This window comes from Phyllostomus discolor, chromosome 2 (genome assembly GCF_004126475.2).
Source record: "Phyllostomus discolor isolate MPI-MPIP mPhyDis1 chromosome 2, mPhyDis1.pri.v3, whole genome shotgun sequence".
Lineage (NCBI taxonomy): Eukaryota > Metazoa > Chordata > Mammalia > Chiroptera > Phyllostomidae > Phyllostomus > Phyllostomus discolor.
The window spans coordinates 150,014,629-150,136,524 of NC_040904.2; the positions used below are offsets into that span (position 1 = coordinate 150,014,629).

Below are 121,896 nucleotides of genomic sequence, written 5' to 3' on the forward strand. Positions count from 1 at the left end.
TGCAAGATTGCTTACCAGAATGGCTGCCAGTCTATACTTGCATTAGCACTGTGTGACAATGCCTGTCTCCACATCCCCAGGGCAGGAACCACTTACAAGAGATAGGTCACCATATGCAGCTCTTCCCTTCTAGACTATGGGCCTTTTGTGTCTTGTGTCTAGCGTGGGTGCCCAAGCTCACAGCCCCGGAGGAAATCCTGGGAGCTGGCACTGAGAATGCCCATTGCTAGTGCTCCCTAGAAAAAGGTGAACGAATGGTCCCCACTGCCAGTCAGTCTCTCCACAAATACTCTTGAGTGTGTACTACTGCACACAAAGCTCTGTGCTAATGGAGAAAATCTCACACGGTCTGTGCCTTTTTTTGTATTTAGAATGACATTAATTCAAATTCTTATACATAAGTAACCACTAGCATGTGATGTTATGAAAGAGCATTTCAGGACGCTGTGCAGAGCCTTACCTAATTGAGAATGAAAGCACCAGGAAGGCAGGAGTTTTCTCTACTGTACCCCAGCTTCTGGAAGAGTGCCCGATCCACAGTTGGCTTTCCTTGAATCGTTGCTGAATGAAGAACTAAACGAAGAGAAGGTCAGGGTTCAGGGAAGGCCTCCATTAGAGCATGATGCTTGAACCAAGCCCTAGAAGATGAGCAAAAGGATCAGTCAGGTTGTGCTGGGGGGCACTGCTGGTGGCAAGGGTGATGCCAAGCACTCTCCCAGGCGAGGAGCTGGGAATGGGTGCATAATGACGGAAACAACCCAGCCCATCTGTGGAAATGCTCTCACAAGTCGCCTCAGGCACAGGCGCCCTGGGATGCCCGTTCTGCTCAACAGAGTGTTGGGACCCGTGTCAAACCTGTGCAGCAGGGTCCTAGATGATAAGAAATCCTGCAGCTGCAGAGTAGAAAATGGAGTTTCTATGTCATAAATCGGTTTAAAAAACCACAGCATAGTCAAAAGAGAGCAAGCTTGGAATCAGAAAGACCTGAATTTGAATTCTCTCTCTCAGCAGCTCAGCAACCTTGTACAAGTTACCTAACCTCCTTTAGTTTTTGCATGAGTAAAAAATAGAGATGATGATACAAATGTCAGAGGACTTTTGAGAAAGCTGAATAGGACATAAATTTGTAAGATATATTATGTAATAATAAGATATACCAGGTGAAGCAAAAGTAGGTTTACAGTTGTTCATATGGAAAATAATACAATAATTAATAAATAACAATACAAGAGTAAACTCTGCGTTTTTCCCACTAACAACTATAACCTCCTTTTGCCACATCCTGTATTATCATAATGTTAATAGCTATTACTGTCCACTTATTTGCTAAGCACTTTGCTTAAAGCCTGTCTTTTATCCCTCGTACCTACCTCATAGGGTTTTGTATGCACATGTGCATTTAGAACAGTGTCTGGTACAAAAACTACTAAAAAAGTGTTAGATATTATCACTAAGCACTCCCATTTTACAGATGAGGAAACTGGAGATTGGAGAGGTTAAATGACTTAACCAAAGTCACACGTCTAACAAGTTACAGATCCAGAATCTGACACAACCTCAGCCACCCTACTTTGTGCTGAGGGACGTGCCTGACAAAATACCAATGTTAGTCTCTCTTCCCACCCACCTGCCACCCCCCCTTAGGAGTACTTAGCGACCAGGAGCAATGAGGCTCCAAGTGTGGACAGAACCGTCAGGATGGTATAGAGAGAGCATCGAAGTGTTCCTCCTCACACACACACACACGCATGCCTGGTAGACATTTCTGATGCGTGTGGAAAGCAGGCTTTAAGTATTGTGAATAGACACAGCAGAACGTGCCCAACTTACTTCTGGGTACGCTGAACCCTTATGACAAACAGGCATGGATTTCACATACCTTGTCTAAAATTGGGGACAATTTAAATTAAGAGATACTGAGTCATGATGGGAAAATTCCACAGTGGTGTCTTGACAACTACTATGAATTTAATTACTACAAGAATCCAAAATTGGGCAGAATCTAGGTTGCTGAATTCTAGGTTGTAGTCACTGGGTTATTTTAAACTAAATAAACCCAAGGCATGAAGAAATGAAGAAGCTCCAGTACTCCAGGAAGAGGGTAAATCATTTGAAATAGACATAGGGGAGCCCGAACATACATTCATTCATTCTCTCTCTCTCTCTCTCTCTCTCTTTCTGTCTCTGTAATTAATTTTCCAAGAAAGATTTCACTCAGATGGAGTAATCTGTTTGATGAGAGAGTTCAGGAATTCTCTTGGGGTCTCTTCAGGACCTGGTTGAGGGTACAGTGATTAAGTAGCTCAGTCCAGATAAAGAGCCAAGCATTTTTTATCCATTTTCCCCAGTATCTCTTCTCTTTCTCTCCCTTTCCCCAATTCTCTGAGTTTTTAACCCTATGATCTCTAGCACATGGATTTTCAGGGAGTACACTAACCAGAGATGGAAAGGATTTATTTTAAAACATAGTCTAAATATCTTGGACTTTCAGCCAGGTACAGAAAAAACTTCTGATGGTGAGGAAATGTGCAGACCCAGGGAAGGAAAAGACACCCTCACACACAGTGCGGAGTGATTCTCGACCAGATCTGTGGAGTCTTCACCCATGCTCTCGGAAAGGGCTATGGACTGAGCCTCCAACATAGACTGTTGCTCAAGGGAAATTGCTAAACTCACACATACACACATGGATGGGAGAGAAGAAGACGGGGGCAAATGGAGAAGCTTTTGATGGGGTGTAGTTCATGTTAGTGAGGTACTGGGCAGGACTGGAGGGAACTGCAGGACAAGTTATGAAAATAAGTCTAAAATAAAATAAAATCATCGCAAAGCAAATACAGAACTTATTTTTCAGAGTAGGAATACTAAGCAGTTTGTGTTTTATCACGAATAAAGGTATTATTTCCAGCTGTAGGTGATTATTTGGAACTAGTAAAACGAATCTGATTACGACACTCCCTTTTCCCTTTTCCCCTGAATGGGAGCTCCTCAGAGAAAGAGGTGTGTGTGTGTGTGTGTGTGTGTGTGTTGAATTACTATCTAGATAGGTGTGTACTAAGTGTCATATTGATTTTCTGGTGACTCAACACTAACTCCTGGCAAAGCATTCTGGGAAATTCCAGACTTATGAATGCCTTTTTGGAAGGTCACAATCAAGATATATAGAAGTACAACTATACTTCAAAAGGTTCCTGGATTATTTTTTGATCAGGAAACAGAGCTCCTGCACCACATTGCTTTTTCTCTTCTTTGAGTTAAGTGCCTTTCGTTAACTTGCTAGCATTTTAAGAATTTGACCTAATCTTCAATATACTTCAGTAGGGAATGTGGCAATTCTCCAGAGATTAAAGCGAGTGCATTTAACAGGTCCCTGCTGGATGTGAACATAAACATGAAATTTCACGACCCAGAGTTTAGTGAGAAGTTCATTACACACAATTGCCTCTAGAAATCAGAAATAAACTTTGCTTCACTTAAATTTAAAACCTAAGTTTTCTTTACTACTAATAAAAGAAAGCTACACTAGTAGATTCTCTTTCATACAGCATCCAATCAAGAAAAGTTCAGTCAAGAAAAAAAGATAATCAAATTCATCTAGCATTATATAAGTACAAACAACCTTAAGTTTGGTCCGCCAGCTGCAGTGAGACAAAGAAAGTGTGTCCTCCACCGGAATACTCACCCCTCCCTCCCCCAGGGTTATTTCTCCAATTCCACACATTTTATTTCTGTTCACTTAAGCCTAGTTAATGGATATTGGTACTGTCAGTACTCCTACTAAAACATAATAATAATGAACATGAATGTGTGCCCATCTAGATTTTTTGACTACAGGCATGAGTAGTATTATAATTTCCATTTAACAGATGAGGAAACAGTCTTAGGAAGTAGTAAGTAAATTGCCCAATGTCATGCCATAGCAGTAAAAGTGGAAGAGCAGTGTCCAAACCTTGGGTTGTGCAAAGTTCAAATCTTTATGGTAGGCTACAAAGCTGACCATTTGCTAGCCCTTCCCTATAAGTAAACAGTTTATTGGAGTATGCCCCTCCCACACTTATCTACACTTTGATAAGGACTTTATTAGAATGTGATCTCCATCAGGGTAAGCACTTGGTCTAAGTAAGCACGAATGTGTTATAACTGCGTCCCTGATGCTTAGCCAAGAGTGGACAAGCTCTAATCAAGGTCCCTGGGCAGTGGCACAGCACCCCACTCACAAGTGGTCCACACTTGGGGTTAATGCTCTATAGCTGTCGTCTTAAAAGTCTTAGTAATTTTACCTTTGAGCCCTGGCCAGGTGGCTCACATGGTTGGAGCATCATCCCATACACCAACTAAGGTCACAGGTTTGATTCCTGGTCAGGGCACATACCTAGGTTACGGGTTCAGTCCCCAGTGGGAGTGTGTACAGAAGGCAACTGATCGATGTCTCTCTCTCTCTCTCTCCCTTTCCCCCCGCCTCTCTCTAAAAACCAATAACCATATCCTCAGGTAAAGATTAAAAGAAGTTTTTCTTTAATGATTTTATCATTGAGTTTGTGTTTTGTACGTAAAATCTGGTGGGATAATGGAGCAGAACAGGGTAGTCAGAGGCTTGGCCCACATGTGGTCAGTCCTGCCTTTCACCACCTCTGTACTTCCTGCTCCTCTGGGTTCCTGGTTCTCCACTCCTCACTCATCATGCCCTGAGTGGCAACTAGACCACGTGGTAGGTGGGAAGGGGGCTCTGACTCTGGCCTGGGTCTGGGCGAGGGCACTGAAGGGCTGAGGCTGGGCCTGCAGCACCTCCTGGAGGGGCCTGGCAGCAGCCATCCCACCCTGGACTGGCCGCTCCTCGGTGCCCTTAGTGGGCGCCTCCACAGCAGCAAGCACCTCATCCACACCTGATCTAGGTGCCAAATGCATCCTCATGTGGGGGTTACTGTGACCTGGAGGACTTACCTGTCCCCAGCCAAGGCCAGACACATCAGGCACAGTGCTACTCAGAGAGTTGTGGAATTGGGGGAGGAGGCAGCCACTTTCGAGGACATGTATTCTTCAGAGCAACCCTGTACCTGAAGGAGCATGCCATTAAACAGCAAAATTAAATTAATTAAATCAATATCATGAAACAACCATTAAATAAAAAAACACCTTGACAGATCAAGAGAGAAATCACACAAGAAAAAGTCTAATATGGTAATGCCTTCAGCCACACTTTCTCCTGCTTTTTGCATGGTGACCATACATTTTCATTTTGCAAAAGGCTCCCAAATCATATAACTGGTCTTGTCAATAATTACGTATTAAGCTAATAATTTGGACTCTTGAATATCCAAACTTTTAGGTCTCAAAATAATAAAGCTCTAAGATCCAGAAACAGTAGCATCTTGGACTGGAAATTTATCTTTAAGGTGATATTCCCAAGCGAAAATTTTTTAAAATGTTACACACCCCAGAACGTCTTGACAATCGGAGCTAAAAGGGGCCACGGGTGGACATGTAGGCTAACTCCCCACCATGGCAACTCTGGTTTTAATGCACAACTTTACCCACAGATATTCATTACTGAGCCAGTAAAGTCCTGCAGAGCCAACAAGGCTGTTTTTGATGTGGGCATGCCATCTCCTTGTGTGGACCGTTTCCCATGGCTCCCCGCTGTCACACACTTGACTGCCCTGCACGCTTCCTCGCAAGGGCGCATGGGGAACCTGGCCCCCGAAACATCTGTGAAGCTGGCTCCTACTTTAAGCGGCATCGCCGAATGAGAGTTAGTTGGGGGTGATTTACTCCAGTCATTCGGGGTCCCAGTTTCTTCTACCCTGTGATTGCCGCATCCACTGGGTCCTCAGAATCTTCCACCAGTTCATCAGTATTTGGCTGGCAGGTGAGGGAAAATAGAGCGCATGGGTGATAACATAGAGCCGTGGGTGAGAGAGGAAATGACATATATCATTTCCACCCACAGCCTATTGGCCTGAACTCAGTCACATGGCACTACTTAACTGCAGGGAATATCACCAGCCCTTATGAACTGTACTTTTTAGTGAACTCTTTTCTGACATTCAGATAAGCATGGGATTGAAATACACGGAGTGGTCAGCTAATGGTCCGTTTTTGAGCCTGTCATCTGCATTTGAACTTTGCTCTACTCTAAGTTCAAATTCTGTTCTGCACCCATACTAGCTATGTGATCTTGGACAACTTACTTAACTTTTTCTTATCCTATTTCCACCTAGCTGTATGCCTAGAAAGAAAAAGAAATAGGGTTTGGTGCCACACTGGAATCGCCTTTGTTATTACAGTAAAAACCATATGGTGTTATCGTTGTATAAATGGTGGCTGGCGCCTAGGAAGTATTCAATAAATACTTTCCAAAAGAAGAAAATAGATGAGGTGGGTTCATTAAGATGAGGTGGATTCTAGTAGCAAAAGGAAGGCTCTGATCTGGGTAGATTTAAAAACAGAGAAGTTATATTATTTAGAGAAAATGAGAATTCAAGGACTCAGCTGGAATTATTGATCTGTTTGTCCTTTGACCCAGTGACTAATGACTAAGTGGGTGACGTTCTATGCAAAGTCAATCTTTCTACCCAATTTACTTTTCCTCTTTTAGAAAATCACTTCTTTCCTTATTAGGTTCCTTTGTGCTTGTATTTGTCCATTCTCCAATGAACGTGCCAACAGTTTTCCAAATCTGATTCTGCTCTTTTTGTGGCGTCATCAATGGCCTTAAAAACACTTCTACCTTGCAGAGGATAATAACCTTCAACTTGGCTTTAGAACAAAAGAAATGCCAAGCAGACAAATACTTCAATAATATATTTTCCATAAAAATGTGCAGTCCCCTAAGTGGGAGAATACAAATGTAGTGCCCATTTTTGTATTAATGTATATTCATATCCATCCACACACTCAGGTGTGCCAGAACTATTCCCTTTGCCTTTTCTCATGTCCTTTAAATCAACTTGATTTTCTGTCTAAGCTCCCACCCCACCTGTCTGGTGCAAAGTTTCACGTTAGAGATTACTGGAGCCGGAATTTGCTCCTGAGATAAAACCAGAAAGCAGGAGAATTCTTGGAACCCAGAGCTAAGAGGCAGCTGTCTAATCTCTGGTTTGTCCCAGTTCCCCCTGCGTTCCTTGTGGCCCAAACCAAAGTCCACATGTTCTTGGCTTCCCTGTCATGCCTGCCCTTAGGGCAACTCTGCCTGCACCCAGTGCCTCGGTGGTTGCACCTCCCAAACACACTGCCCGGCTACCCCGTGGGAGGGCCTCCTTACATGCAGGTGTGCAAGGAGTCAAGGTTGGAGCTTGCTAGTGGTGGGGAATATAATCGATGTGTCTTGGTAAAGTGTGGTGTTAATCCCCAGATTAGTGCTAAGGAACTGTCAGGTTTACCCAGATGTCTCTGCAACCTGAGAATCTACAGTCACCGCGTGGTGAGGAGTCTGAGTATGAGCTATGTGAGGTTAAAGCAGGGAAACCCAGTGCTGAGCAGGATGGTGTAAGCACAAGCCCAACCCACTGCAACGAACCTAAAGAACCCGAACCCAGCACTCAAACTCGGCCTCTCCCAGGTCCATAGTCCTACTTGCTTTCCTGATCTATTTCATAAGAATCATAATGTGTAGCTATATTACATTAGTGTTACCGAATCTAATTATAGTTGTCAGTTCTAAACATAAAAATAGCAGGAATAGACATCAGAAATTCAGACATGACTTTCTTTACCCATAAAATAAATGTGGAGATTTCATAAAGAATTAAACTTGAGTTTCTTAAGGATGTTGGATTTCAGTTATTACCAAATGTTGTCATGTAAAAGTTTTACTCAGAAATTAGAATCCACACCCCGGGTCACTTGGCAATAGTAATAGTAGCAAAAGGAGCTGAATACTAATAGTAGCAACAATAACCTTACGCATGTAGCAAAGCAACTAGGCACCAGCCAGTTTGACCATCCTCACAGCTCAGAGAAACAGATGCAGAAGGAAATCCTGATCCTTTCTGTGATTTGCCCATGGTCATATAATCGTTAAGTGGCAGAAATTGTACCATAACCCAAGCCATTGTCTAAAAGCCTTTAATCCTTTCTGTTCTCTGTTTAAATGCATTTTTACTCTATTAAATTATATTATTTTTATTTCCTCATTAACTCAAGGACAACAGCTTAGTAGGACATCTGGACTTAATATTCTTTCCACAAACTCTTCAAAGTCTGTCTGTTTGAAGGGTTTTTGTCAGCAGTTAACCCTTCGGACTGACTCTCAGGAAGGCAAAGGGAAGACAGTGCAGATTTGGAAGTGACATTTTTTTTAGTCCTCAGCGAAGAGAAGTTAGTTTTATTTGTGCAGAATGAATTGTTTACAGTTAGGATAGACCCATGGAGCGGCCTTTGTCTGTAATTAAGCAGCAGTGGGTTCCAGAGTCCAGAAAGGAGAAGGAGCCAGCCACCGAGATCACAGGTTTATGTCCTAGCCCTGATCAGGCACCAACAGAATGGAGAAGGTTTAGGAAGTCCGGGTTCCAACATATTTGCAGGGCCAGGCAGAGACCTGGAGTCTGAGCATACCAGGGTGGCAAGGGGTTACCAGTCTTCTGATGGGAGGGAGGGAAGAGGGGCAACGCGTGAATCCAAAGGTAGGTCTACAAATAGTCCCTGTTCGTAGGGGATGGGACGACAAGATGGGGTGCACAACGGAAAAATGACTCAAGCCAAGATCTCTTCCCTGAGCCCCTCAGGGAAGACATGACACAGTTCCTGTGTGCTGTGGCCAGGGCTCCTTCTAAGCAATCTAGCTCCTGAGTCCCCAGGCACCGAATGGCCCAAGGCGCTACTGGCAAGGGCATTCATAGAAGTGCCAGCTGAGTGCCACCTGGGAGCGGAAGCGGGGAGAGAGGCCCGCAGCTGTCATCCTGCGGGGCGGGGGGCGGGGCAGGGAATAAGGGAAGCTTTATGGAATAAAGAAGGCTTGCGTACTGGGGAGAATTTTGATGGATGGAGAATGGAACGTGAGTGAGAGAAAAGCCTCGCCTAAAATGGTTCAGGCAAAATGGAAACATTTTGGCTTACATGTCTGAAAAATCTAGGGATAGTTCGACTTGGAGCTCAGCTAGACCGGGACTCTCTCGCAGCCCTGTAGGGGAGGAAAAGAAAACTTTCCCTCTGCCCCTCTCTGCACTCCAGCTAGAGCCCTGTGAATTAGACTGACTGACCAAAGAAAGAAAGATTGACAAGGGGAAAACAGTGTGTTAACACATACAACGTTTATATACACAGGAGAAACTCAGTGATGAGTAATTCAAAGGGTGCTTAGAACTCGGAGTTTCTAACAGCATCTTCACAAAGAGCAATACATTTACAGAGAAGTGACTGGACTAAGGAAAAGGCGTCGGGCCTCCCAGGGCCGAGAACTGTGGGGAGGTTACTAAACGTCTGGGAAAACTGAGGGAGGAAGGTTTGTTTGTGCAGGTCCGTCTTGGCACCAACTTTCCGTCCTCTCTGTAGCCATGAAACTTCTCCCGGAGAGGGACTCGATGGGAGCCCTCACTTCTCAGAAGTTACTGCTATGAGTCAGATAGGAAAACCTCCAAGAAGGCTTTTTTTCTGCATCTGTTGATTCTCATTTTCCTCCAACTGAAAATAATCCTCATGCTGAATGGCACATTTTGGGGGGGGACACATTTTGATCCCCCACAGCATCTTCGGGACCTGGTTTCCCCTCTCTCAGCTCTGCTTTCTGCTGGGTGGGCCTGGCCCTCAGACCGGCCTGCAGACCGGCCCTCTCCTGGCAGGCAGCACGGTGGCTGCTGCAGCCCACAGCGGCCAGACTGCCCCAGGACTGCGCTCTTGCCCACTGCACCACACTTCCTTCTGTGTAGAGGCGCTTAGACTGTATTCCAAGAAATTTTGGTGTAGAAATAATAAATCAGTTGCATGTATGTTTCTGCATCCCAGTATTAGGATACCTGTATTCAGTAGTCTGAATTGACCTTTATACTTGCTTCAGCCTCAAGCTACTTTGACCTATAGGGATATCTGGGTGGGTGGGAGCTGAACCTCTTTGACCACCCATCAATCTACAAATGGTTTACCAGCCTCAAATCATCCCAGAATCTCATCCCCCAGGAAGAAACAGGTTTAGAGCCATTTAACAGGAAACCAAAGGACTGAACAACAAATTCTGGAGGTACTCTAGTGTCAAGGCAAACAAGTAATCAAGACTTGTGATATGTTTGCAGGCAAAACAATAGAGCCAATTGCTTGAGAATTGAGTTTGATGAGTTGGAGTGAGGCTTTGAGAATTTAGATTTGTTGAGTAAAAAAAAGACTGTACATGGCAGGATTCTGTAGTTTCTATTTGCTCATTTTGTATATACTGGTTACCTGATAAAACCACATTAGTCTGCCTTAAAGATTTCTAGTGGCCTTAATTGTTTTTCTCTAGTTGCATAGTAGCTTTGTCTCATCTACAGAGAGGAACCCCAGTCTCCTAAAATTCTCGCATTCTATAAACAAGGAGCCACTTAAATGCACAAGGACTCTGCCAAGTGCCAGAGACATAACCCCTGACCCCCAACAGGGGCAAACCAAGGAGAGCGGAATGATGGGTTGCTATGGAACCACAGTTAAAAGTGACTTCTGAGGCTGAATTCAGAATTTCAGAACATGACTCCCTTCTTACTGTAATAAGAGTATGCCATCTGGCACTGAATGATGGATTCCTTTAAATAATGACCAACTCCTGAGCAAATGGCTTTCTCCCTCATCTAACCATTAGAACTGGAATTTATTTGTCATCCTGGCTGTTTCAGGATCTCGGCCACTGCTGTGTCCACAGAGGGTGCCAGGGAGGGTGATGGCAAGGGTGCTGGCTCTGGGCTCATGAGACCTGGATCTGGTTTCCAGGTCCACCACTGACCAGCTGTATAAACATCACACACATCTTACCTCTCTTAACTCCGCTGACCCAAATATAAAATGGAAATTCAAATAGTACCCAGATTATAGGGTATTGTGTAAGAGTTATTAAACAATGTGGAGGGGATAAGAATATGCCACCCAAAATATGCCACTTTGGCATAAGAATTATTTTGAGCAGAAGGCAATTGAGAAACAACAGATGCAGAACCAAGTTCTCTACCTTTGCCTTATTTGTCTAAAAGCGGGACATACATTTCCCTTTGTGAAGGTGCCCCCCACCCCCACCCCCACCCCCACCCCATGCTTTCATACTGGGAAGGGCAGAATGGCTCGATCACGGGAGGCAACTCTAGGCTCCCAGCCACCCAGAGAGGTACTGAGAGAAGTCCGCATCAGGCACGTTACTGAAATGAGTAACCCTCGCCTTCCATGAGCTTCCCCCACGTATTTACCTCCCCACAGTTTACTGCCCCTAAGAGTAATTCCCACAATTTACTGCCCCTCAAATCCTTTTTCTTTTGTCTTTTCATGTCTCCACATTTATCATGGGAATTGAGGGGCAGTAAACGTGGAACACTTACAATCAAGTAAGTTCCACGTTGTTCCTCTCAGGTTCTCATTTCCTGGGCCAAATGGTTCAGGTTCATTCAGATTAAGGGCTTCCATTAGCAGTTAAATGAAGTCTCTGCTGTCTGACACTGTACTTAAGACAGACAAGGCTGTGACCCTGAACTACACTTCTACATAGATCAGAGTTTAGTCTGATTGCCTGAGGAACCTCTATAAATGTTAACAGGGAACCCCAAAGTGTTCTCTAGTTCTCTGGAGAGTGATTTCAAACAAGACAGGCTTTGTTTATGGCTTAGGCCAAAGCCCCCTTAGACCACAGTTTGGCAAATTACATCTTATTAGGAAAGATTGCAGTTTTAGAGAGCTGAGATTAGAGAGGCCACCACAAGAGGTAGTGCACTCAATCCTAAATGTCCCCAGAGTTGGGGAAGGATGGTTATGTGGGAAGTATCACCTTAAAACTGGGAGACTATATGCCTGCCCTGGGCCCTACTCTAGCCTTCCTTTGGGAAAACTCCTTACCCAGTGAGGAGGCTATAAAAGCAAGAAACTGTGTCTGCACTAAAGTCAACTGCTTACCCCCAGACCATCTTCACCAATTAATGCCTGTAGCAAATGCTACAGGTCCTGGTTGGGCCTCTTCCTCCTGTCTGTTTTCCCAACAATAGCCATTTCCATATGCATATACCTGAGCCTAAGAAAGGACCAAGGAGTGGCTATTGGACAGGCAGGGACTGGGACAGACTGTGGACCTGGTGACTGAGGTGTCCTTGTGGATGCCCACATAGCCTCTGATGTGAAGGTGAGAGCCGTCTGTGGGAAGAACAGAGAGAGTAAGACACAGGTTTGAGGCCTCCATTTTTACTTTTGCCCTGGGCTCTGCACGTGGCAGGAACAGACCTACAGGGGGAAAGGGGAGTGGATTGGTTGGTTTACCTCAAATGTGCAGGTTAATTAAACTGATTTTGTTAATGCAGCATAACCTACTAGCTCCTTGGTGGTCAGGCTCATGCAAACCCACCTTTCGAGCAAGTGGCACCCAAACAGCCAGTTCATTTGCAATGAGAACCAAGCCGCCGGGTCAAGTGAATGTTCGTGCTGGTTGATCAAATATTTGTTCCCTGAAGGGAATTCTATATGGAAAGCCAGATTATAGTCAGATGTGTTCCTGGCCAATGAGGAGTCAGAGGAAAGGGAGCAAAGAGCAAGGCCCATGCTTCACGTTGACATCCTCAGATATTCATCTCCAGGTTTGAGGGTGCACCTGCTAAGTAGACCTAGTGCTCACAAGGTCAGCTTATTAGTCACTTCTCTCAGAACACCTCTAAACACTTACTGACAATTTTTCAGTCTTTAGGTCTTCCGTAGACCACCACCATTTGGTTTGTTACTCACAATTCTATCTCCACATATATTAATTTCAATGATTAGTCAAATATTTTTTCCTTTTATGTAATATTTAAATGTATTCTAAGCTTTGTTCTTCCTCATTGGAATTCATGTCTTTTAAAGTAAAAAATCTCAGTTGATGCTATATTGGACTAGATACCAGTAACATGCATGGAAGAAAGTCTAGGAGTCTCCATTGGCCAAGAGAAGACCAATGGCCTTATAAATATTTTGAGAGTTATTCCCATCCCTAGTAGGGGCAAGGAACAGGGAAACTTGAACAGAGAAATTTTCATTTCTAATTAAAATTACTTACCAACATTTTTTCATGTTCATGATTTATGATCTGCAGTAATTTGCACTGGTTATTTTGCATTGATGTTTTCTATATCCTGAGCTTGAAAGCAAAAATGCAGCAGGTGTGGTCTTCGAGCTTCCCATCATCCCTCCCCTGCTAATTCCTCCATCCATTATTACCATTTCTGACTCTAGCCACAAAGAAATAGAAGAAGCATTCTGGACTAGCTCTCATTCTCAGAGACAAGAATTAAAGTCTGGCAAATAATATTCATCATGTGACTTCTCCTCACACATCCCCAACTCAAAGTTTAAAAATGTATCCTGATGTATGTATTCAATGTCTTAAAAGAATCAGAGAGAATTAAGTAAAAACACAGAAAAAAAATCTGTGTATGTGTGCGTGTGTGTGTGTGAGCACATACATGCACGTGTTTTGATTCCCTTTGTGCTTGATCCTTCTGGGCATGTGTGTGAGTGCATGCACATCTGCGTGTGGGTGTGTGGGCTTTGATTCCCTTTGCGCTTGGTACTCCTGGGCATGTGTGACAGAGGCTAGTTGGTAACTGCATGCAGATGCTTGTCTTTTCTCAACTAGTGACAAGAAAAGGAGGAGTAGGAGGACACAATTAAAAAGGACCTGATGGTTAGACATAGGGTGAGTGGTTCCAAGTTTTGTGAGTCAAATAATGTTTCTGAATGAAATCCACATTTAGGCTGTTTAAATGTGTGCAGCATATTTATAAAGAGAACAAAAACCCCACTGTGACTCCCGACATCGTGTCCACAGCCGCATGTGCACACAACATCTAAAGTTCTCAGACAACTCCTTCCAGACAATTTCATGCTCCAGATGGCCTCTTGCCTCTATTTATATTGTTCTCTCTTCTTGCTATTACGAAGTCCTACTTAGGACTCTTAGGCCATTGTGGGCCCCGGAGTTTACTGCTTCATAAGGTTGGGCAAAAGCCAGAGAGACTCAATCTAGATAAACAAGCTGCCAGAAGAGATGCTGGTCATGGAGACATCTTTTTACCACAAGACCTAGCGAATTCTGATCATCAGCCTAACAAGTAAGGAGAACATGTGGCCTGTGGAAAATGCCTCAACAGCTGCAGGAAACAGAGCCCAGAGAATAGTAACAAGCATATACAGAAAACATAATCATACTTCTAGGCTCATCAATAAATGATATTTGCATTCAGAATAGTGAAAACACAGAAGATGAACTGTTACAAAATTTTGATGTAAGTGTACTGCAGGACAGGATAGAAGGCAAGAGAGCTAAAATCCTATGTATTTTAGTGTATAATGTTGATGGATAATAGCAGCATATGCATATTATTTAGAAATAGAGACTCAGTTCAAGAATAAAGAGCTACAAAAGTAGAAAATAGTTGCCTCTGGAGAGTGGAATGCGTGTGCAGGAGAGAACTGTAGCTTCAGTGATAAGCTCACCAGTCCCATTCAACTACTGAAATCACGTGCCTGTACTGCACTGATAAAATAACATTTTTAGACATTGGACTTTGTCCAGCTCCATAATACCATGCACTGGGAAGTCAGTATTCTAACTTCTCATTCCCTGTGCAAAGACAAAGGATCATAGCATCTCCCGTCTTGCACACTCCACAACTTGGAGTCCTTTATCCTGTGCAATCCAAAAACTCTGAAACTGGGGCAGTGAATTCCCCTGGGCTAGAGTGACTACGAAGTTCTGTTTTCAGAATTTGTGGGCTTTCTGCACCACAGACTTCACATACAGGAGACATTATTGAATATTGTTGAAGGGAGAATTATTGGATAACAATGAAATAATTTGCAATAAGAAACCAATGCTTTCAATAAGCTTAGTTTTTAAGGGAATGGACCCCTTAATTGCAACCAATGGCTGTAAATTTGCATTCTAAATGGAGAGGAAAACAAAGCAGTGAAATGTTAAGCAACTCTTGGTTTGTAAAGATGGGCAATAGCCCCTTGGGAGTTCATACAATTCCTCTTTTGAATTCGTTTGCCCTTCTTGGCTGTTTATTTGCACATATCTGGCTTCACAGACATACTAAAAGATTTTCATGTCTCCCTGTGCTTATCCCTCACTTCCACGCACCAGAAGCCTTTCCTGAAACTTGAACACTAGGGAGAGGCTGCTGCAAACAAAAGTACCAAAGCTCAGAGCCAAGGAGTTCCCTGGAGACAAAAGCTTTTAAATCCAGTTGAAACAGAGAACTGCAGAATGTGGGAGAAGGGTCAGACACATCCTGGCGCCCCACCCCCAGCCCAGAGTAACCAAATTCCTTATCGTCCTTGGGAGAGAGATGCCAAGAGCACTAACTCCAGCCAGGTAATCTATGCCGATTCTAACAATCTCTGGGTGGGTTGGAAATGTATGCCCACAGAGAGCACTACCAAGCCCTGGGCTCTAAGAGTGCCCCCAACCTGCGTGCCAGGCACTGTCTCAGCCAGTTCCATAGCACCTGTGGCCCAGCTAGAGGTTCTTTGCCTTTCAGTCTAGGCTCCCAGGCTCCTCCAGTCCAAGGAGACAATGGGAAAAGAAGATACCTTTGTGTGGTTACTGCAGTCAGTGTTACCCATGACACTTTGAAATATCAAAGAACTATTACAGACCCAGAGTGGCAGGGAGTGGGCTGAACATGCACTCACACTCAACATAATGGAATAGAAATCAGAGGGTCTGTGTTCAGTCATCAGCTCTACTGTGTCTGCTACATAGCAAGAACTCTATAATTGTTTGTTAATGAATGTTTAAATCACTTAAGATTTTGGGGGCCTCTATGGCTCTGTATTAAAAATAAGGAAGTTGGTATGATTGGAAAAATGTTGCTCACCAATATTTACTGAGCACTTACTACATACTGGGCACTGTTGTGAATTAACGAAATCTTTTAGTTGTCACAAAACCATATTATCTCCTTTTAACATACAAGGAAATCAAAATACAGAGAGGTTAAGTAACAGACCCAGTTACCCACTTGGTAAGAGGCAGAGCCAGTATTCAAAACTCCCAAGGCCACGGGTTAACCCAGTTTGCTCTGTCAACTTCTAGCGTGTGTTATTATTTTTCTCACTTTGCTAATTGTTATTATTCATAAAGATATATTCAACCTCTTATTTCAATTCTCTATGTACTGCCTTTCTTACTTCTCATAGATTGGTTCTCCATGTGTCCATCAATAATACTTGAGCCCCCAACCATCATTGCAAAGTCTGTATTTATAATTCAAATATGAGAGGCCAGGAATTTTACACCTTCCTATAAATAAAGTATGAAGTAGGGATGAATAACAAGTAAGGTGGACAGCAGAATCACCAACCAAATCATGCTACGAGCAACTTAAAGGAGCAGCTCTACCTAGGCACACACTAAGCGGTGTGCCATTTAGTCAGCTCCGAAATCCAAAGCCCTGACATGTAGTTTCCCTGAGTAACATCACGGGCCAAGGGCTGATGCAGAGCAGCCCCAGTCACGAGGGAGGAGAAGCACAGGACTTGGATTCTGATGACTGAGTGTAGCCTTCCTGGCTGCACAGCCCCAGGCAAGTCTGTTTACCGTGTTGAGCCTGTCTCCACTTCTGCAAAGTCGGGATGTGTCGAACACCTCCGGGGCTTGTCTTCAGGACTAAATGGGATAACAGAGGGAAGAAAACGCTTGGCAAGCCCTAAAGACTTGGCACTCAAAGTGGGTTCCCAGGCGGCAGCATGAGCATCACTCAGGAGTTTACTGGAAAGGTAAATTCTCAGGTCCCACCCCAAACCTACTGAGTTAGAACCTGTATACTTCACCAGGATCCGCAGGTTGGTGGTACGCACACTCATGTTCGAGAAGCCCTGTCCCTACGCACTGAACAAATGTGGCCAGTTGTGATTTGGGGCTCTGTTTTCTTTTCCCACACTGCCAATGGCATACAGCGTGGCCAAACTGAAAGGACTGGACCTTCACAAAGGCTTCCATGTCCTCCTGCCCTGGGTCCTGATGGTTCACCTGGTGGTTCACCAGGTGGCCAAGCAGGTTGTTCCTGGAGAGTATTCCCCTTCATTCTGGAAAGGACCACTTGAGACAGGCATTGCCTTCTAAAATCCTTGGCCACTTCTGTGGTAGGAGAACCAATAAAATGCAAACCCACATATACAAAACTGTCTCAGCCTTGGGAAAGATTAGTAAGTGCGAGACCAAAAGTACCAACGGAGGTGGAATTGAAGCAGATTTTAATCTTTCTTGCTCGGAGTCCCTGAGAGCAACAGTTAAACAAAGCAACTTGGACTGGGAGGGTTCCTTGTTAGAAATACGTCTTTTATGAGATCCCTGCTGTATGTGAGAGACACGTGATAGATGCTTCACAAATTCTGGATGAATACTCTATCAGCTTCCTAACTGTTAAAAGATTTTTAATACAACTATGAAGCTGGTAGAATACCAGGGACTGAATAGATAGCATGAAAGGGCCACTTCACATTTGGCAAGGGACAGGGTACAGGACAGAGTACAGGGTAGAGGGTGCTACCCCCAAACACGGTATCTTGAATATTTTAAGCTGAAGGAATTTGAGAAAACAGTGAAAGAGGACCTATTCCCCCCACTAGCCTTTCTCCTCTGAAACAGGTAACAGAACTCCCCTGTGAAACGTGCCCTACCTGTACTGGGAGGAAAGGAGTATCCTTATCTCTGAAGACAAAGGGACAACACTGAGAAGAAACTCAACAAATAGGCCTGTCTGACTTTCCCCCAGGTTGTTACACTGCCCTCATCACTCTCTCCTGTCATTCTTCACCACAGCTGTCCACTCTTCATCAAACTGAGCGTGAAAGTACTCAGGGTTCACTGTTTTGGGGAGTCTTCATTTCCTTATGAAGGCTCCCCTGTCGTATAACATTTATGCTGAATAAATGCACATGCTTTTCTGTCAGTTTCATTTTCAGAAACAGCCACAGAAAAACCTTTCCCTCTTTTACATCGGCTTCTCCCCATTTTACGTGCATAGACACACATGTACCACTGTTCCTTCTCATTCTCTCCATCTTCCATTCCCCTGGTCAATAACTAATAATCTATCAAAACGTCAATCAAAATGGAATGATTTCCAAAAGTCTATTTACAAAAAAATTATTTACATCTCAAAAGTACTTTAAATAGAGTTTCCAGATGTCCAGTCAAAATGGAGGCATGGATAGACACACAATGTTTCCTCGCACAACCAAAATAAGGACAACAAAAATTTAGAAACAAAAAATAACCAGTACAGACAGAAAATTGGACTGTATGGAAGTCCAACAACCAAGGAGTTAAAGAAGAAACATTCATCCAGACAGGTTGGAGGGGCAGAGTCGGGAAGCCAGGGGGAGAGGGGTGAAGGCAAAAAAGGTGGTGGCTGGCAGACCCCAGGCACGCAGGGTGGCAGCGGGCAGACCCAGCAAGGCTGCTGATTGTGGAGGGGTGAGGCACACAAGGTGCTGGCGGACTGGGTGGTCCCACATTCGTGAGCACATAAACCAGGCGAAACTGGGGAACAAGACAGACCGCGCAACCCAGGGCTCCAGTGCGAGGAGATACAGCCTCAAAACACCAATTGAAAACACCTGTGGGGATTGAGGCACAGGGAGAGACTCCCAGCCTCATAGGAGAGTTCACTGGAGAGAACCACAGGATCCCAGGATGTACACAAACTCACCCGCCCAGGAATCAGCACCAGAAGGGCCCAGTTTGCTTGGGGGAAGTGGCGGAAATGACTGAAATCTGGTAGAGAGAAGGCCAAGATCCATTGTTCCCTGTTGGACACCTCCCCCACATACAGCGTCACAACACAGCTACCTGGGTTGCTCCGCCCAGGTGAACACTCCACCCCTCACTATGTAGCTTGTCAAGACACACACAAAAAAGATGGTCCAAACAAAAGAACAGATCAAAGCTCCAGAAATAACACAACTAAGTAATGAAGACATAGCCAACCTATCAGATGCACAGTTCAAAACACTGGTAATCAGGATGCTCACAGAATTGGTTGAATTTGGTCACAAATTAGATGAAAACATGAAGGCTATGCTGAGTGAAATAAAGGGAAATGCACAGGGAACCAATAGTGATGGGAAGGAAACTGGTACTCAAATCAATGGAGTGGACCAATAGGAAGAAACAACCAAACAGAAAAGAATGAAGAATCAAGAATTCAAAAAAATTAGGAGAAGCTTAGGAACCTCCAGGACATCTTTAAACATTCCAACACCCGGATTATAGGGATACTAGAAGGAGGAGAGAAAAAGTAACAAGTGGAAAAATTATTTGAACAAATAATAAAGGGGAACTTCCCCAATCTGGCAAAGGAAATAGACTTCCAGGAAGTCCAGGAAACTCAAGAAGTCCCAAAGAAGTTGAACCCAAGAAGGAACACACAAGGCACATCATAATTAAATTATTCATGATTAAAATGAAGGAGAGAATCCTAGAAGCAGCAAAAGATAAGGAAACAGTAACCTGCAAAGGAGTTCCCATCAGACTGTCAGCTGATTTCTCAAAAGAGACCTTACAGGCAAGAAGGGGCTAGAAAGAAGTATTCCAAGTCATGCAAGACAAAAACCTACATCTGAGATTATTCTATCCAGCAAAGCTTCCATTTAGAATGGAGGAGCAGATAAAGTGCTTCTCAGATAAGGTCAAGTTAAAGGAATTCATCATCATCAAACCCTTGTTGTATGAAATATTAAAGGGACTTATCTAAGAAAAAGAAGATCAAAAACATGTACAGTAAAATGACAGCAAACTCATAATTATTAACAACCACACCTAAAACAAAACCAAAAAAAAACTAAGCAAACAACTAGAACAGGAACAGAACCATAGAAATGGAGATCACATGGAGGGTTAGCAACAGGGGAGTGGGAGGAGGAGAGGGGAGTAAAGGTACGGAGAATAAGTAGTAGCATAGATGGTAGGTAGAAAATAGACAGGGGGAGGGTAAGAACAGTATGGGAAATGTAGAAGCTAAAGAATTTATAAGTATGACACATGGACATGAACTAAAGTGGGGGAATGTGGGTGGGAGAGGGTGTGCAGGGTGGAGGGGAGTGAAGGGGGGAAAATGGAACAACTGTAGTAGCATAATCAATAAAATAAAAATGTAAAATAAATAAATAAATAAATAAATAGTTTTCAACATTGAAAAAAAATTACTTTAAATACTTGTCTTATATTTGGTTTGTTTAAGAAACAGTCTTCCAGAAAATCTATGACTAACACTTGAAAGAAAAACTAAGACACATTGAAGAAGTATTAGTGCACAGACTTAAATAATTGTGCATTGTTCTAAAACTTTCAAGGTCAGAGATCTGTGCTGTGTAGAAGTGGGTGAAGGAGAGAAAATCTACCAGGTGGGGAACATCTCAGTTGGAGAATATCCCAGATGGATTGATGTGTTCCTCATGAGTAGTGCTATTCTAAGTTTTTGGTTTTTTCCCTCTTGCCACAAAGAAAAAGGATGCCATCATTTGGAAAGGCCAAAAGCACCTTCTCCTTGGGAAGTGACCCGCCAAGCACCAACTACCTGGTACAAGGCACAGACAGCTGCCTGGGAGGACTTGGTCATCCAGAGCCTCCGAGGCCCAGGAACATGGGGGCTGAAGTACAGCTGTGGGCACATGCATATTTTGCAAATGTGCATTTGCAAAGAAGTTCAATATGAATTGATTTTACTCTTCCTCCAAGGTAGGGTTATATAACACTACCCTCCAAGGTAGGGTCATATAAAGCACTCCGATGACAGTGGAAAGTCTTCAGAAGGTGCCCATACATCTATACATTTTGTTCTAATACTTCCATTCTCCCTGGATTCAAGCATGTCTTGTCATGCAGTGAGTCCTCAGGATTTTCAAATGAGACAAAGGGGCTCATCCTACAGGAAGTCGGTAGAGGCTCAAGGACAAAAAGCAGCCTCCTGGGAAATGTTTCTAAGAAAGTCAAGTCCACCTTTCAGATCATCCCCTGATCCGAGAGACATGAGCTTAAACAAGGCCAACGCCCTGGTGGAGGAGGCTGCCCGCCAGGCTCCGTGGAGGATGAGCACTGGCATCATCAGACCCAGAACCTCTGCTAGCAGTGGGGCAGATGGACCCATCAGCATGGGTTTGGCAGAGGCTGCCAATGCACAGATGCTGCTGGCCGGTAACAGCCGTATCTTCAGGGCGTCTTCCGCAGGTACAGATGGGTGGCCACTAAATTCGGCAGTGGTGGTGACCAGACACAACTCCCCAAGGAGCCACTAAAGAGAAACAAAGAATGGCCACTGTCACATCTCAACTAAGGGTGACTGCTGTGCACAGAGAACACACCCTCAGGAACGTCGACAGGTAGTCAGGGAGGATCCGAGAGGGGTGGGAAGGCTGCAGGTGAGTGTTGCACAGCTCCTTACATCAGAGACAAAGGAACGTAGTTTTGCCATTGTACTCATAAACACTTTCTTCACTCCCACTCCCCACCTCTAAGTCTTGTGTGATATGGGAAGGAAAGGATAGAACAGAAAAGTCTGAATTTGTGGAAGCATGACATATATAAATCTGAGATTCAGCCATCCATGATGAAGGCCCAGTGGGGCACTTTATTTTTTTTAATCATTTAAAAAAATTTTTAAATATTCACCCAAGTACATGCTTATTGATTTTAGAGAGAGGGGAAGTGAGGGAGAGAGATACGAAGAGAAGCATTGATGTGAGAGAGAAACATTGATTGGTTGCCTCTCATACATGCCCTGACTGGGCACCTGGCCCACAACCTATGCATGTGCCCTGACTGGGAATCAAACCCGTGACCCTTTGGTTTATAGGCTGACACTACCACCAACTGAACCACACCAGCTAGGGCAGCTGGGGCACTTTATAACAAGACACCACTATTTGGTTGGCAGCATTTACTAAAACATATATATATTTGATATATATTTGACATATATTTGATTGGATTGGATTGGATTTTTAATTCTATATTTGATATATTTAGCTCACCTCTGGGATAAAGTTGTATGTCAATCATACCCCGATTTAAATAAATAAATAAATAATTTTGAAATTGAAATAGAATGGATATTATAAAAGTGATAGTACTATAGTACTAACTATCATTTGAAAGAAGAAAAATCAAACACTCAGCCACCTTAGCTACTGCCCAAACCTTCACAGCAACTGAGGGGCCACACCCACACCTGGAGCAGGGAGCCCACTATTCATTCTCCAGCTGTGTTTTCCTTTGAACTTTTCCTAGCAGGACTCTCACTCTTGTTCACGTCTTTGTTAATGCAAGGAAGCACATTGCCCAAGATCCGTAGCTACATGAAACGGGGATGATAATCATTTCTATCTCTCGGAAATACAGGAATCAAGTGAGATAAAAAGGCTCTACTGAAAATGCTTGTCATTTCCTCCCCTCCCACATCCCCTCCTTAAAGGATCTGCCCACCACTGCCCACCATCTGCATGGGGCAGCCCTACAAACCACACAGCCCTCTCACCGGGCAACAGCTGGGTAAGCCGCAGGTGGACAGCTGAGCCAGGCTGCACCAGTCAGATTCTCCTTCGTAGGAGTTTGAAAATTAAGGGAGTGGGTCGTGTTGCCCTGGGGAACCAAGCGGGAAGTTGATGGAGACTTGGGGTCCGAGACTACATTTTGGGGTAGCCGTGATGGGTACAAGCAAATGAGGGGACGGACAAGCTGGCCTACAGAAGGAAGGATGAAGTGGCCTCGCAGAGAGGAGCAGGCAAGTCACCCAGAGGACACCAGATGGTGGGCAAAGCCTCCGGTAACTGTCTAGTACCCGCGAATCTCAGCTCCAGTATAGTCCCCACATGTGGCGTGTAATTCTTCTATATTCTAATATAATAAACCTGCCATTCTTTAGTTACTTGAAGTTTTTGTTCCTTGTTTAAAAAAATAGAAGAGAAATCATTGTAAGACTGTAAAATGGAAAGCACCATACAAATATGAAATTAGTTTTGTCTTTGTCACTTCTGACGGAGCTGCCACTAGGGAAAGAGGACCAGGTGAGTCCTCCAGGTGCCACCTTCCAAAGCCTGACTAGTGACCAACATTCTCATAAATAAGGTGTCAGGATCTGGAGTCAGCCAGCTGAGCATCCCATGTGGAAAATGTTTAAAGGTTCTTGTTGAGGGTTGGTATGCATCAGAATTCTTTTGGCTATGAGCTGAATCCAAATTCAATCTAACTACAACAAAGTGCAAATGTATTAGCCAACTTAACTGTTAAGTCCATGGAGGAGGGCGGAACATGTCTGGCTTGGAGAACTGTCCTCTTTCATCTCTCTGCTTCCCTGTGTCAGCTTCATTCTCAGTCAGGCAGTCGATGATGCAGCACGATGCTAAGACGGCAGCCCCAGACTTACTCCCACCAGCTTAATAACTCCCCCAGAGAGCACTGCATTGCTTATAGTTTCAGTCATACTCCCAGGGATGGTTCTGACTGGCCTGATTGGATCAGATGTTCCCCTAAACCAATCACCATTCTTTGCTCAGGCCAGGGTCGTGAGTGAGAGCATCAGCCTTACCTGATTCCTAGACATTGAGAGCTGGGGCAAGATCACTTGCAGAAAGAAAATCAGGTGGTGCTGTTACCAAAAGAATGGGGTGGGCATGTTGGAAGGACTTGTAAGAGGTACTTTTAGCTCTTCCCACCATGAACACGGAGACTGAAAGATCAGAAGTCAATTTTCCTTAGAAAGGAAAACCTCTTTATTTTAAAATGGACAGAGGGACCAAAAAAACTATGTGTCTGTGCTCCATACAGCCAGGCCTCGGCAACTGCACAAATACTCATCAAGCCCCTACTACAGAGAGACAGGTACCTGTTGATGAGTCAGTCACTGTCCTGGTGCTCAGCCTCCCCACCCACAAGTTCATTGCCAGTCTCCTGAGTCATCCCATGCCCCACCCGACGTGATTTACTTTTCCCACAGTCTCCATGAATCTCTTGGGACAAATGGCCGGCTCTTGGAGCTGAGGGTAAAAAGAGGTGACTTGCGGAAGGAGGAGTGCCTGTCCTGTGAGCAAAGCTGGCAGAGGAGCTGTCTCAGGAGTATGGGGATTTGGGGGTGTGGTAATTATTCACTTTGCATTTCCTGGGGCACTTAAAATTGGATTTTTTCTTAAAAATGGATTCATATTTCACTTCTACCTTTTTTCCACTTACTTATTTAAATATACACACACAGAAAGACAACACTTATCAACATTGCAGATCCAAATAGCTCAGGTATCTCTTTCTGCTTGACACCTCCCCCTTTCCTCTCTTACATTTTCTTGCTCTTTTACCCAGGAGGCAGGATTTAGCAAGCCTTCTTCCCTGCACTTCCACAGCACAATGTCAAAGCCACAGCTACAGTGCTTTTCATAGTGTGTGATGGCCGTGTGTCTGCTGGCTGGCCCTCAGAAATGTCGGGAATGATGCCGGGCTCCCCTAGCGTCACACACAGACTCTGGCATATCGATAGCCCTCCACCAATGCCTAAGTAAAAGAGAGGGTGAGTGAGTGGAAAACGCACAAACTGTTACAGAGCTCTGGGGCTGAATATCATCCATATCGAAGTGTTTTCCTAGAGGTAAAGGGACCCTCCATGAAGGAACTAAGAGCTTTTTTTCTTAGCACAATATTGGGTAGCTTTTCTACTGCAGGTGATTCTAGAGACTGCTCCTGAGAGCCTAGAATATCCACACTAAAAAACGAACAACAGCAAAAAACAAACAAACATTTTCAGCCCTGGCTGGGTGGCTCAATTGGTTGGAGCATCATCCTGTACACCAAAAGGCTGCAGGTTCCATCCCTGGTCAGGGTACATATGGGAGGCAACATACATTTCTCTCTCTCTCTCTCTCTCTTTCTGTCTCTTCCTCTTCCACTGTCTCCAAAATCAGTAAACATATCCTTGGTGAGCATTAAAAAATAATAATTAAAAAATTTTAGATAGAAAAATCTTTTTCAGTAATTGTATAGAATGACAAGCTTGAGGTCTTAAATTCACTTCAGGAGAAAACTACAACAGCCTAATTACTCTCATAATGCATTCACTGTTTGGATATATTATGAAACATTCATTAAGTTCTTTATAATTAATCTGCAATTAAGTCAGGTACTCATGCAGCTGTGCTGTATAAAATCCAGCAGTAGGAATGTCAACAATGAATAACAGCTGTTGCTGACTCTCAGGGTCTGGAACCCTCTGCCAGACAACAGACCATTCATTTTCCAGTTTCTACCGGGAGTCACTTAGAGGTGCTCTAAATGTGCTTAGAGAAGAGAATAATAATAGCAACATTCCAAATTACACCAATAAAAAACTCAGGATGAAAGAGTGAGAAGAGCTAAGATCTGTTTCAGTAGGCCAACTTGCCATGGTCCCTGGTAAATAAGAGAAAATGTTCCTATTTACCCACCTTCCATTAAATAAATATTGATCAAGCATCTATTGTGTGCTAGGCAATATGTCTTCCAGGTGAAGGTGGTGGATGGAAATGTAAGTGACTTACCCTGAGCATAATGGGCTTAAACTCACTAAAAGAAGTGAGAACTTCCTACTTATTTACTTGTTCAAAATAATGTCTTCCCAGGGACCATTCTCAAAGATTCTCGTCTTCATGCAGCACCATCCACTTCAGAGTTTTCACGTAAATGTCTCTCATAGGCAGGACTGTTATGGATCTAATTTTGCAACCAGGAAAGGGAAGGGAAGAGTCCCAGATGACACCAATGGCAACTTACTGAGCCAGGACCAGGACCAAGTTTCCTGGCTCCGAGTCTGGTTCTTTTTCCAGTGACTAGCATTTAAACAGGAGGTCAGACTAGTGCAACTAAAAACGGCTTGGGAACTCAACTCTGGCAAAGACATGTTATCAAGTGTCTTTCTAAAATATGACCTCATTTTATATTTGTGTGGGGCCATAAAGAAATGGAAGGATCGAGACTGTGATTTTTGGCACCCACCCATCCCTTCCTCCAATTATATGTCTTAAGAACTAACCAAGCTTTCCCATTCACAGAAGACAGCCAGGAAAAGATGGAGTTGTATGTGTGCCAAACTCTGTTGGTAAATTGAAGGTCTCCAAAGCTGTGCTTCTACAAGCTTTAAACAACTGCTCATCAAAAAATGCACTAGATTTGAATCCTTGGATGCTTCTTAAAAGCTCGATTGGCTCTTTAGCAACAGACACAAAGATCAATGACACATGTCCTTGAAGAATAAAAGCCAAAACACGTTTAGCTCTGCCAAGTGAAGATTTTGCTGAAGAGTTCCTCAGAGCATGGTTGATATTTAGCATTCTTAAGTGAACTCTTAAGCTCTGGTGCAATATAAATACATGCAACTTAGTTGTGGTGACCAGAGATCCCATTCATCTTGGTCCTTCTCTCCACTCTGTATTATAACTAAATGGCCTCTAATAAATCACATCGGTCTGGAAGGCCTGGTAAGTGTATCATTCACCAGAGCCGCTAACACGTCTGTGCCTTTTGGGTGGGTCAATAGCTGAGTTGATGATCTCTTGAAAACTGCCAAGATTTGTAAAAAAAAGAAAACATTTCTGAAGAGTAAAGGGTGTAATGCTATGGACTGAATTGTCTTTCCCTCAGATTTGTATGTGGAAGCCGTAGTCCCAGTGTATTTGGAAATGGGGCCTTAGGTGGGTAAATAGGTTTAGGTGGGGCCACCAGGGAGGGGACCCTCTGATGCGATTAGTGCCCTTATGAGAAGAGACACCGAAGAACTTGATTCCACCCCCACCCCCACACTCTCTCCACCTGCCCTCACTGCCGGAAGGACAGAGCGAGAAGGCTGCTGTGTGAAACTCAAGGACACAGCCCTCACCAGACACTGAGTCTGCGGACACCTTGATCTTGGACTTCCAGTCTCCAGAACTGTGAGAAAGAAATCCCTGTTGTATAAGTCATCAAGTCTTAAATTTTGTTATGGCAGTCTGCGTGAAATGAGATATGTAATACACTGGAAAGGGATGAAATTTAGCACCAGAAACCCTGGCTCACCTCTTTTCCTTGCTTAACCTCCCCTCACTCCCAATACCACGAGGTCATTGTGAGAATCCAGAGAGAGGAGGGTTATGAAAGTGCTTTGCAAACTGCCGAAAGAATTGCTATTTAGCTTGTTCCTTGAAGATCTTCAGTTTCATGATTCAAATAATGAATTGAATGTGGTGCTGGGAATCTGCCACTAAAGTGAAATCCAAAAATTGTCTAGAAAAAAAATGAAAAAGAAATAGGTCAAGAATACTACAAAATGGTTTTGTTTGAAAATGCCATAGGGTTTAACACATGCACACACACTAATTGTTTTAAGTGAATTTTTATTGTTTGTTTAAAAAAATCTGACAGTTTTCAGAATTTTGTTTGAATTCTTGTTAGAACCCATGAAAAATTATTGTAATTCTACTTATTTGTATTATGTGGTTATTTTATAGTCTTTATTTATTTCTATTATATATTATGTAATATTTTCTATGATATTTGGTAGCTAATAAAATTGATATACAGAATCTGACAAGTAATCAAGAAAGTAGGGCACTAAAATACTTTGGCCTGAAGTGAAAAATGCATATTTCTCAGGCTTCAACTTACCTTGTATCATCACAAATAGCCCCTGGTGGTAGCATACGATCCTTTAGCCCAGCTCTTATGGATGCTTTCTTCTGACTTTTTAAAATAGTGTTTTCTTTTGGAAAAGGTTTAGATTTATAAAAAAAAAATTGAAGCTAGTACACAGAGTTTCAATAGTGCCCAGACCTAGTTCCCCTGTTTCCCACATCTTAACACTAGTGAGGTAGGTCTGTCACAATAAATAAGCCAATATTCATAGCTTACCACTAACTAATGTCCACATTTTATTCACATTTCTTTAGTTTTTACCGAATTTTCTTTTTCAGTTCCAGGATCTCACATCACATTTAGTCATCATGTTTCCGGAAGCTTCTTTTGGCTGTGGCTGTTACTCAGACTTTCCTTGCTTTTGATGACCTTCACCATTGCGAGGAGTACTGACCTGGTGTTTTGTAGAATGTCCCTCAGTTGGCATTTGTCTGAATGTTTTCTCATGATTAGACTGGGGTTATGGGATGTTGGGAGGAAGACTCATCTAGACATTTTAATTACTTGAATTTGGGGATATTCTAGTGGAGAGTTAGATAATTCTTTGACATAGGGAAAAATATCTTGGCCTGAAGCAGCATGGTTCACAGTGGACAGCTCACCATTAGGAAAGTGCTACAAATACAAGAGAATCTTCCAGCAGAGTCTGTTCTTCTCCTCATGGGCTCAACTAATCCCAGGGAGCCGCAGATTGCCACAGGTCTGCCCGCTGTCTTCAGTCGTCTCTCTCTGAAGACTTTCAACACAACCTTCTGTACTAAGTTTTCTGTAGGGAAAAGACTTCCAGTTTTTTAATGGAATTTAATAGGAAAACAGTATACATTTTACAGGACTCCCTTTATAAGCAACATTACCAAACTACATTAGGTATCTGAAACTTTCCAACTATCCTGAACACAAGTGCATGAGTAAGTACATGCGATTTACGTGCTGAAGAGAACTCCTGTAACTCTGCTGCTGACAAGGATTCCTCTACTGAGAGAAGAGTCAAGTTAATGGAGTCTCTCCACATGGAGCACCTGGGATGTTGTTAAAAAATTGAGTGACAGCTAGAGCATCTAGAGTTCGGTCATTCTGGACAGGTTGGTCCTGCCACTCAGGAGAACCAAGTTTGAATTTCAGTCTAAGGAACTAGAGGAATCCTGAAATGCTCCTCTGAAGAATTAACTACCTTATTTTTTTCCTCAAATACTACACTGGTTAGTAAAAGGGAAAACAATTTTCCAAAGATAGAAAAAAATATATAAATGTTATGTAATATTGTACACATCATATGTTCTGTCTGTGTTTTTTTACAGTTGACAAAAATGCTTTAATGTCTATGAGCATTTAGTTATTTAATTCCTTTATAATCCCACCACAATCTTTATAATTATTCTGTTTTGTGCAGGTATAACAATAATAGCTCATATTTACCTGGAGCCTGTGTTTTGTATATTCTATCCCATTTATTCTTATCTGCTGTAGATACTCACTGTCCTCTTCTATACAGCAGGAAATTGAGGCTTAGAGAGGTTGAGTAAATTGCCTGGGAATGCACAGATAAAGTCAGAATTTGAATTCAAGGCAAGAACTTTTTGGCTTCAAAGTCTCAGTTCCTACTGGGTTAAACTACCCTTATGTCAATAATCTTTTTCAAAACGCCATCTGTGAGAGTAGGTATCACTGCTTTTCTTTTCTTAACAGTTGGGGCCTCACAATAACTTTCCATCTACATGGTACATACTTAATAATATTTGAAAGTAAGGAAAAGGGTGATATATTATTACTACTGATTACTACTGTCAAGGTAAAAAAAATCAAATTGTCTTATCCCAATTGACTTGAAGGCCAACAGTAGGATAAGGAAGGCCAACCATTCAGCAGTCCTGTTACCTGGAACCTGAGCGAGAGTGGCTTGATTCTCCATGTTAATAGAAATTTGAAGTATAGGAATGCCAACAGATCAGGAGGTGATCAGCATTGAAAAGATAATTTGTTACTTCTGGTTCCCAAGGGGAGGAGACATGCCATCCCTCCAGGGCGACACTGGGAAGTACCATGGTTTGTCAGGACACAGAGGAAAAGGGAAGAACTAAGGGCAAGAGCCTTTATTGTGGTTTTCACAGGGAGGAATGGGGGAGCAGGAGAAATAGGCCTAAGACTGGCTAGTCTGAATAATTTCACAAGGCTCTGGGATATAGGGGCTGTGCCTGGTTGCTGGGTGCGTGGCCCTGGGGCGATTAGGGCAGGTGGACTGTGATAACCTGACAAAGAGGTGGTTGGTGTGTGGGCTCTGGATTGGCTGGGTTATATTTGAAAGGCACTGATGGTCAAGTTGTTTACCACTGTCTCTAGGAATTGGCTGACCCTGGGGCAGTCCAGGGTCAGCAAGACCTTAAGATGTCAAAATGTCAGAATACAGAAAATAGAAGACATAGTGAACACATTCCAGCTAGAGGATTTCTGTCCATTCTAGCTTGGGAAAGGCATATAAATCTACCCATAAGCCAGGTAGACATATCCAAAGCTAATGCAGCTATGAAGAACTGGGATGGGCCTTAATGCCCTGTCACAGAACCCCTCGTGTGAAGAGGAAAAACAAAAACAAAAAAAAAGGAAAAGAAAAAAGTCAATGACCCCTGGAAAATCAAGTGCAACTGTCCAGGCCTAGATTGCTTGGAGAGCCTATAAAGACTTGTCACAAGCTACAGCTTCCCTCTTTGCAAGAGTGCAAATCCCAGTGCCCAAAACTTTAGTGTCCATCAAATATTACAAAGTAGAGTTGCAACTATTTCTCTTAAATCCATTTGATTAGCCATGTATCTTCTGTAGTGTGGCCTGTGTAGTACACACGCACACACGCACACACATGAACACACACATAGCACTAGTTTGCCGCAATGTGAGTGCAGCATCAGACACCACACACCCCTCGAGCCAACACACGCCGTATTGCAGGTTCTCAGGTCTATGTTTAGTGGACCTAAGTGCAGACAGCTGAATGGGCCTTCTTGTTTTCTCCAAAGCTCTGAAATCTATGAAGACAAAGTAAAGCTGGACTTGCCTATTTTGACTTCACAGCTTCCTTAACACCAGAAGCAGTATTTCCAAACCCAAGCACGCTGATACGCCCAGGAAATGTCTTCTTCATGGTCATGGCAAAGTCAAGCCCATGTTATCCCAAGTTTCAGCAAACACTTTATTCTCCTCATCGATGTCTCAAAACTGTCAGAAGCCAAAGGCTGATAAGTCCTTTGGCCAGAAATGTGGGTGTTTTACAAAAAGAAGAAAGAAGTTGGTTATACAGATATGAGGTTCTGTTAGCTGTATTTCTGAGTATTTTTTCTTGGCAAAGTCCCCAACCAGACTTGAACAAATTAGGCACAGTGTTGATAGAAATAAAAGAAGTAACCTGTAAAGAAGATCCCAGCAAAATAAGGGTCCGTTGAACAGTCAGATAAATCCTGTCAGAACAGGAGAAAACAGAGAATTATTAATGTGAGAATTGACTGTAGTTAAAGTGTATTTATTTATTTACTTTCCTCACTGAAAAGTCAAAAAAAAAATAAAGCTTACCAGGTGCAGCTACACGGAAATGGTATGCGCTCTCGAAGAACCGGGCTGCAGGGAGGCTCCAAATGTGCTGATCTCCCTAAATAATGAATGAAAGGGAGATCCATTTCACAGCCAGGTTTCACACTGCTCTGGAAACCTGCAGGCTGAGAAAGCATTTCTTTGACTACTGTAGGAGAGGTATCTGTGACATCAGCTTTTGATAAGAATGGCTAGGACAGTCTGCAGCTTCTGAAAGATGCACTGAAGACGCTGAGCAACGGCCAGGGGCCAGGGTCAGCCATCAGGGGAAACCCTGGCATGTGGCTTTCGGCAACTCTCTCTTCGTAGGGGGCAGAGGCTGCACCACAATTCTACACACATGTCTCCTGGGACGAGGGTGTGATGGCGAGGAGCCAGAAAACATTACCTGCTTCGTCTCCTGGGAGACTTCTCCGTAGTTCCACACCCCTTTGGCTTCTCTTTCCCTCTGGAAACATATATTTCCAAGGGTGAATCTGCACTGGAAGACTATCAATGGCTCTGCTGTGCTTCAAAAAGACAAAGGAAAGAAAGGGCAGGTGGAAAAGTAGCTGCCACCTCCTACCAGGCTACACTTTAATAAGAGGGAACATAATATCTTGGAAATCCATTCGAGGTTCCCAATACGCATTTTATTACACGAAGCTCACTGAGGCCAGTATGCTAGCTCACATCTCATTATCACAGAAAGAAATTCAATCTCAGCTGATTCCTGCTGTGGACGGAATGTTCGTGCTCTCCCAAATTCGTAGATTGAAATCCTAACCTCCAGTGGGATAGGGCGGAGCCTTCCCTAGTGAAACTCGTGCTCTTGTGAAAGGGACCCCAGAGCACTCTCACCCCTCTGCCAGGTGGAGACACAGCGAGACGACCATTCATGAACCAGGACGCAGCTCCTCACTGGACACCAAATCTGCCGGTGCCTCGACGAGGGACTGCCCAACCTTCAGAGCACCAAAAAATAGTGGTTTGTTGTCTAAGCCACCCAGCCCATGCTACTTGTGTCATCACAGCCAAACTACTGAGGTACCTAAAACCTAACCCCATGATTTAAATTACCTCAATGTCGTAACTTCTCTCCATAGATTGTACAATAATTTGGGGCTGTATTCCTTCCCTTTCCACTGCAGCTAAATATGCATCTGTCTGAAGTTTCCAGGACTTCAGACTCTGCAAAATCCTGCTCAGGGCAGATTTGGTTTGAAGCAGCAAGGCTAACAAACACAGGGAGGGACAAGGGGGTGAGACCCATCGGAAGTGACCGGGCTTTAGAGCCATCAGACGGAAGGCCTGCAGAAAAGAGTCGTTTTCTCCGGAGGTCGGCCCATTAGTCATCACCAAGAAGACGAGATTCATCTGTGTTTGGAAAGAATCTTTCTGCACAAGTGGGACAGACAACCTAGAATCTCATTTGAGCCTCTGCATTATTTTAAAATCACCCGTTTTGGAAAAATGGCCACCTTAGTGGTTCAAGATGAATCTTCTGCCACTTCAGGAGATTTACCATTTAAGCTCATTTCCCTCCCCTGAAGCTAGGTGTGAATGAGGAAATGCTGTTTCAGGTTACTCAGGGAGTGCTAGAGAATAGTAGTACATTTAGTTCATAAGAATGGTACATTTAGCCTTTGCTCTGCCTTGAATTATGGTGGGTTCTGAGTCATGAAATACTAGCTGCTGGAAACAAACCTTTCCAAGGCAAGCCGGGTTGGGGGAGAGGGGGTGAGAGTCATTAGCTCATTGTAGAAGCAGAGCCAATGAGAGAGGCGTCTGCAGCCTGAGCGAAACAGAGGAAGAGACAGGGTGGAAGGAATGATGGAGAAGGAGCAACAGAGCTGGGGAAGCAGAGGAAGGGAGGGGAGGGCAGAGGAAAGGGAAAGAGAGAGGAAAAGAAGGGGAGAAAGGAGGGGACGTGGAGGAAGCAGGAAAGAAGAAACTAAACTCACGAGACACAAAATGGAAACCATCTATCTTCACAGTAGGAAGTAGCTCCTTGCATACTTTTTGAGTGAAGTGGCTCAAAAGTCTTAAAGTTCCATAATTAATTAAAATTGATAAGCACGGTTTTGTGATTTTGGAGGAAAGGGAGTCATAAGAAGAGCTCCCATTTGAGTGCCCGCTGTGTGTCAGGGAGGGGCAATGTTCTCACGCGTCTCATCTCATTGGGAAGGCAGGAAAAGGGGGCTGAGCTGGGAGCCCAGCTCCAGCTCCTACACAAGCTGAGTTTCATGATGGATGTTTTGACCTCTCAAGACCTGTGTTCCCATCTGAAAAATATAAACTAGAAAAAGCAATACCATCCTTGGAGGGTTATTGTGAGGATCAGATGACCCAGAACTAAAGTATACAGTGTCTGGCTGACAGTCTCTGCTTGGCAAACGATAGTTATTAATCTCACTATTATTAACAGTGACACCCACAGCTGCACTACTTGTTACGGTGTAACGTCAAACTCGTTTTAGAGGTGAATGAATGGTAGTTCAGACAGGATAAGTGGTTTCCCCAAGACTTACAGAACTAGTGAGTGGCAGAGACAAATCTGAACCCTGGTCTGCCCGGTGCCCAACTCTGACTCCGTTCTCTCACTCCTGGGGGCGGGGGAGAGGAGGTGGTGCGTGCATCAGCACTGCTGGCTCGAGCTCCCCACTGTGGGCCCCCCCTTCTCAGGGCCGTGCTCCCGCTCTCACTCTCGCTCTCGCCCCAGTTCAAAGGGACACAGCCAGGGGCAGTGTGCAGCTTGTGAGCAAGCACCAAACCCAAGGTCACTTCCCTTTGCAGGTGTGAGGACACAGCCTAGGGCCTTTCCAGCCCACTGGAGAGAGGCAGCCTGGAAGCTCCTGGCCTTCATTTTGCAAACCCCCCGTCCCGAGTTGCTCCGCCTCTCAACCCAACCGTTGCTGGGCGACAGGAACTGATAATTTTCCACCTCCCGACTTCCTGATCAAAGAGTAAAATAAATTCAGACTGGCTACTCAAACCCTAATAAAAATGGAATTGTTTTTTACAGCGATGCGCTTACTTGATTTTCAGAGAGAATTTGACATTGGTGGGTGCGTGCTTATTAACAGGAATATCGTAATTGTAATTTCCAGACCTAATTATAAACAAAATAAAACCTCAGATCAAAATATGCAGGAAATGTTTCAAAAGGCTTTTTGCTATTTATTATATACTACGTAGAGGAAAATATTCTATAATAAACACATAAAACCAAATTTAACATGGTGTAGTTTTATGTTTTTCAGAGACACACCTGTCAAATCACAAAGTGATTTCTTTCAGGCCTTAATATATGAAATATATATATACCACATCGGTTTACAGTTTGTCCGAACACACAGACACAGTGCCAAGTGCACAAAACTAAACACAAAGGAAATAACTTCAGTTCCCCCAAGGGAATACAGATTTCTGAAGACAAATGGGGCAAGGTCTTGAATTAACAGTTCCTCTGGAGAAGAGCGTTGGAAATGGTAAATGCCTGCTTCTCTACTGTCAACCTCTCCCTTTTAGGAAACATTAACAGGAAATATTTTGCACTTTCAGAACTTGAACCAACTAAAACTACTATAGTCCTAATGACTATACTCCACTTACTAGTGGAGATAATTGCAAGACAGAAATGCTTATACAGAGATTCCTTCCTCCACCTCTTTAAAGAGAGAAACTTGGGGAAAAGCGGGAGTTGCTACTGAAGTGAAAACTCTAGCAAAAAGGCTTATCATATCTAAGTTCTTACGAGCCAGTCAAATTTCAAATTCTATGCAGAAACAACTTAAAACCAGGTAAATGTGCACAATAGCCAGTCATTTTAGACTCTCCTTAATGAATACTAACAGTAAGTTGCTAAAAATGAGAACACAGAAGTAAAGGACAGAGACCTGCATCGGGGTCAGGAGAGCTGTGCTCCAGGGGAGGAAGCTCACTTAGGTAAATGGAATTCACTTCTGACCCCATGCCTCTGACCTCTGCACACTTCATGGCAGCCCACTCGGTCAATGAGAAAGGATATACAGGGAGAATAAACCTCTTGTCAAAGTTCTGGAATTTAAACCTGAGTCACCTTACTTTTCTTCATTATGTCACTCTACTGCATTAATTAATGTCTGCCCCTGGCTTTTCCAAGTTTCCTGAACCTCAGGCTCCTTAACGACAAAATGGGGATAAATAATACCAGCCTACAGGGATTGTGCGAGAACTCGATGAGATAATAAATATAGAGGTCATAAACACATCAAAAAGCACCATGCCATTTATTTTTAAGACTCGGGACCATCAACTGGAAGTCTAAGTTATATCAGGTTGAAAAGAAATAAGGCTCAGAATCCATAGGATTTGTGACACTAGTTTCAAAACATAGGGCCTTGTCTTTAACTTAGCAGGCATTTGGTAAATATTTATCAAAGAAAGAAAAAACCCTCCCATTCTTAATGCCTACTCTTGCACAGGGTGCTTGCTGAGGCCATTTGTACTCTATGCTCTAGGCCCACCATTAATTACCTCTACACAGGTGATACGCACACACTAGAGATGGCTGCTGCTGATAACTTTTCCAGTATATGGATTTTTTTCCCTCCTACCTGAAAAAGCTAAGATAAGCTACATTTTTCAGCAATTAAAATAATGACATCCCTTGCTATTTAAATATACAAACGTCAGCTCACTCATAACTTGAAGCCATTAGTGACAAAGTCTTTCTTGTCTATAAAATGGACTAGCAGTTCTGCACCTCAGGTTCATTCCTTCAGAAAGTCAGCCACAGAGCTTCCCCTACGCTTTGTGCTTTGGTGAACCCATTGAACCAGGAGACAGGGAACATTGGAGCAGTGGTTAATTGACCATTGGTAATACCAACTGTGCTTATAGCTCTCTCTCCCACCCTGTAACAACCTAACAAGTGTGCTTTCACTTAAGGCTCAGTGAAAACACACACAGATTTTACCATGTAGCTTTAGCTTTCATTCCAGTCTCAAAAACCCAGCTCCCTGAGTAAATTCCAGGAAAAAGTGGGGTGTAAAGGGGAGGCTTACCCACCCACAATGGAACCTTCTACTGCAATACCAACCATCTATTATTTGCTGGATTTCCAGAATCTGAATAGAACTGACAGTTGTATCGACCCCTGGATTGGGAAGATATAGAGAAAAGAAGTCAACCCTTCTGTAGAGGAAAAGAGTTGTGAGCTCTAGCAAAGTCCGGCTTTCAGAATGCAAATAAGAGTTTCCCAGATAAATTAATTTCATTTGCATTTAGATGGAAAAAGAAGGAGGAGAAGGGCAGGAAGAAGGCATTTTTGTTGTTATAGTCAACTTTAAGAAAACTAAAAAAAAAAATCCCAGGTTCCAACAGACAGCCTCATAGTATCCAAAAGAATTTTTGGACCCTGGAAGTCCTATTAAATTGAAATTTATTGAAAATGCTTTTGTAAATGAGAAAACAGACTAAAAATATAGTCAGAAGAATAGAAGAAAAGGGCAGGAAGTTCAAATAAATGGTCAACATCCATGGAGCTCGACCATTGCTTGTCTGGTAATGAGTGGCGTTTCTAATGCTCCCCTCACAGTCAGGCTGGCTTCAAGTGTGAAAGCAGAACCCATGGGTGTCTCTCCCTGTCCCTCACCCCAGTGACTACAGCTTGTAGTTGCCCTGCCTGGCTCCCCAGGTCAAAGAATAGAGTCTCTAAAACTTACAGTCACTCCCCAGGTCAGGGCTAGTTAGCTCATCTCCTGCCAAGAATGGCGTGTGTCTGTCTGCTGCGGAGGAAACAAGTCTGTCAGTCTTGAAAGCTTACTCAGGATGAGAAGAACCCCAGCGTGAGCTCTAGTTTGTCTCTGTCCATGGATGGTACCCCCACCCTTCTCTCACCCACCTTTCAGCCCATCCTATCCCTGCCACATTGCTTACAGAGGATTCTCACCTTCTCTGAGAAGTTGTCTGCTTTGAACTACATTGTGACCCCCCAATTCTCTTGTGTGAAATCCTGACCCCTTGTACTAAGAATATGTCTGTACATGTAGGTAGATCCTTTAAAGATGTGATCGCGTCAAGATGAGGCTGTTAGGGTGAGCCTCAACCCAACCTGACTGCTATTCTCATGAAAAGAGGAGATTCAGACAAAGAAGGTGCGTGTGTGGAGGAGAGACATTGTAAGGACACAAGGAGAAGCGGCCCCCTGTGAGCCAAGGGGAGAGGCCCCAGAAAAAGCCAGACCTGCCAACACCTTGATCTTGGACAGTGAGCCTGCAGAACTGTGAGAAACTACATTTCTGCTGTTTAAGTCACCTGGGAACCATATTTAGTTATGACAGTCCCAACAGACTGAGACACCATCCCAGGTGAGATCAATGAAGCTCACACCTCCCTCCTTTCTAATGCCACAGCATTTGTTATTGAATCTCCTATGTGGTGATCCATGGGTGGTGTATCATCACTATGCACAGGGCATGTCATCTCTATTCTCGACAACCCCACGAGAGGAAACCTCTACTAACAGTTTCTGAATCCTCTGTAGCTCTTGCATAACACGATCCACACAGGAATAAATCGAGCTGAAGGCAAGGACTGAAGAGAGGAGTCAGATCAGTGGGGTGGAACAGGAGCTCGCCTGTGGAAAAGGAAGCTGGGGAAGAGGGTGTGATCCATCATAGACAAAAAGGCATTTTAAATGCAGTTTTGAAAAGGTTACCATTCAGATGATTGTTATTAAGGCTATGGGAAAAAATATGTATCTTTTCAAAGTGGATAGTGAAAGCAATCATTTAGTGGGTTGCTAAACAAATCTAACAAAAAATTTAAAATTTTTTGCAGCATTTTTTTCATTTGCAGGTTTTTTCAAGTATTTGTACCCCTTATTGCATTTCTTTATTCACATTAAACAATATAATTTTATATTTGTCAATATAACTCTGGAGAAAATACAAAGACAGTAACCTCCTTTAACAAGAGATATAAGTTAATACCATGTATGCTGCTTTCTTTCATGGGAAGAAAAAAAAGGCACAATCTAAAACAAGTTTCTGTATGGAATTTCAGGATAGGAAGAAGCCAAAGCGACAGCGGACATTAGTTGGAGCCTTCACTCCTAAGTCTCTCTGTCCTGCCTAGTACCTCCCACTCCAGGGGGGTGGTACTTGTCTGCTCACCTGACTGTGAGCTTCTGCAAGACTGATCTTCTTCACTGTTGTATCCTCACACAAGGCTAGGCTCAGCTGGGGGTGCTAATAAATATTTGTGGGAGTGCGGAAGGGAGACAAGGGAAGACCAGTCAAATACCCTCTAGGAAAATGTTTCCTCTTGCACACTTAAAGGAGAATTCCCAGAAATGGGTGTAGAGGGATGCTGGCGATGGGCGTGGGGAGCTGAGCTCCTTCACCCTGTCAGCGAATGGCAGTGAGACAGAACTCAAAGGCAAGGCAAGTTTCCCAAGCATCCTCTCCAGCACGATGCTTTCGATGAAGAAGGAATGATCTTGATACAGGAAGATTTTCTAGAAAATTGAATATTTATTTCCCTTTAAATATAAATGTATGTGCTATCTAAAAATGCCTCCAGATTGCTTGGATTCCAGCTATTCCAATAATAATTTTCAAGCACATGTCTCCTGCTCTGAGTTTTCTTGTGATTGCTTCCACAGAAGGCTGCGAATTTACAAGGCAAATGAGGCAGAAAGAGAAGGGGAAAGCAGAACCTCTCCATCCCTCTGTTTTCTTCCCCTCTCTTTTGTTTTACTTTCTTGTGGAATTTGCAGGAAAGGGACTCATTGTAAGTTCTATAAGTAGAACTACAGAGCTGCCTCACTTCCACAGCACCGACTTCTTAGGTTCCTGAAGACTAGAACCCAATGATAGGATTTAGTATCTGGTAACAGTTTTTTTTTTAACAGTAAAAAAATGAGAAGTTGAGGAGAGATCATTTTGCATATTTAGAATGACAAAAATAGATTTTGAAAAGCAGGATTGGAAATACCAAATTTTAAATCTCCTATAAAACACCTCCAATTTGTCACTTCTCTGAGACAAAAACAAAAACAAAAACACACAACCCACTATTCAATTCTGAAAGGCTGGTTATTAAAAAACCATAAATGCTCCTGTTGTCATTCATGAATGGCTCTCACTTTATACATGCCTTCCAGCAATATTCACTATAACCCTAATATACATTCCCTACGGTTTTCATTGCTCAGTTGAAGGTATATTTCAAAATCAGTGGATAAGATCTCTCCATAAGCTAAATTAGAAGCTCCTGGAGAGAAGATGGAAGGTGGCATCCACCCGAAGGATGCCTTGTTGCGGTAGAACCGCGCTGCTGGCTGAGCCCAGCACAGCCCCCGCCCCCTCCTTCCTTCCTGACTGAACCAGACTCAGGCCAAGAAAAAAGCCAATAAGCCCAACTGTTCGATGACCGAGTCCTTTAACACAGGGAACCATTTTCTTTTGACCATTTGCTCTTCTTAGAATTCTGGTCTCCAAAACAAAATAAACATGAATTCCAGGTGCCTTTTTGCTTTGTGAGATTTTTTTAAAATCTTCACCAAATCTCTACAAATCTGTAACACTTCCTAGATTCTCCCCCCACCCTACACGCACGGGCCCTTTACTTAACGTCTAACTCTCTTTATTTAAATCTTAATTGGTTCCATAGAATAAAATCTAGTCCAGTTGGTTCCTCAGAGTAGAAGTTCAAAACACCCACTTTCCTCTTCCGGAGTAGACTTACCCAGACCTTTTGTTAAATGGGGAGAGGAGGGGTAACCTTTCTGAAAGACACAGACACACAATCAACTTAGGCCCAGAGGAAGAATCATGGCCTGTGTTCAGCACATCATAAAAATGCTGATTTTTCTTCACTTCTTTTACTAGCAGTTTTACCCCTCAGGAAGGAGGCTCATGAACGTGTTCTGGGAGCTTGGTAAATGGTTATGTAGTGACCTTCATCCCACTGAGAGATTTTGCAAGCTTTTTTTTTCAGCCCTGGAATTTGTTTTTTATTTTTATTCCTTAATTTCTAATTGGTCTTCAATGTTTCAGAAACGACTGGTTGAAAACAATGTTTGCCTGGCTTTTTCCTCTTTTGGATTTAGGACCCCCAGTGAGCTCTGGTTCCCAACAGAGGGAAAACTGCAGCAGAAGAGAAGTGCCTTTCCTCAGGCCAGCATTGTCACACACCACACACATCTCAATGGCTACAGGCAAACTTGGGTGGTGGTTGCTGAAAGGGCTTTTGAAAGCCACAGCGGGAACACTTTCTGCCTCGCCCAGAGTTGATCCCAGCCATATGCACACACTGTGCCTGGGGAAACGGTGGCGGAATGGGAAAGAGCCCAACGTGGGGGACCCGTTCCAGTTCCCGCTAGGAGAGTGACTGCAGGGCCTCAAGCAAGGCCCTGGGCCTCCGTGTCTGTAAAAGGCTGGCATGAGTTACAGGCTCTCCTGGCCTGAGGACTTCAGAATTTCAAGTGATTTCACAAAGTGCATGTGTCTGTGCTCTGGAAAAGTGACACCCCTGCCATAGACTGGCAATGTTTGCAAATGTCGCCATTGGATTAACAACAACAACTAATTAAAAGTTTAACTGAGTTTCTACTTACCTTCTCCCTCAACATATGTTCTCAGCCAAATCATTGTAAAAGTATAATGAATTAATAACGCATTCTTGGGGGTCAGAGTGCCACCGGTACAGCTGCTCTGACATTCTGTGACTGCCCATCCCCCAAAGCTTTCAGGTTTCCTGGAGGTGAAAGTACACAGTACATTTATGTTCTTTCCATTTTTCTCCACTTGAATGAGGGAAGAGGGAACAACTTTTCCAGCGAATCAGGGAGCCGGGTAAAGCAGAGCTTAACTCACTTTCAGCCGAGAAGCTGACAGTCCTGTCTAAGACCACACAGCCAGCCATCAGAGCAGCTCTGCTTTCTTCAGGAGCCTCTTCAGCGTCTCCCACGTGAAGGAGAGGTAAGATGAGCAGACACTCACTGTCCCGGCCAAGAGAGCGACGAACCTGCCGATGAAGAGCTGGCGGCTACAGCAGTGAGTTTGCTCAAAGGTCAAGGAACTTCGAAAATGACAAATGGATCGATCGTCCATGACCTCTTTCTAGAGAGAGTCTGCTGTGACCAATATTTCTCTCATAGGTAAACAGTCTCTTCTGAGGGTCACTCTTGGCACAGGACACCAAGTGTCCCCAAGGTGGACTCCTAAGGTAAGAAAAGGATTCAGCAGCCACAAGGTTTCACGTGCTTTCACCAGGGATGGCAGCTTTGGGTGTGTAAAGCTGTTGAGAACGATGACTGAAACAAATTCCTCTCTTCAAATGGAACCTTTATCCTCACCCTATAGTGATGCATGTTTCCCGGTTCAATCGGAAACCGCTTTCATGAGAACATGGCCTCCTGGAGGTGTGGGGAAAACCCTCTGTGCAGCGGCTTCCTCGTTAGAAAAACGGGATAATAACTGCCTGTCTTTTAGGCTTGTAAAGATTAGAGGACTTATTTACATTGACCACTTAAGACAGCGCCTTGCACACAGTAAACATTTCATTACGTGAAGATGATGGTGATTTGTAAAAGTTACTTACTCGAGGCTAGGATAAGAAATAATATCAAAAGGAAAAAAGAAAGTACATTGTCACCCCCAAAACTTCCACCACTGACCATATTCCACGTGTCAGTCACTAGGACTGCTCAAAACTTTCAGTTCCTCTTCTCCCCGATGCACGTGCCATCTGCATTCCCCCCAACTGCTTTGAAATTAGACATGACCAAGGTCACTTGTTGTTAGCATAGCGTCCTAACAAGCTATACCAACACTACTTATTGCTATTATTTGCATCATCATTATTAGTATTTTAGACACTTAACATGTGTGTTTAGATTTCTAAAAACAGTAGTAAATTAGCATACATTTGGATATATTGTATTTGATCTTACTGAGATAATTACACCTTTAGCCCTTGTTCAAGTTTCCATGTTTTCTTTAACATAAAATTCTGTTTCTTAAAAAGCATCTCTGCCCTGGCTGGTGTGGCTCAGTGGATTGAGTGCTGGCCTGAGAACCAAAGGGTCGCTGGTTTGATTCCCAGTCAGGGCACATGCCTGGGATGCGAGCCAGGTCCCTGGTTGGGGACATGCGAGAGGCAACTAATCAATGCATCTCTGGAACATCGATGTTTCTCTCTTTCTCTGTCTCCCTCCCTCCTCCCCTCTCTGAAAGTAAATAAATAATTTTTTTAAAAAGCATCTTTGCGTGTGTGCATGCATATGTCTGTGCATGCGTGTCTAGGAGGAAGAAGAATTTCCATTCAGAAAATGGAATGCCAATCTTGTGTTTTCCATTGATTTAAAGCTTACCCTGCACTCATTATAATTTCTAAAGCCTTTTGCATTTACCCTGTTGGGTTTGGGCAGAGAGCCCAGATGCTACATCATTTTTTAAGTTCTAAGTGAGCCAGAAAAAAAAAATCCACCCATCCACACGTGATTACTTCAGTTGTGCAACTATTGCTATCTTTGTTGGCAGCAGACAAATGAGACCCTTTCACTTGAATCAATCAAAACTTCATCTTCAGGCAGGGAGTTCAATACATTCATGCATGGCTTAACAATGGGAATATGTTCTGAGAAATGTGCTGTTAGGTGATGTCACTGTTACGAGAACATCACAGAGTGCACTTGCACAAACCCAGATGGCATAGCCTACTCCACACCTGGGCTGCATGGCATGGCCTACTGCTCCAAGGCTACAAACCAACATGAGATTAAACCCAGCATAAGAGAAGGTGAAGCAATCAAGAGACATGGTAAATATGAGATGAGTGAGGTTGCTCCCCAAGTAACATGGCACGTTGGTTTACAGAAAACTTTTTTTATATGTAGAAAGAGTACACTCTAAAATAATGAAAAAAATATAGTCTAGTAAATTCATAAACCAGTAACATAGTCATGTATTAGCATTATCAAGCATTTCGTGCTGTGTGTAGTTTTCTGGGCTATACTTTGATATGACTGGTGGTGCGGCAGGTTTGTTCACACCAGCCTCACCACAGACAAATGAGCAATGAGTTGCCCTACAACACTATGAGGTCACTAGGTGACAGGAATTTTTCAGCTCCATTATAATCTTATGGAACCACCATTTATATGAGGTTACTAGTTGGCTTTATTATAAATGATTGCAAGGTTGTTTCTTTGTGTTTTTAAAGATCTCACCTTCTTAAATAGAAGAGTAGAATCATTATCTGGAACTATTGAGAGATGATTCAGGTAAATATTGACAAAGGAAAAAAACACTTCAGGTTCAAAGCTCTAGTTGTTTCTCTTTGAACATCATTTACCTGCCCATAACCTCTGATGAGGTTCCATTTCCTTGGACTGTCTTCACACAGGACTGGAGAGGATTCTTCTTGTTCCCCAGACGGGACAGCAATAGATCTCCCGACGTGGCAGGATCTCACAGAAAGTGATTGCTGGAATTTGGAAGAAGGATTCTGTGGCAGCCAGAGACGTCATCGTAGGCACTGCACAGCATGGGGCAGAGGGTGAAGGGGAGACATGGTCAACCTGACAGGCAAGTTCTTCTGTGCACAATTCACATGAAACGCAGGCTGGGTTTGAGGTGAGGAATGTGCAGCTCTTACCTGAGGAGGAGGAGGTGGCTGTGGGCAGCAGGGCCGGCTCCTGAGAGCTTGTGATATTGATGAAAAGGGGTAATGGAAGGATTCATGAAAGAGGCCTTCAAGGGTCCTTCCCCCAGAGGAAAGCAAGACCAGAAGTCTCACCTCGGGAGGAGACTTGGGTCACGTCGGTCTTGATCTTTCAAGCTAAGTATGTAAAGGGAGACTATCATCAAGGCACTGTTTAAAAAATAATGAGACAGTATCATGTGGAAGATTTGATTCCAGACATATCTCTCACAACCGACTGGGCAGAGATGCATGCACACAGGCCACGCAGAGGAGGGTGGAGGGGCGGCCACGTTGGACAGAAGTGCAGTGGAAACCAGCCCAGTGATGCTTCTCTGCTCTGGTGAGAAAAACCCTCATCCTCCTGGAGCTCAGGGGCTCCTGGGGTAGTCCACACAGATGGATTTTTCCACAGAGCAGCCCCCTGGCCCTGGCAAGCTGTTTCAAAAGCGCCTGTCACTAGTGGAAGATTACAAGAGGAAGCGTGTAAATGGCTGGAGGCAGCCCTCTGCTCCCGGCAGTAAAAAGTCAGAGCGAAGTTCACATCCCACTGGTGGAGGGTGTCCACATGGGGTCGTGGGGGGATAAGAGGAGGCTCAGGTTCAGTCAATTGTGGATGCCAATGCCTTTGGCCACCGCTGACACCTGCCAGCTGCCTGTCTTTTCAGAGCACAATATGCCAAATTGGACAGAAGAAGGAAAAAAATGCAGTAAAGCATCCATTTCCATACTACATGGCTTCAACATAATGAGTGTGTCTTTCCCCTCTAATGAACAGAACTTATATAGCCAAATGGAAGCTTTCCTTAAAGGTTCTGAGCTTTGGGAAATTATTCCCAATGATGCTCATGTATCCAAACACTTAGCATTTTCCTCTTCTGGGTGGGAATGAGGGGTCTAAAACCCACTCACGAGTCACACAAGAAACTCTCCTTGGTGAACTTTCAACCCCACTGCGTGCTGGGTCTGACACAGGGTGACCAGACTCGATTTCCTGCTGGTTTGACTTCACACCTGATTCTGTAGACTCATCTCCTCATTATTTTATTCCCCATCAAAGGTGGTGGATTTCCATCATTAAATATACACAAAGTATGTGCCATGTGTTTGAATTCCACTCATAAAGCAGCACTTCCCAGAGTGTTCTTAGCAGCGGTGGGGTCCTGCGCAGCAGGCACAGCCCGGCCTGGGAGGAGGCTGCTGAGCCCCCAAGGCGCCACCAGGCGGACTCTGACAACTGCTTGTTGTGGTCCAGTCTCCCTTACTTGGTTCTCCCACACCCCCTATCTTCTGTGTCCCTGTTACTAACCCTTAAACACTCTTTCTGATTTGTCTCTGGCATCTGCTTCAACGCATAACCCAGAGAACTTCTAGAATCGCAGAATAAATACATGCCCATTGGCTGCTTTCTTTGGGGGCAAACTCTGGCTCTGCCCCTTCTGAGGTAGCCCACAGGTCACAAACAGGGTAGTAAACCTAATCCCTCCCATATGTGGTCTCCGTGGTCAACACTATTGGAATCCGTAAGATCGAATAAGCACGTTTCAAAAGCAGCTTTTTTGCATCAAACTCAGACTCCCAGGAGCCTTTCCCTGGGTTTTCAGGGGAACACGCAAACCTAGAAAATGCCATGTGTCTGTGGAGGTGTGTGCTCACACTCTCCCAAGCCGGGCATCCCAGAAGAACACAAGCTCACTTAGAAGAGTGAGAAAAGTGAAACGGCTTCGAAGAAGAATTCTGGGCCAAATCCTTGGGGATGCCTCCCACAGTGGCCAGGGGCAAGAGGGGGATTAACATGGTGAGGGGAGACATGCAGGCAGAGGCCCACTCTGTCTCCTAGAGCAGGAACCGCTTCCCATGGAGCAGGGCCCCTGGCATGTCGCTTCCTTTCCCTCTGAGGACGAGCATCTCCCCTGAGACGAGCCAGAAGCCAGTCCTTTCCCACACTAACAAAGCATTTTTCAGGGGATAGATAAATATCCCTTTCACCATGTGAATAGTCAGACTGAAAACAAGAAGGCCCAGAGGACAGAGGCAAGATGACCAGGGCCCAGAGGCTGAGGGGCCATCCCAGCAGCAGGATGAGCCCGAAGGCCAGAGGCCAGAGAAGACAGACCTCTGCCTCCCAGGAAGGGCTGACCCCTCGTCCTGGCAGAGGAGGGATAGCAGTCGAAAGGAACCCAGTGCTTGCCTGGCAAATACTTTAGAACATACCGTATTTGTTTGCTTTAACTACTAGTCCATTTGGCTGCAATTTCATCATATTGCACATCTTGGAGTAACCTCATAATCCTTTGGTGTGAAGCCTCTAGTGAAGGATCTAGAAGAATCCCACTAAATGTGAATGTTCAGTGCACAGTAGATTGTACTTGATTGCTCACTCGCTCTTTTCTGCCACATAGACTAACGGATTTGAGAAAGTTATTGGCAAGACTAAACACACACACACATAAAAGGCACAGTAGGCTGTTAAAAAATATCAGTTAACTGAAAAAAAAATCCTTCATTCCACATTTAAGTGTGGAAACCTGTGCTGCTTTTCTTCCAAGTAGGATTCTGTAAAAGGCTCCCTCACCTCCAAGCTGCATCAAAGGTCACTGTGCAGTTTAAAGGGAGCCTTGTCTTCAAACTAAATAAAAGGTCAGGCTTCGGTTCACAAGTGAGAAAAGGAAGATGGGAAGAAAAGGAGCTTCACGGAGCATAACATTGAAGTTTTTCTTACCCAAATGCCATCACAGCAATGAGAGTGATAGCCACAGTCTGGGACACCCAGGTGGGACACCACCGTTTTCTTCCTGCAGAATAAACCTGTGAAAGGATTCAGTCTTGATCAGTGATGAAGCAGCAACGCTGAGAGGAGGGCACCTGAGGCATCACTCTCAGCGGGGGGCCTGCTGCTCCCTCGGGGTGGCTGGTGTGCCCCCTTCAGCCTGTGTCTCCCTCCTCTTCCCTGTCCCCCTGAAAACAAAGCTCTCTCAAACCCATCTCAGCTCCCTCCTTTTCCTTGACACTCCAGGTTACAGGGATCTCTCCTTCTCCCTTACGTCCTGGGGGATGACGGTCTGTGCCTTCCGCTTAGCCTTTTTCTTGAAGCTTTATGAGAGAAGAGGAACTAACACACAAGATACTGTCAGAACCCAAATTTCCACCTCTTTTAGTAAAATACTTTTCAAAATTGAAAGGTTTTTAAGACATGATAGAATGAATCCCAGTGGCAGAATGTCAGGCATCATGCAGACCGTGGAGAAGTTTTTGGTGGCGTGAAATAGTGCCAAACCAAATCTGACACATCTAATTCTGTCACCTGTTTTAAGGGACAGTGCTGGACCTGTGCCTTATTTATCCGCTCAACAAATATTCATAAAGCACTAATATGTAGAATACCATGGGGATATGAAAACAAGTAAATCGCAGTCTCTAGGAAGTGACCGAGACAAAGCTGTAGGACTGCTGCGTGTTGGCATGAAGACTTGCATGTGGGGAACGGACCAAGGATGGCAGGACAGACAGCTGTGCCATATCCGGGAAATCTGGCTGAAAAGATAGCAGGCTTTCTGTCCCTGTAAATCAGGTGCTCCTTAAATCTGAGTTTTCCTACTAATGCTGGGAGGAGTGTTATGTTTTCTTCCTCCTGGGGGAACAGGGTAGAATTATGCTTTTGAACAGAAGCAAATTGAAGGATGGTGGTAGTTAAGAAATAGCTTTAAATTGGTCTTTGTTTGAATTTCTCAAATACTAATAATGGTGAACACATATACAGCTCTTATCATGTGCCATAAATTCCTCTGAATGTTTCACACATACTGTTTTTGTTCATCTTCACAATAATCCTCAACAATCCTGTGAGGCAGGTAGTGTTACTACTGTTTTCAAGAAGAGGAGAATGAGGCCCAGGAAGGCTAGCCTCCTCACCCAAGGTCACATAGCTAGTAAGTCACAAAGGCAGGGTATGAACGGAGCAACATTTGGCTCAAGAATCTGTGCTTTTAACCACGATGCTATGCTGCCTCCATTCTTCTGTCTGTAAAAGAAGGAAATACCCTACAACTTAGATATTGCTATCATTCAAAAGGTCCTCACGGCTTACCAAATGAACTCCTTGACCTGGCAATCCGGAAACTGAGCCTAACCGGTATTTTCAGCCTTACGTTCTACTCTCCTCCCTAACCAACCGCCACCCAGCCCCTCACTGAAGCCAGCGCCAGCCCCAGGCCTCTGCTCACACCACTTCATGCAAAACCTCTCCTACGGCTCCTGTGAGCCCTGCCAGTGCGTGCTCCTTCTTGGAGGCCCAGGCCTGTAATACTCCTGCTGCACTCTGAGCATCTGTAATACGTATCCCATTCAGGTACAGTGCTCTTTGTCTTTCCTTCTGGTCTTCCCTGGTTACTTGCAGTTATTTAGTTGAAGAGGCCACATGTCACTTTTATCTGCCTCCCACAAGCCTGGGACATTGACTGCAAAAGGCCTCCCCATTGAATGGGTGCTCTTTAACACCCATGTCACTTCCTGACTCTGTGTCTGCATCCCCACCCCCACCCACCCACACATCCAAGACACTGAGCCACTTAATGTTTTTATTTTAGACAGTGAGACTTCAAGGGATATTTTCAGACTGAGCTCTCCATTCATACATTCATTCGACAAGTATTTCTTGAATACCTACTATGTGCCTGGGACAAAGTGTGAGGAAGGCAGACATGGGGCCTGCTTTCAGGGACCATGCATCCTAGTTAATATTCTGAGATAACTGCAAAATAAAGAGATTCTGTGGATGCAACATGCAAGCTACAGAGGTTGCACGTCACCAAAGTGCACCTATTAGAGTCGTTATGGATGTAGATACCACCCCCTCCATCCCATTGCAAACCGGTTAGTACAGAGGGTACCTTCCTGACACAGCATTTTTAATGTTCTGTTCTTATTGAGCAGCCGGCTAAGTGCTGAGCGCTGTGCTAAGGGCTTCAGCTCATTTAATCCTAACAACAATCTCCATAAGGTATCACACTACTATTATCTCTATTGTCCAATGCAATTAAGTAATGTTCCCAAGAACAATCTTACATATACAAGAAGCTTGTCAGCAACATAGCATTGTAGTAGTTTTTAGTAAAATATTAAATTCTTTCTGAATCTTTTTACGATACTTCAATGTAGTATAATGTGAAGAGTGGAGAGAAAACCAAGGCAATGGCCCTAACATCAGAATTGGGTCACGGCTGCCTTCCTCCAGGAAGGACTGTGAACCGCTGGTGCGTCAGAGGGAGCAGGCCGTTTCCAGCTGAACTGTAGCTACAAAGGGAGGGTTGCAGCTTCTCCCTCTCAGGCTCTGCGCTGCAACGGAGAGGGTGTCCTTCAAGTTAATACATGATTAACCTTCACTTTTTACTGTAAATGGTATCCTACTAGATGAAAGTCCTCTATTCATTAATAAAGCCATCACATTTTAATCTTTGCAAGCAAGTGAATACCTACTCTCCATTTGCATATATACTACTAAACATCAAAGGGAAAACAGGGATTTGAGGATTAACTGGAATCCCTTCGGGATCTTCTGAAGTCAAAGATAAGGCCCTCTGAGGAGTGAAGGCATCCACACAGAGCTGGCAGCCCAGGGCCATACGTGTGTGGAGGCCACGGAGTTCTACCTGATGGGGGCCCTAGAAATCAAAACCAGCAGAATAATAATTTTGGAATGAGCATGTCCTGTACTCATTTCTCCAAGCCTTCCTTAGAGATGTTAAATAGATATAGAGATTATCTATAATAATATAAATAGATATTAAAACCAAATAATGTCTATTAAAAGGTTAGTATTTAAATACCTGAGTGTAGAAGGTTGCAAACTAGGAAATTCATCAACAAATAAATGAACAAAAAAATCTTGATCAATTTCTCTAAAGACTTTCTTGGTATGGAAAATATTTTCTCTATTCTTTATCAATGTAAGTGTATTTACCTTGTTGGATCTTTTGGGAATGGCCCTTCTTGGAGGAGCTCTAACAGCTCTGCTAAATTTGCTTTAAAAAGAAGGAGAGAGAATTAATTACTATTCAAACGCCTCTCCGGGAGTTGGATGACAAAGGCCCAGGCAGTCACTACACAGCAGTATGACTTTTCTTGTAATACAGTGGTAATTTAAAAAAGGAAAAGTCAAAGCAATTGAGAGTTCCTTTTGTGGGAAGGGACCTTAGTAAGCATAAGTGAATGCATTAAATGTTACATTTCTTTTTCTTAAAATTATACCCCAGGAAATGTGCATTTACCTCCTTAAGTAAAAAAAAAAAAGTTTTTTCCCCCTCAAGGACCAAACTGGTTTTCTAAATTTAGAAATGGCTGCCTCTCCCAGTTAAAGGAGAAGCTACCCTTTTACTAAAATGCAACACTTCTTGTAACAACTGCTCTTAAACAGATGCCTGATGTTATGTCTCATTTTTAAAGCTGCAACAGAAAACTAAGAAAATGACCATATAAGGCAATTGTGTTCCAAAACATTCTAAAGGAATAGAGATTTAACTATCAGAAGCTAATGGTTACTAGTTGATCTAGTTACAGAAAGACTCCATGCCTTTGTCCAAACGCCTATGGCAGTCCTGGGTGTACCTGATTGAGCTGGCTTCACTGGCTGAGGGCTTCCAGCTACTGAGCCGCTTTAGCCTGGCCAGCTTTCAGTTGCATATTTCTAACGCCTCTATTCTTTCTTCAAGGTCGTTGGTTAGTTTGCAGAGCTGCTTCACTGCACCTGCATTTTCCATAAAGATCCAGTCCTAAAAATGAAAATAATACAGATTATATAAATTTATAAAATTGAAACTACCAGAGTACGGTCCATAGCCCATTCAAAGACAGTTGGAACACATCATTGAAAATGGTTATACACAACCTCAAGTTCATTCAAGATACATCTGGAGAGGTCTGCGACTTAAAGTGGTCTTGCTAAACTGCTGGCTGCATAGTAAAACTGCTTATGTTCAATTTGCAATAAAATGGAAATATGTCCTCATAACCCAAGAGAGGGAATGGAGCTGAAGGACATTGTCAAGTTTGGAATCTGAAAATTATTTTCAATAACCATGATGCTATATTTAACACCCATAAACAGAAAGAGCAGGCTTCTGAATGTTGACTTTTGCATGCATCACTAAATCCTCATTAGAAAGGACCCCAGTTCTTCCTGGTAAAATGTGCATCAAAGCGCTCAGGTGAAGAAAGGAGGGATGAGGACCTGCACTTGTCTCTGGCTTCTGCGTCTCACTGGACGTGAGAGACAGCTAAAACCTAACAACCTCTCTGAGCTTCAGTTTCTTCATTTGTAAAAGGACACGAAAATTCCTGAGGTGTTAATTTTTGCTTTAACATCCCATGAGCTATCACGTATTTTTCAGTCTAACTCCCAAACAAAATTTAAAACAACAGTAATACTTAATTATTTCTGTTCAGAGAAAGTCACTGACATGTCAGAAAGACACGAAGGGGGAAACCAATGAAAGGCAGAGTGTGCAAGCCTTCCCTTCCCTGCCCACACACTCCAGTTGTCGCAGGGACAAGTGTGTCCGTGTCTCAGCCTGGAAAGCTCTCAGTGGCAGCTCACACCCTGACCCCATGACCTCTCCTCCTTTCCCACCCCCACTTACAAGCTCAGAATGCCACTGTGCTCTTTGGGACTCACAGCAGCTGGTCTGCTACTGTGAAGGAGTGAGCTAGAGGCCAAACGAGAAAGACCCTTTTGTGGTTAGGGGATCATACTCAAAGGTGCGTGTGTGTGTCTTTAAGATTCCCATCATGCAAACCAAAGCTTTAAGGGTTTCAAAAGCGGTAAAGCAACCACTCAGAAAGGATTCAAAAGCTGAACATAATGGACTTAAGGCTTAGTTCATACAGTTTAAAGACATGAGCACTGCTACAGAACAGACTGGTCAAGATATGTATATGGTCCATATTCGAACACTCTACGACTGCAATATGATGGTATATAAATCACTTACGTCTAGGATAAAGGCTAAAGGAAAAATATTTAAAATAACTACAGCTACAATAATTTGCTAATGGTACTCACATTTGAAGAGGTAAATTATAACATCAAAAACATAAATGGGTAGAGTTTTTGTGTATGCATATGATTGAAGTTAAGTTGCTAGCTGCCAACAACAGGCTGTTATATCTACAAGGCATTTCATGGAAGCCTGATGGTAACCACAAAACGCAAACTGGGAGTAGATACAGAAATGGGGAAAAGCAGAGAAGCAAACATCCCACCACAGAAAACCACCAGTTCCCAAAGGAAGACAGCAAACAAAGCAAAGAACAAGAAAAATACAAACAGCCAGAAAACAATATGACGGCATTATTAAATCCTTACCTATTAATAATTGTCCTACACAAAAATGGATTAAATTCTCTAATCAAAAGGCAGAGGGTGGATGAATGGATTTAAAAAAAAAGAACAGGACCCGAATCTTCGCTGCCTACCAGACACTCAGGTCAGCTTCAGGGCACACGCAGGCTCCGGTGAAAGGATGGGAAGGGATTCTAACAGAAACCGGAGAGAGCACGGGTGGCTATACTTAGATCAGATAACATGGGATCTAAGTCAAAAACCCTAACGAGAGTCAAGGAAGGTCATTACAGAATGATACAGGGGTCTTCAATTTGCCCAGAGGTATTACAGTCGTAAATATGTGTGCACCCAGATTCCGTCTGAGATGAATGAGCTCCAGGGATCTGATTGCAGCAAGGTGGCAGACAACAGGTAGCCACGCTTCTTATAGACCTGATAATGCTAAGAGAGTCAGAGGGAAGCAGGATTTTGCCACCCCAAAATATGTCTCATTGGCATGAGGATTATTTTAGGCTGATTATTTTTAAGAAACAAAAGACTGAGGAAGAGCTTCTTACCTCCCCTTAAATGCCTAAGATAATTTAGATAGAGGGCCTGTTTCAGGAAGATGCGCTATCACCAGAGGTTACCAGGAAGACTATGATCCAGGTGTGGTCCACGAAGGGGGCGGGAGGTGGAAGGGGCTGGAGGAGTGAGGAAAGGGGAGGGGGGTGAACTCAGCAAGGCCTGCCTGTTCAAAGTCCTCTCTATGTCTTGTTGTCTCCTCTTGGCATAGCAAACATCTGTTTACCAAACATTGTTTTCTCATCTTCATGTAAACCGCCTCCCTCCCCTTGGAAGTCCCAGACTCCTACCCCTTTCTCTTTAGCTCTGGATGGCAGATAAGCCTCAACTGGCTGATTGTGTCTTGACCCTCATATTCTTCTGGAGCAAAGTCATGCACAAAATTAAGCCTGGGTTTTTCTCCTCTTATCTGTCCCACATTGATGTGATCCTTAAACCAGACAGGACAGTCTACAAGGATAGAGAAGAAACTTTTCCTCTCCAGCAGAGTAAATCTTAAATGTTTTCACCACACATACACAGAAGGTAATTATGTGAGGCAATGGATGTGTTGACTAACCTTACTGCAGTCATCACTTTGCAATATACATGCATGTCGAGTAATCATGTTGTATAACTCAAACAGTGTTATATGTCAATTATTTCTGTTTCGTTGTGAGGGAGGACCCTTTATGTAAGTAAAATAAGATTGGACGTGAATTGATTACTGTGGAATCTGAGTGAAGTATATACATGGGTTTCATCACTATTGTCTCTATTTTTTATATTTGAAATTTTTCATTAAAAATGTTAAAAATAAATCACAAAACAAAACCAACAAAAATCTCCTGACCAAAGCTCTTCTAAAAGTTCTAATTCTGGTACAGAGTTTCTTTTACTTCTCTATTTGTTTTAATAAATGTACGGCAGAGATTGTGAAGACAAGAATAGCATTCTATGGTTCTAAGTCACAGTAAATGTCACTGGACTTTATGCCATAATTGTAACTGCAGCATTTAGTGGATCAGGTGGTCAGCTGACGTCCACCCAGCTGTGCAGATCAGGCTCCCAGCCGTCCCCTCTGGCCCCTCCCCCACCTGCTCCCTGACAGGCTGTTGGTCCACCAGCATGCTGTCAGTTCAGGGGCCTCTGTCTCCTGAATCCACCCACTTCTCTGTGCCCTCGCTGGCACTCACCATACCTACTATATATATCTTTATTTTTATTGGCAAGTGGCTTCTTTAAAAAAAATGTTTCCTTGACACATTGCGTGTGATTTGCCCCAACCAAACAGACCATGGAGAAAGATGCTCAGGTCCTCTCTAAACCACAGTGTGTTCTTTGCAGTGCCTCCCCAGCTGGCCTTTACCACGGCTTCACGAGACCAGAGCAGTGGCTGCCTTGTCCAGACTTGTCATTAATAATAAAAAGCCTTCTCTGATCTCACCAACTCAAATTTGCCGGCACCATACATCTTCCAGGTAGATCCAGTTGGCCAGAAAATAATTCACGTGCTGGTCTGTGCAAGAGGAAATAAAGGTGGAGAGGGAATTTACTCGGGCCTTCCTAATTATAATGAAGGCCCCGACTTTAAGGATCCAATGGAAAAATACCAAAAAATAAATTTCTAGGACACGTTATGAGGATGACTCTTACTGAACTACTCTGACATCTGTCCTCTATCACCGTAATAAAGCCAGTACAGGGGAGGGCAAAAGTCAGCTTACAGTTGTGCATCTGTGAAGCACAGTTGGTTTTTATATTATTATTATTTATTTATTATTGTATTTTTACTTGTATGACAACTATAAACCTGTTTTTGCCCACCCCTGTATAAATATGTTCAAAAATTCATCTAGAATTTTCCAAAAATGTCCTTTTCTCTGCAAGTGAATAGTCTTGATGAGTTCATTTTAACCACGAATGTGCACCTGGACACCTGAGGGACTTTCTCTAAATACGCACCCAGGTCCCACTTGGAGGCGTGTTTATACTCATTAGGAACGAGGTGGCCATAAGGCAGGGACACTTTGAAAAGCTTCCCCATCAGATGCCCACTGTTTGTTCAAAACTATTTTATGGGAGTAGGGGGGAGAAAACTGTACTTGAACAATGATTAAAATAAAAAAAAGAAACCCCCCCCCAAAAAAAACACTATTTTATAATTGAACCTAATTTAATTACTCAACTCTGTCTTGTTATGATTGACCATTTTACAGGGGACCCACTACCTCAGCAGAAATGTAGCTTTACAGTTGGGATGCAGAAATGATTAACCAGCTTGCCACCACAATTGCTCATGGGACTTGGGGTGTGGGCGGAAGTGGGAACTGCTTCAGGTCACACAGGAGTCTCCTCCCTGCTGCAGACGCACTCTGGGGTGCAGGCACACACACAGCGTGAGCACTTATTCTGAAAGGACGTGCCGGGCAGTTGTGAAAGTGGAGCTGCTATCTCGCTCAGAGGGGCCCCTTATCTACGTGTTGTCTTCACGCTCTGTGCTCTAATCGTACTGAACCATTCGCCCTTCACTGAACTTGCAGAGGCCTTTCCCCAACCACCTGTTCTCCCCTCTTCCCACCTTCCTTACATTTAGTGTCCTGTTTACCTGCAGTATAAACACCCAGCAACCAGCCCCCACGTCGTATCCACAGCCAGTTCTCCAGCACAGAGCAGTAACTCAATACGTGTTTGATGACCCAATGAATGAATGAATGTACTCACATTCTTACCATGGCAGTTCATGTTATGAGGCATTGAGAGTTCATAGCATTGTACTCTAGTAAGATTGAAGAGACTGGCAAAACTTCCAGTTTATTTTTGTTATCTCAGGTTTCTCTTTCTCAGAAAAATAATGCTAATGTCCAAATCCCCATGTTAGGAAATGCCCATGGAAATGCAGGTGAATTAAGCAAGGAACCACTGGAGTTTAACATTCTCAGTGCAGTGGGATAGTGGTTCAACTGTACCCAGCAAATGGATTTCCGCTCTGGTTAGGTCCTTTCCCCTTTGGGAAAAGGGGAGGAGATTGGCTCAGGAAAGAGATGAATGTTCTTCCAGGCCCCCTCATGCCCTAGGAACCCTGGGACTGCAGAACACAGTTTGCAAGCTCCTGGGTCCTTTGCAGGTCTGACAATAAATGGGCCCACAACACTGGGAAGCAGCCTCTTTGGGGGAACTATAACTTGTCCATTGAACAAGAGTGACTAAGCCTGGTAGCAAAGAATGCTTGGGGAAGGTGAAAGAGGCTCTTTTTTTCCCAGTGAGTGTCACAGACTTGAAAATCTCTCCTTGTGGCATCTGATGTTGCAGGGCCTGACATTTCATAATCAGATCATGGGAATAAAACAGCCTGTAACTGAGCATCAGGAAAACGACTGCCAAGGGAGAAACTGTCTTTAGCTGATGGGTGTGTCTGGCAATTGTTTGAGCTTTGGATAAACTTGGCTTTAGATCTTTCTCCAAGAGTTTATTTTATGGGTCGTTCTCCAGGCGCTGACATGGATTTAAAAAAATAGAATCCCCAAACCAGAAAAGCAGGCTCCTGAGATAGTGTGGAAGCTCAGCCCTCCAGCTGAATTTCCATCAGATCCCTGGAGGAGAGGTTTGCCTCATGTGCATTTCTCTTGCAAAGGGGATAACATTTCTCTTGGGCTCATTTCCCTGCCTGTTGTGTTGTGACCTCTGCCTTACATGGGAGGAGCACAGCTTTATAAAACCACTTAAAATTATGGTTTGTTGTTGTCTTTTGTGTGCTTTAGAATCCTTGCTTAATTTTTAGTTATTTCTGTGTAGTGGAATTTTTTATGGAAGGGTTTGAGTCCTCTGACCGAGGCAAGTTGCCAATTGAACTAGCACATATCATAGTTTGTTGCAATTCTTTGAATTCTTGTCTTCTCCAGGTGAGGGATGAGTTTTTTGGGGGGCAGTCACTGTGTCTTGTGACTCCCCAGGGCCAACTAAATACCTGGCATGTGTAGCTTAATGTTCAACTAATGAACAGAATCAATAGCTCTTTATCAGACACCTATTTTGCACTCATCACTTTCCTAGGTGCACAGATAAAACAATTAGATAAGGCAGAAAGGATCTCTGCCCTCATAGAGTGCATTTTCTAGTGGGGGAAACTGGTCAAATACAAGTAAATCACAAGTAAATAATACAGTTTTAAGTTGCAATTAGCACTAGGAAGGACGCCAACAAGGCATTAAAGTAGAAAATAATTACCACTATCTTAAGCCATTGTTATAGCTTTGGTCTCACTGGTTTTATTTTTGAGAGCACTGGGAAAGAGTAAAGTAGCCTCCAGTGGAAAGTTAGAGCCTCATCCTGAGGAAGACCAATAACCCAATGTAAAACTGGGCCGAACAATTCACAGAAGGAGCGATCTAAATAGCTACCATAAGAAAGCAATGCACAACTTTGTTACTAGTCAAAGAGAAGCAAATTCAAACAAGATATCACTTTACCCCAGTCAGATTGCAAAATTTAGAAAGTGTGGTAATGTCAGGTGTTGGACATGCAGAGAAGCAGTAAGTCTCATGTGTTGCTGTTACGAGTTAGAACTGACTGACCACCTGGCAGACTTTCATGAACTTAAGGCTCTGAGCATCCTGTACCCCACTCCCAGTGTGTGTTCCAGAGGAAAACTTCCATAGATTCAAAAGGGGGGCTGCAGAGTTCGTGGTCACCAAAGCTGGGGGATCCACAGTTGAGAAGGAAAAGTTAAAGGCATGGGCCAAGGAATTCCATGCATCAGGCTAGGAGCAGATGTTCATAATTAAAACACAGTAAAAAACAACACTAGCAATATTCCAGAAAGCCTGGACATCCAAGGATATATAAGAAACACACTGGAGTGGCTGTCATTGCTGTGGAGGGTGGATGGAATAGGACATGAAGGTAAAAAAGGGGAAATGCAATAAAATAAAAGAGCAGTAAAATAAGGACTGTAGTATATCAACTCTAAAGTTCCAACACTAAAGACAAATCCCCAGGGGGAACAAATGAAAGGAATCTTGAGAGATACCACTCTTGCAGAAAATTTCTTTACTCTTTAGCTCTCTGCTCAGTCTAAGTAGCTTGACGGCACAGTGGAGGACTGACCAGCTGACATGAAGTTCAGTAGTCCGGGTGCTTTGCAGGTGAAGTCCAAGTCCAAGCAAGTTCTACCTGCTTACTGGGAGGAAGAGACTTTGAGCTAGGTGTCAGGCTTTACAGTTAACAGTAATTGAGCATTGGTCAGAAAGGGACTGAATTATACTTAAGACTTTACTTCTTTAAAAATTACTTGCAAATATTCTCTTCAAACACTTTGGCATAAATTCAGCTAGTCTAAGTTCCACTTAGGTAAATCAAGTGTGAAATTCCAGGTCCTGTATCACAGGCCTATCTGATTGTCAAAGCAGTGCCACCCCCTGCTGGCATGATACTTCAATTGCAGTTTTAGGCATCTGGAACCGTGACTTCTTTCCCCTACATTTTGTTATAAAAATTTTCAAGCATACAGAAATGTTTAAAAAGTTGTAAGGACTCATCATATATGCACCACTTAAACTCCACAGTTACTATACTGATCTGCTTTTTTAAACTCACCTCTCTCCATCCATCCATCCATCCATTTACTGGTCTTCTTTAAATGCATTTTAAAAATGAACAATAACTTTTTTAAAGAAGACATGACTATGAAAAGAAATTTTCCAAGAAAGCAATAAATGGCCTATTTCTCTCAAAAATTTTTCCCAGAAGACAAGAGAATTCTCTCCCTGCTTTCAGCATAAGGAGTTCCTAGGAGAGAAGAAGATGATCTAAAAGCAGGTGGTCCGTTGTTAAAACATCCAGGGTCAGTTGTAACAACTTATGAACTCGGAAGAACTCATTGAGCTCAGAGTCAAATCAATCACGTGAGTGCAACGGGGATCGTGCACCCACAGCACACTTATCGTCACAACCAGGAAGTCGGTTCTCCTTCCTCCCGAGATGAGAAAAGAATGGATTTCTAAACAGCTGCTGAGAAGAACATTTGAAAGCCCCACTTAGATTCTGGGCTGGCTTTTTGAACATAAATTAATATCATTTTTTAATAATGCAGTGTTTCTCTATTTAAATATGAAAAATACATCGATCTAGAGGGATCTGAGGTGGTGGCATCTCTGAGTGGTAGGCAGAAAAATGTATTAATAGTTAACCATTTATTAGGTTCTGCTATGTTGTAGACCTAAAAGTCATTGTCCTAAGAAAAACTTGCATTAGCAAAAAACATTTATAAGAACAATTGCTTCAGGGGGAGAGGGACAAAGTGATCAAAATAGAATGAAACTCACCATAATGAAGTTATTTTTACTGTTGAAATGTAAAGAATAAAATAATGTGTTCTGTATAACTATAAAAGTGATCTTATAGTCCCCAAAACTTGCTGAGCCAAGTTTTCGACAGTTTCATCTGATGCTGAAATTCATGCTCTTAACCACTATTTACCTAAGACTATCCCTAATTTTTCAGTCATCAAAATCAACACTGTTTTGTTAACGCTCACTTTCCTCCCATCTCATCCACCTCCTCCCCATTTGCTCACTGATCTGCTCTGCTCACCTGACTTTTCCATACTGTGCTGCCCCGTACCCTCCTCCTGCCTCTTCCCAATCCTCTCACGCTTCATGGGCCCTCTCCCTCCTCCACAGCCCTCACTGGAAGCGCTTGGTGTCCTCTTTGCTTCTCATTCCAAGTGAACTCAGAAAGCCTGCCAAGCCAGGCAGGTGACAGGGAGCAGAGAGGGGACACACGAAGCCCCTTAGGGGAGCCACCCCTTGGCACCGTGTCACCAGATCTGAGATTTCCAGGAAATCAGAAATCTAAAATTTGTTTGAGGACCTCCTAATTTTGGGAGGTAGGCAATAAATTTGAAAGTTTTTAAGTGCCACAGGTCAGGGGGTGGGGGCAGCAGGGTGTTGGTCGCAGGCTCCCAGTCTATGACCTGTGTCCATAACCTCTTCTTCTTTATGTTTTTATTTATTTTTTGTTTGTTTTTGCAGTGGAGAAATATTGGCTATTTTATTATGAATGGTGCCATCCAAGATAATGGGGAGCTAGTACTCAAAAGCCCGAATTCCCTAATGGCAGGGTACAGATTACATAGGGCAAAGTCACAGGACATCGTGGGTTAGATGTTCGGGGCCACGCTGGGAGCTGTGTGGTCAGAGATTGGGTAAGGGTGATGAATCATTTCTTCAGGTCTTGAAGACAGCTCTGCAGTCGCCAGGGGATCGCTCCACATAGGGCTCAGGAGCACACAGGTAGCTGGCCAAGTCAAAAATCATCTCCTTACTCCAAATGTGACACCTAGCAAGGGCAAGCAGCGCCAGCCAAGGTCCCCCTCCTAGGTCATCAAGTCAAGACGGCCCTGACAGCTTCTCAGGACTCATGACCCAGAGCAGGGCGCCCAGCCAGGGCGCATCTGCTGCGGACACCGGCCTGGGCTACAGCGGCCGTCTGTTACAGGCACGGGGTCCATGTGCCAATGTTCCGAAGGAAAGGCTGGTATTCAAGAGATCAGAGTATGGAGCAAAGAAAGGTTTATCGACTGAGAAGGCCTAAGTTGGGACGACGGGGGTACATTACAGCATTTGCCAACCTTTCCCTTCTTAATATTGTTATCCATGTCCGCAGCTTCCCTCAGCCCCACCTTCTCTTGAGTTCTACCCTCCTGTCGTCACCTCTGGACGTTTTCATCTCACTGGTCAGCTGACATCGCACACTCAAAATTGAACCCCTGTTTTCCCCTAGAGAACCGCTTCTCCTTCAGACTTCTTTATTTTACTAGAACCACTTTTCTTCCTTTCATTGACATTCACAAACTCAGGCGCTAATACAAACACATTCTTATTAGAGACCCAGGAGGTGTCAGAATCTGTACTAAACAACACAGGATTGATGAAGCACCTTCTCTGACTTCCAGAAGCTCCTCGTCGGCTAGAGGAGAGAAGATGCATATTCAGAGGCCTAAGACATTGTAGAGACAGGATCAGTCCAGGCATCACAGAATTCATTCATTCATTTGGCCAATATTTATTGAATTCATACAATATTCTAAGCCCTGGAGTTAAAGACACGCATCAAGTACTGAAGACATGGCTTTGAAAAGCAGAGGAAATTTTTGATCTCATACAACTAATTGGGGATACTGGCAAAGAACAAGCAGGCAAATAAACAAGGCAATTTCAGTTAGGGACAAAAGTTAGCAGTGTGTCCTCTGCACAGAAGTGCAGCCCAAGGGGTGGATGGGTCTGCACCGGCCAGAGGGAGCATCTGTGTCTATTACTAAAAGCACACCCTACACCCTCACGGTGGCCCTGAAGCTTAAAAGCAAAGCTCTGTGATATGGAGACTGTTTAGCTAAGGTGGTCAGGGAAGGTGTTGGTGTTGAGATACAGCTGATGGGTCTTTCGGATGGAGAGCACATACCAAACCAGCTCAGAGGCAGAAACAAGCTGGCCAGTATGAGAGACAGGAATAAAGGCTGGCGGGCCAGTGACGAGCAAACGAGCTGTGTCTGTGTGTGCAAATATCACAAATACATCGCATTCTGAAGGGTCTCAGCTTGTTCCAGGTGGATGGGTGGGTGTGTGAGTGTCAGGAAATGAGCTAGAAAGACCAGACTCCACTCAGATTGTGGAAGCTGGCAACAGTCTAGCCAAAGAAGAGCCACAAGTGAGAAAGGGAGATTGTATGATCACGGATCTGTTCTGTTTTGTTTTAAAGGAAGACCATTCTATTGGTGGCTGGCAGGCCAGTTAGGTCATTATAAGAGGGATAAAATGGAAAGAATAAAGAGGGTAAAGAAGGGAGATGATGAACAAGAGCTAGGGCCAGAGTAAGAACAACAGCTCTCAGCATCTAATTGGATACTGTGGATGAGGAAGAGGAAGGCTTGAGAGGCCTCCTGGGGTGCCCACCCTCCCTCAGTCACACCTTCAGCCCTCAAGGTCAGTAGGGTGTTACGTCACTTGCCTCTCAGTCTCTCCACTTCCTTTCCATCCTCGAACCCGTAGTGTCCAGGTATCCCCTCTCCTTCCTCTGCACTTACGTGATCGTTCAGTTGTGCACCCACAGCACCTCTCACGATGCAGCGTAGAGCATTGTTTCTTGCATGCCTGTCTTACCTGTAAGGTACCTGAACACAGGAACCAGGCGTTATTTATCTCTGTGTGACTGAAATGACAAGTCCTGCCCCTTTATGGCTGAAGAAAAATAGAATCAACGAGTAAAAAGTAGCTACATACTGAGTTATGGTAGAGTGGTTTATAACATGCAATCTTAAAACAATGCATACAGATTATTCAATGAATAATTACTCAGAAGATGAACCTCATCTTTATATAGGCTCAGTTATGAATTTATGTTCAGTTATGCTCAGTTTAAGGCAGTTCTTACATTTATTGTACACATTTTTCTTATACCAAGTATACTTAATAATAACGCTCAAGAAATGTAACCACCTGCTCCCATATAATCACAGAAACAAATAAATAAACCTGCCAGGTGAAGAGATGGGTGAACAAGCCAGAGAGCCCCCAGTGGCCTCATGCAGGGTTAGATGATGGTCCCTACTGCCCTGTGGCCCCCTGACCCCAGTGTCAGCCCTGAGCCCCTCCAGTCCACCATCCATCACTGAGCTTCCATCACTGCCTGGCTCCTAGGAGAAGCACAGGACTTCAGATAAGAGAAGTTTATCTGGCAAGGTCACCTATCCTCTTAAGAAGAGAAAGGCCCCTGGCCAGTGTGGTTCAGTTGCTTGAACCATCATCCTATAGCCGAAGAATTGCAGGTTTGATCCCCAGCCTCGGTGCATAAAGAAAAGTTGTTTGTGCCAACATTGACTGACATGACTAATCTCCAACCTTGCTTGGTTGCGTGGACAGTCTTTAAAGATCCAGCCATTCCTTTACCTATCGTGATATAAAGTTGCAAAGTACACACAGAAGTGATACAGCAATCGTGCAGCACAGAGTTCGACATGTGCACTTCTAGTTTGCATTTTAGCTTCAGTGAAAATTTCTTTATTAAAAAAAGAGACATTAGATGGAGGTGAAATGGCACAGAGCAGAAAGACTATCTTGCCCGATCTCCAGCAGCTGCTACAACATGACGCCCAGGAAGTCCTAGTGCCGTTCCTCACGCCCTCCATCCCTGGACGTGGCAATTAAAACTACCACGCTGCCCCGGGGAATGGGTGGGAGCCAGGAAAGCAAGAGGCTCTCTGTACCTCTTGCTTATTTTATGATTAACAAAGAACATAGGACAACAAAAGCCACGTTCCCTGTGTCCTTAATGAGACAGAATACAGGTGATATTTTGTGAATGTAAAGGAGGGGGGTTCCACAATGTTGAGGATTAAACCACAACTGAAGGCCATCCTCAGAAGACAGCCTGAGAAGGAAGAGAGTATGGAGATGGTGTCACGGATTCTGTAGATGAGTGTGGCCTTAGTGATATCTCCGTAGATCATATCACTCTAAGGTTCTGTTACTCAGAGAATCGCAACTTTTCCACGCTGGACTCCTGTTGGTTTTGCTTATTTATACACTGACTGCTGCCTTGGCATGATTTGCTCCTCAGGTGAGAAATGAACCTGGCTGCCTGGAACAAAAACGCCATACCCCACTTTCCCAGGGCTCTGCACTTGCCTTCCCAGGAATGAACTTGGGTTGTAGCCTCTCCTGGGGGAAGTGGGGTGTGGCCCTTGGAACTCCTGTTGCTAATAATTCACACTACCTCCATTCAACTCATCTGGGAATGGAAAGATACTGGGCCAGGGAGAGAACTACTTATTTTGCTGAACAACGAGAGTCATAAGGCCCTGGGCAGAGGTCACCTGCACGAAAACACAGAAATCTGTTTCCTGAGCATTCTAGGGGAGGCCCTACCTTAGCCGCCCAGTGACACACTCTGAACGCTGTATCCTGAGATGGACAGCTGTGCCTACCCTCTATTCTCTCACCCCAGGAAGCTTATGAAAATGTGAGAGACTGAGTGTGACTTTATTATACGAATACCTCTGAATATAGTTTATATTTTAAGTAAATATAAAATATTTAAGTAAATTATTTGAAAACTTCAGTACTTTATTATCAAAAATAAATTTCTCAAGTGAAGGGATAGCCCAGGTGCGAGAAAGAGAAAGGACAAAAAATTTCTTTTATCCAAGATGCGATCCTGGGAAGCTGGAGAAAGTAACCCGTCCCCTGCCACTAGGCCTTGCAGCCCAGGCCGAGCAGGCTGTACATATCCACTCAGTGTTTGTTGTCAATGAACTTGCAGCTAGAAGGGCCTAATGTGGAAATGCAGCAGGACTGGTAAAATGGGTATCACCGGGAGGCTGGTTAGCAATGCACGACTTTGGTCTCACCCCATTCTCGCTGAATCAGAATCTGCATTTTAATAAGATCTCCCACTGGTTCTTACATACTTGGAAACTGAATTGACAAATTACAAATTTGTCTTGCTCAAACATCTCTCTGATTACTATAAAATCCCCATGTCAATCAGCCTTCCCTCCCAGCATCAAATATAAGAATGCAATGTAAAGCAAATCGGGCAGCAGAGTGAAATCGCGAAGCTTGCAAAGATGTGGGATTTCACAGAATTAACCGGTGTGATTTTGGAAAACTACTCAAATCACACAGAAGGTGTTAGGCAGGGAGGAGATGGCAGCTGAGACACCTGGATGAGCAAAGAGGAGCTCATCCATGAGGATGGTGACATTCCTTCAAAAGAGAATATATAAACATCAAAGAACGGCCCTGGCTGGCGTAGCTCAGTGGATTGAGTGTGGGCTGCAAACCAAAGCATCTCAGGTTCGATTCCCAGTCAGGGCACATGCCTGGGTTGTGGGCCAGGTCCCCAGTGGGGGCCACATGAGAGGCAACCACACATTGATGTTTCTCTCTGTCTCTTTCTCCCTCCCTTTATCTCTCTAAAAATAAATAAATAAAATCTTTAAAAACTTTTTTTTAATTAAAGAATGAAAACAGGCCCTTGGGAAAAAAATGATGAGGCTCATGAATATCTTTGTAAAAATGACCCACTTTATAACTGTGCTGTGAAAGTCAAACATACAATTTTGTTGAAAAACTGCTTAAATATCAACATTTCAGTTGTAGGGTAAGTGGAAGCAGCCTGGCTTCCCCACCCAGGTGTCAGGGTAACTAAGGGAAGCAGTGTTCCCCTAGCCTTGGAGGGGCCTGATGACTAGTGCTCTCAGAGCCTTGAGACTGGGTCAGATAAAATGGTTCCCATAACAGGAAGTGGGCTCGCATGCACAGAATCGTGCTATGTTATGTAATCTTTTGGCTTGAGCTGGCTTTGTTTATCTCTAGCACTTAAGGAGGTAGGGGCTTCTCACTAGATTGACATGCAGTTTGCTGCATGCGTGGCCCGCCCACCCACGAATAAAGGCATGCCAAGCATCTCCGGCTCTGTGCACTTTCTCCCGTCTGCCCAAATCTGGAGTGGACCTGCCAGGCCTTGACAGGCTGCAACACCTCAGTTTTCCATCATTCTGAGAAGCACATTGTTTTAATGATCATGTAAACCAGGGGTGCCAAACTCATTCTCTCTGGGGGCCACATCAGCCTCGAGGTTGCCTTGAAAGGGCCGAATATAATTTTAGGACTATATAAATGTAACTACTCCTTAACTAGGGGCAAAGAGCTCAGCGCTGCTGCCGGGTAGAAACAAGGTGCCAGGCTGGATAAAACAAGGTGGAGGATTCGGCCCGAGGGCCTTGTGTTTGCCACCTGTGATATAAGTGATATTATGTGACATAAGTTACTTTCATACATTTTAATTCCATCTTTCAGGACAAAGTCTAATCAAAGCTTCTTGTCGCTCTTTCTCACAATGTTCAGTGGTTGTTGTAAGGGCACTCCTGCCACGGAGACTTTCCCAAGGGTGCCCTCCGACCACCAGACCCACTGAGCTCCAATGCTTACTGTGCATATTCCTTTTTCTTTTCCCCTTTACGACTATTTTATGGCACCTGTAACCAGTGTGGGGTCATCGACACCAGCTTACTACCCAGCTTGGCAAAGAATTCTTACTGTCCTTGTCCCTGGCTGGGTGTCCCAGCACACTGTGATGTCACAGAAGGGGGTTCACATGGGGTGATAGCTCTACAGGCAGGTGTATATTCTGGGGTTACCTTATCGACCATGAGGAAATTCTGCAGCATCTCTCCGTTTTTGCAGGTGATATCACCTACTTCTCTCACGGCTCTGGGATCTCTCACACGTCCCGGACAATCATTCCTAGACACAAAACACTCCCACAGGTCCGGTCAGGAAAAGACCTTTCCATGGAAAACCCTCCCAGGTCTACATCAGAAAGGAACATGACAGCTACAGGCCACACGACAAGTCCTTGCAAAGGGATGCTTATCCCTTCTCAGCTTTTGCTTTGATCTATTGCATTTGAAGCAGAGAAGGAATTTTGAGCTGTGAACCACTACGGGATTAAAGTGGGAGTGCCGTTTACTTTTCCTTGAGACTCTGTGCAAATGTTGGAAGGGGAGAGTAAATACCTTAGCATTCCTGTACATAGAAACAAGGGTGGGGCATTAGCTTGGGTTTTTTCTTTTCCTGCAGGAGGACTTTGCCCCCTAATCGGGCCCCCTTTCTTTAGGATTCCCAGATTGGTGTATAAACACCACTTTGGCCCTAATCTGGCCTAGGCCTGCCATTGTCCCTCTTCATCCCCGGACTAGCCAAAGGCGTACCTCGAACAGTGTGAGCTGCTACCTGCCCCTCAGCCCTATCCCATGAGCAACAGGACTCCAGTGAAAAGAAGCAATATATTCCCAGAATTCCACCAGTACCTTGGGATGCAGGAATGGGGATGGGGTGTTGAGGGAAATGGCAGTCATTTCTTTAAGCCTTCCTGCTCTAGTGATCATGGGTTTCACAGAGGACTAGTGAGGCCAACAGAATGTTGTCCAGTGCCACAGCACACAACCTCCAGGTAAAGAATTCAGACTTAAAATTTTAATAGGTGACAATACAAAATTAAGTAGGGAATGTGCATGTGTACCTGTTTGATGGGCAGCATTTATGCCCATCGCAGACGCGAACTCAGGTTTGTGGTCACATTCAACGACCCTCATTTGGGCTATTCTTCTCAGCTCTTTGTTTGTGTCAACCTAATTGAATTAAAGAAGAGCAGATTTCACCCACTTAGATATTTGCAATTCAAACCAATGCCCACAGTGGCCCAGAGAGATTAGACACCTTGAAAATGGGATTGTCTTTCCCTGTTGCTCAAACTATTTTAAGAGGAATTATATTTTGGCTTTTTAGAGAAGCCAAAGTTTCAGCTTTCATGTTAGTGCCATCTATCCACTGAGCCAGTTTCTGTCTAAATTCCCAGACAGAAACTCCCTCGGTTACTGGCTTTGCCTTCTTTCCCTCCTCTGAGAGGTGAACCCTCCTTCTGAGAACTGAGGTTGCTCAGCGGGGAGAAAACCAGTTGCTGAAGGACTGAGAAGTGTCATTTCCACGTGAACACACAGTATAAAGACCAAACAAATGCAGGTCAGTCTTGTATCTAGAAGTTGAAAATGCAATGTTTAGTTCAAGTAACCGGCTTTGAGGTATAGGCATACCCTATATCATTGAATTGCATTTGACCATTTTGCTAGAGCAAATTTCTTCCCATGGCAGACTGCAAGTCCAGATTGCCCACCCGCTGGACCCTCAAGACCCAGACTTGCCCCTTGTGGGGGCAGCCTCTCCCAGACCACCCTGTCAGTGACCGAGCCTACTGAGCTCACGGCTCTGGCAGGTTGTTCAAGGCGTTCCTGACTGTCACCGCAAATTCCTCAGAAAAAGTCCACTGGGTCCCAGCAAAATGATACCAATCAAGGCCAATACAGTAAGTTTTTCCTAAAGCTCAATGTTTTTGATTCAAAGCCTTCCCTTTTGAGGGTTTTTAAAAAGCCAATTTATGGTATAACAAGACTGATTTTGTTTAAATGACCTTATTCAAGTAAAAAGTTGGCAGCCCTGTGTGAGTCCCCTAAATTTTCTCTTAGAACGTAACGGTTATGAAACCAGTGGCTGTTAATATTACACTGCCTGGACATTCCTCCACGTGTGAGAGCAACCGAAATGCCTTGTCACTGCTGCTGCCGCTGCTGCTGCTGGTGCTGTTTTAAGAAAATCCCTGTCGTGACCCTCAACAACTCTGGACCCACTCTGTCAGGCAAGCAGGAAAGCTCCTCCAGTATCATTATGGGCTCTTACCCTTCCCTAGTTTGACTGATTGTGAAAGGTTGTGGCTTGGAATTTAACTGACTAAACAGACAAGCTTTACTTCAGGTATTTTTCAGGCAGCATCATTTGGGGTTCTTTGTCATTTTAATACCTGCTCTTATCAAAAGCTTGGTTCAAGGCATGAACTCATTGTTTTATATGACTGACGTTTACCAATCGCCTTCAACACACCTCACACCACACCAAGTGCTGGGACTTCAGAAATGATTGCCTTTCACCTGGAACTAATACAAACTAATATCGAATGTAAACTGTAATTGAAAAATAAAATTTAAAGAGTGGTGGCCTTTTAAATGTTTGTGGTCTACACAGGAAGGCAGACTCATCACGTACGAACTATATGACAACGTGGTATGCAGGGTGATGACGGAATTAGGAAGAGAGAATCGTGGCCGCTCCAAGCAAGCGTCTAAAATATTCTCAGGAGCAAAAAGGAGGAGGGCTTCCTCCAGACGGTGGAGCCCTGCCCAGATCTTTGCGTACTTCAGTTCTCCAACACGTTCTGCTCCTTCCACTTTAGGGCCTTTGTTCATGCCACTTCCTCTGCCTCAAAAGTAATCCCTTCCCACCGCCCCTTCCCCTCCCCCAATTTAAACATCCCTTCACCAGAGAAGCAGGTCTTAACTTCCAAGACTAGGAAGGGTCCCTCTACTTATGTGCTCATACTGCCTGTTTCCTGCCTTCACAGCACTAATGATGTCATCACCAGAAAGCTGGCCGTGTCACCTCATTTTCTGTCTTTTTGATAGGCTATACTCCTGAGGGTGGGACATACGAAGCTGTGGTTTTCTGTTCCTCACTGAATTACCAGTTTTTAGGACAGTTCCTCCCAAGTAATGGGAGCTCAACTAATATTTGTTAAATAAGTTAATAACTTTAAGATAGGAGTCATTCATGGAAAGATATGGGGAGGGCTGGGAAGGGCGAGACTAAGACAGGGATGCTGGGCAGGAAGAACACCATGAGCCAAGTCCCAAGGCAGCAAATCCCCTGAGTGATGTCTGCAGAATTTGACATTACTAGACTATAAAGACAAGGTCAGCCCTTGCTGTTGTAGTTCAGTGGATTGAGCACGGGTTGCGAAGCAAAGTGTTGCTGGTTCCATTCGCAGTCAGGGTATATGCCTGGGTTGCAGGCCAGGTCCCCAGTGGGAGCCATGTGAGAGGCAACCACACATTGATATTTCTCTCCCTCTCTTTCTCCCTCCCTTCCCTTCTCTCAAAAAATAAATAAATAAAATCTTTAAAAAAATTAATTAATTAAGACAAGTTCAGAGCAGGGAGGGCCATGCTGGGAAAGAATGGTCACCATCTCACATGACTATGAGCTCCTTCATTCATTCAACAAATATTTAGTCAGTAGTTACTATGTGTCAGGTGCTATTTCAGGCACTGGAGATGGCTGTTTCTCATCTGGGGTTCAAATTTTAATAAAAGTTCTATTCCTTAGGGTAAGGCCTGTGTCTTGTTTATTTCAGGAACTGCACAGTGCCCAGCAAAGTGCCTGATACAACAGGCACCCAGAACTTTGTGGCAGAAAAGAAGGAATGAAAGCATGGAGGTGGTGAAATGGCAGAACAATCCCTGACACTAACAGAATGGAAGACAGGGGATCGATCAGGAGCCAGCCTGGACTGGCCTCATGCTGGCCAGGCCCTACCCAGTCCCCCACTCCCATACCTTTGGGAGTCCCGCGCTGCCTTGCCTAATTTTCATTATCCCCATGGCTCCTGCATGAGCCCCCAGTGGAGTCCAAAGATGAGGCAGTGTCAGTTTCTTTGCTGCAGATGAAAAGCAGAGAAGGATGGGTCCTCATTCAGGCTGTCCAGGCTACATAGAGGGAAAATGACCCCTGGTGTCTCAGTTGGATCCTTGAATGCATTTTTCCCAAAGACACATTGCTAAACATAGCAATTAAGTTCTCTGGTAATGTTACCATTGTATTTCAGACAGATTTTTGCCCCAAGAAAAATTTGAGGGTTGGCTTGGGGATCTGAAGACCTATAATAATGTTTCTGTAAGAAAAATGCTCTCCTGATGTCTGGCTTGTAGGCTTTCCAAAGCTAAATATAAACCACCTGTGTTGCATGTTCCCTAGGTGTGCACTTGGCCTAGAGAAAACCCTTGGGGCGAGGGCTGCGCCGCGGCGGAACCCTCCTCCAGGAACCATACACAGACCTGCACTTAACGCCACGCCTTGCTCCTCATGTGTGTTGAGCAAGAAGCTAGAAACTAAAATTATAGTGTCTGATTTGATCTTGCCCACAGCAGTTTTGGAAAGTTTTAACCATAAATGCAAATGGCCTTTGCTGTCATGCTGCTTCATGCCCAAGGCTTCGTATCCTTAACCCAAGAACTGCACCGCAGGCCCTGGCCACGCAGCTCGTTTGGTTAGAGTGTCATCCAGCGTCAAGGCTGTAGGTTCGATTTCCAGTCAGGGCACATACAAGAACCAACCAACGAATGCCTCTCTCCCTCTCCCCGCCTTCATCTCTCCCTCTAAAATCAATAAATAGACATTTTAAAAAAAGAGGAATTGTACCACAGAGAAGACATTCCAGTCTGTAGAGTCCAGTTAGTTCAGGGAAAGAGCTTTCATTGCATGTCATCTGGCTTTGGCCCACAGCCAGCACAGTCAGAGCTGGTTCACCCTGAGCTGAGGAACTTCTGCATCTGGCTTGTGGCCCTGAGGGCAGACTGCATATTTGACTTTTTCCAGCTCTTCACACTTTTGTCTTTGACTAGCTCACTGCTGGTGTGGTTGAGAGAAAAAAATATTTCAGCATTTCATCTTAATTGATTTTTTTCCAGCTTTTATTTTTTGGGTGTTTTGCTGCCTGTTTCCAGCCTTCAGTGCCTTCAACTTTCAACTTCTTTTTTTTTTTTGCATTGACATTGATGCTCATTGTGCCCCTCTGGTTTTCAGCATTCCCTTTCTGCCCTAATTTTGTTCAGTTTCCATGGTAAGAGCTGCATTCCCTCCTCCAGTCTGCAGCCACACCAGTAAGCACAATGACACTTGCTGGGTGAGTCAAGCCGCTCCTCTCAGGCTGACCTCGTTTCCCCAGTGTTTCAGTTCCACAGGTCTCCATTGTACCTGCTTCATCTTCCTGGCGTCTTGGCTATGCCTCCAAATGAGCACCAGTGATCTCCACCAGGACTCTCTATGCAGTGCTCATGTGCTTACCATCTGCAAAGCAACCTACATTGCCTTGAGTGAGGAGACGTGGAGCCACAGCAAGGCAGCAACCTGTATTCACGTTCCCTGTCACAGTATTCGGTGACATGTTTGGCCACTATGTTTTGCAACAACTCATGCAGGAGCCAGCTCTGGCCACTGTGCAACCTTAAAGAATGAAGGATACAGGTGTCGCTGCAACTTCTGGAGGGGCTGCTATGCCTGGTCCGGGAGCTATAAGGCCCAGATACTGTTCTTGATGTAGAGGGTGTACCAACATATCCCCTGGTTCCAGCCTTGGTTGTGGCCACCACATCACCATTTTTTTCACCTGAAGGCCAGCTCTACCAAGTAGAATGTGCCTTTAAGGCTATTAACCAGAGTGGCCTTCCATCAGCTGTCAGAGGGAAAGAGTGTGCAGTAGTTGTCACACGGGATTCTAGCACAGTGATTCACTTATTCAAGATAACTGAAAACACTGGCTGTGTGGTGACAGGAATGACAGCTGACAACAGATCCCAGGTACAGAGGGCCTGCTATGAGGCAGCTAATTGGAAATACAAGCATGGCTATGAGACTCCTATGGACATGCTATGTAAAAGAATTGCTGGTATTTCTCGGGTCTACACACAGGATGCTGACATGAGGCCTCTCGGTCGCTGTATGATCTAAATTGGTAGAGATGAGAGCAAGGCCCTCGGGTGTACAAGTGAGATCCCGCAGGTTATGACGGCAGGTTTAAAGCCACTGCAGTGGGAGTAAAACAAACTGGTCAACCAGCTGTCTTGAAAAACAGTGAAGACATTTGATTGGACATTGGAACAGACAGTGGAAACTACAATTATATGCCTGTCTACTGTCCTGTCAACTGATTTCAAACCTTTAGAAATAGAAGGTGGAGCAATTACAGTTGAAAATCCTGAATTCAGGATTCTTAGGAAGCAGAGGTTGACGCTCAACTTGTCGTGCCAGCAGAAAGAGAGAGACTGGGCATTGTAGTGGGTTCACCAAACCTGAGATGCCACTTGCCTGTGTTTGGTGACAACAGACCAACTCTACAGGGGCCCCCGGACTCCGTAATGAAAAAGGAACCTCTCCTGCTCCTGCCACTGAAGTGGTCAGGACTCTATAAAAATTAAAACAGTGCTTTTGGAAAAACAAAAATAAAACAAACAAAAAAGAATGAGGGATGCATGCTTCCAGGGCTGTGCACACAATCAGATCAGCCGAGGATCCCCCCTCAGCACATTTGGAAGAACGGATCTGTTTTTATAACTTGGAGAACCTAAGGGAGAGGTGACGATGAAGTCCACACATCTGTCAGCACCGTCGTCAACACCACCATCCTTTCTCTTATCTGTAATAAATGGCCAATAGGGCAAAATTTCTAGAAACATATTTTATAAATGTGGATAGATCTATGAAGAATGAATATGTTAATATGAAATGATGAAATAAATGAATGCCATATACCATATTTTGCCATGTACAATGTGCTCTGTGTATAATATGCACCCATGTTTTTGGTCCAAACTTTCAGGAAAAAATCTTTCAATTTTTTAATTTCATCTTTTATTTATTTATATTTTGAAATAAAACTGATTATCATATTCCAGGGTATTATTTTGCATACAGATATCATTATTGCTTTCTAGGGTTATGCTTTTAATACATAAGCATAAATCAAAGAATTAAAAACATGTATCTAGATATGGGATTAGTACCACCCATATATAATGCACATACTTACTTTCCCCTCAAAAATTTGGGCAAAAGTACATATTATACATGGCAAAATATGGTAATTTGCATCTTTTACAAGTAAATAATAATATCTATTTGCTTAGTCCTGTACAGCTTAAAAATTGCTTCACATAATCAGAAAAAGCCCATGGGTGAAATGAATGTAAGCATTCCCTGTTCATAGAAGAGTAAACAGAGCATAGAATGTCTCTGGGCCAGATCTCCTGGGTCGGTGGGTGCCAAAGATTAAAACTCCAGCTTTCCAGCAGAACCTGGGCTCCTCTCTGCCCCACTGTGCTGCTGCTGTGAGCAGGAAGGGGACCCAGGAATTCCACGTTTGGAGCCTGGATTGGAATGGCATTTCACTTTATGGAGACCACTTCCTTGAAGGGATTTCACAGGCTCTGGGGAAGTTTGCTATTTTAAGACTATGTATATGGTCAAATATATATATATATATTTGTCAAACCAAGGAGCACCATTTGAAGATGTTAGGTGCGTAAAGTTCTGCTGACAAGCTGGTGGTAGCAGGAGGGGTTGTGGGGGACTGTCCCCACTTGTTGTCTTGCACTTACATTTAGATAAGACCTGGCCGGGATCTGTGCAGCCAATCGCAAGGATGAGCTGAAGATGGTGTGACTGAAACACAGACAGTTTCTCTGTCTCTGCAATGCGAAGGCATGGTATCTGGGACTGGGATCTGAAAACGTGTGTGAGAACTTTCTATCCCTAAGAGTTCCCATCCGGCTGGCAGGTCATAGCTCTTCTAACATGAACCGCAGCTTCACAATCAGCATGAAACTCTACAATTACAGCCATTCTCTGGAATCCTCTCAGCAAAAGAGGACATTCCTTGGCTGGTTTGGAAAACCCAGTGCAGATTTGCACAGCGAAAGGAATGCAGTCTGGAAGAATGGCCAGTGATTTACAGATTGTCTCCTATTAACTAAAAAAGAATACGGACAGGAGGCTTAAAGACACCGTTCTGTTACATGCTCAACAATGCTCCCAGGAGAGGCAGTGTGAGTGAGAAGGTGGGGGCGTGGCAGAGGCAGTGAGGGGAAAACAGAATTAAATGGTGGAAGAGCTGGACCCAGGAGTAACCTAGCATCTTAATCTAATCCCTTAGGTCTTCATAGCTGTTGTGACTTTCCCAGACGATTCAGTACTTATCTCCATAGCTGGAAAAGCATAAAGGGCTCAGTGGGGTCAGGCAGAGAGGCACCATTTCCACCTCATAGATGAAGACACTGAGTTTCAGGGAGGCCAAGCATTTTGTCCAGGCTCACGCTGCTCAAGAGAGGCCCAAGTGGACGAGCAGCCTCCTGACTTCCGGGCCTGATTTCTGATTTCCACTGTGGGTGGTGGGACTGACCGAGGGGGGACAAGCAGGAGGAGCTTCTCCAACTGCTCTTCCGAGGAAGATGATGAGTGGGGTGGACCGTGGCTGGCAGGGCCGGGGCCTGGACTCTGGGAGGGAGCAGCTGGAGGGCTCCAGGGGAGTGTTCGCAGAACTCCAGGGACTGAGACAGTGTTTGGAAAATGAATAGGGAAATGGAAACTTGGAGATGAAAAGGAAAAGGCGACCTCCAGCAGTTGACAATGTGTGGAGGGAAGGACAACGGCCTGTGGAAAATACCCCAGAGAGCGGCTGCTGGTGAAGCCCACACAGTGCTGTCATCACCCAGTGCTCCTGTCAGGTGAGTCGTTCTCTCAGGTGGGAGCCGCTTCCCAGCCCGGCAGAGGTGCTAATGGCTGCAACACTCACAGTGCTGAGCAGGCAGAAATGCCCCAGGCGAGGTGTGTCAGAGGCCAGGAGTGCCCATGCACCTGACTCAGGTGTCAGATGGGGGTCCAAGCCTGCCCTGTACTCACCTCCTGGATATTCTGCTTTGCCCAGCTGTCAGAGGGATGCATTATTATCCCCATCACTTTCATGTTGCCACAGACGACCAGGGCCTCCTCCGGGGCATCTGTGTTTATTCCCACTCGACCATAACAGACAACAGATTCTGGAACTTGTCCTCGCTGCCTTAATGGATCACTGTCATTTTCAAATTGCCCAGGGTTAGAGGCCTGGAAAAAATACATAAACATATTACAATTAAAGTTACAGTGGCAGGAACAGATGATCATTTTAGTCCTCACAGCAAAGGGAAACCATGCATCAAAGTCTTTCACCTGAGAATCCTATGCAGGATTCTGTGGCCCCACAGCTCAGACTGTGGCCCCACAAGCAGGAGCTCAGTTCGCCACGTTCGGGAACATCCAGTCCCTATTGTGTGCACCTGGAACTGGCGATGCGTCAGTTGTACAGGGAGAAAGATGAAGAAACTCACAGGGACTGTCTTTTCAGAGATAATAATGGTTTTAAAACCAGAACATTACATCAAAACATTAGAAGTTTATTAACGCTCAGATAAATAAAAATACCTTCCATTTAGGTAGCCTTTTTATAGTTTTAAACACTGTCATATTTATGATTTTGTACACAATTGATTAACAAATGACAATGCAGATATATTTCATAGAGCTCAACTCTTCCCTAAGCACAGATGATATTGAAGAATAATAACAGCTGCATTTTGGGTGCAAATCCACACCTCAATCCTATGAGGTATACACTATTACCCTCATTTTATTGATACTGAGACTCTGAAAGGATAAACAAATTGCCCAAGGCCACAAAGCTAATAAGTTCTGGAACTGGAATTATACTTCTTTTGATTATTAAATGATACTAAGTTTACCTTTTTGTTCTGTTGCCTACAAGTAGGCCTGGTCGAATGTGGTCTTCAGAGAAGAGCCAAGTGAAACTTTAGACCAGACAAAGTTCTGGAGGTTTTACTCTTAAATAAAATTCCTGTTGAAATATTTTCCACTGTCCTGCCTTCCCTGTTCCCTGTAGCTGCTGAATACATTTCCAAACATCTTTTTCAAATCCATCAAAATCTTCCCAGCAAAATTCATTTGTTTTTAAAATTATGACCTACCCTTCTAAATCTGATTTTTGTGTGTTTGAGGCAGGTTGTCAGAAATTCAGACAAAACAGTAGGGACCCTGATCATCTAAAAAGTCAGCACAAATACAAAGTCTTCAGTTTTTACCTTTCTGACAGGACACAGGAGACATCTCGAACTTGGTACCTGAACGTGCACAGATTAGCTCTAAGTGCACGCAAGGAACCCATGACTGCGGTTCCCCCAAGGACAGGGACTGAGGGACACAGCGGCTGGGGTGGGAGGGAGATTTACTCTTCACTGTACACTCTCGGTATGGTTTGAATGTTTTTACCATATGCATGTGTTTGCAACTTAAAGATAGTAATTAAAAGAAATCACAAGGTGTACTTCTCAGTCTGGGTTCAGTTAAAGAATTTTTGGGTGTCTTCAATGTCCAACCCCTGGGCTTCCTGGAAGACTCAGCCGCTGACACTTGACAGACAAAGGCGTGGAGGAATATAAAGTAACAACGAGGAACGTTGTTTTGTGAGAGTTCACTTGAACAAAGAGCTTTTCTGCAAAATCCCTAGAGACCCCTTGGCTGTGAATGGCAAATTGGCTTTGACTCAAATCCTTTTATAGCAAGCAATCAACTAAATCCAAAGGTATGCCGTATAAAATGTTGATGTATTTTGCTCTACTCAGAACATAATGAGCCAGCCACTTCAAGCAAACAAAATAGGACAGTGATGAATTTTTTTTTCTTAATGAGCTTTGGGATAATTATCATCATGTTGGTAACTGTTACTGGAACAGCAGATGTAAGTAGATTTAATTTTTTGGAACTATTACAACAATCTTGCTTGGCTTTCATTGCATGAAAATTCAAATCCCTAAAATATGTTCACATCATTTTGGTGAGGGCCAGGGACTTACATGTTTTAAATATATAGCCCTAAGGAGGGTCCTTATCCCTAATGGAAATGTTATTATAAAATCTGTGAACTTGTTTTCCTTCTCTGGTATCCAGAATCTTAACGTATAGAGGCAAACTACAATGAAATCACAGAAAAACTCTGGAATTATGAAGTTGGATTCACACTCAGCCCAACAGTAGATGATTAATATCAAATATCAAAATAAATTTAAGTTTCTAAATTACTGTTATTATTTATTCCACAGTCTTGTACATTGAGGAAAGACCTGAACATTTTAGTTTATGTTATGACACAAACTGGCTGTGTGACCTTGGGGCAGTCAACCCCTCCGTATCAGTTTTCTCCTCTGAAGAATAAAGATAATAATGTCTTCTTTACCTGTCTTACAAGGTTGTGGGGATGCATTGAAACCATGTACATATTAGCACTGGAAAACTGAAGATAGTCTCAAATTTATTCTCAATATACTCTGCTGTGCATAGCAACCAGTGTCCAACCTATAACTGATTAATCTGCTGTCCTCAGCCTCACACCTGCAGAGCTGCATAATTGTGGTGGGGTGGGGGAAGGGAGGGAAAAAAATCCCACGCACAAAGAGTAGAATGAAAATGGTGCCCCCTGCAGGTGCTTGGAATAGGAAACAGCAATTAATAGTAATTTGAAGCTTGCTCTAAATTTGGAAGGAAAAACTGGAATTTCTCTGCTTTACCCTTGTTTGGGTTTCTAAAGCAATAATACCTAAAGAGCATAATAAGAGAGCTTGAGCTGAAGAAGGCAGCTTATAAGAAATCAATTTTGAGACCTGTGGGTAGTAGGTCTCAAAATGGTCTCTACTCATGTTACTCAAAGTGTGGTCCGCAGGCCAGCAGGTAGCATCCCCTAGAAGTTTGTAAAAATGCACATTCTTGGTCATCTCCAACCTACTGAATCTAAAACTGTGGGGCTACAACCCAGGTGTCTGGCCCATCTTTGAAAGACAGACAGAAGGGCTTCTGGTCAAGATATAGGTGTAGGTAGACATGCTTCACCTCCTCAAGCAACCACAAGAATAACTACAACTACACCTCAAAACAAATAACACCCAGAACTATCAGAAAATCGAATTGTATGGAAGTCTGACAACCAAGGATTTAAAGAAGCCACATTCATCGAGAAGGGGAGGAGGGGAGAAGATGCGGAGTCAGGGTGGAGCGGTAAAGAGACACAGTGTGGTGCAGAGAGGTGGTGGCTGTGGCAGAAAAGGTGGTCCCACATTCACATGTGGTGGATAAAAATCAGGAGGGATACTTTGGGAGTGAGCAATCCCTGCCCCAGGCCAGACCACACAGTCCAGGGTTCCAGTTTTGGGAGATAAATTCCCTAAACTTCTGGCTATAAAAAGCCACTGGGGAGTTGGGGTGGCAGAAGAAACTGCTAGTTTTTCAAGAGGCTCTGCTTAAAAGGCCTACATGGACTTAGAACATACACAAACACACCCATTCTGGGATTCACCACCAGGCAACAGCTGGAAGAGCAACAGCCACATATGAGAAGTGGGTGAAGTGACTGGAAATGTGGTGAGTGCCAGGTAAATCCCCAGAAGCCAGGCAGCAGCATTGCCCCCTCTCCACACCCTCCCCTAAACCAAACCACAAAGTGGTGAAGCAGGTTGCCCTGCCCTGGCAAATACCTATGGCTCTACCCCATACAACTTAACAGGTGCACTAAGAGAGTCAAAGCAGCTCTACCCAATACACAGAAACAAATACAGGGAGGCTGTGAAATTGAGGAGACAAAGAAATATGGTACAAATGAAAGAACAGAACAAAACCCCAGAAAAAGAACTAAACAAAATAGAGATAGCCAACCTATCAGATGCAGAGTTCAAAACACTGGTGATCAGGATGCTCAGAGAACTCATTGAGTATGGCAAAAGCATAAGGGAAGAAATGAAGGCTACATTGAGTAAAATAAAGAAAAATCCACAGGAAACCAACAGGGAAGGGAAGGAAGTTGGGATTCAGATCAATGATTTGGAACATAAGGAAGAAACAAGCATTAAACCAGAACAGAAAGAGGAAACAAGATTCAAAAAAATAAGGATCATAAAGGAAGTCTCTGGGACATCTCCAAATGTGCCAATATCTGAATCATAGGGCTGTCAGAAGGAGAAGAGGAAGAGCAAGAAGTTGAAAACTTATTTGAAAAAATAATAAAAGAAAACTTCCCTAATTTTGGCAAAGGAAATAGACATACATGTCCAAGAAGCACAGAGAGTCCCAAACAAGTAGGACCCAAAGAGGATCAGACCAAGTCAAATAATAATAAAATGCCAAAGGTTAAAAATAGAGAGAATCTTAAAAGCAACAAGAGAAAAACAGCGTTACCTACAAAGGAGTTCCCATAAGACTGTCAGCTGATTTCTCAAAAGAAACTTTGCTGGCAAGAACTATTCAAAGTGATGAAAAACAAAGACCTACAATCTAGATTACTCTGTCCAGCAAAGCTATCATTTAGAATGGAAGGGCAAATAAAGTGCTTCCCAGACAAGGTAAAGCTAAAGGAGTTCATCACCACCAAGCCATTACATGAAATGTTAAAGGAACTTAAGAAAAAGAAGAAAGTCAAAATGATGAATAATAAAATGACAACAAATTCACAACTATCAACAAATGAATCTAACAACAGAACAAAACAAACAAGCAAGGCAAAAAATAACTAAGCAAACAACCAGAACAGGAAAAGAATCATAGATATGGAGATCATTTGGAGGGTTATCAGCTGAGAAGGGGAAGGGGAAGAATGGGGGAAAAGGTACAGGGAATAAGAAGGATAATAGGTAGGTACATAATAGACAGGGGAAGGTTAAGAATAGGATAGGAAATGGAGAAGCCAAAGAACTTATACGTGTGACCCATGAACATGAACTAAGGGGAAGGGGAATGCTGGAGGGAAGGGGGGTGTACTGGGCAGAAGTGGACAGAGGGGGGAATTGGGACAATTGTAATAGCATAATCAATAAAATATACTTAAAAAAAAAAGAAAAGACAGACGGAAGCAATCACTCCTCCAGCTTGCAGCATAGCAGTGAACCAGGTTTAATGATGTGTTTTAGAAGAAATGTGGAGCTGAAGGAAAGCCTAGTCATTAACAAGGAGAGTCTGAAGGAACTCCACTGGGGAATGTTCTCAAAACATGCATCTGGGAAATACATCTGTTCTTGGGAGCAAAGCTTAATTTCCATTAAATTGGTCAATTTACACTATGGGGCCATAATATATTTCTAAAGCTGATTTGATTGACAGCCCAGGAGAACAGTTACTGGGTCCTGCTCACGATTTTCTCTCCAACGAGAATGCTGACAAGCTTGGTTCCTGAACCCCTGCTGGAGGCCTGCCCCCCATCTATTCCAGACTTCATGCAGTCACCTTATGTGGATCTCTGCTATTAGGAGGGATGATTCTTAGGCCTCAAAAGGAATCTGAATTTGATAAATGCAATTTGTAGTTCATTTAGTGTACAGCTTTGTAGATCTTTGATTGCCAAAGTTTTTTTCCTTCATTCTGGAGCTCAGACTAACAGAGCCAAACCATGGCCTAAGAGGGCACATCCGCGTTTTTGTAGAACGTAGCTGATCTGCCTCCTGCCCAATGCATGGCATGCATACCTGCATGGAGCTTTCTAGAACCTCAGTGGTAGGAAATGTGCTCTGCGGACATTTCTAAAACTCATTGATGCAAACAGTATAGCCATTTCTGAAATTATTTTTTCTTAGTTGGTTTAAACATTAAATAGATTCAAAAGTCTGCATTCATTTTTCACTTCTGCATTTTGAGTTAGAATGAAATAAAGTCAATAAGATATTTCTAGTGTTGGGGGAAGGTTTTGTGTTATCTACCACTATAATTGTTCTTATTTTTGTTAGGATAACCCTTATGTTACCCAGCACACTTGTAGAATAGGGCATTGTCTTTAAACAAAAATTATGGCTAGGAGAAAGCATCAAATCTGGAGTGTAATCATTTCTTTCCTGTTTTTTAATGCAATCATTTTTTAAAAATAAAAATTCAGTGAATGACGTGACACCCAATTTATACTGAGTAAATATTTCTCTTTTTTAGTATTCATACTGAATATAAATTGTAGAAGTTTTTCAGCTTCTCAAAGTCATCATCATGAGTTAAGCTATTGCATTGTTTTGGATATGAGGAGGTGCCAATGAACAGAGTTTGGGTCACAGCACGTCAGACAGAGGGGTCGGTCTCAGAGGGCTGCTGTGTGAACCTGCGCAGCAGCCAGAAAATAGCTTTGCTGGAGCTGCCAGCGGGAAATGGAGGAACCTCAACACCAGGTAAATTATTCAAAGTATGCGGATGACTAGCAGACAGCCCGATGCAAACGTGAGCTGTACAGGACTCTGGTACCTCTCAGTTTATTCCTTCCTATGAGAAGCCAGAAACAATAAATGACCTAGGTTTCTAGACTTTATTTCAAATCAGATTCATTACTGCATCAAAGCAACCCCAGATTACGTCAGGTGAGGTGTCCCAGACCACCCTGAACCCTGCTGAGGGAGGGACGGGAAGCTCTGTCCTTGGCTCAGGACCAGGGGAGAGAGCCTCACCTGCCACAGGTTACATCAGGCCTCACAAAACACAGCCTCAGGTGTGCACACTGGCAGGCCCGGAGCCTGGTTCTCACCTGGGACTTCCGAACACATCGGGGTTCCACCACATTTCCATCATTACTTCACCTCCATTAAAACTCTGAACCCCAGTTTAAGGATTTCCACTAAGAGGTGGCTGATTATTTTTAATTGACTACAAGAACCACAGAGGGCCCTTTGTTTCAGGATAGTTCAAGGCAAGCCAGAAGAACTCACTTCCCCCAACGGACAGATCTCATCCCCAGACCTAAGGTTAACAGCCTCCTGTGTTGTCATGCGCAGAGTGAATGCTTATTGAAGTCCTCGCATCCTCCCTGTGTCACTTAGAAGAGCCATGACAACCACGCCCTCCCAGGGCTACCCAGCCTGCACTTACCTGTCCCCTCACACCCCGGGGCATTCTCAGCAGTGGCCAGCCTGCCTCACACAGCTGCAGCTGCAGCTGCCAACAGCTTTATGTTCTCGTGGCTGCCAAGATTCTGTCCACAGCTGTGACCAATCAGTCATTCAGCAAAATGTGATGAACCATGACCATGTGCTAGGCAGGGGTCCAGATGCCTCTGGGGTCACCCACCACCTTAGAGCATGGAAGGCCTTCCTGCCACTTTCTCTGTCCTGTGTGCTTTGGGGTCCGATGGAACTGGGTTGTACCTGGGCTCCATCACTTACAAGCTGTGTGATCACAGATAAGTCTCCTACCCTCTTGCAGCTCCCTTCCTCTGGGTATAAAGAATGTAATCCAAATGTAAAACCATATAAAATGATGTCATATATAGAGAATTTACCTCAGTGCCTGAAATACAGTGTAAAAACCAGGGTTTCCCAACTGCAGCACTGTGAGCTTTCAGGAGGATGGTCCTGTGTTGTGGGGGTCGTCCTGTGTTCTGTAAGGGGTGGAGCAGTGTCCCCGGCCTTTACACGTTAGGTGGCAGCACCCCCACTTGTGACACCCAAAAGTATTTTCAGACATTACCAAATGACCCCTGGGGGACAGAAGTTTTCCTGGTTGAGAACCACTGTGTAAAAATTAAAATAATAGTATCTGCTATTACCATCCTCAAGAAAAGCATGTGGGATCCAGAGAAGGCAAGGAAATGAGCTTACCTTTACAATGATCCCTTTGGAGATGTGGGCAGACAGCAGATAGAACTGGCCTTGGTGAGCAGCCTGCAGTCCAACCACCCACCTGCAGTTTCTAATTTGGAAACACTAGACCAATAGCAGCACATCAGGGAACAAAGACATAATCTGTGTGATCAAATGCCACCTGCAGTTTATCAATGCTAAATTTACACAGATGAGTTTACTCATTTAAAGATTGCATGTTTAAATATTTTACTCCTCTGCTTTAAGTTGCCCCTCCTGTGGGAAGAGAAAGCATTTGATTCCCTTGCTGTTGGTCCGGGTCCTCCCTTTGCCCGGTTTGAGGTATCTGAGCTGCATGGCCTTCAGTGGGGAGTCATCCCGCTGGCGGTTCGGGCTCAGCCCATCTGTACGTGCTGCATTCCTGGGCCCTCAACACAGCATTTCTCACAAACACGTGCACAGTGGGAAGCCACCTTAGAGTCCCCTTGTCCACAGTCACCCAAGCTCCACGTCCCAGGCCTCAGTGGAGGGGGACTCAGTAGGGTTTGTTCAGCCACCCTGGACACTTCCCACCCTAAACTGCTCTTGGCTGTGTACCCTGTACCTTGCACATCCCCCAGTCATGACTTTAGTCAAAGGCCTTGCCCCTCCCCTGCAATCGCTCCCAATGGCAACTTTCATCAGTTGTTTCAATCGCTTCTTCATATGTACCACTGCTGAGAAATTTTTAAGATCTGACCATTTCTTGAAAGTCAAAATAAAAATCACCCCTATCAAAGCAGCTTTTGTATTAATAACTGCATGAAAAAATGCCACCAAGTCCCTCTGTAACACTCTACAAGTTCTCAAATCCCTAGAGAATGAGTTCTCCTCTGTATCTAAAGTAAATCAGTAATAGTAAGAATTGTTGTTGTTGTTGTTGTTGTTGTTATTAGTGTTGGCTACCACCTACCGAGTGCTAGTGTGTCAGGAATTGGGCTAGCAGTTTAACTACATCATTTCATTTAGATCTTCAAAGGACCCTATTGGAGTAGAATATGGTTATTGTCCCCATTGTACAGAAGAGGAAAATGAATCTCAGAGGGGTTAAGTTGTGAGCTCAAGGTCACCCAGCTAGTAAATGGCAGTATCACCTATTCACACTCAATTCCGTCCAACTCCAAAACCAGTGGTTCTCAAACATGTTATGCATCAGTGTCACCTCGAGGGCTTGTGAAAATACGAACTGCTGGGCCTCACCGCCAGCGTGTTTGATTCAGTAGGTCTTTGGTGAGGCCTGAGAACTTGCTTTTCTAATAACTGTTCAGGTTATACTATCTCTGAAAGTCCTGGAACCACACTATGGGAACTGCAGGTCTAAATTATTAATGCAAATTTATCTTCTTTTTTAATCCAAAAAGGCTATATAGCAGAGCTGCAGGGTTCAGGGCACCCTATTAGTGGGCAGCACATGGGTTTGAGAACCGCAGTCGCCCTCCCTCAGCCCTCGGATGCCAATGAGACATAAACGCATGGTGACTCCAGAGAATCATGGAGGCAACCAAGGAGAGTGGGTTTGGGGCTGGGCAGCAGAGCAGGCATTGCAGGGGTGAGGATGGAAGGAGAAAGGTGTCTAAGGGTAAGTGAGATATGTCAATAAGCTGAGTCAGGGAAGGAAGGGACACGGCTGAGGGAGGCCCGGTTTGCAGGCTAGTGGGGCCTAGAGGAGCAGAGAGGCCTGTGGAGGGCACTCCCTGGTCGTATAAAGCACCGGCCACCCCCTGGTGGACACAGTGATGCTGGTACCTCTGGTCAGGATTTGGTTTCCCTTCCTGTCTCATGTTATTTGCTGTGGTTTCAACTGAAGCGTAGTTGGCCCAATGTTACTTTGGGGACGTGGTTGGCCAGTAAGTCAATTCTAAAACAAACAGCAGAAATACCAAAAGACTGTAAAAGCACATAGAGTCTTTGAGCATATGTAGCCCATCTGAGATTCTCAAGCATGTTCAGGTCCCAGTTCCTGTCACACTGCAGAGGACAGTTTATTCCAGTGACTGACTTTTAATAAACCATCCATAGCGAGGCCAGGAATGGGGGCCAGGAAAGTCCACGGAATAACCCTTGAGTGGAAACGCTCATCCCGCAGGAGCTCAGGCCCAGAGCTTCTGACTCATAAGGGCTGTGTGCTCTTGATACCACATATGGACTCTTTTACCTCCACAACGAGGAGAAAAGACATATTTTATTTGTGCTTCTGCTTCTGCAGCACTCACTTCCTCACTGAAGCAATTTCTCTAGGTTTCTTGTGAATTCCTTCACATCTCCTTTATGCAGTTGCCCTCTCCTGGCCTGGCTGTGGGAGGCTGTTTGTTCCCAAGGACGACCACACACAGCCTTCCCCACCCAAGGGAGAGCCGGATGCACCAGGCAGGTTGAGAGCCGTGTTGGTACACGAGGCTCCTGCTTGAGCATCAGGCTGAGCTCCTGCCTGGTCCCAGATAAGGGGCCATCTTCCTCCCAGCCCAAATGGAACTGACTCAGGGTCAAAACATTAAACATCTCAATGGTATCCCAGCCAAATCAGTTGTTGAAAAGCAAATCCCACTCCAAAGTGATTCTACAGAGGACTCTCTCTTTGGACCACCATATTACTTTGGATAATCCCAATCCTGTATGCTTTCTATTTTGGAACCCATTAAGTGATCTATCAATGTAGCTTTAGAAGAGAAAAAATAAACTGTAAGCACAGGATGGATCCAGAGCCTTAAATTTAATTCTATCAGCATTGTGTCAACTTAAATGAAAAATTAAAAGATCTAATCATAATCTGTCTCAAGGAACCAAGACTGTTAGCAAGTAGTAAATAATTATAAAAATAAAAATGACTTAAAAATGGAGCTTTTAAAACAGATTTTATTTATTTATTTTCAGAGAGGGAAGGGAGGGAGAAAGAGAAAGAGAGAGAAACATCAATGTGCAGTTGCTGGGGGCCATGGCCTGCACCCAAGCATGTGCCCTGACTGGGAATCGAACCTGCAATGCTTTGGTTCACAGCCCGTGCTTAATCCACTGAGCTATGCCAGCCAGGGCTAAAATGGAGCTTTTTATAAGAAATTTTTTGTAACTTTTGATGCATTTTACCTACTTTATTTTTGTGGACAGCATATGTTCATAAATTTATATATTATTATTTAGTTTTTACAGTAAGATTCATTTCAAATAAGCAAAATAAACTGGGCAATAGGTTTTCTTCCCAAAACACTTACAAAATAATTTAGAAAAGAACTTCTTACTTCACAGGATTGAAAATCTTTTTGCTTCTATCTGCTTGGGATTGTTCAATAGCAATTACTTGATTGGTGGCTTCTGCCTGTGTAAAACAACATAAAGAAAAAATTTAATAAACTAATGTATTAATAAAAATGTCCATTAGTAAATAATGTTCAAGTACTTTAAAGGTTTTCCAAGGTATTAATCTAGGCACTGGGCCGGAGGGGCAAGTCACTGAAAAGACATGTAAGGCAATGGCTCGGACCTTAGAGCAGTATGCTATTGGTGAGAAAAGGAACAAATACCTGTAAAGCTACACAGTGAAAACACAAGGCCACAGAGTATCCCAGGGAAACAGTGAGTACAGAATGGGCCAGTAGAAACATCAGTTGCAAAACACAGGAGCAACATAGCTCAAAGAAAGCATGCATTCCTGTGTTCATGCATTCATTTATTCGTAAATATTTGTTGAGCACCTGCTATACACCAGGCATTGCTCACAGCATTAGAGATGAGAAGTTGACCAAATTGACAGAAATCCATGCCCTTGCAGAGCTTATGCTCTAATAAAAAAAGGCAATGGTAATAAAAAAAGTATAGGAAATGGTGTTTACTCAGTACTTGCTACAAACTCTCCTTGTCATTAGTGGGCATCGGCAATGACAAGGTGAGACCTGCCCTATCATCTGTGGCTGTGGGTGTCCATTCACACAGTGACAATTCTTCTGAAAAGCCACTGGGCAACGTACATCAAGAGATTAATAATGTTCATTCTTTCAATGTGTAAATTCTGCTGGAATTTATCTTCACGAATAAGTGGGTGTATATAGATGTTTACTGCAGTTTTACTAACAAGAAAAATTGGAAATAAAACAGACAATGATATAGGAATTTATAGAGTACCTCCATACTATAGAAATCTGTGTCATCTTTGTAAACAATAGTTTGATAGAGTCTTTACTATCATATTGTGTTATTTTTTACACTATATTAACAACATGAGATCAATTTTAATAACAGAAAATTAAGGAAAAATAAGCTACCAAATGGTGGATCCCAAATATGAATGATTTTTTCTCTTTCATATTTTTCTATTATGTTTCAACATTTTTACAGTAGAATTATTACTTCCAAAAATCAGGAAAATGTGGGTATTTGTTTTTGCTTGTTTGTATTTGCTTTTATTGTGGTTGGTTTGGTTTGGTTTGGTTTGGTGCGAAAGCTCAGTCTGGAGGAAGAGCAGCTGATGTGCCCAGCAGTCCAGCCCCATTTTGGGAAGCTAAACCGAGATTAGTGATCAGAATAAAATATGTGGACAATAGCCACTTCCCCTAAGGTACAGAATCTGAGGTAATAATTTATTAGATACTCATTGGCCAATCAAAACTCATCCTGCCCAGCTCTATCATCTATTATCTTGGATGAATTCTGTAACATTCTAAGCCTCAGTATCCCCTCTCTGTTAAACTGGAAAAGAGGGGACGTTGACTGGATTAGTGGTTTGTTCACTTTTTTTTAAGTCAGGGACCTCTGAGAATTTGGTGAAAACTTTGAATCTACTCCGTATGAAAATGAACCAGCATCAAAAAAGTATAAAACAAACCCTGGCTGGCGTAGCTCAGTGGATTGAGTACGGGCTGGGAACTAAAGTGTCCCAGGTTCGATTCCCAGCCAGGGTACATTCCTGGGTTGCAGGCCATAACCCCCAGCAACCGCACATTGATGTTTCTCTCTCTCTCTCTCTCTCTCTCTCTCTCTCTCTCTCTCTCTCTCTCTCTCTCTCTCCCCCCCCCTCCCCCCCTCAAAATGGATGAATAAAATCTTTAAAAAAAAAAAAAGAAAAAAAGTATAAAACAATTAAGACCATATTTAGTAAAAGAAGTGCAAGATTTATTCACTGAAAACTGCAAAAGTGCAGTTTGATGTGGTATTTTGCCAGTTTGAGCCCAGGTTTAAGAAATTAGCAGCTTCTGCCCTGACCAGTATGGCTCAGTTGGCTGGAGGTCACTCTGCAAAGGGAAAGGTCACTGGTTTGATTCCTGGTCAGGGTCCAAGCCTAGATTGTGGGTTTGGTCCCCAGTCGGGGCACATACGAGAAGCAACTGATTGATGTTTCTCTCTCACAATGGTGTTTCTCTCCCTCTCTTTCTCCCTTCCTTCCCCTCTATCTGAAAATAAATAAATAAAATCTTTTTGAAAAGAAGTTAGCAGCTTCTGCTCCCTCTGTCCTGGAACACTTATTCTTAGAACCCAAACTCCATGCTGTGTGGAAGCACAAGCTGTCCCATGGAGAGGCAGCATGGGGAAGAGCCCTGGCCTTCCAGCACCTTTGAGTCCCTGACTGGTGGCCGCATGTACCAGACAGGCATGTAAATGAGCCTTGTTGCAAATTGGATTCAGCAAATTGGAGCTGCCCCAGCTGATGACTCCTGAACAGAGATGAACAATCAGAGCAAAGCCCTAACCAAGTAGCAGATTTGTGACCCAAATAAATGATTGTTAGCATTTTATGTTACTGAGTTTTGAGAGTTTGTTACTCAGCAACGGACCACTGGAACACTTCATAAATGTTGACTGAATTAAATGGGACTAAATAAATAAAAGACTTACCTTAACCCCGAAAGCTTTCAAGTAAAACATGTCTATTGGCTCATTTGGGTTTTGACAAATTTTGCACTTCCCCAAACTTGGATACAAATGGTTATCTGGAAATGGTTCTTCTTTTGGCAAACAGAAGCTTCATCTGCCAGTTAAAAATTGAACCCTTTGTTTGCGACAACTCGGAAGCCTACATTGGGTCTATGGAAAGAGGAATCAAGAAATCAGTTTCACAAATATTTTCTACACATTTTCTTTCATTAACCATATTAATTGTATAAACATTTCGAGAAAATATAGTGCAGCGAGTTCCTTTTGCTATATTTAATCCATCAGTTTTGTGCATTTTTACTGAGAAAAGGAATACGATATTTTCAAAACACAGCTGGCTCCCTCGCAGCTTTTTGTCGTGGCCCCAGGAAGGCGCACAGTCCTTGCCAAACACGGTATTGTTTCCTCGGCGCCTGTTCCCCTTGTGTTTCTGCCCTCCTCCAGTAACCTGACTCCACTGTGCAGCAGGAAGACTTACACCAGAAGTTGGGAATTCCCCGCACTACTCAGACTTGGGAAATATTTATCTCTGTGCTTCTTTAAAAAAAAAGAAAGAAGAAGTCTCTACATTTTATCAGCAATACCATACTCAAATAGTTACTCAGATGAATGAATATCCCCCCTACTGGTGATCACATGAGTAAAGTAGACAGGTCAAAATACCAGGGACAGCTTTACCCCTGTTCAACCAAAGTCAGCCATTCTACTGACTGAGAATTTGTCTTCTCCAGATAGAAGTCAGGTCCTTTTCACTCACCCAGGCTGATCAGCACCGCCAATCTCCTGTGCTGGTTATTTCTGCAGGAGGGAATGCAATGGTGGTGGCATGGCTAAAAAAAATCAGCCTCTTGCTTTACTTGTTTTAATCAAATCATTTTCAATAGAAGCTTACGTGTTTAATTAAATGCTTAGTTAATTAAACATTTTATATGTGTAAATACTTTTAAACATTAATAAAAATAAAAAATGTTAAATGGGAGACATTTTCAAGGAGAGAAGAGAACATAAAAGTTGAAAACTCCTTTGGTGAGTTTTTTTCAAACATGTTGATATGGATCATGATTTTTAGTTTATTGGGGCTTCTAAATCTGGGTTTTTCCCCGGGAGAGAAGTGCCCTCCCAGGAGCACAGGTGGAAGAGGGCAGCACTTCCTGCCGTGCTAGCTCTCTGCTCCCGCTACCCTGCGGATTTTCGCATCTTGGGATCTCAGTTTGGAAGCTTGACATCATAATGAACAACACAGAGTTTCTAAGTTGTCCTCCAATTCCAGAGACAGGAATATCAATGGATCTCTTGGGTAAGTCGTGTCTGCGTTCTTTGCAAGTAAAGTACCTTCACAGTGAATCAAGTCACGGGGTCATTGATTACTTACCTTCGAGTGGCTGATCAGTCAAACGCCCCACAACCGCAGTGCTTGCCGGCAGCAACGAGAAAATCCATTGAATGAAGAATTTGATCAAGACCACGTGTCTTATGCCATCTGGGAACTTTATATTGACTCAGGTTTCTAGAGCCGATCTGCTAATTTGCTCATCTAACGGCTAGACAGATTGAACTGTATAGATTTTACTACGGAGGGTAATAAGAACTGTCTTGCTTGAGAAAAAAAGGAACTATCTTTTTGCGATCTTCCATGTTTCACTGTCAAAAACTTGGAAGAAAGCAGGTAAGGCTGACAGCTCAGATATGAGCATTAGCCTGAAATTTAAAAGCAGCTGTGACAGAAACTGAGTCAACCAACAACAATTACGCTGAAGACTAATCTGAACCTTGAACACCAATCTCTGGTTAAAGAAATCTGCTTACCTAAGACTAGCAATTTCGTTTTTGATATCAAAAGTCAATTATAAAGTCAATTAAACTGGCTTTTTAAAAAACTCTTTTTAACACAGGTTTGAAATATCACTCAAGAAAAAAGAGATCTGATAAATTTTAAGTCCCCTAATGTGAATTATGTAATTGAGGAAAACAATATTTTTGTAACAATTTATTATTTTTTTCTTGTAGCCATTTTCAGGGACCTTAATGACTTCAAAGTCTTTAAGGCTCATAATGTGGCTTCACTATTGCAGAAATACATTCAGGTAAGCAGACTAATTGACTGACTTTTGGGGAGGGTAACAATTTAGACATAAAAATCTAAGAAGACACAAATGACTTTCTTTCTTAGTAGTGAAATCAAGAGGGCCTGAGTTCTAATCCAGATGAATATTGCCTCCATTCACGCTTAAGAAAAGTGAATTATGGCTTCAAAATGCACCTTCCTCTACGCCTTTGAGTTGATACCGTTTGTGTTTTCCTTTTTTTCTAGATCAGTCCAGCATAGATTGGCTGTTCCATAAGTAAGAAGTGAGAACACAGGTACCTCAAAAGCTTGATTAACTCAGATGCACAGAGACCAGGAAGTATAAATGGTGTTAAGTAAAATACTGTGCATGTGTGTGACAGTTTCGTACCTTGATCCTTGTGTTTAAGGCAGAGTGTGGGGCCCTCCCCTAAAGATCGCGTGAAGGCTAAGACTCAAAACCAACATCTATGGGCTCTTCCTCACAGTGGCAAAGACATCTCAATAATACAATTAGCAATTTGCTTTTTTCTGCCTCCTGTTAAACACACCAACTTCCAAGTCTGTTTACCTGCTTAAATTTGGTTTTAAGGAAAAGATTTCCTTCCAGTTCACCTTACATAAAAGTCCTAGACATAGGTTTGCTCTTAAAGAAGTTATATTTGAATTTGGAAAATACCATGAAGACCCTCAAGTCTGTAGGCCAGTTTCATACTGTTCTTATTACTTGAAAATATTATTCTTTAACCACTAACATTTCCTAGTGTTTCAGGAAGGCACTTACAATCAATAAAAATTCTAGAAGACTTAGATGGGTAAATTATATCCTAAGGAATAAAGAAAAGTCTTAAAGATTGTCTACATTGGCTTCTTGAAACTATAACATAAGAATAGAATGAAACTCTTTCAGTTTAAGGATATTCTGTTTGGTTTGAACCAGTCTCTGAATACAAAGGCAGCACTGGCTGTGATTACTGCAGGGCACCTTCAAAGTGAACTTGACAATGCTGACTGGCAGCATAGATGCTGAGGGAGGAAGGCGTCACCAGCTAAAAATTCATTGTGGCACCAAAAATGTATTCTCCAGAATTTTAAATTAACTGCAGGATTAAATATTGGTAATTTGAGAAATCTCTATTTTTCAAGATTTTAGCTTTAACTGAGCACATGATCTGAGAAAGACTCCCTCCCTTTCCATTGTTTAGTGGGTAAATTATAACAAGTCAGAATTACGAGTCTGGATTTCTGACAGCCAGAAACCCATGTCCCAGCCATTCATCAGGTAGAGTGCAAAACATAAAGAGTAAGCCACGCATCTCATTGGCCCATCCCATTTGATCAGGGGTGGCCGCAAAGCCCCATATCTTGGGTTCAGTCTTGAGAGTTAGCACTACCTTTCCCCCCTCACTCTCCAGCCCATCACAAGGGTTTCCCAAGGCCACTTACAGTTTTTCATAATGGCCATTCAATAAACTATGCCAAGGAACACTTTGGTATGGCTGCCACTTCAGAGCCTGAGAGCCCTGGTCAGCAGCCCCTCACTGTCATGGTCTTGCATTTCGCTGCTGTGACTCCTGCTCATCACTGCAAAGAAATAGGTGTGTTAGATATTTTTTCCAAGGCTGCTTTTCCTAGTTTCAGAGGCAGCTGTGTGGAGCTAATAAATAGGCCATGTAGAAAGCAGAGTGACTGTGTTTGAAGTGACAAGCATTGGGAGGCAGGAGGCATGTGGCCGGCCTTGTTTCCTCGTCTATAGAAAGAGCATCTTGGGGTCAGTGATCTCCAAGGAAACGTTGCCCTCAGTATCTATCTTCCCTACTTCATAGCATCCCCTCACTTCCATTCTGTGTGGTTCCAGTGATGGCCATGTTCAGCCTGAGGAGGGTAGGGGACCTGGCCAGGCTTGGTCAGTCCAAGTACAGCATTCGCTATTTGCATCAATCATTGCATCACGTACACACCTGGCCTAATCCAATCCAAGCAGAGTGGATCTCAGCACTACTAGGGATGAGGGTTCAAAGATGCTGAGTCTTTTCTATGAGTTCTGGACCTGTGAGACACATCCCCAGGATTGTGGGTCCTCAGGGAAAGCCTGTCTGGGAAGAAGGCAACGCAGCAGGAAGCAACTGAGAATGAAGGGTGCCCAGGCTTGACGGCATGATTTGGGTTCCAAGATCCAGTCCTAAACTTGAGCATCACGGAAGCCAGTAAATCCTCTGGTTTTGTTTTTGTTTCTTTCTTTTCTATTTCATTTCATTTCATTTCATTTCACTTCATTTTGTGTTATTTTTTGCTTAAGGCAGTTTAAAGTTATGGTTTTTGTCTTTCATTTCCTTGTTTTTGTTCACTGAAATCAATACACTCTAGTTTGTTACAGGTTCCTAGTGGCACCAATGTTCTCTGGTCCAACTAGCTTTTTGAACTTAGACCAGTTATTTATTCACTTAGCGTCTTATTTCCCTCAACTGCAAACCAGAAATTAAAACAGGTGTCCTGCCCAACTTGCAACATTGCATAGGCAGAGAGAGTGACAGTGACAGCACTTTCAGAAACTGATACCAGGACACGGTGACAGAATCCATCCCTTTAAAGTGTAGTGTTAACTATGTGCAATTGCTACTTTTGTATATCAAAAAGGGCCAAGTAACAGCAGTTTCACACGTGCAAGCTACCATTTTTGCATAGTCCTTCACACTGTCTTAATTTGTGTAGGCCTCCAAACTGTACAATTCAACCGCAGAAAGTTTTTATGTGAATTTGACTGGGCTGTTCGTTGTTGTTTCCTTTTCCTTCAACGCCCCCAGCAGTGCTCATGCCTGACGGGATGAGTGAAGGGGAAGTGGTGGCTGTTCATGCGTTCAGGTGCAGGAGGCGAGAACAACGCAGAAAGATGGCATTAGCTCCTACAGAGCTCCTTAGCCCACAGCCTGGGAAATGCAGGGGGTGTGGCTGGGTTTGCGCTCACTCATCTAACCTTCTCCATATTTTCATTGAGGACTTCCTAAAGTAAATAACAGAGCTGCTTCAGATTGCTTTTGATCCTAAATGCCACATAAGATGTGTTTTCCTTGGTCACATCTATTTTCTTGGGATACCACCACACATCTATTTTTGTCTGTTTGTTTTTATAAATATGGATTTGGAAACAATGTCTCAAAATCCTGAGAAACTTTTTTCCACCTATAAGTAAGGAGGTTGGCAATGCAAGGAACTCTGTGCCCTCAGCCGTCCAAAAGATACCTGGCCTTAAGTGTTTTCAAAACAATAAATCTTTCTATTGTTCTCCTGCTTATACCAAATTCAGAGAAAGCAAGAAACTAGTTCTTCCATTTTTCTTTCCTTTCTCCTCCATTGAAGAGAAGATGAAGGCAGCTCAAGAGCTCCAAGGTTGGAAGTGAGTTGCTGTCCCAACTTCACACTTAATGGCTATACAGTCTTAGGGACATGGTTTGAGGACTCTGGGCTTTGGTCTCTTCATCTGCAAAGTGGGTGTAACCATATGATGCCTCCCAGGATTGTTAAAGGGATTCAGTGAGTAATGTCTGTGAATGCTTAGCATGGTGTCCGTCACCAAAAGGGTTTAAACAATAGTGTCATTATTACACTTCTTGTTTAAGCTCAGGTGACTGGGTTATTCCCAGGAAGCCTTGGCAAATACTTTGTCCTTGGCCTCTGCGGTAATGCTGTCTGATGTGAGGGAATTGCAGCTACTCAAGCACAGTGGCAAGGGCAAGGTGCCGGTGGGGGTGGGGGGCAGCCGAAGGCCAGCTCCACTCCTCCAGGTGCAGGTTGGGAGGGTGGGCAGTGGACGGGGGCATTGTCCTCAGGGATAATGGCATTTCCCACCCTTTCTCATCATAGCAGCAAGGGTGTCGAGGCAGCCACTCCGACAGGACTGACACAGTTGTGGCTTCGCTGGGAACAGGCCATCAGCTAGAGAACCCCAGGGATGGGAATCTGGGACCACAAGCTCACACCCAAATTCCTGGCACAAGCCAGACCCTATTCAGGGACCCATTAATACTAATAATATATCTACTATTCCTGTGTGTTTTCTGAACTACAGGCACTGTCCCAGACATTTGACATAGTTTCTTATCAACTCATTAACTTATCTTCAAGGTTAGGATTTCTTTTTTAATAGACTTTCTTCACTGACATGTCATATACACAATGAAGGCACACTGATCATTGGTACATACTTTGATACTTTTTAATAAAATGAATTATACCAGTACTCCTCCAGCAATACTCATGCCTGACATAAGGAGTGAAAGGGAAGTAGTAGTTCTTCATGAGTTCAGGTTCAGGTGGTAAGTACAATGCAGGTAACAACCACCATCGAGAAACGGGACAGTCCAGTGCTCTAGAAGAGACCCCCTGCCCTCCTCTCATCGCTGCTTCCTTCTGCCCCAGAATAATCACTGTTCTGAAATCTAAACCGTAGAGAAGTTTGTAGAGGTGATACTATGATAGGTACTCTTAAGGGTTGGTTTCTTTTGCCCAACATTATCTTTATGAGGTTCACTTATTATTGTTGCAAATGGCAGTTATTTGCTCATTTTCAGTGCTGTGTAGTACTCCATTGTGTGAATACACCACAACTTATCCTGCCCTTGATGGTCATTCGAGCTACTTTCAAAAGGTTTGTGGTTTTTATGAGTAATGCTGCCATGAATGTCTTTGGGGCGTGTGGTTTTAGTGAGCACGTGTGCAACTTTCTGTCAGGTCTATTCCTAGGAGTGGAATCCCTGGGTCAGAGGCCATGCTTTAGCAGATGCAGCCAAACAGATTTAGAAAGTAAGTACCCCATTCAACAAGTGTGGAAATGGGTTCAGAGGTCTAACATAACCTGCTTAGTGTCACAGCTGTTCAGTGAAAGGGATGGGATTCAAACTTTTTTCTTCTCTTCATGCCACACAGAGGATTTCTTGAGAAAATGTAACAGAAGAGAGAAGCAGGAATGTGAAGGCAGCTGATGGTCTAAGTCCCAGCCTTCTGGAAAAAACTCATAGCTTGAGTTTGAATGTCTTTCAAAATATTTCCTTATGCATTCTTTTTTTTTTTAAATCTTGGAAATGAGTGAAGTAGAACTTATGATTCTGATTGATAATCAAGAAAAATGAGGCTTTGAAAGTTCCCAGTTGCTGGGGAGATGAGTCAGATTCTTCCAATTCTACAGTGTGAATTCAGTCCCTGAACTTCTCACCGGGGGCCAAAGGTCACAACTCTGGAGCTAACAAACCCTTTTATAGTTGAGGAGCAAGCCATATGAAGCCGTGAACCCTTTTATATCTGGGGTTCAGATTAGATGGGACCAGGAACCCTCTCATATTTTGGATCCAGACCATGTGAGGTTGGAATCAGCTAATAGGAGTCACCAGCTGCTTTCTCTCAGAGCAAGATTTTACATCTGGTCACAGCAACCCAATAATTCTACACTGTGAGCCCTCTAAATGGAGATCTTGGAACACTTGCTGAAAGTGAACTGCTTGGGACAAGGTCAACCAAAATGCCTCATTGATTGATTTAGAACATCACCTCCCACCTTGGCCAGATGACTTAGTTAGTTGGGCATCGTCTCATAAGCCAAAAGGTCACAAGTTCGATTCCTGGTCAGGGCACATGCCTGGGTTGCTGATTCAGTCCTGATTGGGGTGCATATAGGAGGAAACTGATCAATGTTTCTCTCTCTCTCTCTCTCTCTACCCCCCTCTCCCTCCCTCCCCCCTTCTAAAATCAATAAGCATGTCCTCAGACGAGGATAAAAAAAAAGAATGAACATCAACTCCCATCAAAAATCTGGCCTATGAGACTAGCATAAGCTCTTCCCTCCTCTACCCATGTGCCCCAGGACCTTCGTAAAATCCCTGGGTTTCTACAACATTGAATCTGAGCTCTCTACTAGAAAACTTATGCTATAAAAACATGACACTTAGATTAACTGAGTTTTGCCTCTTTTTCTCCCATTATTTTTTGCTCATCTGATCATTATTATTCTGTCTGGAGCCAAATGTCTTTGGACAGCTTTTAATGACCTTTGAGTAGGTATTCAACAAGGGATTCGAGGCCTCCTATGTGTTGGGACATTTCAGCTAGTCTTCCATGGCTGTTCTCTGGCAATGGGGCAAAATCAGTGCCCTTTCCAGGGACAGGCAGCAGAAAAGCAGCGCAGGGTGGACCTTAGCTCTGAAGTGACCAGGACAATTTGAGTAGCACTCTGGTTACATGAGGAAACTCTTGGAAGGTTTGGGTGACTTGCCCGGTACCCTCAGTGAGCTGGTGCATCTGTGGAAGAGTGAACAGATGGTTCTCTCATCTGCTAGGAATTTACTCATCCTTTCGTGCTTGAGAACCATGTTGAAGCTGCAGATTGGATGCAAGGATCCCTGAAGAAATCAGAGTCACCTTTCATAGGAAGGTGGGTGGGGAGTGCTATATTATTTGGAAAGGGGCCTTTATTTTACATTTTGTATTTCTAGGGTTAAACAATTAAAACCAAGCAACTGCTGGGTATGGTAGATCTACGCAAAAGAAAAGAAGACAGTAAGAGGCTTGGTTTATACAAGGCTGGATGTCCAACACAGTTCTGGCACGGCACTGCCAGGAGATGGCGGAGTGGAGGACTCAGCTGAGAAGGCGAAGCCATCCTCCACTGCAGGACCCTTAGAGCCCATGCTGGGGCTGAGGCCTGACGTCCCTGAAGGATCAGCTCTTATGTAGCTGTGAAAGGCAAAGGCAGCAACATAAGCCGGTGAGAAGGCCTTGAGCATCTCCTTTCAGAGCAAGATAAATCTCTGGAGCTTGAGGACAACAGTGGAAGAGGGAGCTCCAGGAGGGAAATCTTGGACTTCTTGCCAAGCTGATGCATGGGAATAAGAGATGTGACTTGCTACCCTGAATTTGGGGCACTATTCACACGGCCTACATTTGATTATCTACAGTGGCTAATAGAATTGGCATGTAATATTATCCTTTTCCCAAGTATGTGCTATAGCATTTACTCTGAAAATTCTGAAGTTCAAGGCTCCAGACTCAAAAACCTCAATTTTTCTCAACTTCTGATCAGGTCTCTAAGCTCAAAACATAACATGTCACGTGTTATATGAGATAAAGAAAGAGGCAGGCCGACCATTTGGACATCAGTTGGTTCTGCTAAAAACACTTTTAAAATGATGTTATAAAATTTCAAAGATCAACTGGGAATCTGCTAATTTGAAGTGAGTGCTAGGGAAGCTCAACTCTCTTCCTCCCTGCTCCACTAGAGGCAGACTGTAGAAATCCTCCACAGTCTTGCTTCTCAGAGTTCCTCCGGTACAGCGCCCACCCCCTGGGAGCTTGTGAGGAAGACAGGATCTCAGGCCCCACCCCAGGCTTACTTAATCGGAATCTGCACTTTACCATGTCCCACGTTATCCGTCTGCACACCGCAGTGGAGAAGGGTGGCACCAAACAAAGAGCTGAGCACACCAGCAGGCCCCTGAAGCTGCTGCAGTTGTACATCCTTCCCCGGCCTGGAGTCTGGGTCCTCTGAGACACGTTACCCTTGAAATGGAAAGGACGGGTGTTCATCCCCAGGAGAGAGAGGATGGCATCTCTTACCCAGGAGCCCCTGCAAGGCCCCACCTAAGACTGCATGAAACATTATGACAAGTGGGAAGAAATGAACTCCCAGAGTCTATCATTGCCCTTCTATGAGGGAGAAAATAATTTTGTAGGGCTGCTCCAAGCCTGGTTTAAAAACCAAACCAAACCAAAACAAAACAAAACGCCCTGATTGAACGGGCAGTGACAGGCCCCACGTCAGCTCGCTTGGTCCAGAGTCCCGGGCCCACACTGGACAGTCCCAGGGGTCCTGCAAAACTAGGTCCATGCCTGCGGTGGACAAAGCAAGCCCCTACTCCATGACTCCTACCCGTCTCAGATTTCATTTTCCTCCACCCAGTGGACCTGGGATTCACCTGCTTGAAAAATAAACTGCCAAAGGCAAAGAACTCATTGGGACCAAGAAAATAGAGACTCAAAATACAGGTATACATTTCACACCTAAAAAAAATTTGAATGGAATTTTACCATAGTTTTTGATGGCCTTTTACTCTTTTTGCCATCTTCTAAGTCCAAAAGGAGGAATGAAAGGAAGGGAAAAGGGGAGAGGAAGCAAAAGAGAAGAAAGGCTTATTAGTGAAAGCTTAATTGATGTATCTCTCTGAGAGATCATTCACAAATCCCCTTGAGTACTCTAGCCAGGCTACACGTGGAAAGAGGGCTTTCTCCCTCACCCAGAATCTCCCTACATATTTCTGACACTTTAGCTGTTCACTGAATGAGGAACACCTCGGGTTTAGTGGGTTTTTAATTAAAGCAGGTCTGAAGCGGAGAGCCGTGGGCCTGGCCCTGTCTGATATGTGTCTCAACACTGCCATCTCCTGGAGAGGGCGCCACTGTTCACTTTCCACTGGCCCTGCCCCACACTGGTGTCTGAGGTCTTCCCCTTCAGCAAAAAAAAAGAGAAAGAGTGAAGACTAAATCATTTTGCTCTTTACCCAGTGTTGAGGCACAGAGGCTGCTAATGGTAAGAACAACTTGTCCCCAGATGAGAGGGCACAGACTGATCCAGGGCGGTCGTGGGTTGACCGGCTTCTGGGTAGCAGTTGTGAGAGCCTCTGTGAATAAGGCTTGCGTCGCTCAGGTCAGGACACTGCGCGGGGTGTGCAGGCAGTGTGTTGGGTGCGGCAGCCAAGTGGTGGACAGCAGCCGGTGTCCTCAGAGTCCGGCAGCATGCACCTGGAGGAACACACAGGTAAGAAGGGCCTCTCTTCCCACCACCAGAGTTGATGAAGGCGCGCATTGCGTCGAGGTAGAGGGCCCTCACCTTTGCTTTGACCTGTGGAGGAGAGTAGGAGTCTGATGTAGCGCAGGGAGAGGGAGCTGGCGTGTCCTGAGGATTAGAGACAAGTGTTGCTTTTTAGTTGTAACCTAGTCTATCGTCATATTTTGTGTCACAAACAGGAGGTGGCCCTCAGTGTTGACCACCCCCAGGGATGGTTCCAGGTGCTCGTGCTTCAGGGGCCAAAGCCCACCAGACCATGCCCAGGGGCCTGTATTAAATGAATGGGCTTTGAGTCGAACAGACCTGGGTTTGAGTCCCAGCTCTTCCACTTCCTAGCTGTGTGTCCCTAAACAAGTAATTAGCCTTTCCAGGCTTCGGTTTCTTCACTTACAAAATGGGAATAATCATTATACTCTCCTCATAGCATCATTGTGAGAATTAAATGAGATACTGTATATAAACCCATGAAATAGTGCCCCAAACACAGAGAGTGCTCAATAAACTTTAATTAACATTATTGTTGCTTTTTAACCTTCTCAAATTATTTACACCGGAGCGATGGTTGTACATACTGTTTGGGCTAAGACCTTGTAAAATAGCACTACTAAAGCAAGGGTTTTCCATCTCTGCTCTGGAAGATCCCAGAGTTCTTGGAAAGGGCTCAGGGGTTTTATACAGGAAATATTTTAATGCTTGGGAGGAAAATCATAACATTTTTCTGTGTTATATCATGAGGGGAAAGTAAACTGTCATTTTTAAAAAATGCGTACCACCACTAACAAAGTGTGAAAACTCCTGCTTCACAAAACCTACAAGTCCCTTACGGCTCTGCAACTCTGATGCTCAGTGAGCACCACCAGCCTCCACCTGGTTCTCTTGTGGGAGAGTCAGCTGTCATGTCTTTCTCGGCCGATTAAGATTTCAATCTTGTACAATAAAGAGAAAAGTCTGCTTTTATTATTAACCAGGAAAGTGGTGTTTTCTCAAATTTGTCCTTTATAATTTATTCACTTCTTGTTAATAAGGGAAGAGAGAACATACATTTACAGTTCTCCAAAACTCCACCCAAGCGAAAGGAAAGGAATATAGAAGCATAAACACAGAAGGACACAGAGTGCGTGAGCAGAGGCCACACCAGACCACATTTCAATGACGCTGGTGCAGACAGAAGTAGTGTGGATGGGGACCGAATCAGCAGGATGGAAAAAGCAAAAACAAGACTTCCTGGGGTCGGAGGAGGGGACGTAGGAGCCAACAGGAAGTTATCCAATTTGAGTTCAGCCCCAGAAAAGCCCAAGACATTAGAATTAATAGGAGTGTCTGAATTCAAGTGTAAGATGGGGCTGAAAATAAAAGTACTGATTGAAAATCAGACGAAGGAACAGCTGGACCCTTAGATCAGCTTCCCCAGCCTGTACAGCTGGGCAACTACCTCCATGACCCCAACAGAAGCTGAGAAAGCTTACTTTCTAGAGAAATTGCTCCAAGGAGACTGCGGAGCTACTGGGCTAAAAATTAAATTAATTAATTAAAAGTCCAAACACTGAACTGTGAGACCTTTCTTCAACTTGCCTGTAGGCATCCAAGCAGATTTCCCACAGTAAGAAATTGGAAGGTTGGAAAACTGGAAATTTTCTAGGCTCCCTAGAAAAACTGGATATCATCAGGAGGGAAAAGATGATATTTTGCAGTCACCCAAGGAAATGGCCTCCTGCCTGACCACCCTACAATGAAGTTCATCCTTCAAGGAGAAGGGCTTGCCGCCTGAATATGTTAAGAGCAAACAATGAAGGAACAGACATTTTCACAAAACCTTTAATATTAAAGACAGAGAACAACTAGATAAATAAGAAGTGCAAAAGAATCACAATGCCCTTATGCTTCTGATATGACTGGTAAGCTCTTACAGACCTGACCCTCCCCCAGGTAAAAACTATAAACTCTGGAAAAAAAATTTTAACCTACCCCAAAACAATAGAAGGAAACAAAAGCAAGAAGATTCAGAAGGGGCCCTGCAGCTAAGACAAAGGCAGTGGCATACAGGAGTCACCTGTTTACAGCTCTTAGCCTTTGGGCCAGTTCAAGTCAGAATCACGAAAGAGCTAAAATGCCAATAAAAACCTGCAGTCTTTCTGGCCTCATGGACCAAAGACAGAGTTTAGGGCAAACACAGCTGCTGAAAGTGAAAGGGTGAAAGGGAACTCTTAGGAAAGAGATGTAGAGAGAAGAAACCAGATTCTACAGGTAAATTCTGCCTAAGTGTCTGGCTGACTCTGGAGCTGTCCATGTGTGGGGCTAATGGCACACAGCCCAACCAAAGTAAATAGGACAGAACTGAAATTTGAGTGACTGCCCAAGAGATAGAGTTTACAGATTGAGTCTAAGCAAACTAATTGGCTGGTAAAACAAAAATATATGTACTCTTCAGAGAAATATAAAAGAATCCAGGCATTCACAATGTCCAGGATACAGTTAAGAATTCCTGAGGTACTCAATGGGAATAAACACCTTTTGGTTACCAATTCTAAGTTGATGAATAAACTGAGAAGATAATCCCTAAAAGAATGTTACCATAAATATACAATTTCACTGTTACAACAACAACCAAAAGAGAATTACTCAATAAAGAAACAGGAAAATGTACTCCAGCCTCAAGGAAAGACCAGTCAATGATGGACACCGATTCAGAGATGATCCAAATACCAGGTTAGCAAGCAAGGATTTTTTAATCAGCTGTTGTAACTTAGCTTAATGGGATAGAAGAAAATGTGTTTGTAAAAAATTTTAAAACTACAAAATCTCAGAAACATATCATAACTATAAAAAAGAATTAAATGGAAATGCTAGAATGAAGACAGTTTTAAATATGAAAGTTTTAAAAAATTAATTACTAGGCGGCATAACAGAAAAACATGAAGATACATCAATAAATATCATCCCATCTAAAAAACTGACAAACATTATTTAAAAAAATAGGGAGACAAAAGAGTCAGGAACTTGTGAACAGGGTGGAGTAGAAAAAGATATAATGTCCAAAAACTTTCCAAGTTTGGTAAAACACATAAACTTATACATTTGAGAAGCTCAGCAAATCTTAAACAAAATAAGTATATAGAAAAACACATCTAGGTTATCAGTCAAATAGCTGTAAACCAAAAATAAAGAGAAATTCTCAAAAATAGCAGAGGAAAACAACATATTACATTTAGGGTAACAGTGATTCAAATGATCAGTGACTTTTCATCAAAATTTCCAGAGGCAATAAGATACTCCAACAATATCTTTAAAGTGCTAGAGAAAATTCAAAACTGACAGTCTAGAACTTTATATCCAATGAAAATATCCTTCAAGAATGAAAGCAAATTAAAGACATTTCTGGTTAAAAAAAATATTAAGTGAATCCATGAACAGATATGCACAATAGGAAATGATAAAGACATTATTCAGGCTAAAGAAAAATAATAGATGAAGACTTCCAGTCAAGATGGAGGCATAGGTAGACACACTTCACCTCCTTGCTCAACCACAGAAAAAATTACAACTAGGTCTCAAAACAAATTAATACCCAGAACTGTCAGAAAAGTGAGCTGTATGGAAGTCTGACAAACAAGAATTTAAAGAAGCCACATTTATCCAGACAAGTATGTGGGGCAGAGATGTGGAGATGGGGCAGAGAGGCAAGGAGATGTGGTATGGTGCAAGAGGCAGTGGCAGCGGTGGAGTGAGCCATCCCACATTGATGTTTCATGGATAAAAATTGGGAGGGATGCCTTAGGAGCAAGGGAGACCTTGGGAGTGAGCAATCCCAGCCCCAGATCAGACCACACAGACCAGGATTCCAGCACCAGGAAGATAAAGTCCCAGAACTTCTGGCTGTAAAAAACCAGTGGGGGTTGGGGTAGCAGAAGAAACTGCTGTTTTTTTTTTTTAGGAGAGTCTGTTTAAAGGGCCCACATGTACTTAAAATGTAGAAAACCCACACACTCTGGGATTCACCACCAGGGCCACAGCTGGAAGGGCCAGTGGTACACAGGAAGTGGGTTAAGGGACTGGAAATGGCATGAGTGCTGGACAAACCTCCAAAAACCAGGCAGTAGCATTGTACCCTTTCTGAGCCTTCCCCACACACAGAGCCACAAAGCGAATCAGGTTGTCTCACCTTGGCAAATACCTCCACCCCATACAACTCAACAGGTGCACTAAGACAGGGAGTCAAAGAAGCCCTACGCAATACACAGAAACAAACACAGGGAACCTGCCAAATCGAGGAGACAAAGAAATATGGCCCAAATGAAAGAATAGAACAAAACCCCAGAAAAAGAACTAAATGAAATGGAGATAGTGAACCTATCAGATGCAAAGTTCAAAACACTGGTGATCAGGATGCTCAGAGAACTCATTGGTACAAGAACAACATAAAAGAAGAAATGAAGTTTACACTAAGTGAAATAAAGAAAAATCCATAGGGAACCAACAGTGAATGGAAGGAAGCCAGGATTCAAATCAATGATTTGGAACATAAGGAAGAAATAAGCATTAAACCAGAACAGAAAGAAGAAAGAATTTTAAAAAATAAGGGTGGTATAAGAAACCTCTGGGACATCTCCAAACGTGCCAACATCCAAAACATAGGGCTGTCAGAAGGATAAGAAATTGAAAACGTATTTGAAAAAATAATAAAAGAAAACTTCCCTAATTTGACAAAGGAAATAGACATACAAGTCCAGGAAGCACAGAGAGTCCCAAACAAGTAGGACCCAAAGAGGACCACACCAAGACACATCATAATTAAAATGCCAAAGGTGAAAGATAAACAGAGAATCTTAGAAGCAGCAGGAGATAAGTAGTTAGTTACCTACAGAGGAGTCCCCATAAGACTCTCAGCTGATTTCTCAAAAGAAACTGCTGGCAAGAACGGACTGGTAATAAGTATTCCAAATAATGAAAAACAAGGACTTACAACCTAGATTACTCTATCCAGCAAAGCTATCATTTAGAATGAAAGAGCAGATTAAGTGCTTCCCAGACAAGGTAAAACTGAAGGAGTTCATCTTTACCAAGCCATTATTACATGAAATATCAAAGGGACTTATTTAAGAAAAATAAGATCAAAACTATGAACGCTAAAATGGCAACAAACTCACAACTATCAATAACGGAATCTAAAAACAAAACAAACTAAGCAAATAACCAGGACAGGAAAAGAATCATAGATATGGAGATCATTTGGAGGGTTATCAGCTGGGAGGGGAAGTGGGGGCAATGAGGGAAAAGGTGCAGGTATTAAGAAGCATAATTGGTAGGTGCAAAATAGACAGGGAGATGTGAAGTCTAGTATAGGAAATGGAGACCAAAGAACTTATATGCATGACCCATGAACATGAACTAAGGGGATTGCTGGAGCAAAGAGGGGTACTAGCCAGAGGAGGGCAAAAAGGGAAAAACTGGGACAACTGTAATAGCATAATCAATAAAGTATATTTTTAAAAAGAAGTACAAACTGGTAGTTACAAAATAGTCACAAGGATGTAAAATGCAGTCAATAATATTGTAATAAATATGTGGAGTGTCTGATGGGTGCTAGATTTATTGGTGTGATCATTTTGTAAGTTAAATAAATGTCTAATCATTGAGTTGTACACCTGAAACTAAGGGAATATTGTATATCAACTATAATTTAAAAATAAAAAAATAGTTTAAGAAAAGTGTTTTAAAAAAAGAAAAATGATAGATGAAAACTTGAAATTTTTGGAAGAAATGCAGAGAATCAAAAACGGCATATTCATACACCTGAATGCAAATTCCTTTTTCTCTTAATTTCTTTAAAGTACATACGACTATAGCAAGCAAAAATTATGACATTATCTTGTAGTGTTTATAATGAGTGTGGTTATAAAACTTAGGACAATTACGCAGATAATGGGGATGGAGGATACATGGAATCACACAATTGAATGTTCCACATTTTATGTAGATAATATTAGGTTCTTAAAAGGTATAACTCAAGAACAGCAACATAAAAACATAATTTAGATAGAAAGTGGTAGAAATATCTAAAAGGGTTAAAATTATTTGCCTCCAGGAGAGCAAAATTCAGTCAAGCAGAGGATGGCTGGGTTTCATTATAAGCCATTTATACGGCACCATTCGATGTCATAAATTCTGCACATGTATCACACTATTAAATATGCAAATTAAATTTGGTGATTGACTCTGTGATCTTACAGTGCCACATTCAAGATTCTAGGCAGTTAAGCTGGTGTTATGTTAGCGCCACTGAATTCAATATGTGAAAAAAAAAAAAAAACTAAAAATCACAAGTGAATTATCAATTTACTCAAGAAATATGGCATGGAATATTAGAAACAGGAATGCATGCTCCATCTCTCTGTGGAGAACCAAAGGTCCCTGGGTTGAGTGGCAGCAACATGGTTGGTAGTTTTAAAATGAAATTTTTTTAAATGCATTTCTTAAAATTTAGTCTCTCTTCGAAAACTCATCATAGCTACTTCATTATTTCATTGCACCCCATGCTCGAGGCATTTTAATACATTGAGAGAAATTTTGCAGTTCTTTTTAGAGAATTTGAGGGAAGAATTAATGATAGCTACTTTCAAGACTAAGCAAGTATTTAACTGAGCAAATTGTTAAAACAAGGGCAATGATTAACTTCAAGAAAAACACTTATTCGGGACTGTTTCTGAGCTGCTAACTCTTCCCTGGTCACAGGCACCCTGTCAGGAATCCCAGGAATGCACCCGAGACTGCTTTTGGACTCCCTGCTCCAAATGCGCCTGTTAGGCCAAAGGGATTTTCTTGAAGTGGGTCCAGGAAGCAGCAAACACCACGGTCACTGCTTGAGGAGCCATCTCTCTCTCTAGCTTCTGTAGGAGATAGTTGTAAATGTCAAAAAAATTCTTAGCTGCTGATAAAAAACAGAATAATTTGCCTTCTAAACCCCTTTGTCTCAGAAGCACAACTTGTTCTGTGTTTGGAGGTTGCATGCCGCGCACATCAAAAGAGAGGGCACAAAGTAGACTTCACCCTCTAGCTGGCTTCGGGGGCAGCCTGGCACCTGCAGGCTGCCCCCGAAGCAGCCAAGACTTTGTTCAGATTGCAACCAGGCTAGAGCAAGTACTGACTGAGTGCCTAGCATGTGCCTTTGGCTGACTCCACTGGGTGCTATGCAGGACACGGAGTGTTCAGACACAAGCCCCGTGTGACCACCCAGCTGGGACGACTCGCAGTCGGACAGTCCGATCCCCAGTTTTCTCCCGTGACCCCCCAGGCTCTTTCGCACACCGACCGTCTTCTCTGAAGTTCTGCCACACAGTGAGCCCAACTCAGCACAGGGCCTGGGACACAGTTAAGAGCCTGGTACTTAATAGATATGAATTAGTTTTTTTTACTCTACATATAGTCATATATATATATATATGTTAATATACATATAAATTCATAGATCAAGAGAGGGCTTTCCTGACCTCCCAATCTAAACTGGTAGCCTTCCCATTCTACCCCCTAGCCTCGCCCTTATTTTTCTTATCCTACCGAACGGCCTTACACTGTGTGCCCTTGCGGTTCTCCTGCTGGGGTGGCCTGAGAGCCAAGCAGTGCCGCCCGGGAAGGAATGGGAGCGGCTCACCCCAGGAGGAGGAATAAGGAAATAAACAGTCTATAGAGAATTTAAAAACAATCCTTAAACCTGCAACAGTCAACCTGCCTTTTCTTTTTTTTTTTAATCACCGCGTACCACCACTGCAGAGAAAACTCGGTGGGTGCCCTGCAGGGCAGACGGCTTCCCACCACACGGCCCTCAGCAGTGGTTTCACCTGCTTCGAACACTGCTGAGGGCGGTGTGCCGTTACCCAGCTCCAAAAAGTGTTCCTGAAAGTACTTTCTCCAGTGCTTTACATGTGTGGTTTCCCCTCCCACACGAACATTCACATTAAGAGCATGTCTTACAGTGTGGCGATTACCAGACGGGGCGGTCGGCAGGAAGAAGAGGGTGGGGGGATAAATGGTGGCGGAAGGAGAGCTGACTTGGGTGGTGAACACACAATACAATATACACACGATGTGTTGCAGACTTGTACACCTGAAACCTATATAATTTTATTAATCAACATCACCCCAATATATTTAATTGTGAAAAAAGAGTATGCCTTAATATTGTGTATGTGTGCCCTGCATAATATCCAGTTTCAAGCACGTGGTAGACACTCAAGAAATACCTGATCGATAAATACCTGCTTAGTTAGGGTTTGTACTCACCACCCGGAACCTGGGGCAGGAGAGAGCCCTGGCAGAAGTGCCGTCAGTGGGTAAGGCAGCACAAGAGGATCATTTCATGACAGAGCAGTGAGAGGCGGGAAACGCTCGCGTGGTGCCTCTCCGCCCCTCTAGCCCTATATTAGCAAATGGCATGTACCCTCCGCCACCCCCCAGTCACCAGCCCTCCTCTGCTGCTTTAGAAATAGATAACCCTCACAGAGAACCCCTCTGGGCCAGGCCCTGAGCTAGCCCTGTGCATGTGCTGACTCAGCTCACCTCTACCACCACCAGATGAAAGAGACTATTGTTGTGTCTCTGCCACAGGCAGTAAAGCTGAAGCTTCATGAGGTCATTCATCTGGCCACTAGTCAAGCTGGGGTCTGCCACCAGACGTCATGCCCTAAAGAACGCAGTGTTTTCACATCGAAAACTATAGGCTATTTCATTCTCCACGGATACCTTTAGAATCAAGAAATTGCCCATAATGCTTTAGCCTAAGATTCTGCTTTGTCTGTCTCATACTGAATCAGTGTGAACCTAGAAGGCAAACTGGTCAATGAACTCAAACAGCCTTTAACAAGCTCTTCCCTTAGAACCGTGTGTATTACCTCACTGCCTTGCGCAACATCACAATTAAGAGCTTATCAGCCCCACTCAACTGTCAGCGGAACTAAACATACAACTGGTCAGTGACTCCTAACTCATTTTGCCATCCAACCCCAATAAGCCAAGTCCTAAGGAAGCCTCCGAATGTCAGACACTCCAGCTCAACCATTAAAATGAAATTAAATGAAACCTAGAGTTGATATCTCATGGACCTAATGTATCCCTAAGGTCCCCTCCTATGAAGTCACTGTGAATAGTTGTCACCTCACATGTTTTTGAAGGAAACAAATTTTGTTTTGAAAAGCACTAATCTAGTTTCCAGAGCCTTCCTCTACACATACACTCTCTCTCTCTTCACTTCCTTTTTCACTGCATCCTTCAGAGTTTTAAAAAAATTTTATTTCAGTCTTTAATTTTTTTAATTTTATTGATGGGGGGAGAGAGAGAGAGAACCATCACTTATTTTGTTGTTCCACTTATTTCTGCATTCATTGGTTGCTTCTTGTCTGTGCCCTGTCCAGGGATAGAATCGGCAACCTTGGCATATCAGCCAATGCAGTTGGTTAGAACAGCATTCTAACCAACAGAGCTACTCAGCCAGGGATGCACCCACCAGAGGTTTATGCTGTTTCTTAAATGTCCAGCCTCCCTCCATCCAAGAAGCTCTCCACACCTGGATATTTCCCACTATATCCAACTACCACAGCTCACCTTGTCTCTAGTAGGTAACTGGCTGGCTAACCCAGAGGATCAGACAGGACTTCAGTCTGCTCCTCCTGAGCAGACAGCTGCCCTGGATTCTGCCACACAGGAAATAAAGGGTTAAGGTCGAAAGCCTTCACATGCCAACAGGATTGTCCCAGCCCAACACACCAGAATCACAAAGAAACATGGGAAAGGCTTGAGCAGCATACCCCAGTGCTCAGCCATGGGTACATGCCTCCCAAAAGAGTGTCCTGGCCAAATAAGTTGAAGAACACTACTTACCTTCCCTAGCTGCACATTAGCACATCAAAGGTTCTGAAAGTACCGCAGTAAAGGAGATCAATTAATTTAAAGCCAGTGAGTCATAAGCTTATTTATTGATCATGGAACTTTCATTTTTTTTCCCACAGCATTTCACAGGACCAGTTTTCCACAGAGCAATTAGGGGAATCCATTTTAAAGAGCCAATAATTCCATTTTTTAATATGTTTGAGATTTGATGATCTGTTTATGAGATCCAAACTTGCTGTTGGTATATTTACAGCCTCACGGTCTCTTAGGTCGCTTAGATAAAGAGTAGTCACAGGCATTTTTTTAAAGAACAATTTATAGGCACTGTAAGAGAGGAGAAGCAGCCAGGATCTGCAGGAGACTCGGGTGTGAGTCCCCACTCAGCTATTTACTAGCTGTGAGCCTAGGCAAGGAAGCCTCCACCCGAGGGCTGTGGGGAAGAATGTAACTAACCTGGGGAAAGAGCCTGGTGTCTAGAAACGCTCCACACTCACAGTATTTGAACAGGTTGTACAGCTGTGAGGATCGCTGAACCAGTCCAACAACCCAGTGGCCATAAACTGGACCTATCTGCACATGTCCGCTCTCAGATTCTTATTACAGCCCCACTTAACTGTATGCACCTGAGCAGTTGTTGTCAAACAATGACGGGTTTTCTGGCCACAGGACTTTTTTTAAAGTACATTTTATTGATTATGCTATTACAACTGTCCTATTTTCCCCCTTTGCCCCACTCCACCTCGTACCCCCTTCCCTCTAGCAATCCCCTCCTTAGTTCATGTCCATGGGTCGTGAGTGTAAGTTCTTTGTCTTCTTCATTTCCTACACTATTCTTAACATTCCTCAGTCTATTTTGTTCCTACCAGTTATGCTTCTTTTTTTAATATATATTTTATTGATTATGCCATTACAGTTGTCCCAATTTTTTTTCTCCCCTTTATCCCCCTCCTCCCTGCACCACCCCACTCACCCTCCAGCATCCCCTCCCCCAACAGTTCATGTCCATGGGTCATACATACATGTTCTTTGGCTTCTCTATTTCCTACATTATTTGTAACCTCCCCCTGACTATTTTGTGCCTACCTATTCTGTTTCTTATTCCCTGTACCTTTTCCCCGCATTGTCCCCCTTTTCCTCCCCACTGATAACCCTCCTTGTGATCTCCATTTTTATTATTCCGTTCCTGTTCTGGTTGTTTGCTAATTTTTTGTTTTTGTTTTTTTTTTTAGGTTCATTTTTTGATAGTTGTGAGTTTGTTGCCATTTTAGTGTTCATAGTTTTGATCTTCTATTTCTTAGATAAGTCCTTTTAACATTTCATATAATAAGGGCTTGGTGATGGTGAACTCCTTTAACTTCCCCTTATCTAGGAAGCACTTTATCTGCTCTCCCATTCTAAATTATAACTTTGCTGGATAGAGTAATCTTGGATTCAGGCCCTTACCTCTCATGACTTGGAATACTTCTTTCCAGATCCTTCTTGCCTGTAAGTTTTCTCTTGAGAAATCAGCTGACAGTCTTATGTGAACTCCTTTATAGGTAACTCCTTTTCTCTTGCTGCTTTTAAGATTCTCTCCTTGTCTTTAATCTTGCATAACTTAATTATGATATGTCTTGGTGTGCTCCTCCTTGGGTCCAATTTCTCTGGGACTCTTTGGGCTTCCTGGACTTCCTGGAAGTCTATTTCCTTTGCCAGTTTGGGGAAGTCCTACCAGTTATGCTTCTTAATCCCTGCATTTTCCTCCATCCTCACCCTTCCCCCTCCTAGCTGATAACCCTCCAAATGATCTCCATACCTATGATTCTGTTCCTATTCTAATTGTTTGCTTAGTTTGTTTTGTTGGGTTTTTTCTTTTTTTAGATTCAGTTGTTGATAGTTGTGAATTTGATGCCATTTTAATGTTCATAGTTTTTTTAAAGATTTTATTTATTTATTAACCCAGGCATGTGCCCTGACTGGGAATCGAAACTGCAATGCCTGGTTCGCAGCCCGAGCTCAATCCACTGAGCTACGCCAGCCAGGGCTAATGTTCATAGTTTTGATCTTATTTTTCTTAAGTCCCTTAAACTTTTCATGTAATAATGGCTTGGTGGTGATGAACTCCTTTAGTTTTACCTTGTCTGGGAAGCACTTTATCTGCCCTTCCATTCTAAATGATAGCTTTGCTAGGTAGAATAATCTAGATTGTAGGTACCTCCTTTTCACCACTTGGAATACTTCTTTCCAGTCCCTTCTTCCCTGAAAAATTTCTTTGGAGAAATCAACTAAGAGTCTTATGGGAACTCCCTTGTAGGTAACTCTCTGCTTTTCTCTTGCAGCTTTTAAGATTCTCTCTCTATGTTTAACTTTTGGCATGAAACAGACATACAAGTCCAGGAAGCATAGAGAGTCCCAAACAAGTCAGACTCAAAGAGGACCACACCAAGACACACAGGACTTTTTTTAATAGACATGAACTCTGACAATCTTTGTAAGCTATGTGGCTCACAGGGCTTTTTTTAATAGACATGAACTCCGACAATCTTTGTAAGCTATGTGGCTTTGTAAGCAAGGTGGCTCAGATCCACCTTGAGTAACACCTTTTGGCAGATTACTTTAGACACATTTAATATATTTCCTTAAGGTTCACAATCCTCCAAAATATCACTTAAAATATCAATTAACCTAAAACTTGTCTGTAGAAGGAAGGGCATGTATTCTACAGCTAGACACATTTTAATCCCAGCTCTGCCACTTATTTCCCTTGGAGAGTTACTTAAGCTCTTTGAACCTCAGCAGCTCATCTGTAAAATATGGACAATAGCATGCCTATTTAGCAGAGTTTGTTAAAAGACTGAAATATGTAAAATCAAAATGTAATTAAATAAGCAAATATGTAAGTGCATGGAACATTGCTCAAGACTTGCTAAGTGCTCAACAATATTAACTCCCCCCTTTGCCACCCACCCTCAAAGGTAGAGAGTGAATCTGATTGGACAAACCAGTAGCAGTAGCCTATGGGGAGATATCTCTGCTCCTGCAGGAAGGTCCATTATTATCACGGGGACTAAGATCATATGGCAGGTTTCAGAATTCCCAGGTTAAAAAAAAATAGCTCTTCAAATAAGACTTTTGTTCATGTCCCCCCACCCCAAACAGCTAAAGTTCTTTCTGCTAGTTATAAAAGTGGTTCAGATAATTAAACAGAGCCCTGGTGGAATGAGCTGTACCTTCTCTTAAGGAGAAGTCACAGAGGAGAGAAAGGCAAGAAAACTTTTGGCAGATTGTTTCCAGGCCAGTGGTGGTAAGGTCATTTCCATTGCCACCCTCCCCACAGGAATTCACACCTGCTGCTGAGACCGGAGTGAGAGGAATGTGAGGGCAGGCACAGGGCAACCAGTGTCTGGGTTTAGCCCAGGCAGCGCCTGGGGCAGAAGAGCAGGCTGAGTGTGGGCCCCAACATTTAGCAACTTACCAGTTGTGTGTATGTATGTCTAACTAGCTTGCATAATGAGTTTCCTTTCTTCCCATGGTCATTTGATAAAGATGGGTTTTGGTTGTGTGTGTGTGTGTGTGTGTGTGTGTGTGTTGGAAAAGATCAACCAATCCAGGTACCAGAAATATCCACAAACAAGTTTCCTCATTACTGTTGAAATCTAGGTCTGATTTTACTTTCTCTTTCATGGAGGAGGAAAAGCAGGGCATTTACAAGGGGCTTAATAATGGAATGGAAATGACCCAGTAGGGTCAATAAACTTGAAGACAAATCAATAGAAATTACCCAATATAATCAACAGAGAGAAAGAAGACTTTAAAAATCCAATGAGATTCAAGGACCCGTGCACAATATCAAAATTCTACATTTGTATCATGGGAGTCCTAGGAAGAGGGGAAAAAAAGATGTTGGTACAGAAAAATCAATGTGAAGAAATAATAGCTGAAAACTTCCAAGATGTTGTGAGAAACAAAAATTTACAGATTCAAAAAGGAGAGCAAATCCCAGTCAATATAATCTCTGAGAAAACCATGTCTGTATCCAGTCATATCATAATAAAAAAACTGCTAGAAACTAAAGATAAAGAAAGAATTTTGCAGCTGGAGAAAAATGAAATATTACATACCAGGGAACAATAATTCAAATAACTGTTTCTCATCAGAAACCATGGAGGAGAAAACAGTAGGCCAAAATTAAGTGCTGGGGGGAAAAGAACTTAGAACTGAAATGTCTAAATCCACAGTCATTCTTAATGGGTTTATCATTCCTCTCACAGTGATAAATAAAAGAAGTAGACAAAAATCAGCAAGGATATAGAAAACCTGGACAATAATGTCAACCAATTTGATTTAATTAGCATTTACGAAACACTCTACCCAATAGCTGAATACACATTTTTTCGAGTACACATGGAACATTCATCAAGATAGATCATTTCTTGGGTCAGAAGGTAAACCATAACAAATTTAAAAGAATTAGAATCATACAAAGTCTGTTCTTTGTCCATAATGGAACTAAACCAGAAGTTAGCAGCAGAAAAAATATATAGAAAATTCCCAAATATTTGGAAATTAAACCACAAAATTCCAGCAACCCATGAGTCAAAGTGACTATCTTAAGGAAAACTAGAAAATCTTGGAGCTGAAAGAAAATTAAAATATACCATATCACAAACAAGGGAGGCAGCAAAAACTATACAGAGAGGGAACTGTATAGCACTTCACATTTAAGTTAGGAAAAAAAGAAGGTCTCAAATTGAGTATTCAAATCAAGCTTCCACCTTAAGAAACTAGAAAAAGAAGAGAAAATTAAACCCAAAGCCAGCAGTAGAAAATAAGAATAAAACTAAAAATCTGTGAAATAGAAAACAAGCAAAATGATGAAAATTAATGAAGCCAAAAACTATTCTTTGAAAAGATCAACAAAATGGATAAATATCTAATGGGATTAATCAAAAAGAGAAAAGAAACAAATTGCCTATATGAGAAACAGAAGAGAGAATATCACTGCAGACTCCTCAGAGTCTGCAAAAGACTAGTAAGAAATACCATGAACAACTCTATGCTTATTAATTTGGAATGGGCTGGTTCCTGGGATGGGGGTGGAGATGGGGAAGTGGGAACCAGCAACCAAGCAACCAAACTCAGTTACAGAGAAAGCGATAACATGAATGTATGGAACAAATTTAATTGTAGTTAAGATTTTCCAACAAAGCAAACTATAGGCACAGATTATTTCACTGATTAATTCTATCAAATATTTAAGTAAGAAATAAATCCAACGACACAAGCTCACCCAGAGAATTTGAAAGGCAGGACCACATTACAACTAATTTTAAGAGCCTATATTTATCCTGATCCTAAAGCAAGAAAAATGCCATGTAAGAAAAAAACTACACCATTGTGGAAAACAGTATGGAATTTCCTCAGAAAGTTAAAAAGGGAACTGTCTTTTGACCTGGCAATTTCACTGCTGGAATTATACCCTAAGGATCCTGAAACACCAGTTCAAAAGTATCTAATCAGCCCAATGTTCATAGCAGCACAATTTACAATAGCCAAGTGCTGGAAACAGCCTAAGTGCCCATCAGTAAATGAGTGGATCAAAAAACTATGGTACATTTACACAATGGAATACTATGCAGAAGAAAGAAAAAAGGAACTCCTACCCTTCGAGACAGCATGGATAGAACTGTAGAGCATTATGTTAAGTGAAATAAGCCAGGCAGTGAAAGACAAATGCCATATGATTTGCAAAAAAGAACCAGAGACTTGGAGATAAAGAACAAAATGACAGTAGCCAGAGGTGGGGGGGGGGCATGGGAGGGGTATAATGGGGCAAAGAAGAGGAAGGGTTGTCAAGGAACATGTATGAAGGACCCATGGACAAAGACAACGGGGGGGGGGAGATTGAATATGGGAGATGGGGGTGGGTAGGGCGAGGAGAATAATGGGGGAAAGTGGGGGGAACTGTAATTAAACAACAATAAAAAAATAAAAATAAAAATAAAGAAAAAAACTGCAAACTAATGTTCTCATGAACATAGATGTAAAATCTTCAACATAATTTTAGCAAATTGAATCCAGCAATACATAAAAAGATAACACATCACAGCTAACTGAGGTTTGTCCTAGGGATGCAAGTCTGGTTCAATATCTGAAAATTAAGCAAAGTAATCCACCATATTAACAGACAGGAGAAAAACCTATATGGTCACAGAATATACAGAAATAACAGCTGACAAAATTCAACATCCATTCACGATAACAGTTCTCAGCAAACTAGGATTAGAAGAGAATTCCTTAAGGTAAATAGGGCATGACAAAAGACTTAGAACTAACATCATAGCTAATGACTTAAAAAACTGAATGACTGCCTTTTAATATGAAGGACAAAGCAAGTATGTCTGCTCAAACTACTTCTCTATTCACCATTATACCCAAAGTCCTACCCAGTTCAACAAGACAAGCAAAAAAAAGATATACGGTTTGAAAAGAAAGATATGCAAATGTTCCAACTTGCAGATGACATGAGAGTCAACATAGAAAATGCCTTAAAAATCTACAAAAAAAGCCTTAAGGTTAATAAATAGCTTCAGTAAGACCATAGGACCCAAGCCCACTATCTAAAAGTCAGTGTCATTTCTATATATTGGTCAAGATTAATTGGAACCTAAAATTTTGGGAGGAAGGAAGTATTAAATAGCTCAAAGAAAAATGTAAAATATAAAGGTATAATCTAATAAAAATACGTATAGGATCTATATGCTGGAAACTATAAAAGACTAATGAAAGTAATCAGAGAAGACCTAAATAAATGGAGAGATATATCATGTCCATGGATTGGAAAACTCAGTTTTGGTAAGATGTAGTTTTCCTCAGATGGACACTGGACTCCATGATAAGAATGCAGTAGTGATCCGGGCAGTGTGGCAATGGCAGAAGATAGGCATGTAGATCAGTGGAACAGTAGAGAGTCTAGATACAGATTCAAAAACATGGTCAATTGATTTTTTTTACAACAGTGTAAAGGCAATTCAATAGAGAAAGGTTATTCAACAAATGATTCTGGAATAAGTGGACACTCACAGATGAAGAAATAAATCTCAGTTTGTATCTCAAACCTTATACAAAATTAACTCAAAATGGGTCATAGACCTAAATATACAACTTTAGTAAGAAGAATAGTAGAAAATCTTTGAAAATTTAAATTATGCAATACCTATATTTCTTTGATATAAAGTACAAACCAAATAAGAAAAATATGATAAAATGGACACCACCAAAATTTAAAACTTTTGCTCTAGGAAGAACATCATGAAGAGAATGAAAACATAAGCTGCCAACTGGGACAAAACATTCACAACCACATGGCCAACAAAGTTCCTATATCCAGAACATTTAAAGAATTCTCTTAACTCAAAGATAAGAAAACAACCCCAATTTTTTAAAATAGGCAAAAAATTTGAAGTGATACTTCACCAGAAAAAATATATGAATAACAAACAAGCAATTAAAATGATACTCAACATCATTAGTCATTAGGAAAATACAAAGTAAAACAATGTCATATCACTGTAAACCTATTAGAATGGCTACAATAAAAATTTTAAAAATCGACAATACCAAGAACTGCTGATAAAGAGAAGCAATTGGATTTTTCATACATTGCTAGTAGTAATGCAAAATGGATAGTCAGTCTGGAAAATCTGACAATTTCTATAAAGTTAAGTTTACATTAACAGTATGACTCCGCAGTCTTTATTCTAAGTATTATCCTAGAGAAATCAAAACTTTTGATCACACAAAATCCTGTGCATGAATATTTATAGAAACTATTCATAACTGCCAAAAGCTGGAAATAATCCAAATGTCCTTGAAAGGGTGACCAGATACACAATCTGCGTTATGACCATTCAATAGAGTCTTTCTCAGAAAAAATAAAAGAAGAAGAAAGAAAAAAGAAAGAAGTGGCTTATTGATCACTTATTATGCTTAGCGAAAGTAGCCATGCTCAAAGTGTTAAATACAATGTGGTTTCACTTGTATGACAATTCAAAAAAGCAACACTATGGGAACAGAGAACAGATCAGAGGTCACTAGGGCGCAGGGTGGGTGGGGTTTGACCACAAGGGGGAGCACAGGGGAACTGTTTCAGGTGAGTATAGAGTGTGAGTTGATCATGGTAGTAATTGCATGGCTCCATCAATTTGTCAAAACTCACAAACTATAAACAAGGGAAAAAATTGAGTTCTATTGTATATAAATTAAAAATAAAAAGGTACTTGGACTAGCTACATGAATATCAAAAAAATAAGAACAGAAATCAATGAAAAAGAAAAAATAATTAAGAATATAAATTTAAGATGGAGGAATAGGTGGATGCACCGTACTTCCTCGCACAACCAAGAATAGAACAACAATAATTTACAGATAGAATAACACTCAGAACTGATAGAGGATTTATCTGAATGGAAGTCGGACAGCCAAGAAGTTGAAGTAGACCCGTACATCCAGACTGGTAGGAGACCCCGAGCCGAGCAGGCGCAGGGCTGGCGCGGGTCGGCTGCACGCGGAGGTCAGGGAAAATTTGGCGCGAAATCGGCACAACAGCCCCCCGGGGCTCAAGAATGCAGTGGTGATCCTTGAGTACGCAAGCTGCAGCTGGGGGACCCAGTGAGGCAGCGATTGTGGACCAGGGCAGAGCTCGCAGCCCAGGATCCCAGAGAAGGGTCTGAGCCCAGGAGAATGGAACTACCACCATTGTTCCCTCCCGTCCCCGCTCCCGACCCTGCCCCCGCCCCCACATATAACGTCACAACCTAGCGACTGGGGTGCCCAGCCCTGGTGAACACCTAAGGCTCTGCCCCCCACTGTAACAAAAGCGACCAGACCGGAAAAAAAAAAAGGAGAGATAGGGAAAGATATAAGATATGTTTCCAACAGAACAGATCAGTCCCCCAGGACTCATCCTTTTGAGGGACCAAGAAAGAGCCAGTCTATCAGATGCATAGTTCAAAACGCTGGTGATCAGAAAGCTCACGTAATTGGTTGACTTTAGGTGCAAAATCAGATGAAAGGATGCAGGTTACCATAAAAAGAGATGCAGGAAGATATGCGGAGGAGAGCCAATAGTGAAAGGAAGGAATCTGAGTCTCAAAACAATACAGTGGACCAGAAGGAAGATAGAATCAACCAAGCAGGAAAGCATGATGAAATAAGGATTCAAAAAATCGAGGAAAAGCTTGAGAGCATCCAGGACACCTTTAAATGTTCCAACATCTGAATTATAGGGGTACCAGAAAGGGAGGAGCAACAAGTGGAAAAGTTATTTGAACAAATAATAAAGGAGAACTTCCCCAATCTGGCAAAGGGAACAGTCTTCCAAGAAATCCAAGAAGCTCAGAGAGCCCTAAAGAAGTTGGACCCAAGAAGAAACACACCAAGGCACATCATAATTACATTAGCCAAGGTAAAAATGAAGGAGAGAATCCTAGAAGCAGCAAGAGATAAGGGGACAGTAACCTACAAAGGAGTTCCCATCAGACTGTCAGCTGATTTCTCCAAAGAGACCTTACAGGCAAGGAGCTGGAAAGAAATATTCCAAGTCATGAAAGACAAGGACCTACATCCCAGATTGCTCTATCTAGCAAAGCTCTCATTTAGAATGGAAGGGAAGATAAAGTGCTTTTCAGATAAGGTCAAATTAAAGGAGTTCATCATCACCAAGCCCTTATTTTATGAAATGCTAAAGGGACTTATCTAAGAAAAGAAGATAAAGAAAAGACATGTATAGTAAAAGGACAGCAAACTCACAATTATTAACAACCACACTTAAAGCAAAACCAAAAGAAACTAAGTAAACAACTAGAACAGGAACAGAACCACAGAAATGGAGGGCACATGGAGGGCTAGCAGCAAGGGGGTGGGAGGAGGAGAGAGGGGGAAAAGGTATAGAGAATAAGTAGCATAGAATGTAGGTTGAAAATAGATAGGGGGAGGGCAAGAATAGTACGGGAAATGTAGAAGCTAAAGAACTCGTAAGTATGACACATGGACATGAACTAAAGGGGGGGGAAGTGGGTGGGAGAGGGGGTACAGGGTGGAGGGGAGAGAAGGGGGAAATGGGACAACTGTAATAGCATAATCAATAAAATATATATTTAAAAAAACAGAAAAAAAGAATATAAATTTAACCAAAAACTGGCTCTTCAACAGATTAAAAAAAACTAATAAAATTCTTGCCAGATTGATAAAAAAAAGAGACATAAATTAGTGTTTTTGAAAAATAATTTTAGAGAGAGAGAGAGAAGGAGGGAAAGAAAGATAGAAACATTGATGTGTTGTTCCACTGATTTATGCATTTATTGGTTGATTCTCATATGTGCCCTGACTGGAGATGGAACCTGCAACCTTGGCGTATCGGGATGATGCTCTAACCAACTGAGCTACCCAGCCAGGGCCACAAGTTACTGTTGTCAAAAGGATCATCGCTATAGATGGAACAGACATTAAAAGTATAATAAGGAAATATAATGAACAACTTTAGGCCAGTGAATTCGACAACTTAGTTGAAACAGACAAATTCACTGAAAGACATAATCTGCCTCAGCTAATAACTACCCATAGATAACCTGAATAGACACATAGTTTTTAAAGATTCTGTGTTGGAAGGGGAGGATCTTTCTCCTAAAATAACTCCAGGCCTAGCTGGCTTCACTGATGAAATCTGCCAAAGATTTATAGAAGAAATAATATCAACTCTACATAAGCTCGTCTAGAAAATAGAAGAGGAGGGAACACTTCCCAGGCCATTTAATTATTTCATAATTTTGAAAACATCAAATGGAAAGCAGTGCTCTCCTCACTTACAAGGCGCCCACATTGAAATCATTGCCAGAGAACTCCTCCAGCACACTTGTGTCTAGGGACGAGTTCCCCAAAGCGCCACTGGCCTCCTGAGCAGCAAAGGTAACATGAAAAGTTTGAGATTCAGGAAGATTTCACAATGGCCAATGGCTAAAAGCATTGATATGCTTGCACCCAAGAATTTTAACACAATAAGTGGCATAATGCATTTATTTCCCATTCAAATATTTCCTTCAGAAATCTCTTTGGATGTCACCTTCCTCCAGCAGCCTTCCCCAACTGCCCAAGGCCAGTTCAACGCTTTCTTTAACATCATGTGCTTTGCCTTATACACTAGTATGATTGTTTGGTTTTGCGTTTGTCTCTTTAGCTAAAGACTTTAAGGGCAGGGACTGTGTCTTTCTTATTGTAGCCGTAACACTCATTTTTATCGGAAGGATGGATGAAGGGATGGCTGGTTAGAGAGGGTTTTTTTTTCATTAAGTTCAACATGAAGTTCAGTATCTTCCTTCACATTTTGTTAGACTTTCCAAAATGTAAAACAATATTTTTGTTCTTTCTCTTGGTTTAAAAAAAATGAAAACAAACTTACCGGTTTCATTCTGTGTCTAAAAAAAAGTTAGAATTTTTTAATGTAAATATAGAAATATATTACAAAGAAGATAAAACAGCCCTGACTGGTGTGGCTCAGTTTGTTGGGCATCATCCTGGAAAGGGAAAAGTCACCAGTTCGATTCCCCATCAGGGCACATGCCTGGGTTGCAGGTTCAGTCTGGACAGGGCACGTATGAGAGGCAACCAATCAGTGTTTCTCTCTCTCATCGATGTTTCTTTCCCTCTCTTTCTCCCTCCCTTCCCTTCTCCCTAAGAATAAATAAATAAAATCTTTTTTAAAAAAGATAAAACAATCTTTATTTGCATATAACATGACTCTACCTAGCAAACTCAAGAGAAACAATGGACAACAATGACAGATAATTAGGAAAGTCAATAGAGTAGGTGGTTAAAATTAAATATAAAAACTAGTTACTTTCTTATATATAAAAAAGCAGTCAATCATTTCAATAAATACAATGAAAAAAAAGGTAATTCTATTCAAAATAATAAAAAGCACAAAATATCTAAACATGTATTTCAGAAGGGTCATAAGAGATTTAAACAAGCGCAAAGACTTACATCGTTCTTGGGCTAAAACTGTCAATATTGCAAAACTTTTACTATATATTATTTAGGATGTCTGTCAAACCTACATGTTCATTTTCTGAGAATTTTTCCCTTATGTTTTAACACACAGTCTCTGCAGGCACTTGAGTCCAGGAGAACCAACCCATTAGTTGGCCAGTAGCCAATTCAATTGTTTCTCCCAAGAATTTGAACTAACAGACTTTAAAGCTGGTAGTTAGGATTAAGTCATGTAATAGCTAAGGCAGAGGACAAGAGTGATCATCTAATATTTCTGCCACGCGTACCCAGGTCCTTCTTGATTTTTAATCTGTACTGAGCCTGGTTGTTCCACTTTAGCTTGAATTACATAACAACCTCTTTATATACCTAATAAACCATATGAATTGACTTGTGTTCT

At 43.0% G+C, this 121,896-nt stretch overlaps 1 protein-coding gene and 2 pseudogenes across 1 annotated transcript; 1 reads left to right on the forward strand and 2 right to left on the reverse strand.

Moving 5' to 3' along the window:
• Positions 1-31,162: 31,162 nt before the first annotated feature.
• Positions 31,163-120,915, reverse strand: MYRFL (myelin regulatory factor like). Its single transcript, XM_028532034.2, is given in 30 exon segments — positions 31,163-31,264; positions 31,378-31,451; positions 31,782-31,902; positions 34,410-34,484; positions 36,425-36,512; positions 37,081-37,143; positions 43,721-43,903; positions 44,024-44,082; positions 44,165-44,239; positions 46,791-46,876; positions 50,028-50,088; positions 50,672-50,835; positions 66,148-66,229; positions 66,998-67,140; positions 75,068-75,268; positions 82,822-82,912; positions 84,589-84,641; positions 84,643-84,700; positions 86,076-86,152; positions 88,663-88,706; positions 88,709-88,851; positions 92,213-92,300; positions 92,303-92,350; positions 98,579-98,641; positions 98,796-98,812; positions 99,310-99,552; positions 99,646-99,704; positions 117,957-118,011; positions 120,318-120,403; positions 120,907-120,915. Coding segments are annotated over 30 exon segments (2,697 nt in total). The 3' UTR covers positions 31,163-31,176.
• On the forward strand, positions 68,108-72,588 carry LOC118498754 (annotated as a pseudogene).
• Positions 90,701-90,809, reverse strand: LOC114514274 (annotated as a pseudogene).
• Positions 120,916-121,896: the final 981 nt, after the last annotated feature.